Here is a 144179-nt window from a genome sequence, read left to right as displayed (position 1 = left end):
TTTTTTTTTTGAAATTTTATAAAATTAAAATATGTTGCCAAAAGCTGGTCATTGTTTACAAATCATTACTAATAACAAAAAACTCGAAGATCTTGCAGTATTTTTAACAAAAATATGAAAATTTAAGCTTTTTTGTGGATTAGACCGCTTTTGCATCAATGTGCACTTAAAATTTTTAATAGGAATGTGGATTAGACCTAGAGTACAATACAATTAAACACTATCAATGTTGAAAATATGCTTTATTAAAAAACAAAGTAACAAAAATACTTGATCTTCATCGTTTAATGAACTCTCCTTCTTGCTGTATAGTAGATCTTGTTCTGCTGCTTGTGTAAAATCCATGATGTATTGGAGGTATAAATGAAAGTAATCCCAAAAGATCTTTATTTTTGCTTTGGTTATTGGACGTCCATCGGGATAAAGATAATCTACCTGAAGTATTTCCGTGGATGTCCTCTTTTTGACATCTAGTGAGCAAAAGAGAACATCTGCATTATTTCTGTATATGTAGTAAATTGTAAATGGATTTGTTTTCTTGTATTGCCACCACTGATTGTGTAACCATTGCACTTTTAATTTTTGTGTATCAAGTTTGCGATTTGTTATATTTCTTTCTAACTTCTTAGTAGAATAAAAATCGTTTTCTGTCATCTTTATTACCGTAAAATGTGCTTTCTTTCATGCATGTACTATTTACCTTTATCCAGTCGTCAGGTACGTAGATATCTGTAAAAAAAAATTTTTGCTTACTAAAAAACTTATGATTAATATTTTCCACCACGATGTTAGGATGTAAAACAATAAAATCGCAAAGGACAGCCATTTTAATGTTACGGTTCTGCCCTCCGAATTGATTGGAATATAGTAGGTATTACATTTTTTGTTGTAACAACATTTTAGAAATAATGCGGTAAACAGGATTCTATTTTTTAAGGTCCTCGTGATGCTTGTGTCTCGTTCTATACATGTGAGCATTATTAGTAGCCAAATTATGGACTCCTAAGACGTAAGTTCACAACTGGCGTTTATAGTAAGAAATTCCAGTGCTGATAACTGGTGTGGGGAACGTTCGCGTCAAGTCAAATTCAATCACTGTAATTTCTTTAGGATTTTGTTTTGCATACTCTGCATCTTGTTTCATACCACATCTAGCACGGTCTACTTTTCGTTGGTGAACCTCTAGTGTTAATTCAAATTCACATTTTTCTGCTTGAACTGTTGACAACATTATTTTATTGTTATACAAATCACATTTTTTGCACTAATCCGTAATTGGTGCATGGAATCCAATATTAAATTGGGTATTAAATATTTTTCGAAATATGTGAAATGAGACAGGATTACTAGTATGTTCTCCTTTGTAAAAGTTACAAAGGATTTCTAAACTCAAATCTGGTGCAAAATAACGTCTATGTTTACTTTGATGCCTCGTATAATGTGATTCGTATGTGGAAAATTTGCTAATGAATTCTTTTACTTCAGTAGTTTTGTCGTAACCTGTTTTATTTGCTGACGTACATTGTCCTCTTTTATCCCGGGGTGGAACTCCAGTTTGTGATTTTTTTTTGTAAAAGTCTATCTACTTTATCATAAGAAATCTGCAAGGTTTTTAGAAAAAAATGTGTACCATAGCGCATCTCCAAGCGCAAAGAGAGGATACGATTAAAAAGAAGGGGACTGCACTACACAGTCTAATTTCCACCTTAACACAAACATCTATTCACTGGAAGGTTAGATTGTGTGATACGTACCCTTGATTAGTAGTTAAAACCGGTCTATCCTACAAAGAGGATGGTTAGCCCACTCTTGCATTGTTTTACGCATTTATGTATTGAACAATTTTGTGGGTTAGCCGATTCGTTTTTTCAAATTTTTTTTTATTTTTGATAATGCAAAATCACTTTACTGGAGAGATTTATGTTATAATATACAAAAATGTTGGTTGGACCGGTTTTGCTTTAAAACTTTAGGTCGTTAGAAGTGATTGCAATCTATAACTCAATTATCAACAAAATGTTGGTTAGCCCACTCTTGCTCTCATAGCCTCTATAATAAATAGAAAATAAGAAGGATGGTAAATGGTTCAACCTGTGTTCCAGATAAGTACAATTCAGATATTATTCGAGTATATGTTGCAATACTTGAAAGCGAAAACTTGGATAGACTACATCCCATGACAGTAGGCCATATATTATTTAAAATTTTGAAATTAACAAACATTAAAAAAATTAAAATTATAATAAAAATAAAAGGTTTTACTATTATCACGATAAGAAGTTAATAATCTTGTTTAAAATAAATTACTAAAAAATTTAAATTTAAGAGCTTACAGAACAAACCATTTGTTAAAAATTAAAGAATTATATCGTAATCTAGATAATCAATATGACATCAATTATCTCGTTTAAAACATTGAATCCACGTCCAATGTTATACTTATTTATAGGATAAAGCGTATGGTACAAAACAAGGATAAAACTATAGACTATATAGACACAGAATAAATAACAATCAGAATGCCCACTCTCAGATGCCGCCTTTGAAGTTTGTCAGCACGCGATCGCCAGATTTTAAACGGAAACATAGACTCGAATTGAGAAATTTGTGACAAGCTACGACAGAACTGTAATTTAAATTTTTGGAGATTAAAAATTTTGTACATTTGAAATAATTTTTTAATCTATTTTTCAATTAAAAGTACGAATAAAATAGTGTATATTATATCTATGGTTGCCGTAAATTAATAATTAAACCAGGTTAATTTTTCTATGCACAACAGGAAAATATCACTAAACAGCACTGGTTCGGCCTAAAATATGGCTGACTCCGTCTGCGCGAACGAGATGTAAGAACTAGGTGAAAGAAATTTAAATAAAACTAAATCGTGCCCAAGGCGAAAAACTCCATGGTTTTGTACAAAAGTAAAGGAAAAATGTAAAGACAAGAGACAACCAAAACACAAGAGGCATACCATAATTATAAGACAATTAGAAACGAAACACATACTCTTGTAAGAAAAAAAAATAATTACTGGGAACGTTTTTTAAAAGGAATGGAACATGATTTTTACTATTTGCAAAAGGAAATATAGCGCTTCATAAAAGGTCAAAGAACGAAGGTAAAGGAACTAATAAAAATAAACTAAAAACACATAGAAAAGGATACGTGGATTAACTACCTAAAAAAGCTCTACGCAGAGAAAGAACAAACAACGCTAGAACCAGAAACACCTGAAATTACCGCAAATGAAGAACTTATTATAAATGTACAGGATGTTTGGAAAATACTTAAAAACCTAAAGAACAGAAAAGTAGTAGGTAGAGACGGAATACCAAACGAATTAGTGAAATATTGTGAAGCAGCAATGACAAAATAGTTAACAGCATTAATTAATAAAATTATAAAACACATATTTACACATAATTATAAAACAGTACAATATAGAACTACTCCAAGAACAATCAATAAGAGAACTATACCAACAACGTCAGGACCAAAAATTAATAGAATTTAGATACGGCAACATCGAAGAAATATACGAGCATATAAAGGCAAATATAAAGCAAGCAGCATTCGAAGCCCTTGGGGAAAAAGAACATATAACAAATAAACAGCACTATTATGAAATAAATGAACCAACAAAAAGAATAATTGAAGAAAAAAAGCAACTATACAAAAAATAACTGACTACAAACAACGATGAAGTTTATAAAGAATATAAAGAAAAAGATAGAAAAGTGAAAAAAACAAATAACACAGCAAAAGAATGAAGAATGGGAAAGAATCTGCTTAAATATTGAAACATATATAGGAGGTACAAGAACTTCGGAGTCATGGAAAGTACTGAGAGGATTTAAACAAAACTCAAAAGAAAAAATTAAATTGGGAAATATACAGGACAAAAAATGGAAGGACTACTACAAGGAACTATTAACAGAACAAAGACCACAATTCATTGGAAAAGAAAACAGGCGAAGACGAAGCAGATTCCCACAACAAGAAATAGAAATAACAGATAGGGAAATGAGAACGGCCATAAAAGCAATCAAAAATAAGAAAACACCGGAACCTGGAGGCATCTCACCTGAGCTTTTAAAATACGGATCAAAAAAATTACATGGTATGATACAATGGATATTTCAGAAAGCCATAAATGGAAAACAGCTCCCAAAGGAATGGACGGCGGCATATATGACATCTATATTTAAGAAAGGAGATAGAAAACGATGCGAAAACTACAGAGGAATAAGCGTAATATCAATAGGAAGATTATATGGGAAGATACTGCGAGAAAAGATAGAGCAAGCGATAAAAGGCAAAATCGGGGAGGATCAGGCAGGCTTCACGGCAGGAAGATCATGCATAGACCACATATACACACTGGAACAACTGTTGAAAAAGAAAAAAGCAAAAAATAGAGATATACACTTGGCATTTGTGGACCTGAGAAAGGCGTATGACTCTGTACCAAGGTCCGAACTATATGAGGCAATGTACAAATTAGAAATACAGACGGAACTCATAGAAGCTACAAAAGCTCTGTATAAAGAAAATAAAGTATCCATTAAAATGGTAACAAGAGTCATAGGAGACATCACCACAACAAAAAGGCTCCTGCAGGGTTGTTCCACATCTCCAACCCTATTTAAAATATACTTAGAGAAAGCCTTGACTACATGGAAAAGAAAATGCGAAGGCATGAGAGTACCGGTACGGAACGAATACCTATATACGTTAAGTTTTGCAGACGATCAAGTAGTGATTGCACAAGACCAAGACGACCTCAGCTACATGATGAAGAAACTACAAGAAGAATATACCAAGGCTGGCCTAGATATTAACCTCGCGAAAACAGAGTAAATATCTACAAGTGAAGAAGACATATAAGATCTAGAGATTGATGACAACGTAACAATCAAAGGAAAGAGTAAATTCAAATACCTGGGGTTTATAATCACGAAAAAGGCAACAACAGAGAACGAAATGACACAAAGATTAGGACAAACAAGAACAGCAATTCGACAACTTAACTCAGTATGGTGGGATAGACATATAAATATGAAGACAAAAACGCAGATTTATAAAACATTAGTGCGAAGTATTATGACATATGGGGCTAAAAATTGGATCATAAACAAGAAAACAGCAGTAAGATAGTAGCAACAGAGATGGAATGCCTGCGAAGATGCTGCAGAGTAACAAGAATGGATATGGGAAGGAATGACGAAATAAAGCAAAGAACATCAATACAAATAGACATACTAACATATATAGAACAAAAAAGACTAAAGTGGTATGGACATGTAAGAAGAACTAGCGACAACAGATGGATAAAGAGAATAACCGAATGAAGCCCCATAGGAAGGAGGAAAACAACAGAGAGAGATGGAAACGGTTGAGCGAGGGAAGGCAGTGAATACTGTAGAATCCCTAAATATATATAAAACACAATAAAATACCGGAAACATGGAGAACAAGCGAACTAATTCTACTATTAAAAAAAGGAGATAAAAACACCCAGAAAACATAATAATAGACAAAGAAGTGAGATATCAAGTACAAAAAGCAAATAGACTGGCAAGATGCCTTAATAATACTATATTGTCGAACAGACACATTAACACTGAGATGAATTCAAGAATTTATAAAGCCAGTGTAAGACCAATAATGACATATGCCTTAGAAACAAGACCCGACACAGCCACAACGCAAAGGCTACTGGAAACGGCAGAGATGAGAGTACTGAGAAGATTAACAGCAAATACAATGAGAGATGGAAAGGGAAGTGACGACATTAGAAGAAAATGTAGTGTATAAATGAAGGGACACAAAATAGAAAAAAAGAATGGAATAACCACATAAGCAGAATGGAGGAAACCCGTGTCGTCAAAATAGCAAGAGAAAAGTCAGCAATTAGCAGAAGAAGTATCGGACGTCCGCGCACAAGATATAGTGACAACCTTTCATAGAGGTATCAATCCGCCAATGAACAAGCATAATTGCTTATTAAGCAAAAGAAGTAGTAGAAGAAGAAGATAATAAAGATACGGTAGTTCCACGAAGATCAAATGAAAGTTTTAGAGTTAAACAATATCTACATGACCTGAATTTGTCACAGTCCTGAAAATAAGCTTCTTTTCTCGAGCTATGATCAATTTTCTTGTAAGGGCTATCCTAGATAAAAAAAACCATAAGACGCATCTTCCGCTTGATGTCAATTTTACTACTATTATGTGTGTATGTTCTATCAGTGATATCATATCTCCACAAAAAGTTAAAAGCAGAAGAACTATAAAAAGAAAAAGAAAGAAAGAAACTTGTTCTTATTACATTGTATTATGTCTTAAAAGTTATTCTATACGTTCCCTCTAAAATATATTTTATATTCCTATTCCCTAGCCTATAAATAATCAACATTCAAGCAATAAAAATGCACCGAGCATGCTATGGCACAATTTTTTCAAAATTATTGAAAGTCCACCAAGCTTCGCTATTAATGAAACTATAGATAAATCAGGTTTTTTATCAACTTTACTCGTCTAGGTTTAATTGAAACAAAGTGGTGCTCTGAACACCCAAAAAGTTAATTAAAAACAGTGTAAAATTTTTGTTTCACATTTGTTAATATTATATGAATTTGGTTTGGAATTTGTGCGGTTGTGTTTAAAAATTGAATTCAAATAAATAGAAAAGTAAGTTAGATTTTTATTATCTACATTGGTAATTTACATTAGGTACAAAAAACGTACATTTAGTAAAACGTATTGTGCTCGTTATACTGTCTTATTTATTTAATTATTTTAGTTATAGCCCAGTCTGGTTATGCAAAAATCATTGATTTCACGGCAAAATTTTTCACAGATATCTGAAGCCATTCTGAAGCTTTTAAGACATAGGTGAGGGTTACTAGATGACGAATACATGAAAAGGTCCTCTTATTTTTACCTTGCCTTTTTTTAAACGATAATTCATAGTCACAATTTGGTTTTTTGTCTAGAAGTTTTTTCCCTTAATATTTAATATTTTAAATAAACCTAAATAAATTTTTCCCTTAATATTTTAAATAAACAATATTTATATCATTTTTTATATCAAGAATATCTTTATTTTCCCGTTTTTTCAATTAAAATTGATAAATTATTTACGGAGATATTTGCAAAAAAGCAGTTTTTTGCACTAATTTATAAATTTTATTAATTTTTTTATTAACAAAATAAAATGTTATTAATACATTTGAACATCGAGGAATTACCGTCTTTTAAATTTGTGCGAAATTTCCCCCGATCGGTCAAATAATTTAAAAGTTATTTAATTTATTTATCACTGAGGCTAATTATTTAAACTATTGACCTTGCCCTATAAATGATGCTAGACATATTTAGCAAATTTCATAGAATTCTTTAAGACTTAAACTATCTCAGAAGTTAAATGCATAGTGCATTGAAATTATTTACAAAATAAACGTTTGAAAAAGAGGTACTTATGTTTTTTACTTATAAACAATTGTAATAGCTTCTATATTTTTTAAGCTACAGAGTTGTACGTACAACTATTGGATATCTGGTAAAAAAACTCATATTTAAAAAAAACCTTCCATGACCAATAGGAACGAAGTTAGCGACTATTTTTTAAAAAATGATGTCTTCATTGTTTATAAACATTAACAAGTAAAATTTGCATAAATTTTAAATAAAAATCTAAACTTTATATTGAAACTTATATCTATAAAATTCATCAAATTTTCCGAAACTTACAGCCTTTCGAAACGAAGGTACTTTCGAAAAATCGACATAGGAAAGTGCGCGAAATCGACATACCAACACAACAACTAACAATATCACGGTTTCTACAAGAAGCGTTAGCAAACTTTTTTCTTCCTACTGATGTGCCTAATGATAAATTATTGCTTATTTTATCTGATGCCGCACCATATTATGGTGAAGGCAGGACAAAATTTCAAAATATTTTATCCAAACTTAATATATGTCACTTGTTCAGCGCATGGAATAAAGAGAGCAAGTATCAAAAAGGTATTCCTGAAATCACCTATAAGAATACAATTTTACAGAGATATGCTTCCTGCTGTTCCGCTGCCACCGCAACCCATTTTAACACAATGGGGAACACGGTTGGAAGCAGCTAATTTCTATGCTGATCATTAAGTTGATTAAAAAAAATAATTAACCTTTTAACGGATGATAGTTGCCAATCTGTATTGAAAGCTAAGCAAGCCTTCCAAAATAACATCCTCCAACAGCAACTGTCATTCATAAAATCAAATTATAGTTTTGTCCAGAAAACTAAAACTCAATTAGAATCCTCCAAATTATCATTTTTAGAGAGTACAGTTTTAATAAAAGAATTTTAGTCATTGTGTCAAAACGTTAAAGAGGCCTCTAAAATTTAATGGAATTGTTACAGAATACACCCCAATATGTATATAAATATAAATATTTAAATAGTAGCTATGAAAATAGAATGCTTTCGATAATATTTCAAGGAAATCTAAATGTCTTGCTTTATAATATTTTTGTTAATATTATTTTTATGTACTCAAGTTTATTTTCAATACCCTTTAGGAAGAGAATATTTTTGAAAACACTATATATTTACTTTTGTCTTTAGATAAACACAGTATCAACAAGCAACCGAAGGATTGTTTACAAACATGAAAACATAACAAGTATGTTCACAAAACGTACAAGCTTACGTTTATTCCAGTGACGTACATTTGGCACTTGAGAAATAATTTATGGGAAAGGCAGGGATAGTGCAACCAAACAGACATACGTTTACAACTACGCAAAAACGCAACTACACGAAACAACGCCGAAAAACAGTAATTATAAGGTTTATAAATAAAAAATAGTGGCTAACAGATATAAAATAAAAGAACGACTTTGAGAGGAAGTACAGATCTTAAGACTAAGAGGTGTTCGTCACGACTGACTTATTTAATTTAGACGGAATATTTATTATTTATCTAAAAAAGGTATCGGAATCAATGGATAAGTTTTAATTAACAGATATGCTTCTTCTCATAGTCCTCCTTTAGTCGTGACCGTATTTTAATGTTTTAGGCATGTGTTTTAATTACACTCGCGATCATAAAATCCGGGTCACCTTGAAAATCACCGATATTTCATTTTTAACGAGCTTTATCGTAAATAATAATAACAGAAATACAAACCAATGCATGTTTCTGGGAATTGTTGTCGGCTTAGCGGTTTCCTTTGCAACAAAGAATTTCAATAGTGCCGATTTTGCGGGAAAACGCACACTTCCCAAAATGAACGGTACCTGTAACTGCCGCTTGTTTTAAATGTCTCATTTGTGCTTCAAAGCTTTCAGGAGAAGGGTTTGCTATCCAGACGACCTGGCTCTGGACGAAGAACAATGGCCACGGTACGAGATGACCGTTTTCTTGTGTTTCAGGCTTTACGAAACCGGACCTCAACTGCGATTATGCATCGAAATCGTCTACAGGAAGTACGAAATTGCAATATTAGCGTTGCAATAGTCAGGAGAAGATTTCGTTCTTTTGGACTATCTTCTCGGGTAATGGCTACAGGACCGCCACTTGGCCTGGCGTATCGAGTTGCACGACTAGCTTTTGCTCGACAATACGCGCATTGGGAATTAACGATAGAACCAAAGAGTTATTCTCAGATGAATCCCGTTTCTGCCTAACTGGATCCGATGGACGTGTAAGAGTTTGGAGGAGAACCGGTGAATGATTTTCACAAGCTTGTATTGCTCCAAGAATGCCATTTGGTGGAGGCTTAGTGATGGCTTGGGGAGGTGTATCTTCCCACTTCCGCACAGAATTACCCTTCATCGAAAATGGGTCCTTAACTGCACGAAGGGACATTACGTAGATTCTGGAAGAACATGTTATGCATACCATGGCAAGGCTTGGAGAAAACGTCGTTTTTATGAAGAACAACGCGCGAACGCACGTTGCCACGATCAGTATATAATACTTGGACGAGGTTGGAATTACGAGGTTACCCTGGCCAGCTAGGTCTCCAGACCTGAATGCCATCGAGCATATCTGGGACGATTTGAAAAAACCTATTCAACCCCTAACATCTCCTCCTAACAACGGACAGGAGCTTAAGGATCTGTTAGTGAGAGAGTGGAATAACATACCACAACATGTAATCCGGAGAAAAATTGAGAGTATGCCCCGTCGTCTGCAACAGGTCATTAGAGCAAATGGAGGCAATACACGATATTAGTCATTGAAATTTCACTGACATTTTACCACGTTCTGTATTTTCCATTTTTTTCGTATGCCTTTTTTATCAACAATTTGGTTTGTTTTCTGGTTTTTCAATAAAAACAATAAAAAACCGTTTTTTTTTTCTTTCAAAACAAACATCGATGACAAATAAAAAATACGTTAGCCTAAAAAAAGGTTATTACTGCACCAGCGGCAAAAATATTCCAGAAACTTGAAATTTTCAAGGTGATCCGGATTTTATGATCGCGAGTGTATATAGGGAATATCAACAATATTGTTATTTTTGTTTTGTTTTGTTTTTGTTTTTGTTTTGTTCAAAACAAAACAAAAATAAAGAACGCCGCGAAACAAGCAGCTAAATTAAAATGGAAATGGGCTGGACAGAACGAACGTCTCGAAGATGGTAGATGGAACAAAGAGGTCGGAAACTGGCGACGGTATGATGCGAAGAGACCAAGAGGAAGACCTTAAATGAGCTGGAGTGACGATATCAAAAGAGTCGCAGGACCAATGTGGAAACGCCTAGCACACAACAAGGATGAATGGTGAGAAATGGGAGAGGCCTTTATTCGACAATTCGGATAGAAAAAGGGCTATAAAAAAAAACAATATTGTTCCAGGTTGAGATATACTGGGTGTTTTTAAAAAGGTATGTCATAAATTAAATCGCGCATTCCGGGGACAACTTACCTTAGTACAAAAGTGAACACAAAAAAAATTACAGCCCTTTGAAGTTACAAAATAAAAAGTGTTTTTTTGCATTATCTCTTAAACTACTTGCAATTTTGTAATAAAAATGAACACGTTTCTTTCTTGTTCTGAACGCATTTTTCATAAAAAAGAAACAACAAAATCTAAGCGCACAGAAAAATTTTAAGGGGAGTGTGCAGCCCTAAATCCCCCTAAACTTTTGAGTACGTTCAAATCAAGTGAATATTGTGGCATCATTAGCTTAACACATTATTTTTAAATTTTTTTTTTGCCTTTTATCACTTTTTTCAAAGAACAGTTTTTATTGAGTTACGCCCTTTTCATTAACCTTTAAAAAATGACGTGCAACTAAATAAATGGCTTAAATGAATTAACAAGTACAAAAAAGTCAATAACCTCTATAAATATGATATTACAATAAATGTTCAAAATGACCTCCATTTTCTTCAATACACATTCGGTATCGTTTTAATAAGGAAAACCGAATGGGCTGAAAAATCATATTTTTCTGACGAAATTGATTTGCCGCTTCAATTATTCTAACCCTCAATTGTTGTTCGTCCTCTATTGTTACAAAATACACTTTCATAAACCCCGAAAAGCAAAAGTCCATGGGGTTAAGACCTGCACTTCTGTGTGGCCAAGAAATAGGTGCGTCACGACCCCTTTCAATCCAACGACCAGGATACTGTCTGCAAATGTATTTCCGGACTTCATTACTGCAATGCGGTGGACCGCCATCTTGTAGAAATATTTTGCCTTATTGCAATATTCACTTCTTGCAAATACTCTTGTAAATCTTGTAAATCGTTTGCCAAAAACTGCAAATAATTATCACCATTTAAATTGTTGGAAAGCAATACTGAGCCTATTTGATAGTTATCCAAAATTACTGCCCAAACATTAACCTTGAAAGTCCTTTGGTGATGAGTCGTTTTTTTGGCGTGAGGATTTTCGTCGGCCAAATGTGCTCGTTATGATGGTTTGTTATTCCATTTCTACTGAAGGTAGCTCCGTCGGTAAACAAAATATTTCTAATAAAATTAACATTTCGTGTTTTCCATTAACAACCAATCACAAAATCCAATCCTTTTAGGATAATCTTCAACCAATAACTCTTGAACCGTTGTTAAGTGATAGAGTTTAAGCAGCTGATCCTTCAAACGCCTCCAAACCCTTAAGTGAGGAGCATTTAGTTGAGCAGCTATTACCCTTGTACTTGTTCCAGGGACTTCTTCAATGATTTCTAAAATGTCTTCATCAGTTGCATCCATTATTGGACGACCACTATTGCCAGAAACTTGTGGTTGGAATGTACCCGTTTTCCGTAAACGACGATCAATGGTCAGAAATAATCATCTATCGGGTGTATTTCGATTAGGGTATTTTACTGCATAACGCCTTGCGGCTGCTGCACTATTTCCTTGACATTCACCTACGATATTCCCGATAGTTTATTGAAATCTTAATTTAATCTGATCCAACTTACCCAAAGTTTATTTATATTTTTATTTATTTAATACACAGGATAACCCCATTAACAGTTTAAATTACAATATACAATATCACAGTTAGGATTCAAAACTTGAAATTACTTATAATATAAAATCAATATTCATAAATGCATATCTGCCATTTCCTGAAATGTGTAGGTCATTGCAATATCAAAATTTTTAATATTAATCTTATTCACACAATAAATGATAGCTTCAAATTATTGACTATTATTGATGGAACTGTTTGTAATTATTGTATCCGTAGAAACTAATTGTAATTTTATGGCCAACTAGGAAAAAACTAGTTTTTCGAAAAAGTAGTAAGAGGCAAAAAAGTTTTAAAAATAATGTGTTAAACTAATGATGCCAAAAAATTCATTTGATATGAACGTAATCAAAAGTTGGGGGGGATTTAGGGCTGCACACCCCCCTTAAAATTTTTCTGTGCGCTTGTGTACACTTTTGTACTAAGGTTAGTTGGATCCAATCAATTTATTTTTGTCCCCGAATTGCGTGATTTAATTGATGACATACCTTTTTGAAACACCCTGTATAAAAGCCCAACAATAAGCATTTGCTTTTCAGAGTTGACTACAACAAACACTACATTTACAGTACATAACAATTAGCGACGAGGATTTTTACTTTTACTTACCGTAGTGAGAAACGATAAATTATGGAAGCTGCAACCACAGCAACTACCAGTACATTACAAATTCATTCTACATTCACAGTGGAGTCGTTTAGTCAATTAGTTACAAAATGGTCACGATGGGTGAAATGCCTGAAAGGAGCTTTTAAAGTTTGCAAAATAGATGACAATATGAAACTACCTTATCTGTAACATTATATGGGTCCTGAAGCCTATGATATACTATGTGACAAATATGCACCAGAAGTACAAGAGGATAAGACATACAATGAAGTTGTTACACTAATGGACAATTTTTACAATCCTGCCCCTTTGAAAATTGCTGAAATTTACAGGTTTAAAACCAGAAAGCAAGCCCAGAGAAAATCAGGACAAGAATTCTTACTAGAATTACAGAAGAGAGCAATAAATTGCAGTTTTTAAGCATACTTAAAATCTGCCATAAGAATCCAATTTATCTTTGGATTACGTTCCAACAGAACACAAGCAAGACTATTGGAAACCAGGAATCTTGTCTTGGATTGAGCGGTAGAGATTGCCAGTAGTTTGAAAACATTAGAAAAGGAAACTAATCAATTAAATTACATTAATTCAATTAATTATTAACAATCTAATAAATTTAGATCACGTTGTTCAAAATATTCAAACTTCAATAAGAGTAAACAAAACACTAATACAAGTTCATATGTAAATTCAAATACAAATATTAGACATTTGAGTTTAAATACTAAGACAGGTATATGTTATCGTTGTGGGTATGCTTCTCATTTAGCAGTTCAATCTAAAAAGAAAAATTTGGTATGGTATTTTTATAAGAATAGAGGACATTTTATAAAAAGTTAGTTTGAAAACTAAAAATATAAATGCTGTTGGGGAAATTTTAAATGAACATTAAACTAATTCAAAATATTTAATAATAATTTGAAAGTAAATAACTAACCAATACAGTTTGAAATTGTTTCAAGCGCTGCAGTCAGTATTATTAACAAAACTACAACTTAAAACTTTTTTTTTCAAACTATGTTTAGTACCTTTTGCATTACGTTCTAAGGTGGAGGCAGAAATTCATTCTTTGGTAGCACAAGGAATTATGGAAAAAGTGGAGTTCTTAGATTGGATCAGAATTACCGATGGTAAGAGGAAAGAAAAGAAGTAGACAATCGTACGGCAGAAGGTTATGGTTAAGATTCGTAGTTTGAGTTGTATTAGATTGTACTTATATATTAAAATAAAATAGTTTCAAGTAATTCTTCGTCTTTAAGTGCCATCTACACGACGAAGGTTGGCAATTATCATGGCTATTCTGATCTTCGAGGCAGCTGCTTTGAACAATTGCCTTGAGCTGCAACCACACCACTCTCTCAGGATCTTCAACCAGGAAACGCGTCTTCTTCCTACGCTTCTCCTATCCTCTACTTTTCCTTGAATTATAAGTCTTAAGATTTTGTATCTTTCACCTCTCATTACATGTCCGAGATAATGCAATTTCCTTTCTTTTCTTGTATTTTCCATTTCGCTTTCTCTGCCTATTCTCCTTCAATTCTCCTATAACACTTCTGTATTCGTGACTCTATCTACCCATGGAATCATTAACAATCTTCAAAATGTCCACATTTCAAACGAGTTAAGTCGATTTATTGTATTCCGGTTTAATGTCCATGATTCAGTTCCATAGTAGAGTACACTGTGTACATAGCATTTAATTAGCCTTATTCTGAGGGCCAATGTCAGATCTTTGCTGCATAAAATCTTTTTCATTTTCACGAAGTTGGCACGTGCTTTTTCAATTCTGATTCGTATTTCTGCAGTATAATCGTTATTTTCTGTGATTATCGTTCCCAAGTATCTCTTTTTACTCTCTCAATCTGCTGGCCGCCTACCGTTAATATTTCGTTTGTGTTGTTGTTCTTGCTAATTTTTTTTGGTGTTAAGAGAGTCCGTATTCTCCACTATATCTTAATAATTTGTTCATTATTGTTTCTAAGTCTTCCAAGTTGTCGACTATTATGACTGTATCGTCGGCATACCTAATGTTGTTAATTAAACTTCCGTTCACTTTTATGCCGACTGTCTCGTTTACCATAGCTTCTTGTATGATTTTTTCAGAATAAGCATTAAACAATAACGGCGACAGTATGCAACCTTGCCTGACCCCTCTCCTTATCTCCACTTCTTCTGACACTTCTCTTCCAATTTTCACATTTGATCGTTGGCTGTAGTATAAATTTGATATCAATGTTACATCCCTCACATGGTAATTTGAGTCTTAATTTGAGTACTTCTATAAGTCGGTCATGTTTTACCTTATCGAATGCCTTGCTGTAGTCTATAAAACATACATAAAGATCTCGAATAACATCCAAACATCTTTCGATTAGCACGTTAAAAGAAAATAATGCCTCTCTTGTGCCCACTCCATTCCGAAATCCAAACTGGGAATCACTAATATCCATCTCCAGCTTAGCGTGTATTCTATTATGGATGATTTTTAGCAGGGTTTTTAAGGTATAATTACTACATTCTTTGGCATTTACTTTCTTTGGTATACAAATAAATGTTGATGTCAGCATTTCACGTGGAATAGATGATTGTCTTCAGTAGTTAGACTATAAGATGTTTTAAAACTATGTTTTTTTCATTGACTAGTTTTAGCAATTCACTTGGTATTTCATCTGGAGCAACAGCTTTATTATTTTTCATGGACTTTACTGCATGCATAACTTCTGACTTTGTTATTTCGGGTTCCTCGCCTTTACTCTGATTATCTTCATATATATTTTCCTGTCTCTGGTCATGGAATATATCCCCTATATATTTTTCCATCTTCCTAATTTTTGTTTTGTCTCCACTAAAATGTAGTTTTCTGCTATATATTATAATAAATATATAGCAGGTTTGGTTCAAAGATTCAAATAGCAATGATGATAGCCAAACTTCGAAAAGGAGACCGAACCTGAAGAAGATAAATAAGGAAGTAATTTTAAAATTAATTAATATCTAAAAATACAAACTATATGCACTGACGTATTTTATAATCTCACAATACTTCCGATCTATAACCGATGCAAATTCTAGCAAGTAAATATTAATCTTTTGCAAAATGTTTCATATCAGAAACAGTAAGATTGTTACACTATATCAGAAAAAAACTTTCTCAAAAGCGCTGTAATGAAAATATTACAGACATAGCAAAACAGAAAATGTATGCTTTCCAAAACTATCCAATTACCAGAGTGCTTTAGAGTTTTAAATGTATCTAAACTTCACCGTAATAGCTGGTCATGTAACTAACCTTTTACAGCTTTTCCAAGAACAAACTATAAAACATAAAATGTCTGTGTTTACTGCTAGACGCAATGTTTAATTACCTGAGGTTGTTAACAGTTTCTACAATGTATGGATACTCAAACTCAATAATATAGAGCGACAGACAATTGCGGCGTTCATTGCTAATATTTTAGATAAATAAAAAATGAAAAATATAAAATGATACATTTATTATACGCTAAGAGCGGAGTAAAACATTCTGTTGAAAGTAATTTCAGTTCAGATAAAAATAGAATAAAATTCACAAGGAAAATTCCTGTAGTTGGCTGTATACCATGTATCACAATACTTTTATTTAAAAAATTCTTTATAAAAGGTATAGTAATAAAAATCCTATCTTGCTATATCATAGAAAGTTTTCGGAATTAGTATTCCATCATCAGTGCTATCTCGATGTACAGTAGTACTGAAGTATTGTAGCTTCATACATGTAGATCCATGTAGCACTGATGATGGAATATAAATATGAAAACGTTCTGTGATATAGCCCGATAGAGTTTTATTATTATACCTTTTATAAAGGAATTTTTTAAATAAAATTGTTGATTTAAAAATATTTTCACAAAAAAAAATTAATGAATTCCTAGATGTGAGCCTTTTGTAATATTTCTTACTACACATTTCAACTGTGAAATCTGTCTATAGAGTTGTGTTGAGTAAACAATTAACTTAATTGGCCTATTATTCGAGATGAGTCATTATGGTGTGTGAATGATGTATGATGATGTTTCTTTCATCTTTTTTTAAGGTATTCGTTTTGAGCCATTTGGATCTTTTTATAGGTAGCGTGTAGGAACTCCTTTTCGGATAGTCGTGTCAGGGAAAGTGAATCGATCCCTGCCTTTCGTATATTTCAGGTGTTTCCCGACCCTACAAACTAGTACCCGCTAAGGGTTCCTTAACCAGGGTGACGGTTAAAGACCACAACGACTTGGGGATCCAATGGCAAAGGTGGCAACACAACCTTTAGGGGATGAAATAAAAGGAATAAAAGGAAGACAGGTATCGTTGAGCCATAGAGAAGGCAACCGGTCTAGGAGTGGCACTCCGAAATCAAAGCTCCGGTCCTTCAGGATAGGAGTTGAGGCATCGGGTTAACCCCTCGATACTTATTAAAAACTTTCAAGGTTAAAACTTCCAGTAACAGGCCTCGGAAACGATTAAACAAACGAAGACGAATTAAGCTTAGAAAACGGACTATGATAATTGGTACTTGAAACGTTCAAGGGCTCTCCAATAAACTCAACGACGTAATTTCTAAAACCAATAAATCTAAAAAGGCTCAGAGTAAAATACTAAAAAGAAAAAGTAAAGCTCAGAAAAACTTGGAGAATACGACCGCTTTTTCTCAGGAATACAGAGAGATAAAAGAGCCCAGCAAGGAGTGGCTATACCTATTAGAAAACGACTTCGGTGCAATACATCCTGGAAAACAAGTAAAGTCATCATTCTTGGCATCTATGCAGTAAACGAGGACCCTTTATTAAAAGATAAAGGGAGTTCTTTGAGCAATTATCTTAAGAAATATCAAAAATAAGAATATCAAAAGAAATACTCCTATTAGGAGACCTAAATGCGAGAATGGGCAAAAAAGTTACAGATAAAATAGTTGTTCAATCCGGAGAAGATACTAGAAATGACAATGGAGATAGACTTAGCAACATATGTGAACAAAACAATCTGAGAATACTTATCAGCTTTTTCCAGCACCGAGAAATACATAATATTACTTGGGTCCAACAATCAAGAAATTTAAAATCCATTATAGACTATAAGAGCCTTTAGAGAAAGCACATGTAGAAGCGACCACTACCTAGTAAAAGCTATAATATTGCCCACACGACTAAACGAGGAAAAAGAAAACAACGAGGAATAAGAGCAAAAAACAATAAAAACCAAATACAACTTGGATAGCCTCAACCATAAAAGCGCAAAGGCACTGTACAAAAATCGACTCGATGAAAAGCTCTTACAAGAAAACTTTGATAGTGTTGAGCACCATTACAATTACATAAAACAACGTCTCACAAGTGCAGCAGAAGAAGCCCTGGGTAAATATGAAAAAACCGAACGAAGCAAAGCATATTCGTGGGACGAACAAATCGAAGAAAAAATAAAGATTAAACGCGATAAATCCCACAAACACGTAAAAATGAATATCTAACAGCCCAAAGAAACTTACGAGGTGCGATAACTAAGAAGAAAAACGAAAGCTAGAAAATACTTCGATCTCTTCGACAAGATAAGACTAAAAACATCATCTCACCCATCAGCCTAGATAAATGGGACGAATACTTCGCAAATCTACTGGCGGAAGAAAGAGCAGAGTATTTGCAAACACCTCAAACACTATCAGAGGTGCAAGTATATACAATATCTTCCCCAATTAGGATTGGCGACAAAGAAGTAACACGAGTATGCCAAACATTAACCCTGGTACATCACACTTATTTTTTAAGGCATGAACTTCACACTCGGGTCTCAGAAACCCAAAGCTGTTTTTTAGCAAAAAAAAACAGAAAATGTGAATATTTGATGTATTTGGGAGAATATCTAATTTTAGTAGAATGTGTAGAAAAAAATTTAACCATGGTGTGGTATTTCACAAAGAGATATATTTGTTGAAATTCAAAAATAACATAAAACATTGTTATTAAAACAAATAAACATTAAATTAAAATTATCATCTACAAAATACACCTGTATAACTATCCTTGTAACAAAAAAATAAACTCTTTTGGTAATATAAGTCTTAGTTACTCTTAGCCAGGTCTTCAGTTTCTTGGATCTTGATGTTCACATTCACAGCATAGCTGGGCTCTATGTTCCATGCAATATGGTCTGCGACACTCAGAACACGCAAAACTGGTTTTTTTATATTTTCCTTTTGCACAAAAGCAGCATCTATTTTTTGTTTTTTTTTTGTTAAATGAACATCATGTTGTGGTGGGGGGACTTTAATTCCCAGAATTTCAGATATTCTTTACCGCAGTGTTTTTTGTAAATTAGTCACGGTCAATCGTTCTTGTAACCATCGTTCAATTAGACTCATTCCTAACTGCTTTAGAAACGATTTTCGCTTATTGTTTCTACTTTCCTTCCAGTGGGGATTTGAGAGAGAAAACAAAACCATTGCATTTATTCCACGAGCATCAAGTATATTGAAAAAAACTCGTAGCGGCCAACGTCTGGTCTTCCGTGAGGTAGTGTAAGAATGGTAGAGCTGATCAAATGTATCTGTATTGGGCTTACCTGTAATGGCATTAAGAGAGTCATCAGAATGCAATGTTGACAGCAAACGAACAATTTTGTTTTGTTTAGGAGTATATGAAACAAGATTTTTATTTCTATCAAAAGCAAATAGCGATGTACCTACTTCTTTTTTTTGGGGAATGTAGCAGGTATTTCTCTTTTATTTTTTCTCAAAGTACCTAGGAGAGTTAATTGATACTGTTCTAACATTTGTTCAGCTAAGAAAATTGACGTAAACCAATTATCAACAGTGAGGTTTCGGTTAGTTCCATGTATTGGTGGTGAAAGTTTTCGAACATAATAAGCCGGTACTGATTCATTGTTTTCTGTGGTTACTCTTCCAACGTATGGAATTGCATTGAGCATATAATATGTTTTTGAATCATTTAGCATCATTATTTTCATTCCATACTTATCAGGCTTACTAACCATGTAGATTCGAAATGGATATTTTCCTCTATATCCTACAAGCTGTTCATCTACAGTACAATATTCATATGGTGTATAGTACGATTTACAGTTATTCACAAAAATGTCGAATAATTCTCGTATAGGTGTAAATTTATCCACTAATTTTCTTTCTGCTCTACTGTCCCTACTATCAAACCTCAAACATAAGGCTATAAATTGGAATCGCTGCTGTGACATCGCCCGAAATATTCCATTTCCAAATTTTACTGACCAAAGTTCATCTAAGTTACAGTTAGATACTCGTAATGCACCTGCTAAAAATAACAGCCCAATGAAAGCCTTCACTTCTGGTCTAGTTACTGATCTTGTGTAACCATGCTGTCTAATATCATTGCATTTACGAATGACTTCTTCATTTGAGCGCAAAACAATAATATCTATCATTTGTTCGTTGAACAACAAATTCGAAGATTGTTCAGGAGATTCCAAGATTTTCTCTGCTAGTTGATGCCTTTACTCGACTATTTTCTCTACTAGTTGACGCCATTATACTAAAATAAATAAAAATAAGTTGAAACAAAATTATTACCGTAAACATCACCCTTGTATCCGGGGTACCCATGCTTGTACTTCTGGAAATATCTTACCTCGTTGTTTCACTAAAATGTAGCAGATGACCCGTATTCTAATTCGGCTTACGACAGACTGAATTTACATAAAGTGACGACACACATAAACCACTCATGCACATGTCACATTGCAATGAATGACTCTCTGGGTTTCTGAGACCCAACAGTGCAGTTCCAGAAGAATAAAAAATCAACAGGCCCTGGCAATATCCCATCTGAGCTACTCAAGTACGGTATAAGCAAATTATATAAGCAGCTAACCAGCCTTTTTAAGGTAAGCGAGGACCTGGTAGAAGGAGAATATCATGGCTGCGGAATTTAAGAACATGGTTTAAGAAAACCTCAACGGAGCTGTTTCGAGCCGCAGCGAGCAAGGTCATGATTGCCAATATGATTTCCAACATCCGAAACGGATAGGAACCAGAAGAAGAAGAAGAACCAGCCTTTCCAAAAAGTGTATTAACGGAGAAAGTATACCGGAGAAGTGGACTACATCGTTTATCACGACAATACACAAGAAAGAAAGTAAAGATGTATGTGACAATTATCGAGGAATCGAGTTCCTTAGCACCATCTCGAGATTTAAGGGAAACCTATTAAAATTCATCAAAAAGAACACGAAATCAACAAATACATCTTTAAGAAGAAAAAGAAACCATCATTATTCCAACCCAAAAAGTGCAAGGCGTCGTAGTACAAGAAGCCCTTACTAACGCCGAGAACCACCTCGCCTGGATCGAAATTGCCAACTGTACGTCAGACCCCATTTATCTTTCTCTTATGGAATCACTCGAAAGTAACAAAATAGACATTCAAGATTTCATATATATTCCATAGAAACAACCTCCGGACTAGACTACAGATAAGATATCGACGACTTAATTAACGAACACCTTAACGAAGAAGAAGAGGAACAAGTTCGCCACCTATGCCGAAAATTCTCCGATATATTTCACCAACCAGACACTCCTCTCAGCTTTACTAACGAAGTTAAACACCACATCAGAACCAAGGATGAAGAGTTATACCGGTATCCATATGTGTACAAGGAAGAAGTAAAGAAACAAATTTTTTCAATGTTAGAGCAAGGGATCATTCGACCAAGTCAATCGCCATGGTCCTCGCCCATTTGGGTCGTGGCAAAGAAACCAGATTCATCCAGTAAAATAGTGTGGAGGCTAGTGGTAGATTATAGAAAGGTCAACGAGAAGACAATTGACGACCGATACAGAATTCCTCACATTAGCGATATTTTGGACAAATTGGGAAGATGTCAATATTTTACGACCCTCGACTTAGCGGGCGGTTTTCACCAAATCGAGATGGCTGAAGAAGACATTATCAAAACAGCAATTAATGTGGAACATGGACACTATGAATATTTAAGAATGCCATTTGGACTTGAGAACGCTCCGTCCACATTCCAACGTATGATGGACAACGTATTGAAGGGACTTCAAGGAGCAATATGCGTCGTCTATATGGACGACGTAATAGTAAAAATAAAAGTTTTAATTGTGATTTCAGTTGTGAGTTCAGTTTTTAAAAAAGTGTTTTTCCCAAAAACATTCATAATTCACGTCACCCGTTAAGGGTAAATGTAAAACTACATTTAGTTATAGTTAATTATTTATCACTAATCATTATAACACTTGTTTATATAACAGTCATCATGCATATTCATACAGAAGTGAATTTCATTAAAATTTAGATACTATTTTAATGGAAATATTTTTGAATTGTTAAAATAACTTTTATATACTAGATGTTTTAATTACAAATCAAATTAAAATTTATTTCAAAGATAAACAAAACACTTTTCATTCCAAAATTTGTCCCAGATAATAAAATTAGAATAATACATAACCTTCATATTACACTGTTATTGACGAAAAATATATTTCGTGCCTCTTTTATATGGACATAAACGAAGATTGTGAAATACAAAACAGCTTAATTTGGCCACATTCGCCTTCTTATTGAGAGAAATTTACCTAACCTTATTACCTACCGTTTCTTTGATGTTCACTTCAAACTACATAATTGCCCGTGCTCTTCGCAACAGTTTTACTTTAGAGACTATAAAGATGGATAATAAAGTGTTTTGAATGGGTTTCTAGTGAAAAAACATTTAGATAATTTATAAAAGTAAATTTGGCAATATTTTTATAATCATTTAAGGATTTAAAAGAGAATTCGAAATGTTTTAATTTAAATGGTGTTTGTCTACAACTATTATAAAATGCGAATATTTTTTTTATTTAGTACAGTCGCATCTGCGATAATAGTTATTAGAGGCCGCTACAGTATAAAAATTAAATTTTATAAAAATATTCCTATGGATTTCAAAAAGACTACAATATAATTCGCTGAAAAATTGGTTTCCAATCAATTAGTTATTCTGTTAGGTATGTTAAAGGCGACACTAAAATTAGCGAACGAGAGTATACAATTAAAAAATGGCTAACAGTAACTTGTAGATTACATGTTTTACATATAGGTGGATTACTTTTAGACATAGTCTAAGCTGTAAAAAAACGTGCATTAATTAATGAATTTTTGAAACTAGCACAGCGCCCATGAAGGGCAATGCCTGGAGTAACCTCCAAGTATTTGCAACTCCAAACTGTTGGTTATTATTTCTTTTATGGCACTTTTAACAGGATAAGTGCAATGAGAGGCCGACACGGACTCACACATAAAAGTTATTCACGGGCCGCGTGATGCCGACGTGGACTCACGGACTAAGATGTCAGAAAATGCTGTGTAGCTCAACAGCGGCTTCTCGAACTCGTTAAGAATACACGGGGACATTTCGAGATTAGCCAGATGGTCTAGAAAGCATACTTGGCCTATGCTTCTGATATGTCAGCGAGGACGCACAGTGCCTATAATATTTTGGCTATAAATAGCGGTTTTTTAAGAAATAAAAATTCTATTCCCATAAAATATAGCTCTCTTGATTGACCTGATTTTTCCAACAAATTAAGCTAAATCCACTATTGGTCGTAGAAAACTTTTATTTTTGAAATCTTTGTTTTTACTTCAGCTATAATAATTAATAAGTTAAAAATGTGTGTACTGTAGAGGGAGCGTATAGCTTAATTAGTTTATAACACAAAAGTCCCCCCCCCCCTCAAAGCACTGAATAAGCGGTTGAACAACTGTTTAACCAATTTTTTTTATTTCTATATGAAAACATAATTGACCAACCAGATAATCAGTTTAAAATTAGATCTCTATCTTTAAAAAAAAAAGTTCAAGCTCTGCAAAATTTATAAAAATACAAGAATTTGTATTAGCAATTAAACGTATCTCGAAAGGTAATTGACTGATCGGATCTTAGGCAGCCTCATTCAATTTGTTATTAAAAGATCTACATCCTTTGTTAAAAAAAAAGGAATTTTTACAAAACTTATTTAAAAAATTAAAATTAAAAAAAAATTATTATTTTATTTTGATTATGTATTTTTCTAATTAGAGACTTTATTCTTCTTCTTCTTCTCGTGCCACTCCTAGCGGAGATTGGAAATCATCATGGCCACTGCGACTTTGTTAGCAGCGCGCCTAAAAAGTTCAATCGAACTACACCCGAACCATTCACGTAGATTACGAAGCCACGATATTTTTCTTCTTCCCACACTTCTTTTGCCCTTAATTTTGCCCTGCATGATATTTCTTAAAAGTTCGTACTTTTCACCTCTCACAATGTGCCCCAAGTATTCCATCTTTCTAGTTTTTATCTCATTTAGAATTTCGCATCTTTTGTCTAAAGTTTGGAGTACTTGCGTGTTAGTGACGCGGTCCATCCATGATATTCTGAGAATGCGCCTATAGCACCACATCTCGAAAGCTTCGATGTTTTTTGTGGTCAACTCTATTGCTCAACTCTCAAGTCTCTACAGCTCAACTGTAGAGACTCTATTGCAACTGGCTAAATAACTAATGTCTATGTCACTAAAAAAAATTGGCTCAAATTAAACTTTTTTTAAATAATAAATATACACACTCACACACACACACACACACACACACACACACATATATATATATATATATATATATATATATATATATATAACAATATATATATATATATATATATATATATATATATATATATATATATATATATATATATATATATATATATATATATATATATATATATTGTTATGGATCAGTTTATCGATCAGAAATAGAATAAAGAGTTTTTTTATTATTTTAATATACCGCGGGCATATAAGTTCAAATGTACCCTGTACTTATTTGTAATAGACCATAAGAGAAAACATTGTTCCGTGAAAGACTGAGTGAATAGTGAAAGGACAATGGAACCCGTATAATTTTATAGATTTAAGAATAAACTTGTAATTGTATTTTGCGGTGGGCATTTTTCGAAAGTAAATAAGAATTAGATTTAGATATGAGATAACAAGAATTTGGAAACTTATTTCTGTTGAAAAAGGCAAAATTGTTAATGGTTTCTGAAAAGTAATTTGAGTAAAAGTAGTTTATTTGTTTTAAATATTATGTTTTAAATTTTCTAAAATCGAAAATAAGTGGGAAAGATGAATACTTATGATTGGTTAAAAAGGAATGATGGGGAATGAGAGAGTTGAGAAAGTTTGTCTGGGGGGATTGAAAAGATTATTATGTTACCGGCAGACCAGAAGAGAAGACGTGTTTTCGTGTAGCCAATCTGACTACCAGTGTTTTCGTTTGTTAGTGAAAAAGGTGGAAGCTGAGAGCAGATCAAAATCGAGAAGATTAATAACTCTTTTGAGTCTGCATAGTCCACGAGATATAATTGAGAAAGAAAGGAGAATTTGTGAATAAAGAGTACCGGTCAAAAGAGGCTTGGGCTTGTGTTTTCGGAGGAGTAATTTGCTGGTATGCGGTTTGGATCGATGCTGAGAACGGGAAAGATTTGATGGTAGCCGGACATAATCAATCAAGGAAGGAACTGTGGTTTGATCGATAGGAGACATCATTGGTGTAAAAAATAAAGGTCAGTCAAATAATTTGAATGAAAGAAAACTTTAAGATATTCTAAAGATAAAATCAAATATAAGCATACGAACTAAGATTCCAAGTTTCAAAGAGTTATTTTTTGTGAATAAATTATATTTTATATGGTCAATTTTTAGTAGATATTATTATAAAACAGATCAATAGATAGTTTGTAATTAAAATTAAATTTAGAGTATAGGAGTTTGTTGGGAAAGATAATTGCCCACAAAAGTTATTTATTAATATTCATCGTATTGCTTATTGAAAATAAATAATAATTTCTGTGCATATTTATGTTGTTTTAATGTTAGTTCCGTTTCCTGTTCTATCCCGATTATGAGCAACTAGGAGATACTGAACCCACTAGAAGAGATATATAAAGTAAACTGATTAAAATAAAATTAAAAAGGCACCCTTAGAAATTTTTAATAGTAATTGATTTGTATGACTCTGCATAAATTAGTGAATTAATTAAATAATTGGATTAATTAAATTAGTGTTAATTAATAATAAAACATCATAAAGCGGACACAACAATATATATATATATATACACTCTGGGCCAAAATTAACCGGCCACCTTAAAAATGGGTGATTTTTGATTTCTTATATCTCCTAAACCTGTTGTCCGATTTAAGTGATTTTTTTAATATGTTATAGCCTTATTCCTTGACAATATCTTTATAATAATATTGTTGCTAAAAAGATAAATTTTCATTGTATACCGGCTGTACGAATCAAACTGTGTTTTTTTCTTAAAGTTTGCATCACCCTGTGGAATATTCTAGCATTTGTAGAATACTGAAATTAAATCGTAACTATAGCCTCATGCTTTCTCAACATTTTGTTTGTTGATTGATTCGCCTATGTTGGATAATACAAAAATTAGGTGCTTTAACAACTAGATATGTTTTTTATCAATTTTTATCTCCGCGGAAGAGAAAAAATAATCTTTTTGAAAAAAAGTCATTTGTTACAGTAAAAATCCAATGAACAAAACCTTCGAAGAAAATTCAAATTACCAATATTTTGGAAATTAAAGTCTAATTAAAAAAAATTGGGTATCAATAATGAGTGTTGCCGCCTCTAGCCCTTAGAACTTCTTGGAGCTGGTACTCTTGCTCTTCCCCGTCTTTTGAGGTTGTCCCAGATATGCTCAATCGGGTTAAGATCGGAACTGTGTGGTGGCCATGGTAGAACTTGAATCCCGACCTCATTAAAGTACTCATGGGTAGATCTTGCTGTATGGCAACGTGCATTGTCATGCATTAGTCTGAAGTTATCACCAATGAATGGTACAAAAGGCATGACATGGTTTTGGAGGACTTCTTGCAGGTATACTTGGGCATTCACACTGCCTCTACCGAACACAACAAGATCAGTACGCCCTTCGTAAGAAATACCTCCCCAAATCATTATTGACCCTCCTTGGTAAGCCACTGTTTCGGTTATAGCGCATTCAGCAAAGCTTTCATTTTGACGCCTACAGACACGTTAGCTTCCATCTGGACTTTTTAGGACTATTCTGGTCTCTACTTCGAACAGTATATCCTTCCATTCCGCCATAGTCCAGTTAGCATATTATCGCGGAAAATGAAGTTTAGCCCTACGGTGTTGTGGGAGCAGTTGTGGTGCGCGAGCTGGACGAAAAGCCCTCAAGTTTATTTCTGACAGTCTTCTTCTAATCGTCTGTCTACTCACACTAACGTTTCTCAACTCAAGAAGAGACCTACGAGCTTCATGAGCGGTGCAAAAGCGATTTCTCAATACTTTAGTGACAATGAAGCGGTCATCTCGAACTGAAGTACATCGTTTTCGGCCTTGACCTGGCCTGTGGTTATACGATCCTGTCTCCCGAAATCGTCTGATGGCATCTTGTACCGTAGTTCTGGGTACATCGAGTATACCAGCGATATGACGCTGACTGTAACCAGCATCAACTAAAGCCACTGCCCTAGCAGCATCAGTTGGAACGAGTGGCATTTTTAAAATCAAAAACAATAAATAAGCACTAAAATTTCAACTTAAACAATATTCGCTCACAATGATATAAAATTACAATTTTAATTGTTAATTTTAATTACAAATTTAATTTTAATTACAAATTTAATTTTAATTAGAAATTGTTCAAGAATTGTTATTAACACGGAAACAGATTTGCAACAATGTCGTACAACGACTATATGTCAAAAATCCTTCGATGACACAAATTTAGGAAACAAACTGTCACAGGTAATGTAAACAAAAACAATAATAAAGGTGGTGGGGTTAATTTTGCTGGTGAGTTAAATCGTCTGTATTGATGAAAAACATGGCTAGTTATTAAACTATCTAACTTTTGTATTATCCAACATAAGCGAATAAGTCAAAAAACAAAATGTTGAGAAAAGATGAGGCTATAGTTAAGTTTTAATTTCAATATTTTATAAATGCTGGAATATTATACAGGATGATGCAAAGTTTAAGAAAAAAACACAGTTTAATTTGTACATTCGGTATACAATGAAAATTTACCTGTTTAGCAACCATATTATTATAGCGATATGGTCAAGGAATAAGGCTATAACATATTAAAAAAATCACTTAAATCAGACAACAAATTTAGGAAATATAAGACATCAAAAATTACCCATTTTTAAGATGGCCGGTTAATTTTGGCCCAGAGTGTATATATATATATATATATATATATATATATAAATATATATATATATATATATATATATATATATATCTATATATATATATATATATATATATATATATATATATATATATAAATAAAGTTACAGTCCTTTGAAGTTACAAAATGAAAATCGATTTTTTCTATTATATCGAAAGCTGTTAGAGATTTTATATTAAAAATGGACATGTGACTTTCTTATGGTAGGAATGTTCTTAAAAAAATATAACAGTAAAATTTGTACACCCCATAAAAATTTTATAGGCGTTTTGTTCTCTTAAACCCCTTCCACCCCCCCCCCCCAAACGTTTAGGTACACACAATATTTTTAAAACTTTTTTACAATGGTTTTTAAAAATTCTCTAGTCGGCTGTATACCACTTGTTGCTATGGTTACTAGGTATAAAATAGTAGCATCAACAATACACTAAGTAAGGTTAGGTTAGGTTTAATGGAACTATTTTTGGTCCCAGAATACTCGATTTAATTTATGACCTATCTTTCTGTTACACCATGTATATTATAAATAATAATATGTGTATGTACCTATATATTATATATGTCATACAAATTGATCAATATATATCCCTAATCGTAAGAACAAAACAATTATCTGGAAGCACGTGTTTACAACATAACCGATTTATTAAAAATGACAAAATAAAAGTCATTAATAAAACGAACCGATTTGAAAATAATCCACCAAAAACGTGTATAAGCGATCACAATCAGGTTATGCGGACTTTTTAGGGCGAAAACCGCCCGCGGTGCAAAAGAGAAACAGACACTCATTAATCACAAGTTCACTGAATGAAACTTTTGACTAGTTGATGTGTGAGCTTTAGAAAATATGACACCGATCCAGTTGGATGTAACCTACTGTTTAGAAGGAATACACGAGGGTTGTTAGCACATGCAGGATTGTTGTAAGGATTTTTACGACAACACTTATAGGTCATATTTAATAATTCAAGGTATTATACAGAAACTACTTTCTGTCAATTATATAGTCGTGCAATAATGTTTTCAATGATTTGTAAATTTAGAAAACGACAATTTATAAACTGAAAATGCTATAACTTGACTTTTTCGACTCCAGATTTAATGACATTGTCAAAATTTTATTTTCTAAAGCTATATTTTAAAAACGTGTGACGGGTAGCTCTATTAGAAACCAGACTCGGTAAAACACAACTTTAATATAAATAAAAATATATTCAAATAAATAACAAAATAAATTGAACTTCTATTTAATAGGTCTAATAAAATAAAAATATGAATCCTAGTGAATAAAAATAGACGACGCTACGGTCCGCTGTTGTATCTCCAAAAAATAAATATTGACGATCTAGGTTGGTTAAAGGAAAAGTACGATGTATTGGTCAATACCCAAATACCGGAGAAGACTAATCAATACTTAGTCTAGGTTAGATGTGGGACAATCGATTACTACTTGCAGTCACACTATTATCCTAATACGCTGATCAGCTTAAGTCACTAACTTCCTAATGTCCTAATCAGCTTAAGATGGAATACTGGTAGTTCAGTTATGACATTGTGAAGTCACACTCAACTTCTAATACGGTGATTGGCTTGGGTCACTAATTGCCTTATATGGTCACGAGTAGTTCGGTGATGACACATAAACACAGCGGAACGAGAGATAATAATTTAGTGTGATTTAATTATGACCATTGTGAACGAGTTTGATTTAATTTAATAAAATAGCTATATTTACGTAAATACGTGTTTTAACTATTTTAATAGACGATACTATTTTAATAGACGATATCAGAAGTGTGTTAAAGAACCTACGGTAGAATTTAGTGAACTGTTTTTAATGTTAAGTGATTGAAAGTGTCCAAAATGCCGAAAAGGAAAAAGTCCAAGCGAGATAGTAGTTCCAGTAGTGAAACCACAACAATTTCGTCTACCGATTCTTCGCCGAGAAGGTAGTCAAGGTATACAAAAACGAAAAGAACACGTAGAATGAAGTAAGTGTACTTAAAGGTTTTTACTAGTCGATATGGAAGAGAAATTTTAATAAATCATACACGTAAAATGTATTAAAGACACTTATCACCTTTTTACTGAATATGGTTTGCAGTAGTAGAAATATATTGTTGTCCGGCATAATAATATATGTGGGCTTACTTTGTTTTACATGCAACAGAACTTTAATTTTATGGAAGTAAGTAGCGATATATTGTTTTATTTGAAAACGAAAAGTTGATTAGGTGTAACTTATTTGTTTATTACACAAATTATCTGCTGAATGGTAAGTCGTATCATTTATTTGGTTTTACCTTTATGTAGAGCGGAAAAAGCTGAGAATTTTGGTATACTTAACTCAATATTTTAAAATTTGTCATTTACCTGGTTTTCGCAATATACCGACGATATTTCAAGCGATTTCTAAGCTTAGAGGTACCTCTAAAACATGGTACGCTAGTTTTATTGAAAATGAAGTTGCATGGTCTCAATTTTCTTGGGCACAATGGAGATCAGTGTTAGAAAATACTTTTCAAAGTACACGAAATACTTATGATCTTTTTATGGACGTAGCCCATCATAAACCAACAGAGGGTTCTTCATTATATGAATTTTATTTTGAACATTTAGCAAAAATTAATAAACTTAAAGTAAATTTTTCCAAGTCAGATGAGATTTCTTTAATAATTGGTGCTATTAGAGACGAACATATTAAATCTGCTATTGAAGTTGCTCAAATCAAAGATGTCAATTTATTGGCAGTTTATTTAAGAAATAAGCTTTATCACAAAAGTCCAGAAAAATTGCCTGATTTAACAAATCCAATTGTTTTTCCAAATCAAAATTTGTACATAATAACAAATTTGTTAATAACAAATTTAACAAGAATAAACCTTGTATGTGCTGTGGAACCAAATATGCAGGTTTTTTTTTTTTAAATTAAAGGTCATATTGAACAATACTGTTTTAAAAAGAACAAAGAATGTCAAGAGACAAAAGTAAATAAAACGAACAAAAATTTAGAAAAAAATAAATCTGTTAAACAAATACAGTTTGATTCTTCCGAAAATAAATTTAATAAAATTATTTTCTTAAATGAACACCCATACTGCATTCATTGATTTTGGCAGCGATTGTTCGCTAATTTCAAAAGAATTGGCAGATAAGTTTAAATTAGAAACAAAATCGTTAACTAAAGATGTAAAACTTTCTGGATTTTTGGGAAATTCTTTATCAGTTGAATATTATGTATTTGCTAAAATAAAAATCGATTTTGTAGAATTAAATATTATGTTATATGTCATGGATAAAGATTGGGTTAATGACCTTCTAATAGGAAGAAATTTTACAGAAGATGTAAATATTATGTACTATAGGATAGATAATAGTTTAACATTTAAATATAAGAGAGACTTAGATAAAGAAATAAGTACCGGAAATATATCTAAACACGAGAAAATGATGTTGGAAAATATTTTGCTAAATCACGAGGACTGTTTTTATACAAATTTGAAAGCTCTAAAAAAAAATCGCATTCTGTTGTTATGAGAATCGATATTACAAGTTCAGATGTAGTTAAGTTTCGTCCCTACAGAACACCTGCAGCTGACAAAGAAATTTTACAACAAACAGTACAAGAATTATTGGATGCAAATATTATTCGAAAGAGTAATTCATCGTTCGCAAGCCTTTCTTTTCTTATTGATAAAAAAAAGATGTAAATTGGACATGGACATAAGAAGAAACAAAAATTGTTAAAGAAATAAAGAAAGTTATAGTCTCAGAACCAATTTTAACAATATTTAATCCGAAACATGACATAATAGTTTACACGGATGCAAGTAGAGAAGGATTTGGAGGCATAATAACTCAAATTGTTGATGGTCGTGAAAAGTCAATTGCCTATTTTAGCAAGCAAACCACAAAAGAAGAAAAGAAATATCATTCTTTTGAATTAGAGCTTTTGGCTATTGTCAAAACCCTAGAAAGGTATAGATAATATTTAGCAGGAAGATCTTTTACTGTAATAACAGACTGCAATTCCGTTAAAAATGCATTAGTAAAACAAACAATAATCCCAAGAACAGCAAGATGGGTTTTGTGTTTACAAAATTTTTGTTTTGAAATAAAACATAAATCAGGAGTACAACTACAACATGTAGATGCCTTAAGTAGGAACTTTGAAAGAACTGAAGCAGGGGAAAGTCTTGAAATTAAAGTGATGCTCATCAAAGAAGACGACTATCTAAGAGAAGCACAGGATACAGATACGGAAATAAATAAAAAAAGATTATTCTTTTGTCAGGAGATCAGGAAAATCATAAGGATACTTTCAAGAAATATGATTTAAGAGGAAACAAAGTTTATAAAATAGCGGAATATGGTAGAAGATGGTATGTGCCTAAAGATTGTCGTTGGCAAATTGTCAAAATGAATCATGACGATATTGGACATTTTGCGTTGGATAAAACAATTAAAAGAATAAAAGAACGGTATTGGTTCCCACGAATGCGAAGATTTATTAAGAAATACATTTCGGCTTGTCTTGCCTGTTTATACCATAAATAACCGGGAAAAAAAAAGCCTGGCTATCTACATTCCATTCCAAAATATGCTAGACCGTTTCATACACTCCATGCCGATCATTTAGGGCCATTTGTGTTAACGAAATCTCAAAATAAATACATCTTGGTTTTGATTGATGCCTTTTCTAAATTTGTGTTTGTTGAAGCTGTCCCAGATACATCAAGTAAACATGTTATTTGTGCTTTAGAAGAAATTTTTTAAAATATTTGGTAACACCAAACGAATGATATCAGATGCACGATCAGCTTTTGTTTCAAAAGAATTTTTGAATTATATGGCAGAGAGAGGAATTAGAGTGTTTACAACTGCAGTAGGAATGGCAAGAGGCAACGGCCAAGGAGAAAGGGCAAATAAAACATTACTGGATACCATGGCCACAATGGGTGCAAAATTTGAGTCCGATATGTGGGATAAAAATTTAAAAAAACATTCAACAAGGAATAAACGAGACAAAACACCGAATAACTAAATCTTCTCCCAGTGAAGTGTTTTTCGGGTACAAATTAAGAGTTGATGGAGACAAATACATAGATGATAATGATATGGACATTATTGATGTAATGTTATTGAGAAAGGATGTAGCTAAACGATTAGAAGAAAACAGAATCAAACAGAATAACGAATTTAATAAAAAAAGATGCTCTCCAGTGAAATATGCTGTTGGTGACCTGGTATTGACAAAAGTTACAAGTTTTCCAGCAAACAATGAAAGTAAGAAGCTTTTAGAAAAGTATAGAGGGCCATTCAGGATTGTTGAGGTTCTACCAAATGATAGATATCGTGTAACAGAAGATGTACATTCATCAAGAAAAAGGCGTCCTTATGAAGGAGTTGTTGGTGGAGAAAACATCAAGAGATTTAAGATTCAAAGATCTTAAAATTATTCAGGTTAGTTACATGATAGTGTAGTCATTTTGTAGAATGACATAAAGATATTCTATTGTTTAAAAGGAATTTGTTTGAATAGCTGGAACTAAAAAAAAAAATATATTTTAATTGTCATTCTGAAAAATGACAACAAAGTGTTTCAATGATCTGAATGGGTTTATTTGAGTAGTTCTGACTATTTGAAGCAGATTTATTTTATTCGTCATTCTGCAAAATGACAAATAAATGTTCTAATGTTCTGAATGGATTTTCAGTTCGTCATTCTGAAAAATGACAAATAAATGTTATAGTGTTCTGAATGGATTTTCAGTTCGTCATTCTGAAAAATGACAAATAAATGTTCTAATGTTCTGAATGGATTTTCAGTTCGTCATTCTGCAAAATGACAAATAAATGTTTTAATGTTCTGAATGGATTTTCAGTTCGTCATTCTGCAAAATGACAAATAAATGTTATAGTGTTCTGAATGGATTTTCAGTTCGTCATTCTGAAAAATGACAAATAAATGTTCTAATGTTCTGAATGGATTTTCAGTTCGTCATTCTGCAGAATGACAAATAAATGTTTTAATGTTCTGAATGAATTTTCAGTTCGTCATTCTGCAAAATGACAAATAAATGTTATAGTGTTCTGAATGGATGTTCAGTTCGTCATTCTGAATAATGACAAATAAATGTTCTAATGTTCTGAATGGATTTTCAGTTCGTCATTCTGCAAAATGACAAATAAATGTTTTAATGTTCTGAATGGATTTTCAGTTCGTCATTCTGCAGAATGACAAATAAATGTTTTAATGTTCTGAATGGATGTTCAGTTCGTCATTCTGAAAAATGACAAATAAATGTTCTAATGTTCTGAATGGATTTTCAGTTCGTCATTCTGAAAAATGACAAATAAATGTTATAGTGTTCTGAATGGATTTTCAGTTCGTCATTCTGAAAAATGACAAATAAATGTTTTAATGTTCTGAATGGATATTCAGTTCACCATTCTGCAAAATGACACCCAAATATTTTAATGTCTTGAATGAGTTTGTTTGAATAGCCGTAGCTATTCGAAACAAATTTATTCACATTGTCATTCTGAAAAATGACAGCCATATGTTTTAATGTTTAAAAATGAGCTTGTATGGATAGTTGTAGCTATCTGAAACGAATTGATTTAGACTATGTCATTCTGCAGAATGATGGAGCCTTTCTATAAATTGGCATTCTTAATAATAAAGAACATATTATTTTTTTTTAATAGGTGTTGTACGATCGAGGACAATCGTGACGTCAGGATGGTCGAATGCAGTCACACTATTATCCTAATACGCTGATCAGCTTAAGTCACTAACTTCCTAATGTCCTAATCAGCTTAAGATGGAATACTGGTAGTTCAGTTATGACATTGTGAAGTCACACTCAACTTCTAATACGGTGATTGGCTTGGGTCACTAATTGCCTTATATGGTCACGAGTAGTTCGGTGATGACACATAAACACAGCGGAACGAGAGATAATAATTTAGTGTGATTTAATTATGACCATTGTGAACGAGTTTGATTTAATTTAATAAAATAGCTATATTTACGTAAATACGTGTTTTAACTATTTTAATAGACGATACTATTTTAATAGACGATATACTCGATACGGATCGGGAACGGAAAGCGATTAATTGCTTGTTGGAGTTCTTATCAGATAAGTTTTCCGGTTTGAACTCGGTTCTCTTTTGCGGTGGACGTTATTTTATAGCTCTAAATGTAACCAAATAAATACAACTGCTACAACACTATAAGTTGATTAAAGTCAAGACTGAGATAATTAAATTATGAAATCTTTCCCGCAATAATAACAATAATTTATTTACCAATTTATGTATATTGGGTAAGAAAAAGCTATTGCTCTATAAAGCCATTGTACATACAGTGCTAGTCAAAAGTCCGTTCTCCCCCTCGTATCTTTTGAACGGTTATACTTATAATAGTGAAATTTGGAGGAAGGTAATAAACAGACGTAGGCTTCTTAACTAGTCATAACATGTGACGTAATAGTGACAGATGACTTTACAGCGCCACTGTGATAGATAATTTTAAATAAGACCTTATGGCAAGTGATAGCTCGTTTGAAAGGTATTGAAAATACCTATTCAATCATACTAATTTTATTTGGGTTTAAGCTCATTTTGATAAATAAATTAAATGAATATTAAATTGTACTGGTTACAGTACAACAAAAAGTTGACGTTTTTCAATTCTCTAATTGTTTTTACGTCAACGTCAACTTTTTTGACAATTAATCAGAGGCGAACGTTAGAATATTTATTAGTTAAATGCGAAACTACAATTATTTTAATATACCTATTCAATCCTACTAATTTTGTTTGGATTTAAGATGATCTTGACGAATAAATTAAATAAATACTAAAATTCTAGTTTGGTACTTAATAAATAAAAATTCTAACGTCCGCCTTTGGTTATTTGTCAAAAAAGTTAACGTTTGTCAATTCTCTAGATGTTTCTAGTTTGCAAAAGCATTTATAGCTCAATATTTGGTTTCTGTTTCGGCTTAGTTTAGTAAATTCTCTAGTTATTTTTAGTTTGCATACGCGTTTATACCTGAATATTAAGTTTCTGTTTCTCCTTAGTTTAGTCAATTCACGTTTAGTCTAGTTGTTTTTAGTTAGTTGTTCTTAGTTAATATTTAGTTTAATTATTGCTTAACGAGACGTTTAAATTTTTACAAAGGCAAAATGGTACGTACTGTAGCTGACAAAGTAGTAGCTGTGTTAATAATTGGTGAATGTGAAAATAATTTCCATGCAGCCGAACGTTTTTAAATGAGAGGTATCCCGATTATCCTACATCGAGAGCTTATTTAAGGAAGCTTCTTTGGAAGAATAAAAAAACAGGTAGTAATTAAGATATCAAACGATCTGGTTGACCAACTATTAGTGGTGACCCAAAAATTGACATCATTTCAGAAATGGCTACTTAGTGAATCCTACTTCTTCTACAACCCTATCATGGAAAGCCCTTGCGTCTATCTATGGAGTTAGTCAAAAGATAGTACACCGAGTGTTGGCTGAAAACAAATTTCATCCATACAAATTAAAAATTGTGTACCAACTTCAGATGATGACCTCGACCGTAGACTAGAATTCTGTGAAAATATGTTCAATACAATTAACCACCAGCCCGATTACATAAAAACAATTTTTTTTAGTGACGAAAGTACTTTTTCTCTCAATAGAAATGTTATCACACATAATGTGAGGTATTGGAGTGACACAAATCCTCAGGTCTTTCGTGAAACACATACTCAATTTCCAAAAAAAAAATAAATGTTTGGACAGGTATTTTGGGAAACCCCATAGTTCGGCCTGTTTTTCTCAATACTAACTTAACCAGTAAAGTATATCTAGAGATGTTTTCAAATTCAAATAAACCGTTAATACTAGAAATTTTGGAGGATAATCCAGATGAATTCAGCAACTTGGAAATAACGTTTCAACAATATGGTGCTCCTGCACACTATTATAGTGCAGTAAGACGTTAGCTAGATAGGTACGATAGAATGACCAGCTCGCTCACTGGACCTCACACGATTAAATGTTTTCTGTGGGGATACTTGAAATCTAAAGTTTACCCTACAGACTAAGAATTGTTGAAGAATGTAGGGCAATTTCCCCTGACACATTTGAACGAGTACGGCAAGAGTTTAGAAATAGGATGCATTACTGTCAGGAAGTAGATGGAGCACATTTTGAATACTTAATTTAAGAACTGGTTGTTAAATATTTATTAATTAAATGAGAAGCTACAATTTTAGTATTTATTTAATTTATTCATCAAAATGAGCTTAAACACAAACAAAATTACTATGACTGAATAGGTATTTTCAATACCTTTCAAACGAGGTATTACTTGCAATAAGGTCCCTTGTAAAATTATCTGTCACAATGGCGCTGTAACGTCATCTGTCACTATTACGTCACCTGTTATGACAGTTGAGAAGCCTACGTCTGTTTATTACCTCCCTCCAAATTTCACTATTATAACAATAACCGTTCAAAAGATACAAGGGGGGAACAGACTGTTCATGGATAATATTAGTGCGAATTTTCAAGTACACCATAAATAAGTTATCCGTTATTGTACTCATTTTATGATTGATCTGCAAGTGTGGATAACCTGATTAGTTGCTTTATTTTTAACTAGATATGAATTACCAAGTCACAGAATATGTGAATAATTTTGTTATTTTGTTTCAGATGCACATGGGCAGATGCCTGCCTATTAGTTGTGCTGTAGTGTTACTATTAATACTGCACACAGCCACTTTCACTTTACTGCTAAGCTGTCCTCCTGAGTGTATTTGTCTCTCTCAGACGCAGGTAAATATTTAAATAATTTTGTTAATCGGGTTAAACATAAATATATTGGCTATAAATTAACGTGCAAGGTAAAACTAAAGCGATGTATCTAAGTTTTGCAATTAAAAGATATAGGTAATTTTATTAATCACTACCATATTTATGTAGGTCAAACTTCAGATCGGTTTATAAGGCATGAATATCTAAAATTGGTCAAAAGATATTAAACGTTAGATACTTAAATAAATAGTTTTTTATTATTTGGCCATTTTGTTTAAATATCTTGATACAGGATTTTAATTTAGAAGGAAAAATAGCAATAAAATCTTATTTTATATTATTCGGACTTAATCTTGCATAAAGCTTGCTCGTAATGAGCTTTTTTTCGAATAAAATGTACCATGTTCTTTCTTCTAAGAGACCTATACAGAGTTGGAATAAAGCAAAAAACCAAGTAAATATCTTTGAAATGAAAAGGACGATATTCATCAAGCTTGGCACGCAGGTACAATAACCTGAGTGCCAAATGCCTTATGTTTTGTTACTACTGTATATCTAGTTACCGGAAATATATTTAACTAATTTAGTTTAAATGGGACACACTGCATATTTTTTAAGACCAATGAGAATAATAAGTTCAAATGTGGAAAATACTCGCCGTTCACCTCCTGACAATGTGCAAGCATATTAATAAATTCCTGAGTCACTTCTTCCAAGACTTCTTTAAGTATTAGTTCACTTTCATCAATAATTCTCTATCTTAAATCCTGCCGGCATGATGGCCGCACAATGTAAAGACGTGATTTTAGATAACTCTAAACAAAAAACATCTAATCGGTTAAGGTGCGGGGACGAGCAGGCCACTCTATGAATCATAAATAAATAAAACTCAAACCTCTCAATTATAGTGGGGAGGCTCTTCATCTTGTTAAAACCAAAAATTTTGTGGTAACTTTCCATTCTGTTAAAGTGTAGGAATAACTTGGTTATTTAGTAAATCTAAATAATTATCATAAATCAAGTTTCTATCTACAAAAAATAGGCTTTTTTCGACAATGTTCATCCAAATATTCTACTTTTTTTGATGCTGGTTATTTGATTCATGAATAAAGTGGGGATTCTCATTTGACTAATACCTAGAGTTCTTCTTACTACTCTATTTGTTGTCATTCTGCTTATATGATCGTTCCATGCTATTTTTCTATTTCTTACCCAGTTCTTGATGTTCTCTACCTTACATCTACGTCGTAACGTCGTATATCTGTACTTCTTGCTCTGCCCCATACTATCTTGCCATCAATTTTTCTAAGTGTTTTCATCTCTGTTGTTTATAATATCCTTTTTGTCCATTCTGTGTCAGGTTGTGTTTCTGATGACTGTTTTCTAAATTCTGCCTTTCATTTCTTTCCCGATATTTTTATTTCTCCATATTGTTTTATTCATGTAGCCTACGGCTCTGTTAGCTCTATTAGCTTGATCTTCCATTTCAGGTTCGAGGTTTCCGTACCTAGATATTTAAACTCCATCAGTTGTTCTATTATCTGACCTTCCAGCTCCAATTTAGATTTTAGTAAATTTGCTGCTGTAACCATACATTTTGTCTTTTTTGGAGAAATTAACATGTTGAATTTTCTGGCGGTAAATTGGTGCAGTATACTTTGTAAATCACCTTCATTTTAGAGAGCAATATTGCATCGTCTGCATAGCAGATTATTTTAAGTTGTTTTTCTCCCATTCGGTATCCTTTTTTGGTTCTTACTTTTTTATTATTTCATCCCTAATCAGGTTGGACAATAGAGGATTCAGGGAATCTCCCATTCGAGCTTCAATAGGGTCGGTTAGTTCTTCTTCCATTTATACTTTTATTGTATTGTTTTGGTAGATATTTTCGATCCTTTGGATTATTCCTAGAGGTATCTCTCTTGCGTACAATATGTGGATAATGTCCTTTAATTTGTCTCGGTCAAATGCCTTTTTATTGTCCACGAAATATAGATATACCGGTTGGTTGTATTCTAATGATTTTTCTTGCACTTGCCTGATTATAAATATAGCGTCGGTGCACGATCTCCCCGACCTTAAACCTTGTTGTTTTGTTTCTGCTAATGTTATAATCTCATTCAGTTTATTTCTTTTCACTTTGGTTATTAATTTTATTATTGTGTTTAATAAATTAATTCCTCTGTAATTTTCCGGGTCCGATTTGTCTCCCTTTTCGAAGAGAGGTATTAAGATGCTTAATCTCCATTCTTGAGGAATTGTGTTTTGTTCTATTATTTTTTGGATTAGTTTAATAGTTGTTTGGTCAGATCTGGTCCTCCGTACTTTAAAAATTCGTTCGGTATTTTGTCCTATTCTGATGATTTTTAATTTTTTAATTTCCTTAATACTTCCTTTACCTCTTCCTCCTCAATACTAATTTCTTCGTTTGTCGTCATCTCTGGTATTGGTGGTTCATTATCGTCACCTTTAGCAAATGGAGATCGAAAGTAGTCTACCCATGTTTCCTTCTGAATGTGTTTCATTTTTATTAGTTCGTTCATCTCTTTTCATTGACCTCTGATGATTCTCCATATTTCTTTTTGTGTTCCGTGTTCCATCTATCTGTTTTGAGAAGCGCTGCCAGTGTTTCCTTTTTATTTGTCTTACTAAAATATTCGTCTGATTTTTAATTCGTTTATAGTGGTTTTATGCCTGTTGTGTTTGTTGTGTTCTGTATTGTAAAAAGGCTTTCTTCTTTTCTTCACATTTTGCCTTCACTTCCTCTCTAAACCATGGTACCAATACCTAGAGTTATGGAGGTTAATTTTTCCATTTCATGTACATTAGTTGCAAAATGGTTGTCGTCAATACTCATTACAAATATCCATCTTTATAATATTTATATTATTTTACTTTTTTATCTGTATCAAGAAATAATTATTATGTAAAAAAGCAGCTCTGTAACTTTGTCTACTATAAGTATCATCATAAAATATTTCATTATTTCGGAGATAAAATTAACCTCTCTTTAATTTCTGAAATTTATGATTACTTTATTTATTCGAGGCCATAAACCATTTAACGAGCAGATATCCAAAATTTATATTGAAAATTTATATGATGCCTTGATTTGTATTAAAATACCGATTTTGTATTATCATTCTAATAGATAATATATACATGGAAATTATATTTTAATGTGAATATAATTCAGATGACTAATTACACAGTAAATAATGAAGATAATATATTATCGGGTATGAAATATGGATTAGATTAGTATACAGGATACTTTCGGAATATGTTTGCAAAACGTATGGTAGTGTACATATGATGTGTACGGTATGTTTTTTTAATAGTCACATGTGTGTTCTTAGAACCCCAATATGGCAATTATGAAGATTAACAAAGCCATCAAGTTGAAAATATGCTCCATCGCTTTGGATGATTTTGCTCAAAAAATCAGCACCCACTTGTTGATGTTCAATAATCCATTCAATAAACTCTTCGCTGTGCATTAGGCTTCAGTTGTTTTGTCAGACAGGCAGGCTTCAGTTGTTAGGATTCAGTTTTTAAACATGGAGACGAGATATACAGTGAATACGCTGTAGACAGCTTTTTGAAATTTCAATTCTTGTCCACAACACTAAATTAATTTTCATGGACTCTTACCGACAGTCTTACGCGCTGTTTCCATATTGAGATTTGAGCGGCTTGTTTTTTGACGATCAGTACGTTAAGCATCACGAATTGATCTATTTTCCCTAATTTTTTTAATTGTTGAACAATAAAAACGCTTTGTGCTCTTGTAAATCACTTCATTGTTACTATTATCTTATAAACATTACATTACATTATATTTTTTATGATTGCACTTTTTAAAAGGTTAAGATTCAGGATGGTGTTTTAAACATCCGCCATGATGCATTTAAAAACAACTCAATTTATTAAATTGTAATACTTATTGAAAAAATCTTTGATGTCAGCTTTATTATTGATAGATTTTTTTATGTGAATCATCTGCAATATGTATCTTTTGCTGCAGTTTTGTTCTTTTTGAAAAATCTGCAAATTTTCAAAATCAAAAGATGGTATTTACCAGAGAATACTTGGCTAAGGCTGTTGTATTTGATTTGTTATTTTATACACTATGTTTATGTGCAATAACCCGTCTATGCAGATATTGGTGTGTTTGCCCAATATATGTTGAGTTGCCTTTTTTACAATTTATTTGGTAAATAACATACGACTTATGATTTTTATTAATATTGGGTTTAAATTTTGAAAAATATTTTCCAGATGTTTTTAACGATTTATGTCCAACAATAATATCATATTTTGCCAATCGTTTGGACATTTGTTCATAGAATCCATTAATGTATGGTAGGTTTATTTTATATATGTCTGATTTAATAACATTACTAATATTACTGCTAGGTATGGTGTGGGTTTTTTGGATTGGTATTGGAATTAGATTGTTTTCTGATAATGCAACTTCTTTTTTTAATTAGATGGTTGTAAATTTTTTGTGAATAGAATTCGGTTTCGCTAAGTAGAAATCGTTTGATTTCTCTTTTTGTTTTTGTGAATAATTATTTTTTTCTTAAGATATTTAAGATATTTCTTTTTTATAAAAACTTTTTTTAGATTTTCTTAAATTGCTCTCTCAGTTAGACTAAATATAACACTTCTTTTATGGGTTATAGGTGCGTTGGTATTAAAATTTAGATAACTTTCAAATCAAACATCTTTTGTAAACCAATTAGTTGTTATCAGTCGGTTATTGTTGTTATACTCTAAACTTAAATCAAGAAAAGTAAGTTTGTTGTTTTCTTTTAGTTTATAAGTAAATTGAATGTTATTATGGAAATATTTGAGCATTTGAAGTGTATAATCGATGTCATGATCCTGAATGCAGGAATGCTCTTCAAATATTTTATATAATAAGTCTATTACTACAAACCATTTTGCTCTTCCAAGTTGGTCTAATATTAACTATTTTTGGTAAGGGGAATTTATCTGTAACTAGTTTCTTGTTATTGTCTAAATTCTATACATAATCTTCATGCTTTATAGCTTTATCCATCTATAGCCTTTATCGGACTAGTATGTACAACCAGGCTATTGTATTCTGATGTCGATGGCTCGACAATTTCCTGGTTTCTTAATTGTTGACTTGGGCGTGTGGTATCCTATAATGTTTTATGTAAATGGTATGTGTTCCTTTAATCTCAGTTTTTGTCTTCACATAACGATACTAATTTATCTCCTGTGTATTCTGGAATGACTAGCTTTAGTAATTTCCGTAACTCTTTTTTCCTGTCTTTAATGTCGTTGATTAATTTGTATATGTTAAACAATTTGATATCTTATGTTTTGAGTCTACCTCTCTTTACCGTTACAGTTTCATAAGTTGTGTTTAAAATTTTGATCTTTTTCTTCTTTTTCTTCTTCTTCTTCTTTTTTTATCCAAACATGACTTTGTCTGTTTTTCAATAGGCCTTCAGTCAGTTGACGTGTCATCGTTTTCTTGGTCTTCCTACTGATCGTCTTTCTATTGTGGAACCGTCTCTTGCCGTCTTTACTACTCTATTTGTTGCCTTTTGGCTTATATAATCGTTCCATTCTATTCTTCTATTTGATACCCAGTTCTTGTTACTCTCAGTAAATTTGCTGTTGTAACCATGCATTTTGTCTTTGTTGGAAATGTTTAAAATTAACATGTTAAATTTTCTGGCGGTTATATTAAATTGGTGCAGCATACGTTGTGAACCATCTTCTTTTTGAGAGAGTAGTATTGTCGTCTGCATTGAAGATTATATTGGGTTGTTTTTCTCCCATTTGGTATTCGTTTTTAGTTCTTACTTTTTTAATTATTTTATTCATAAACAGGTTAAACAATAGAGGGCTCAGGAAATCTCCCTGTCTTGTCCCATTGCCAGCTTCAATAAAGTCGGTTAGTTCTTCTTCTTGTTTTACTTTTATTGTGGTGTTTTGGTAGATATTTTCGATTGTTTTGCTTATTCCGAGATGTATCTCTCTTGCGTACCATAAGTGGATAACGACCTTTAATTTGACCCGGTCAAATACTTTCTTAAGGTCCAAAAAAACATAGATATGTCGGTTTGTTTTATTCTAATTATTTCTTCTGTACTTACCTCATTATAAATATAGCTTCGGTGTATGATCTTCCCGACCTAAAACCTTATTGTTAGTTTGCTAGTTTTATTCAGTTATATAATGTTATTCAGTTTATTTGTTATCACTTTGGTTGTCCATTTTAGTGTTGGGTTTAATAAATTAATTCCTTTGTAATTTTCCGGGTCCGATTTGTCTCCTTTTTTAAAAAGGGGTATTAGTTTGCTTGATCTCCATCCTTCAAAAATTCTGTTTTGTTGTATTTTTTTTTTAATTTTGATGCAAGGGGTATTTTTTGATATTATCGCCCTCATTATGAATATTCCAGGTAGTATTTCTTGTATTTTTACTACCCTATCGGCCTTCAGCGTTTGAAAATATCGAAGTGCTCTGTAGACTTTACATCAAGGTGTTATTAGTATAGTGTTTTTATCTACATTATCGAAAATATTTGTACTGTCATTTGCATCTGTCATTCTTGATGTGCATTTCTGAATTGGCGTTATATAATATGCATTGATACCTAGTGATAAAGTATCTTCCGACTATTCCATCCCTTGAAATAGGAATAGGAAATAGGAAAGTTGTTTTCCATGATTTCGAAGGTATGGACAAAATGATTGCTGCATACATCTAGTGTTGTCTCGGTTTTTTCCATTGTTTATAGTTCTCCTTGGGTTACTAATCTTATTCTTGCTTCTGTATCAGATCTTTTATGTTCTTGTACAAAATCTTGCTACCATTTAAGCATAGAAATATCCGCTCGTGTGTCTATAAGGAATATATTTACTTGGCCTAAGATTTCTGTTTTTATTTTTTAAAGTTTGTTAAGTTAAGTCGAAGTTGTAGATGTGGTACTCTAATTCCGACTGTATCTTATATGGGAATTGGTTGTTTAAAACCCCAAATGTGGATTTTATAATTTCACCTGACTATTCTTTAATTCTAATAACCTTACGTTTCGATTGAATTCCTTTCTTTAGTTTCCTCTATTTGCTTGATTATTATATTGTCTTTATCCTTTCTGTTCGTATGGATGGTGATCTCTTGTTATTGCATTTTGCTGAGCGAAATTTGGTCTTTTTCAGGTCATATCCATTATGATATCATCTTTTCTACTGGAATTTTCCTCTTTTATTTTTGAAGTTTATTTTATAGTTTAACACTCTTATCAGGTTATTTTCCTCTGTTGTGTCTATCCATAAAAATTTGGAGATTTCCTCTTGATGGGTTGTAAAGCTGCTTGCTTTCAATATTAGCTTGTCTTTGTCTTACTTGACATTACGTTTCGTTGTTGCCACCACTGTATCTGTACAAGAATATATAAATTGGTAAAATATATTACAGTATTAATATTATTGCAAGTGAATTAACTTCTTTAGATCTAAATATATTTTGTAGTATTTTTTAAACATAATCCATGACTAAACTCTCGTTAATGGCAGTTTTATTTAAACACAAACTTTTTGTTCGTTATAATCTCGATTTTTTCGCATTCAATATAAAAGCATGCTGCATGATTTTTACATTGTTTCGAAATACATAAGCCGGGTTAAACTTAAGTACCAACAAAGCCGATTCTGGGCAAAATTCATATGGTCATAAAAGTATAGTTCGAGGAGGATAATAAAACTGTTAAACGGCCTTAAACATGACGTGAAATGAATCTTTTAATAAATTTGAACAGGAACGATATGAGAATATTAAGTGGAATAAACGCAGGAACTTTTGAAGGATTAGTTTTTAAATCTCGAATGTGATTTTTGTACAATTCAGGATTGCCAGTTTTATCGATTATGCAAAAGGATTTTGACGTATCCAACAGAAGAAATTACTAAAAACGGTTAAGCGTAATTAAATAGACTGAAAATATGCCTATTATTCGCTATTTATAAAATATATAAAAGTAAAACAGCACACATTATTCAGTGTAACATGAAAATTGCTGTAAAAAAATAATCTCCGTCTCAGGTGAACATACACACTCCGGCATATTTAACAGGTTGACTGCCACAGCGGTCATAATGGCCTATAGTACTAGTAACTCACATCATGACCGTCATATTATCCGCCATGCATGGCTTAACAAAAGTATCTGTAAAGGGTATATGACCGTCATTTCGTTAAAAATGCATAGGCAACATGATCGGCTGGCGTGTATGGATATGTGAGTAAATATATTTACTAACATATGCGCTATGTATTACGTGTATATCATATTACAAGTAAAAAATCAATTATTTTAGATAGAAATAAGTTCCACCTATGAGTACGTCAGATACACTTACTTTTTTGAATTTAGTAATTGTCATGTTTGAATTAGAAAGTGTCTTAAATACTATATAAGCGTTTACAATAGTTGTACCTAGCAGAAGTTTGATGGCGATTTTACGATACCATTTTAATGATTGACGCAAAGCAGAATTAGAGCTGGACATCTGGTCTGACAAATCAATTGATGATTTTGCAGTATTGTAATCAATTATAGCATCTGGTTTTCTTATGGGTCCTGTATGGCCGTTCATAAGTTGACAACTGTTAGTGTGCCTAGTAGACAAAATAAGAACATTGCGTTTGCCATGCCACTTTATCACACATACACTTCTTGAATTTTCTTTGGAAAACGTTTCGGTCTTCTTCAATTAATTATCCAAAACCTCCTTTGTGTTACATCTATGATTTGATCTCAAAGTTCCAATCAAATGTGTACGGTTGTCTAGTATACAATAACTTAGTTTAAGGCTGGTGTAATAATTATCAGTGATGGCAATACGACCTGCATTCAAGAGGTTTCTTGACAGATTCATCACGACTTTGGTAGGAACTGAAGCTCCTCTATCTCTTTCTTTGCCAGCATATATTTGTAAATTCCAATTTTAGTATTTACCACAGCGTAACTTAAATAATTTAATACCTAATTTATGTGTTTTTTTGAAGCATGTATTGCTTCATCACTAATCGTCCTTGCAAGCGAACAATACTTTTATCGATACAAAATACTTCTCCTGGAGTAGTCTTGATATTTTCTTAAGAGTAGGTCGACAAGTGGTTGAATTCTATGCAGTCTATCTCCCTCTTTACATTCGTCATTATTCGAAAAGTGCCACATTTTGAGCAACAACTCAAAGTGCTTACAACTCATAGCAGATAAACAATATCATTAAAAAAAATAAGGATTTTCTGCTCCAGTAATAGTGAAGGCATTTGAACTAAGTTCATGAACCCAAAAGACCAATGAACTGATACATCTTCTTTTTATTCGTTGGTTGCCAGGCGTGTAGCGTCTAATTATGTGAAACATCATTTCCAGGCACTTGGTGTGTTGACGAAATGATTTTTGAGGATAATGTCACTTCTCATAGACCGGCCGCGAAGCAGTCATTTTCATTGTGGACCGGAGAATGGAATTCATTCAAAGTCCGAATTTGGTCATCGGAATGTTGACAGCCGTAAGAGAGTAATGGCAGCAACTGAGAAAGAATGTTCCTTTTTGGAAGAGTTTTGGAAACCGTCAAAAGTTTCACTTAATTCCATGTGTATGTGAGAAGAAGGTGATTTAAGCTTAAAACGATAGGTGGCAATCTTTATAAATTTAGATAATCGCCGTTTTTCTGTAAGCTGTATCCTGTGATCAGGGATTTAATAACAGAGTTCTGAGGGCTAAGTAAGCCGATATGGTTTTAAGTGGAAAATAATCAGCCGAGTTTGAAGAATCACATATTGTTATCATCCAGGATAACCTGAAGTCGAGTTTTGGTATTTGATTTTATTTATCTCAGGATTTATCTAGCGGCAGCCTCCATTTTGTGTCTTTCCAAGGTCAGGGTTTGTTTTGATTGAAGTTTGTGGGACAATGTTTTTTATTCAAATCTACGGTAACAAACTGTTTTTAATAAATTAAAGAGAAATAATTATGGAGTGAAGCGAGTAGTTTTGTTAATTTTTTTTAAATAAACATTTATCGTTAATATAATAAGATTTGCTCTTATGTGAATTTAAAAAGTTTATGAGTAAATATAAGTTTTATGTGTCAGTTAATTGACATATTTTAGTTTTTTTTAAATAAAATTAACATTTGATAATTAATTAATAATTCAGAAAAGAGCGGTAGTTTCATTTCGATATATAACAGTTTGTGCATCTTTTTCTGCCATTTGGTACATAACCATAATTTTAAAGTCTGTTTTGTTAGAAGGTTCAATGTAATGTTTGTTGATAAATTTAGATATTTTTTGTAATAACCGCTTATGTACAATATAATAAATATTTCTTTTAAAAAAATATTTACCCTAAAATTTTTTGGGAAAGAAAAACCCTAAACTTTTCTTTCTAAACAGCAAGGAGATTTTTTTAAACGTCGTCCTAATTTTAAATATTTTAAAAACCTTCTTGTATAATATTTGCCAAGGATATCTCTGTATTCAAAATATAAGGCAAGGAAAAATAGAAGGAGAACGGAATCCAGGCCGTAGAAGAATATCATGGTTGCATAATTTGAGAGAGTGGTTTGACTGTACCACTAATGAAGTCTTAAGGTTAGCTATAAACAAGGTCAGGATAGCCTTGATGATGTCCAATCCCCGATAGGAGTGGCACAAGAAGAAGAAGAAAAACACACACATGCACTATCGTATATACTACTACTACTTGTCGGTTTATAACGTTCTCCGCCGTTTTCCGACTTGCAATCGCCACTTGGACCGGTTGTTCCATAGATCTTCTTCTATGGTTCTCTCTCTCAGTTTTTATTTATTCCTTCGCTCCAACTTTTTCTCGGTCTACCCCGTTTTCTCTTTCCTTCTGGTTGCCACTTTAGTATTTCTTTTGGCAATCGTTGTTCGTCCATTCTTTGTATGTGTCCAAACCAGATAAGTTGTTTTGTTGTTAGGTCATCTGTGATTGTTCGTTTGATTCCCATTATTTCTCTAATGCGTTCTTTGGTAATCCTTTCTCTTCTAGATCTTCCTGCGGCTCTTCTCCAAAAATCCATTTCCGTCGCTTTCAGCGTTGACAGTGTTCTTTCTTTCAGTGGCCATACCTTACAGCTGTATAAAGTGATACCTTTTAGTATAGTCTCATATATCCCCTTTTTATTTTCTTTGCTGATGGATTGGTCCCATAAAATGCTGTTTAACATTGTGATGGCTTTTCTCCCTGACGTATTTATCTCTCGTATGGCTTTGTCTAATGTGTATACTATCGTATATACACTTATTATTTACCCACACACAAATTCATTATCCATGTATACACTTATCATTTACCCATTTACACACACTTTACCTCTACCAAGCTCACAATCATAAACATATAAACACCAAAAGTTATAAGCCAACAACACACAATCAATATCTACACAAATTCGCACATCCACAGCACCAAACACCAAACAGTGAGCACCCCGTACACTCCTTAAGAGTCGAATTCAAAATCACAAGGACAGGGTTGGTTTTCATTGGTTTCCCTTCGCAATCTCATTGCACAACGATACCTGATCCTAGGTAAGGACGCAGCCACAACTATTCTCCACCGGCATCCAAAAAGTAGGAAATCTTCTGACACTTCTGCTTTACAGCCTCAACTTTGTCTCGAAGAGCGGCAGCATGTAGATTCACGTATATCCAACAAACATACCACCCCTGAAGAGGCACAATAGCCTAAACAAAGTTAAAACGTTGGATTCATTCGTTCATATAGAGATGTGGGTTGGTGTTTTTGTGTCTTTTAATATATATATATATATATATATATATATATATATATATATATATATATATATATATATATATATATAGGAAAAAGTAGTCCAAAATGTTTTCACTAGTTTGGAAAAAATATGTAAATACTTTTTTCTTTTTGGGTGTGGTAGTCAATAAAAAATAGAGCTTTGCTAAGGCGTACTATTTATTCTGAAGCCAAGCTTTTGGTGTTTTTTTTGCCACATTTATCAAGGTCTACAAAGAAAATTACTATGTTGTAACAATTTAAATGATGCAATGAAAAAGCTATACAAAAAACAACTTTCAAATTAATGTCTAACAAAATACTGTTTATAAATGTTGAGTACTACCAACTGTATTACCAACTTGAAATTGAGCGGGAAATTACAAATATTATTTACAACATAAACAATAAAAAGAAAATAATATTAGCACTGATTGTGATGTTTTGTTAATAGAAATAACATCAAAACCATACGTCAGCTGTATAGTAAAATAAAACAACCTCTAACTACTTTAGAGACTACAGATGTTGTTTATTGTATTCAATGTACTGAATGTCCATCCACGTACCTTGGTGAAACTGGAAGAAATCTGTCTAGTCGTATCATTTCTCATAAGAGTGACTGTAGATTAAACAAACCTACTTGTGCTTTGGCAGAGCATACTATCGATCTAGATCATAAGATAGATTTCAACAATGTAAAAATATTAGCCAGAGAGAAAAATAAATTTAAGAGAACTTTCTTAGAGATGGTACATATCAGCAAGAGTGATAATAACAATCTGAATAAAAGATCTGAGATCCAGAATTTTAGCAAAATTTACAATTTTATATTGACTTTTGACTGAGCTATTTTGCATCTCAGAGTTTTCTTTTCTCTTTTTTAAAATTTCTTTATTAATTGAATTTTTTTGATCAAACTTCAGTTATTAATTCAGTTTTGTTTTTGTTTGGTTGTTTTTTCTAAACCTATTTACTAAATACTATTTTCTTTTTATTGTTTATGTTGTAAATAATATTTGTAATTTCCCGCTCAATTTCAAGTTGGTAATACAGTTGGTAGTACTCAAAATTCATAAACAGTATTTTGTTAGACATTAATTTGAAAGTTGTTTTTTGTATTTTCTTCAAACTATTTAAACAATAATTGTCCTCCCACTTTCTCTCTTTCTGCTATGTGAAATGTGACTGAAATCAAGTGTGCAACGACGATTGTTTTAACATGTCGTCTTTCATTTTGTTTTTTAAAATTTTTAACGTATGTATTAATTGTCTAAGTGTCTTTTAAACAGTAACATTTTTAAGGTAGTTGTAATTGCAGTACATATCATGTTATTTAACGTTGTTGTTTATGCCACGAATCATACATTCGGGTAAGTTTTTTTATAGCTTTTTTATTGCATCATTCAAATTGTTACAACATAGTAATTTTCTTTGTAGACCTTGATAAAGGTGGCAAAAAACCACCGAAAGCTTGGATTCAGAATAAATAGTACACCTTAGCAAAGCTCCATTTTTTATTGGGTGTATATTTCATACACCCAAAAAGAAAAAAGTATTTAGGGATTCTACAGTATTGACTGCCTCCCTCGCTCAAGCGTTTCCATCTCTCCCTGCTGTACCATTCTCCATCGTTTAGGACTCTCTTACTCATGGCGTCGTCTACTTCGTTCCTCCAGGATTTTCGGGCTCATCCTCTTTTCCTCCTTCCTATGGGGCTCCATTCGGTTATTCTCTTTATCCATCTGCTGTCGCTAGTTCTTCTTACATGTCCATACCACTTTAGTCTTTTTTGTTCTATATATGTTAGTATGTCTGTTTCTATTAATGTTCTTTGCTTTATTTCGTCATTACTTCTCCTATCCATTCTTGTTACTCTGCAGCATCTTCGCAGGCATTCCATCTCTGTTGCTACTATCTGACTGCTGTTTTTCTTCTTTATGATCCAATTTTCAGCCCCATATGTCATAATACTTCTCAATAATGTTTTATAAATCTGTGTTTTTGTCTTTATATTTAGGTGTCTATCCCACCATACTAAGTTAAGTTGTCGGATTGCTGTTCCTGTTTGTTCTAATCTTTGTGTAATTTCTTCCTCTGTTGTTGCCTTTTTCGTGATTATAAACCTCAAGTATTTGAATTTATCCTTTAATGTGATTGTTACATTGTCATCAATTTGTAGATCTTCAATGTCTTCTTCACTTGTAGATAGGTACCCTGTTTTCGCGAGGTTAATATCTAGGCCTGCCTTAGTGTATTCTTCTTGTAGTTTCTTCAACATGTAGCTGAGGTCGTCTTGGTCTTGTGCAATCACTACTTGATCGTCTGCAAAGCTTTACGTATATAGGTATTCGTTCTGTACCGGTACTACCATGCCTTCGCATTTTCTTTTCTATGTAGTCAAGGCTTTCTCTAAGTATATTAAGTCTTTTAATACCATAAACAAATAAATAAATAAATAAAAAACTAAAAATAGACACGTTACAACTATTAACCAAATCAGTTTATCAACCATTACGAAAACATTAGTATTCATTAAAAATGAACAACCGTGTAAATGCAACAGTAAAATATTATTAAATGTTAGTTTTTAACTTTAACGCTTCGTTTGGTAATTTCACTGTAAGTACTTTAAGCGATATAACTTTTTTAAAAAAATACAAAATATTGCGTTTTTCTATTAGGGTTAAAGAATGTTCAAAATTATCTGTTTATATGTATTTGAATGTTCTGCAAATATATGTAATTACATCTTATTACATGTGTTACCCAAAATCTAGTGACCCTATTAACTAAACTACTCTATTTTTCAGGTATTATGCAATTCAGGCGGCCTGCAAGAAATCCCAAAGAAACTACTTCCCCCATCGGTGGAGCATCTCTCCCTAACCCGCAATCACTTTCCCATCATCAAAAGCGACTCGTTCTCGGGACTCCGCTACTTAAGGAAGCTCTCCTTGGACGGCAACAACATATCCATTATAAAACCGTTCGCCTTCCGAGGATTGCCCCGCTTGAGGGAGTTATCCATTCAAGAGACCCCTTTGGCTACGGTGGCGCAATTTGCCTTCGCGGGGTTACAGAACATCAGCGCCATCTATCTCAGCCACAACAAGATAAAGAAGGTCGAATCGTATGCCTTCGCGGGCACTTCCAATTTGCGGCTGTTAGTTCTGACGAATAATCCGTTGTACAAGCTGGAGCGGCATGCGTTCAGCGGCTTGAACAATGTCGAAAGGATTAATTTACCTTCCGGTAGGTTAAATTTACCTTCACAAGCTAACATTTTTGAAAGATCGATTTCACCTATTCTGTCGAGTGCAATAAAGTCCTGTTTTTATTTTTACAAAATGTTTACAATGTTTCCAACGCGAACTAATTTAAGTTAAATATTATTTATATGGGATCTAACCACAATTTGATTGTAATGAAAATTATGTTTTACGCTGGTTTTGACGTATCGATTTCCACTCCGGAAATTGTTATAGCAATTTGACTTACTTTACCTCAATCTTGTGGGCAAATAGCCATGTTTTGAGTTGAAAATTCTGAGGGAATTAATTTCATCCTAAGGTTGATATCAAATTCTGATTTCTGTTTTTGTGTAATGTGAATCTATATAATATATATATATATATATATATATATATATATATATATATATATATATATATCTATATATATATATATATACGTTATATATATATATATATATATATATAGAAAAGAAATTTAATCTTTGCAGATTAGTTAAATAGTAAACTCTTAAATATTGGGGAAATCTGCAAGAAAGACTCTAATGTGTATCAATTGTTTCGCCGAACGTTTTCGCCAAAGAGAATTAATTTGGCTTCTTCAGGGCTGAAAGAGAATAAATTATAATTAGCTACCATATATTATCTATTAAAACATTATTGATCTTACCGTAACTTAGAATTGTAGAGTTAGAATATTAAAAAACTTTGCTAGTAACATAGTGGTGTTTTTTGTTACTATGTACAAAAAAAGTTTTTTTATAAGGTTCGAAATGTATGGTAGCTTTGAACTTGACACGTAAAGGCTTACCCAAGGTTAATCGAAAAACCCAATGTAACTACATTTAAAAGGAGGTAATTCTTTGAATTGTCGGCAATAACTAAATTTTTGATTTTCAGACAGTTAAAAGTGAGGTTCTGTTTGAGCCAGAACGCAAGCGCTGACAACTTCATTATTAGTTCGTATGAATCTTTATGTCGTTAAGGTTCATTGGTAAGAAACGAATGAATTTAAATCCCAGTAAAGGGAAATATTATTTTGATTTTCTTTATTTAATTATATTATATTGTTCATGTACTATTGAATCTTATTGAGATGTATCTAAGAAAAGCAAGGGAATGTTATATATTTTTTGTTAATGAAAATTAACATATAACATATAATATTTTTCATTACCATATTTCAGAGATATCACTTCGGGGTTAACAAGGATTCTGAAATGTGTTGAAAATAGCTTTGGCAATAATAATAACAACATTAAACTTAATGTGGCTTGTAGATCAGCCCTAACAATTAATAATCTTTATTCTAAGATAAAAGATAAGACTCCCATAGATAGGCTTAGTAATATTGTCTACAACATTCCATGTCTCTCTTGCAACAATTCCTACATCGGTCAAACATCTCAATTATTGAAATCACGTATTACACTACACAAAAGTGATTCTCGACTTCACCCTGACCGTTGTGCATTAGCCAAACATGTCCATTCCACTGGTCATTTCATGGACTATACCAACACCACAATTCTCCACCGTGAGAACAATAAATCTAAAAGAGAGTTCATTGAAATGTCTTATATTTTCCTTAACGATTTCTCCATTAATGTTAAGAGTGACATCAAGAATCTAAGCGATATATACCACCTGTTACTTAAATCAGATACCAAGAACAATACTATATCACAGATAACTAACTTGACTGATATATCCATTAACAATTAACATACCTTTATAATTAATTTTCATTAACAAAAAATATATAACATTCCCTTGCTTTTCTTAGATACATCTCAATAAGATTCAATAGTACATGAACAATATAATATAATTAAATAAAGAAAATCAAAATAATATTTCCCTTTACTGGGATTTAAATTCATTCGTTTCTTAGCAATGAACCTTAACGACATAAAGATTCATACGAACTAATAATGAAGTTGTCAGCGCTTGCGTTCTGGCTCAAACAGAACCTCACTTTTAACTGTCTGAAAATCAAAAATTTAGTTATTGCCGACAATTCAAAGAATTGCCTCCTTTTAAATGTAGTTACATTGGGTTTTTCGATTAACCTTGGGTAAGCCTTTACGTGTCAAGTTCAAAGCTACCATACATTTCGAACCTTATAAAAAAACTTTTTTTGCACATAGTAACAAAAAACACCACTATGTTACTAGCAAAGTTTTTTAATATTCTAACTCTACAATTCTAAGTTACGGTAAGATCAATAATGTTTTAATAGATAATATATGGTAGCTAATTATAATTTATTCTCTTTCAGCCCTGAAGAAGCCACATTAATTCTCTTTGGCGAAAACGTTTGGCGAAACAATTGATACACATTAGAGTCTTTCTTGCAAATTTCCCCAATATTTAAGAGTTTACTATATATATATATATATATATATATATATATATATATATATATATATACAGGGTGTTTGGTAGGTCGATGGAAATTTTTTAAGGGATAAAAGGGTCGCCATTTGCAAAATTTTTTGCTAATAATGTATCGCTCAAACTGTTAAGGTTTCCGAAATAAAGTTAAATTTGTCACTATTTTCAGCAAAAATTTAGTGTCAACGTTTGGGTATGAGTTATCGGACGAGAGTTAATAGGACCTTACTTTTTGCCAGGCAGGTTAAATAGTCAAGTGTACTTAGACTTTATAGAGAATGAATTACCACCACTCTTAAAATATTTACCCCTCGCTATCAGACGAAGAATGGTGTACCAAAATGATGGATGCCCTGCACATTGTGCACTTGCTGTTATGGCTTGGTTCAACAATCACCATCCCAATAGTTGGATCGGACGAACTGGACCGATTTTGTGGCCTGCTAGATCGCCCGATTTAACACCGTGTGACTACCACCTCTGGGGCAGATTGAAAGAACTTGTTTATCAAGTTCCAATCCGAACTAGAGCTCATTTAATGAAAAGGATTATCGAAGCAGCTGACATTATAAGGGCAGAACTGAAGTTAAAAGTAACCACATCAGAAATACGACGCAGGGCAAGAGCGTGCATTAGGAATGGTGGTTCTCATTTTAAATAACAATGACTGTTTTCTGAAGTTTATGCACATACTTAATAAGGCATAATAAATGTTGCAAAAAGCATGATGTATCGTTGTTGTGTTTTACCTTTCTTACCCGTTTCATTAATGAAGGTTATCTTAACATTGCATTAAGATTCAACGAAGGATTTTTGCAATCTGAGCAAGTAATACGTAAGGCATGTTGTATGTCAGGGAAGTATCTAGCTTAGATAATTATTTTTAAAAATAAAATAGACGAACAGCCTTATTTTCGAATATTGATAAATTTAACTTTATTTCGGAAACCTTAACAGTTTGAGCGATACATTATTAGCAAAAAATTTTGCAAATGGCGTCCCCTATTATCCCTTAAAAAATTTCCATCGACCTACCAAACACCCTGTAAATTTAATGCGAGTTGGTAGTAAAATAAAGGTAAAAGATATCGGCATAGCTCGCAACAAAGAAAAAAATATAATAAAAGATGTATATAAGATGGAAGGCAACCGTATATACGTATTTCGGACTATTGGTCGTCTTCAGTACGGTGCAGCCAAGTTAGAAGAGGAGCATATTAACTTGGGAAAAGATCACTACAGGAGCAATGAGACCAATTTGAGGCAATAATGTTGGTTTTTCAGAGGTTTTCAGAGCAACAACCAACACATCCACGGAGGAAGCTAAGCTACCTGAGGAAAGCAATGCCAAACGTTTAGAACGTTTCAAGAAAAAGGTTAATGCGAGTTGATCGTAAGATAAAGGTAAAAGATATCGACATAGCTCGCAACAAAGGAAAAAAATATAATAAAATATGTGTATAAGATAAGACTTATCATTTTAATACATCAAAAAAATTGCTTTCTCTAAGAAATGCATGCTAATGCCTAAAAAATTCAATTAAACATTTCATTGGACTAGCTGGACTTGTCAAAAACGAAAACCATTTTTATGATTAATTTGATCAAAATAAAATTGCATTCTACTTTAATCTATTCTATTGTGTATATTGAATTAGTATTAAAATAGAACATAAATATGCTTTATTGTTACTGAAAAAAAAAAAAGTAATAATACCAATAGCAATAACAATTAATATTTACTAAAATTACATAAATAGTCAATATCACAGAATAGAACATAAAATATAAGTACAATCCATTGCAAAATTTTAATATATTGCAAATTGCATAATAAAACCTTACGAACTAGTTTACGAATAAGTTTAAGCTGCTGCATGTGGTACCCAAATATATATAAAAATACTTTGTTACTTGTATCTAAACGAACTGTACTTTCTTAATTATTCGTTGAGAAACTCTTCCACTGAATAATAAGGTCTTTCACATAGATAGGCTTTTGTCAATTTACGGAACTTAAGGAAAGAAGTTGTAGATTTAAGTTGCAAAGGGAGATGGTTGTATAATTTTTTTGCCGAATATAATATAGATTTCTTAACTAACTCAGTGGATGGGCTCGGAAAATATATATCAAAGCTTGAATTTCTAGTGGTGTAGTCATGACTAGCTCTTGCTGGAAAAACATGTAGGTGTTTACAAATTAAGCAAACAGTTTCTAGAATATATAGAGAGGGAAGAGTTAAAATCCTGTGATTTTTGAAGTAACTTTTGCAATGTGTTATTCTACTGAGGCCAAAAAGATACCGTATTGCTCTTTTTTATAATTTAAAACATTAGATTGGGCAGCTGTACTAGAACCGCAAAAAGGAAGGCCATATCGAAGATGACACTCGAACAAAGAAAAATGTGTTATTTTCGAAGATGCTAAATTGATTTCCTTCGAAACAGATCTTATTGCATAGCAGGCTGAGGTCAGTTTTTATTTTAAGTAGATCAGTAGTTATAATTGCACGAAGCGTTGCAATATTAGAGTTCTTCCAGATAATACTGGTATCATCAGCAAACAGAAAAAATTTTCCATCGATTTTTAAGTTAGTGATGTCATTTATAAAGATAAGGAAAAGTAGAGGACCCAGTACTGAACCTTGTGGTACTCTACGTATATAGCTTAAGTGAATAGAAATAGTCCCATTTGCTCGAACTAGTTGTTTCCTTTTCCTTAAGTAAGATTGGAACCAATTCAAAGAAATACCTCGAATTCCGTAGAAATGTAGTTTTTTTATCAAAATGCCAGGGTTTACAAAATCAAAAGCTTTGGCATAGTCGCAAAAAACAGTGGCAGTATAAAGTTTATTGTTTAGTGCTAGATAGACCTAATGTAGTACAGAAAACATAGCATCGCTGGTATATTTATTAGATAAAAAGCCGAACTGAATTTGCGATAAAATGTTGTTTTCAACGAGAAATGACATAAGTCGGGCTTTTATAAGTCCCTCAATAATTTTGGATAGGACAGGTAGTAAGGCAATAGGTCTATAGTTGCAGATATTACTGGCTGTCTTTAGGCACTCTGGAAATATACCTTTCCATTTAACAAAATTTTTATGGATAGTCCATCAATACTACGGGAAGATTTGCTTTTGATACTACTGATTATTTGGATCAGTTCAGATTTATTAACTGGTCTTATAAAGAATGAATTCGAGACCTTTTTTGAATTGGGAAGATAGGAAATAGGATCTTGTTGTGGCAAAATAGCTGATGTTATCAAGTATTCATTTAGATTTTCAGGGTTTGGAAGAGAAAGTGTTTTAGCTGTGTTAGTTTTATTTCGAAGATCGTTTATTATGGACCAAATTTCCCTTGCAACATTTTTAGAGCTTCCCAGACGATTCTCATAGTACATTTTTTTAGCTGTTTTGATAAGTTTTAGATAGATTCCTCTGTACTTGGAGATATATTCAGTGACAAATACATTGATAGCGAATTTCTTGATGTACAGTAGTGAACGCATATTCTTGGCTGATATGCGGATACCCTTGGTAGTCCAGAGTTTGTGATGTGTTGACTTAATTGTAATTAAAGTAAATGTCTTATTCAAAATACAGACAAGCTTATCTAAAAAATTACTGAAATTATAGTCCACGTCCATAGAGGGAAAGTGCCATTAACAAGTCAAGCACAAATTTTGGAATTTACGAAAGTTTTGGGCTGAAGAAATCCTACCTAAACGTTGGGTTTTCAAGGATTGTTTAAGAATGTTAAACTTGGTATATATTGCTTTATGGTCAGAGAGTCATACGTTAATAATTGTAGAACGTATATCAAAGAGTGAGAAATCTGAGACAATATAATCTATTATGGTAGATGTTGTTTTACTAATTCTTGAAGGAGTGCCTTGTAAAACCATACGATTCGAATAGATTGACCAAGGATACTTGGGTAGCACAAGCAACAGCGTAATTATTGTTCAAGTCACCGCAAAAAATCTTTCTGCTTTTATTGGTCAAATCGTCTAACAAATTTAACAGGTTCTAAAAAAATAGTTCCGTGGAAGAGTCAGGTGATCTATAAGTGTAGAGAATGTATAGATTAAGATTCTTCTTATAAACCAATGAAAACTCAACAAAGGATTCATTCAACAGAAAGTCATATTTTGTTATAGGAGAGAAATCATTATTTGTAGAAAGAATTATTGTGTCACCATGAGCTGAACTTGGACGATCACACAATTGCGGTATATTTTTCTACAAAAACAGGCTTGTTAACTTCAAGCCAGTGTTCGGTAACCGCAAATATCGGGGGAAATCCTAATTCTTCTAGAAACAAAAATAATTCAACTGTTTTATATCTTATAAAACGAATATTAATCAGAACCATGCTAAAGTTTTCATCACTATAAAAATGTGAGGTTTCTAGTCCCACAGAACACGTCATATTGTTTAAATATTATTATTTTTATATTTTTATTATATGTATGTATGTATTATTATTATAATAATATTATTGATCTAGTATTTTCTTTGTTGCAGGTATAAGGGTGATAGAACCAGATGCGTTCGATGGCTTGGATACTGTGGGATACATCAAACTTGCATTTATGGACTTGCCAGCTCTAACTACAGGAATATTCCGAGGCCTAACGAACATAGGAGTATTCTCAATACAGGAGTCTGACTTAGGAACGATAGACGGTTCTGCATTTAACGGTATGTCCTTTATAAGGACCTTTAATATTCTAAATAATAAAATAGACGGTATTGAGTATTTTAATATCACCGAAGAACAAAAAATCGGTCATTTAAAGTTCCAGGGAAACCATATTTTAGAAATACCAAAAGCTGATACTCTCATTATTGAGGTCGAAAAACTTACTGTGATATCTAACCATTTCCCATGCAACTGCCACATCCATTCTTTATTGGAAGGTCCACTTACAAATGGGAGCATTTCAGAGTTCATATCAAAAAACTTTTGCATATCACCTTTAGAAGTTAACGGTCTGCCTATGAGTAGCTTAGACGCCGAAGCTATTGGTAGATGTGAGGAAGAAGTCACTAGGGGAAACCTGGAAGGATCCAAAGATTCCACCAATAGATCATACCACTTTAACTATAGACTTTCGAACAGTGCGTGTATATTTTTGCTTATGTCGTTGATCGTCAGGTGAAAGCTACTCAAGTGTTAGCGAAATTAGCTAGAAACAATTTTAATAATTTTATATACATTATGTACAGAAACAGTGTCCGATTTATTTTAAAACTATTATTTTTGAAAATGTATCAAAATAAGTTTATTAAATTTTAACCAAAAATATCGTATCTGAGACAGTGATTCTTCTTTCTTGAACTCTTTAGATCGTTTATTACCTTCTTCGTCTTCTTCTTCGTGTTCTTTTCCGCCTTCTTCTTATATTAGGCCATAGGCCTGCTCTTGTCCAATATTAAGGCTGTGACGTTTGACTGCAATATATCCCGCCTTTTAAAGGGTTTTCCTAGTGGTCTGGTATCTCTTGATCTTTAATATTTTGCTATTTAAACTAGTCTCTCACTATCCACTTGTGTATCATGCTGATTCTATTTCCATCTTCTCTGTCTCCCTCGTGATATAATATCCCTTATTTTACACAAATCTCTTATTTCGGCATTTGGTATTCTTTTCCGTAACGTTTTTCCGGCAATTGATCTTAAGTCTCTTATCGTTGAAGTTATAAGTATTCTTTTTGTTTCTGTTTTTGTATCTGCTCTCGTTTTTCTTCCATTTGTAAGTATTAAATGTATAGTTGGTACAGTATGAATCCCAATGCACATCATTATCTATGTCAGAGATTTAAGGTGACATTGTTGCCAAATGGCAAAAAAAATTATAAATTGGTAGAGCTTAATTAAATGATCTTAAAATAGTTTTGAATGAACAGCTTCTACCATCAGAGCCTTACATTTCTATCAACATAAACTTTTAAGTAAATTAAATGCCACAGTTCAACTGAACTTACTTTACTAGATTCTTGATCCAATTTCTGAAGTAATCAGGTGAGTTTTCCTTTGAATTTCTTACTATTATATATTGTGACTTAATGTATACTTCTATAGTATTGCTCGAGCAGTGTTGTTACCGAACTCATTATAAGTAATTATGTCGTATGATGTGCAGGAGTCGCAGTAGTTTGAAAGAAGGTTAAATCCTATAACATATCCATCTTGGCATCCACTTTACTCACCCCATTTAACCTTCTGAAGAAAGACTTTCAATAATTACTTCTGGTCCCCAGTTTTACCAGCCTCATGTTAAATTCAAAAGTAAGGTTGGATCTCTATTTATGTCTTTAACTGAATTCTCTTTTAAAAACCACCAAGCTCCATCTCTGGTTTTAACAGCGTTTGTAGTTATCTCATATATCGTTAACATCCATTAGATTTTACATAAATTTCCATACCCCTTTAAAGAGTAATTATGTCGCCGAATAGTTTCGATGTCGATTAACTGTACGACAATACTGACACATGTCACAAATTCTGGTCCCATCCTATCTCTTTAAAATGGTACCCAGAAGAGAGTAATTGGCCTTTTGGAGTTCTTTTTAACAATTATCTCCTATAGCGCTGATAACCTTGCCTATTTTTTTTTATTATACTCCGTAAGTGACAAATTTTTATGTTAAATAATCTTTTGTCTACTGAATGCTTTCTTGAAGTTGTGCATTCTTGTGCATTTTATTATCTACCATCTCCTAAATTTATAGCTGAAGATGACAGAGATGTCGAAGCGCGTCCAATGTTTTAAACAATAAAGAATTTTTGTGATTTTCTTCAAGTTAATTAAAAAACTCTCTATTAATAATAATAATAATAATAACAATAAATTAAAAAATGTGACTAATAACATCTAAATGGTTTATAACTTCATTGAGTCACTCTTGTAACTCGTTGGAGAATATCCTTACTATTCGTCATCATCATCCAGCCTTCATTTATCACGTCCCCTGCTGGACATAGGCCTCCCTTAAACTGCTCTTTTCTTTACAATCCTTACTCTTACAGGTTTATTAACATTTTCCATTATCCCATCCCGCTTTCACTTTTTCTCTTATATTTTCAATACATGGCCAACAGCGTTCTTTCAATTTGTAGGCTGTATGCAATATATACTAGTTTGTTATAGAGCACGTTTTTCGGGCAACATATCTCTTCATTTAAGTTAATTCAATTGGATTCAACTCACAATGGTAAGGTATCAAATCAGTAATTCTATAAAGTCTAGCCATTAAATCAACAGCTTATTGACGACATCTACCACGATGCTCCTTGAGCATCTTAGGGCTCCTTTGCGCGTCTTTAGTTCTGCTTGACCGTATCTTCTGTAAATGAAATACATTTTTCTGGTAGCCAGCTCTGCATGATGGATTTTCAACAAGGCGGCTGTGATACGATGCATTATCCAATAGTATGACAGAGGTACTATCTGTACGCTGGAGAGTGTTCTCGAACCACTACTCGAATCATATGGAGCTTATGTCTTCATGATAGTACCCCAATTTCTTCCATATAAAAACAAGATCACTATTTTGCAGAAAACCAGTATCGCTGCCATATAAGCGACAGTTAGACGCTGGCTCTTTCCTAACGGCACCTGCAATCTGGTCAATAAACCTTCAACAAAGGCTTCTTATGCATTTGTTACTGTTATTTTGTCAAACTTTGATGACTGTATGCACGGCGTTAACTGAAGTCTCGTCAAAGTAATACATTTTTCGTTTTGCCAGACAATATTTCCAAATTGAGCGTAGATGATTACGTCGCCATAATATAATTTTCTTCTTATCTATTTAACATGAAATTCCAGCATCGTTTTGTATATCGAAAGTTAAGATCTTGTAATGCTTTTCATAATAATTCACGTAGATTTGAAAGTTGGAGTCCTATTTTCAAAGAAAAATTAATGTACAGTTCTGCAGAGGATTTCTTTATCGCTTCATTCAACTTAACAGGTTTTTTTCAGCGCTGAATTTCAGCTGGAGTTTTAAAACTATTTGTTAGTTTCTTCTCACGCACAATACAGCACAAACAGCGAATAGTAGCTTCTGTTGAAGGTAGTATTTTTTAGTCGATCATATACCTTCCAGATAATTTCTTTTTGTATTGTGAGACGAATCTATTACGTGAATGTCGTGAAGTTATACCACTGAGTATATCTATTTTTATTCTACTAAAAATTGACGGAATATACGGAAAATCGTGTTATTTTAACCTAATATTTTGTCTTACTTCTAAATAAAAATAGAAAACTAATTAACAAAATAAATACGCAAAATATTAGGATAAAGCAATCGAACACAAATTTAACAGCCGATACTAGAACAACAACGATAAACAGTAAGTGTAAAAACTGTTCACATGTTTTAAATATCGTTTTTGCCGATTAATTGATCATTTACCGGTATACAATTCCCACTACGATATTCTCAAAAGCATTTCAATAACCAACAAAAATGTATTTCAATGACAAGTATGAATTTCATAGTAATAGTATATTCGCCATCGCAGCACATATATTTACTTGTCGATAACATTTTTAGATAACATGAATCAGTTTTTAATAATATACTACTACTACTAAGGATTTCCACAGTTTTCACTGTCTTCCTTCACTCAACCGTTTTCTCCAATGTTCCCTGTCATTCCAGTCTCCATCTCGCAGGGTTCTTTTCTCCATAGCCTCGTCGATTTCATCTCTGAATGACCTTCGGGGTCTTCCTCTCTTTCTTCTTCCAATCGGGCTCCATTCTGTGATTTTGTTTATCCAGCGTCCTCTGTCCGCTCTTCTGACGTGGCCGTACCAGGATAGTCTCTTCTCCTCTATATAGTCGATTATGTCTGATTGCACTCCCATTCTCCGCTTAATCTCTGCGTTTTCAATTCTGTCTCTTTTTGTAAGTCTACAGCTTCTCCTCAGGAACTCCATTTCTACTGCTCTTATTCTACCTCTATTTCTCTTGTTTATTGTCCAGTTTTCGGACCCATATGTCAGGATACTTCTTGTCAGGGTGTTATATATTCTCTTTTTTGTCTTTATCGTAATGTTCTTATCCCACAACACTGAGTTTAGTTGTCTTATACAGTTTCTTGTTTGTCTCAGTCTGTTTCAGTCTGTTTTTAATAATATGTGTGTATTAAAGAAATTCATTCGGTAAAAGCTTTACTCGTAGGAAGTCACGTACCTATATTCCTATAATAGTAAGGTAAGATCGGGTAATTACGAAATTTACAGAACGACAAAGGTACTAATAGAAACATAATGATAGAATTAATTTATAATAAAATAATTTAATTATAAAAAAAAAATAATGAAATAACCACGCCGCTGAAATTGTATGATTTTTTAACAGGTTTCATTGACGACAGCAATGAGCTTAAGAAAGCCCAGTTGCCACAATGACCTCAATGTATATTACCTATGTCCAGCTAAAAGATTTACGTACTGCATATACAGTATACATACTATTATATGTATATATATATATATATATATATATATATATATATATATATATATATATATATATATATATATATATATCCAAACAGTTTTCCTGAGAAAATCTAAATTGTTGGAGTTATTTGTGAAAAACCGTTTAAAAATATGCTTTTTTGGCATGTTATTTGTGGACATTCAGTCACGAATAACTCCAAAAATACTAACGTTTCGAAAAAATTCTAAAGAATATTTTTGTCTTAAAATTCACTATTCTGGTGACTGCCAGATTTTTTTAATAAAAAATTTTCCACTCCCGAGTTGGAGTGATAACCGCTTCCAGAGGAAATGCACATATTGACATGGGGTAGATTTTAATCTTTGAGCTTTTTTTACTTACTATCAAAATTTCAAGAAAGTCCATAAATTTAACCCTGATTTTTCACAATTTTACTCACATTAGCAACTGCGTTCATGTAATCCTTCCTACTACTATTGTGTATAGAATGTTTTACGCAGAATTGTGATCGAGCAACCGTCAGTCTATTCCAAGTATTGATTAAACGCAGATGTCGAAAATTGAGCGATTAGCTCACCCGCAACTAACGACGTGACAATTTTGGAAAGGTACAGAGCAATTTTTGTTGGGTTTTTTTATTGACTTTTTTTGAGAAATTTGAGAAATTTATAGAAAGATGCCAAGCCTGCTACACGCCTGGTGAAAACTGTACTATTGACGAAATGCTGGAAGGTTTCCGTGGAAGGTGCAGCAATATATTCCGAGTAAACCAAACAAATACGGGATAAAAATATTTGCCTTGGCTGAGAGTCGTGTATTTTATACTGTGAAAATGGAGATTTACGCAGGAAAGCAGCCTGGTGGTCCATTTTATATTGACAACAGTCCAGCCAGTGTGGTGAAACGATTGTGTGAATCCATTATGAATTCAGGACGAAATTTAACCTGTGATAACTGGTTCACGTCAGTTCCTTTGGCCGAAGAATTAAAAAAGAAAAAAATAACTTTAGTTGGGACAATTAGAAAAACAAACGTAAAATTTCTGAAATATTTGTTACAACTAAAGAAAGGCCAATTCGTTATTTGCTTTTGGTCGTGAATGTTTATTAGTTTCGTACGTCCCAAAAAAATAAGAATGTCCTGCTTTTGTCAACCCTCCATGACTACGACGAAGTTGACGAGGAAAGTGGTGAAGCTTGCAAACCAGCAATAGTTACTTTTTCTTTTTACAATGAAACAAAATCGGGAGTAGATTCAGTGGACCAACTGAAATGTCTTTATTCAGTGACAAGAATGACATGTAGGTGGCCATTGACTGTTTTTTTACTATGCTAAACATCGCTGGAATAAAAATTTTAGCCAGACAACTCATTACTCCACATATACAAAAAAGAGCGGCCCAAAACTTGCCATTTCTGCTAACTTTGCAAATTAAAAATACCTGAATCTTCCTTTGACACAGAAACGAGATGTTCCTGACGAAAATCAAGCAGGTGCAAGGCCAAAATGCTCCTATTGCCCCAAGAAAAAAAATCGAAAACAGCGTCAATATACGCCAAGTGTTTCAGAGTAATTTGTAAAGAACATACAATCACCATTTGCACAGAGTGTGAATGTGACGAAGTTCCTGAATTTGAGTATTTTTTTATTATTCTAGTTGCTGTTTCAGAATTATGCTTATTTATGTAGATGTACCAAACTTTATATTTTATGTTTTCTTCCTCTTTGTATTTTGTTAAAAATATTGCCTTTTTTTAGCTTTGATAAATAAATCATTATATTTATGCCTTTGGTTTTTTGACACATAAAAAGTCAAAATAAGTCATATACATGACAAGTAAGCTTCACGCTCACCTGCGATTAATGGTGGTTCATTTAACCATGCGACCAACGCAGGGTTAAAAAGAATTCTGAACAGAATACCGTTATATCCTAGACTATACTGATAAAAGATGTCCATATTATCATTGCTATTATATTTTATAGATTGTGTGAGGATTATTTTTATTATAATTTATTTAGTACATCCAATAGGTATGTTCGTCCACCATTTTGTGTAAATGGATATTAAAAATTTATGTTCTTAAAGAACAACAAAACTTTTTAATAGGATATATAAAAATTAAAGTAATAATAACAGTCAGCTGTTATAAGAATAGTCTTTCAATGATGAAAACAATGTATAAATCGGACACTTATTTCTGGATTGAGATTGTTTTATTTTTTATCTAAAAAAACATGTAATATTGTTAATATTTGTTGAATTTTTATATTTGTTATATTTATGTTAAATATATTTATAAAATGTTCTTACTTTTTAACGAAATTGTCTATTTCTATGGTTCTGAAACTATTTTCTTATAGAATGTTTTACATTGAATATTTTATACTTGAAATAAACTAGAAAACTATAAAACTTTGACATTAAATATTAAATACAAAAGTTAAAAAGCTAAAAGTCAATAAGTCTTAAAATAATGATTATATAATAATCATGTCAGCTAAAAGCTCAATTACAAAATAATGTTAAAGAACTAGTTGTAAATGTACCATACACGAAACTACAGAATTATAGAATAAAATTTATAAAAAATACACCTTATCTTTCGGCTCATTTGTAATTAATTCATCAATATCCAACTGACGTCTAGGCATGATGGTCACTTGAAACTACACGTTTGAATTACAATATACTGAGTTTAGATCAATAGGACAAAAACTTTCTAACTGTTGTGCTTGAGAGGTAAAATATATTATAGCTGCTTACAAAGATCCTAAACACATTAAGCAAATTAGCCTAATAATTATTAGGAATGCCGATTGTAATTTAATTATGTTTAATAAAAAGTTTAGAAATGATTGGAAACCGTACATACACAAATTAAAATGTTTCCCACAATTATTTTATTTTTAGTACAAGTATTTTCATTTGAAAATAAAAAGTTAAATATTTTTACCAAAACCCTAACTCTAACCCGTAATCGCAGACGTCTTAAAAACGGTACAAGAGTGATATTTTAGTACTTTGTATATGTTCTTTGACTATAAATTATCCTTCGCACAGTAGTATATGTTTTAGAAAAAAATTATCAAGCAAGTAGGTGAAAGAAATTTATATTAAACATCATTACGCAAGAATACCATTTATTAAAAAAAATGTAACAAAATATGCAAAACTATAAACAACGGGTTATTGACACATATATATTTTATACCTAAAATTTAGCAGTGTTAAACATTAAGGAGAACACCAGTGTAGTTTACCCTGCCTTTTACTACAACGAAAGGTTTCCTGCGAATTCCACAAGATATATACAGAAAATAGACACACACCAACAAATATTTCGATTATCATTAAGGAATTTTAAAAATAGAAGAAATAGAACAACATTAAAAAAGATCCTGAAATACAAGCAACGAATCGAAGAGAACAGCATACCATACATACAAGTTTTATAAGAAAACTTACAAGAATGAGAAAATGTAACATTTCAACTACATTCACAACAATCAATACACAGTATGGTATGGATGCCAGGTTATTAGGGAATGTACGATAACGAAAGAGCTGATGAACTTGATAAAGGAGTCACAGCCACAAAATACTTTGATACATAGCCGGCTGTAGAAATGTCAAAAAGTAATGCACACGACCAGACCAGAGCCTGATTCCGTACATAAAGTACACCGGAGTATGTGGAACCCCTAAATTTAAAAATTTAAGTTCAAACGTGCATGGAAAATAAATTTATGTTTCTAAGTTCAAGTGATCACAATATACAATAGTGCTAAGTATATTGTTTATTACACAATATGTACCTATAGTATTTTTCATATAATAATGCGTGCACGCCATTCAAGATTTACGACGTCAGAACCCCACAGCGTTGCCAAAACATCAGAATAGTTAGTAAGTGAGGAATTTTTAAAATGTCAACTATTTGTCAAACTATTATATAACAGTAAATACACTTAGTTTTAAGACTATTGCAACACACTAAAATACATAAGAAAACATTTTAATACAAAATTATATATTCTAAATTTTAAACTTACCTCTATTTAGAGCATTAATAATAAAAACGTCCCGCCATTATTTCTTGTTCAAAACAATCTATCTTATATGAAAGCTTATCAGCTTTCTACAGACTATTGAGTTGTTTTGGCATAGCAAAATCACAATACACAACAATAATTCGTTTTTAAAGCTATTAATCTAAATTTAATATGTGTTTATAAATACAATTTAATAATATATAATATATTATAATGAAATTGTGTGAGAAATCAAAACATAAACAAAATTCTTACTCTAAAAAAGCGGCAACACTTTTGCCACACGCTGAACTGTCAAAAATTTGAAGTATTTCCATATCAGTTGCATATAATTGTCTAATATATTTAATTAAAATTATTATTTTGTGGAATATTAGACTTAAAGAGTTATTTCATAAAATTTTTATTATTAATAATATCAAATGTTTTTGGTTATTTAATCAATATAATTCTAAAATTTCCAATATAATAATGATTACATTTTTCTGATTATTATACCATGTTGACGCCTATGAAAGATCGAGGAGTTCCGTATGGGTTTCGTATTATTAGCTGTGTTAGGAAAATTTGAACTCTAAGGTTGACTTTCTGGAAATTTTAAATATAAGTGACGTCACTATATATAAATTGTGACGTGCACGCATTTTTATATGAAAAATACTATAAGTGTATTTACTGTTAATACATCTAATAGTTTGACAAATAGTTGACATTTTAAAAATTCCTCACTTACTAACTATTCTGATGTTTTGGCAACGCTGTGGGGTTCTGACGTCGTAAATCTTGAATGACGTGCAAGCAATTTTGTATGAAAAATGCTATATATTGTGCACATTGCACAATATGCAATAGTGCTAATTTATAATGATACAACAATGCTCGTCTTAAAAGAAAGAAAGAAAAAATTAATGGATAATAGAAGCTGGTTGCACTAGGTTCCACTTTCCCCTAGTATGAGTTAGGTGGACCAAAGCGTTATTTTATTGATTTAACTATTTGTAAATAACAAGGGGCTGTTGCAAATAAATGTTGCTTTTAAAAGATAATATATAGGTATTTAATCATCAAATAAAATTTTACTGAACATTCTATTCGTGCAGTGCGAAATATACTGCTGTCTTTTTGTCTGTGATAAAGTGGTTTTGACAAAACAAATACAATCTGATCATTAAGTTGTTATACTATTATAACTAATATTTTAGGAAAATAAAATTTTCTATCATATTTTAAAGATCTCCGAAGACAGCTGGCTTGCTTAAAGTTGCCATACACGATACGATAAATTGATAACGAGTTAACTGTACTGTTAAAACTCGTTCGTTAAAAGTATCTTTACCTTAGGTACCTTTCAAACTGTACAGTTCTCTTCTAATCAATTGTCAACAATTTTCATGTTTAATTTTCATTTAATTTTCATTGTTCGCGACGAATTTGGCTGACGACGACATATTAGCGGTCGTGGGATTAATATTGAAAAAGTTAAAACTGCGGAAAAATCGTAGCATCTGGTGTAAAGACTAGCTGATGAAAGGAGAAGTTTATTCTTATGTGAATTTGTTAAAAAAATCAGAAATATTTCCAAAAGATTGACATAATTTTCCAAGAATGGATACTTATTTACATCTGCTGTCTATAGCAGCGCCAATTATCGAAAAGAAAAATACTGTTATGGGAAATGCTATTATACGAACATACACGTATCGATAAAACTGCGCAGATCCACCGATTCCGATAAATCTAGTGAAATTATTGTACTGTTCCGTTTGACGGTACCGTTTTTAAAAATTGTAGACAACTGTGCAGTTTTACCCCATGCATGTAGCGATTATCGGTGCAATTTGAACGGTACAGTTTAATCGTAACGATTTATCGTGACGTGTATGGCATCTTTTAGCAAAACATTGCAGAAATTTTGCAACGTAATGACGAACCTTATTAGGATTACCGACAATTGGAATTTTTATAAGGAGAAAATCATCTGCAACTGCATTCCGGTTAATTTTTTCACTAATTGTGTTTTCGTTTCCAATTTCTTTTTTTATCTATTGAATATAGCCTTAAATGATGTTACCCTTAAAGAAGCCGTTTGGTCTCTGGTAGTGCCAGAGTCTATGTCTCTCAAAGAATCGGAATTCACGTTTAAATTTGTGTCCGATGTTGAGGAATGGATATATTTGTATTGAAATCTTTCAAATGCGCAGGTTGAAATTTATTCTTTGGGATATCCACTTACAATATTTGCTTTATTTAACTTTTGCCAAACTTTTGACTTTTTCAGAAATTGTGGTAGTAAATAAAGATTTGAGCATTTTTACTCCATACACATTTATGCTTTAATGGATTAAATACACAAGGTACATGGCTTGCAAGAAGATGACTAGTACGAGGCCGTAGTTTTAGTATAATTATTTCCTTCTGCATATCTATTTCTATCAGGCAAATTGGTAAATGTAGCGAATATTGATTTTAGATCAGAACTATTGATCTATCTTTTGGAATAGCATTTAAAAAGGTTCGTTGAAAATAATTTTTAAATGTACCACCCTCCATGCATCTGAGTATTGTATTGTATTGTGTTGTATCTGTATTCATTCTTAGTTTCTGGTAGCCAGCTACGTTAGAGATTTTTACCTTTAAAAATAATTAGTGGAGTCGTTTTTTGACCTGTTGTATTAGCACCAAGTAAAACAGTCATATTTTCTTTACCTGGTCCTGCAGTAACTCTGTATACTGCTTTTCCTTTTTCTCCAACTACTTTTACTCTACTCGGATCAAGACAGAAGCTTGTCTCGTTGATGTTATAAATTCGTTGTGTAATATCTAAAGTACATTTTTTAACATACAAAAGTAATCATCAATCACAAAGAAATCCACACTTCATTTTTTTAGAAAGAATTTTTTAAATTATTTTTTTAACGTACTGCCCATAGCTAAAAGAAGTTTCTTTTTTGAACAAGCAAATCCCCATTTTTCCATAGTCTTTACGTTAGCTGTCATTTTGGCCTTAATTTCTCGAGGTATAGCTGTAGGCCTTCCGCTAGTATAACTTTTAACGACCCTTTTTCATGAACTCTTTTATGTATAGTAGGTTTAGGTACGCAATGTTTTTATGCTCGATATAGCGTCATCACCTTGCTTCTTACTGCTACTACGGCCGCATCCAGCTGATCATAGGTATAATCCATGGAGATACTTTTTGGAATGAAGTTTCGAACCATTGCAGCCTTTAACAAAAAACTTTCGAAAAACTTTTTTATATTGAAATTTTTTTCAGCTTACAGTTAATATAGGACTTTAGAAAGGAACAAATAAATAGAATAAATTAAAACATTAATATTTACTTGCCCCTTTGTTATGATTTTCACTTGCCCCAAATGTGTAAAAACCCTGTGGCAAGGGGAACCTATTAAGTTATATTAATATTGTTATAAAATGTTACAAATCTTATTAAACACAATATAAGGCTAAACAAATAATTACCACCCAAAACACAACGCTAAATTCACTATTTTTAAAATCAACAATGATTCTTATAATTTGCGGTTAAACCGCGAATGCTTTCTAGATCCTATTTCTTGGTGGGATCAGTCCCTTTTGTTTATATTATCTTCTTGACAATATCTCTCCATTTTTTCCTCTTTCTAGTTGTTCATTTCCATTCTCTGACTCCTGCCCTTTGGAGGTCATCTTCAACTTCTTGCAGCCACCTTGATCTTGGTTTTCCACTTCTCTTTCTTTCTCCTGGATTCCATTCTATCATTGCGTATGTCACTGCCTCATCTCCTGCTTGCCAAATGTGACCTAATCATCTAACTCGGTATTGCTTTATTTCAGTCAGGATGTCTTCCTTAAGTTCTTCCTTAATCTCTGCATTTGTTCTGCTTCTATATTCTTTTTGCTCTGTTCAGATTGGTCCTAGTATGGTTCTCATAATCTTTCTCTCTAATAAGTCTTCTTCATCTTTTTTAACCATCGTCATTGTTTCTCCTGCATATAATAATATTGGCCTATTGGTGTTATAAATGTTCATTTTAGTTTTCTTAGTCAGTGTTTTGCTTTTAAGTAATCTTTTGTTTGCAAAATAAGCTTTATTCGCTGCTTAAATTTTTTCTTTTATTTCGGACTTCCTTTCTCCGGATTTGCTTATTGTAACTCCTAGGTATTTGAAGTATTCTACTTCTTCAAACTCAGAACTTCCTGTTTTGATTTTTTCTTTCATTGGCTTTTTTCCTAATCTTAATATTTTTGTCTTTTCTTGATTTAATCTTAGTCCCATTACCTCCCCTTTCTCTCTTATTTCTTCTAGCATTTCTTTCATTATTTTCCTGTTCTTTGCAATAATAGCAATATCGTCTGCATAAGCAATTATTTGACCACCTCTTGTTCTGAGATTTCCTTTATTTATATTTCGTAGTACATATTCTAATGCTAGATTAAATAGCGTTGTTGATAAGGCGTCTCCTTGTTTCATCCCTTTATTTATAGTGAATTTCTTTGTCTCTCATGTTTGTGTCTATATGCTTATTTTTGTAGTTCTCATTGTCATTTCTATTAATTTTCTGAGTTTATGTGGAATTTTTAATTTTTTAAGTGCTATCATTACTCCGTTCCTTTTAATTGAATCAAATGCCTGACAATGATTCTTAATACAGGTATAAAATTGTATGCGTAATGGCGTAGTTTAATAACGACGAAACTGCAATGACATTCACTAAGTTCACTATTTGTAGCAGCGGAGAAATTCTGTAATATAAATGTATTCTCAAAGAATATAGACGCTTATAATATAAGCGTCTATATTCTTTGGTATTCTATAATATGTACGCGGTTCTTTAAGCTATTTCTCAATAGATGGCGGATAAAGTACGCATTTAAATATATATTTTTAAAACTCACGGTTTCCACTTACCCCAAATTTCCACTTACCCTGGTAAACCTTAGCACAATTATCACTGAGAAAATATATGAGGTCAAGCATATGCAAAATTTATATTGAATGTATAGGTGCTAATAAGGCTAAAGTACTGCGAAAACAGGAAAGTATTGGTAATCATAACCGGCTTGGACCTTTCTTTATAACCGAGAGGCACTAAATCGAGTTCGGCAAGCACATTTGGACCATAAAGTGACTATAAAAATATATGGTACTCATTGGATATTCTGAGTGCATAGAAGATGTGCTTTAAGCTATTTGGCTACCAGAAAAGAAAAAAATGCACAAAAATAAACAAAAAATAACGAAGAACTGCATTTATAAAATATCTTGTAAATATGGCAATTCTCAGCAACGGATAGTAGAAAGAGGATAACTAAACAAACAGCTCTTGTGTTGGTAAATAAAGCAAATTACATTTCAAACTTATTAATTGAAATTCAATTTTAATTGCAATTATTTTGGTTTATTTCCAAAAAATATAAAATATTCAGTGCGAACTTTGTATTTATTTATTTATTTATTTTCCATGGATCGGTCCCATAAATTCCTAAATGTTGGAATATTATTGATTAGTTATATAATGTGTACACCCTACTGGATAAAAAAAACTTTTTTATCCAGTATTTTTTTCCAGGATTTTTTTTTCATTTGCTATTGACAAATAATAAAATCAATATATCACAGTCTAGAAAAAGGAACATGTTAAAAATATATTGCAGGTATCTGATTATTTTAAGCCATAGGGAGAGCATACTTAATGAAAAATACGTACTGAGGTATTGTCAGATCGGTCCAATTTTTTAAAAATAAAGGTGAAAGTCTGAAAATGTAGTTTTTACATGTAGCACTTTTTGATTATATTGTAAGCAATTTACAGAAATCAAAAAAAAGCTTGGTGTGCAGATAGTAATAACTTCTATGTTGATGAGTTCACTGACAGTAAATGATGTTATGTTTAACCCAGGTTGAGCAAAGATTGCTCTTCCATATTTATCATGTGGTCTTTCAGCGATCACCTTTATACCGAATCTCCCGAGTTTGTGTGAATGTATTTCCTGCATTAGAAACATTTCATGTATGTGTTTAGCACACATAGTAAAATTTCTCCATCTTTAGACATGCCGTTAATATTTATTGACATTGTTGAAGAAAAGTTGGTTCCGAAAACGACGAATTTCACAAAACCATGTTGAACTGGCGATTAAAAAATTAACATAATAATTAATTATAATTATTCATTGCCTAACGTACGCCCATTGCGGTGGTATACCAGAGGAGCTTTTCTATTTTTTTTTTCTTTTTTCATTTTTTCATAGTTTGTGCTTGATTTTTCTTTTGTAATTTCAATATTGTTATCATCCTTACATTATTCTTCTGTGTCTGCAGATATAATACTGTCTCCATTGTTAACTTGTTTTATATATTTATTGTTCTATTTCTATCTGTTTTAGATTTTTATATTCAATAATTGATATTTTTTACCATTAATAAACTTTTCTTTGCGGTCCATAAAACGTCCGACAAAACAAATTGATTTATTGTTTATTTAATTAAAAAATCTTATCCTGCCTACCTAATTCTGCATCTGATTTGTTATTTTCTAAATATCTTAAGATGTTAATTATAACTTCGTTGATAAGCACACTTAGTCTAATTTCTCTATTATGTCAGTAAAAACAAATTCAGGGTATAAATTATCTATAACCAAAAAAAATTAAATATCTTATCTTCTTGTTCTTTCCCACCTTTTTCCTTCTCAGGGGTCACTGTTTCTTACCCTTCGTTGTCACTCATTTCTGACCATCGTGTCTTCTTCACCTAAACCTTTCTCTCTCAAGTCCTCTACCGCACAGAACTTTCATCTTCTCCTCGGTTTTCCTTTACCTCTCTTTTTATCCACTTCTAACAGTTGTGTTGTTTGTCCCACATAATTTTTATTTCTACCTGTGACGTAACCAAACCATTGCAGTCTTTTTTCTTAAATATTTTTGAGACTGTAGCCACTTCAGCTCTTTCCCTAATCATGTTACTCCTAATCCTGTCCCTTTTAGTCTTACCCAAAATCCATCGTAACATTTTCATTTTAGCTACCTTCATCTTCTTTTCCTAAATATTCCTTACAGGCCACACTTGACCACCGTACACCAACGCAGACCTCATCACACTCTTTTATATCTTTTCTTTTAATCTTTCCCAGATTTTTTGATCACAGAATATCCGGTTATTTGCTTCCAACTAAACCAACCAGCCTGTATCCTGCAAGCAATTATTTGATCTAGTGTCTTATTTTCCATTATGTAGGAGCCAAATTATTTAAATTCACCTACTCGTCCTAGTATTTTAAGCAATTTGATGTCCCCAACCATTTCTGTTTATAACAACCACATATACACCGTTTTCGACCTGCTAAGTTCTCCCCCTTTAACTTCTACTCCAACGTTTCTTTGCTCTCATCTACCAACACGCCATCTTACCTTCTCTGTCAGTATATCTAGAACAAGATTAAACAGGTAATGACTCAGTAAAAAGCCTTGATTCAAAAGAAACGTCGCTGGAAATCTTTCGGTCAATCCAACACAAGTCCTTACTTTGGTGTACGCTTCCTCATACATATCCTTCACGAGCCTTACGTACCTCTCAGTAACCCATTTCTCTCTTATGCATCTTCATAGCTCTTGTCTAGAAACTGTATGGTACGCCTTCTCAAGATCTATAAATACCAAATGGGGCTATCCTTTCTTCTCTTAACTGTTCTTCTCCTATTGATGTCTCTCCCCTTAAACTTCACTCTATAGTTCTCTCCCAAATTTTCATTCTGTTCAACATTACTTTTATCCCTCTACAGTTCTGATAGTCCTATATATCTACTTTATCTTTATACAATAATACCATCACAACTTTCTCCATGCATTTCTTCTTTTTATTGCGCCGTCTTCTTTCAAATGTTAACGATATAAATGACAATTGGCTTTGGAAGCTACTGCACGAAAGATGATCGGTCAAATTATCTCCTCAGGTCTTTCAGCCAAGAATTTTGGCGTCTTTCAACTGATCTTTTGGCCTTTACTTTACCTTCCAATATGATTTGAAATAATTTATATCTTTTTTAATTCAACACATGACCCAAGTATCGTATTTTCATCTTTTTGATTATGCTTAGTAGTTTTTCTGTTTACTCATGCGTCAAAGTACCTAATCGTTGTTAACTTTTTGTACACATTGAATTGTCAGCATCCGTCTGTATACCTACATCTCAAAGGCATTCAATGGCACTCTTTCTGTGTCTACCTGTCCTTTCTTTCACTTTCTTATGGACATTAAAGGTATCGTATCTTTCCTTAAGTTATTCAATTTTTAGTCATTTTCTTGGTATCCAGTTTTCTGTAGCTTCTCTGCATTTTTTTAATGATTCTATTAATTCGTTTGTATTCTATTGGGTTTGTTTTATGTTTTTGTCTTACGTCCATAAGGTCTGTGATTTCTTGCATTATCCATTCTTGTTTTCTGTTGTTTTTCGTGAACACGATGTCTTCTTCTTATATTTTTGTTATTTTATTTTTTACAGCAGTCCATGTTACTTCAGCGTCAGTCTGTATTAAGTGTTTTAGCGTGTATTTCTTTCTCAACCTTGATACTTATTTTATTTTTTCTTTTAGGGTTCCTCTGTTGTGAAATGTCTATTTTTTTGTCACTTTTCCCTTTTAACTTTCAGAAATCTTTTTAGCCTAAAATACATTATAACTGGATTGTGATCACAATGAAGATTACTCTAGGTTATGTTTTAGTAGGTTTTATCTACTTCTCCAAGTTGTTATTGAGCAAAATGAAGTGAATTTGATTCCTAATAATTTTATATTTTTCGTCTGCAGTTGATGATCAATTTTATCTTCTCTGTCTGCAGATGATGATCTTTTCTGTCTCCATGTATTGTGCATCCTTTCTTCCTCATATATCTTACTCATCATTTGCCACAAAACAGCCTTCCTTCCTCTCCTAGAGCTTTTCAAAGGTATTTTATTAGGTCCTTTTGCCTTAATATTCTTTATCAAGTAAATATCTTATCCGATAACTATAAAATAGTTAGTTTTTCTGTTGTTTGTTTGTTTTGGTTTTCTAGCATCTTACGTACGTCTTGCATGGAACAATGATCCAGCGTCATTCGGACATAAGACCTCATCTCTCATTGTATTATACGTTTATTGTCCGACTTAATTCTTTCGCTAATTCCCATGCAAGGCCTCACCTCTTCTTCTTCTTCTTACTCTTAAACTTGATGCAGGTATCGTGGTATTATGAAACTACTAGCTGATTTTTTAACGTTTCTCCATTTCTCTCCATCGTCTGTTATTCTACCACATTCTAACAGTCAAACACCAAAAGCGGCAACAATTTGGTTCATATATGGTTTGGGTAATCTACGTTGATTTCTTCTGCCTTCTACATTGCCCTGGATAGTAAGTGTTTCAAGACCATTTTTCGAAATACGCGTCCGAAATAGCCTATTATTTGTTCTAATATTTGCAATCTTAGTCTTTTCTTTATGTCTGATTTAGCAAAGATTCATTTGTTCTTCAGCTACCCGTGATATTATTAGTATTCGCCTCCAGATCTTTCTCCATAAGGATACAGCATTCCGATGCATAAGTGAAAACTACAAAAACTAGACTTGTTACCTGTCTCATTTTTGAGTCGATAGTGATTTCATGCCTTTTTAAATTTTTTAGTAATTTTGTCACAGACCTTTTTTTAACTGCTAACCAGCCCTTTATTTTTTTGGTACAACCCTCTTTGTAAGTTCCCAAAAACCCAGATACACAAATACATCTACAACAGCGATATTGTTTATTAACGTTAGATATTTTTTGATTGTTGTTAGCTCTGTTTTGTCTTTATTTACTTTAAGACCCATCGTTCAGCTTATTTCTTCAATCCGTTGTAGCAGGTGAATCAGTTCAACTTCGGATATAGTGAATATAGTTGTATTATTTGCATATCAGAAGGTGTAAAACTTGTTCCCGCCGATAGTGACGCCACCATATTAACTTTCAGTATCTTTTTGCATTATCAGTTTACCATGTATGTTGAATAAAATTGGGCTTAGTATGCAGACTTGTCTCACCCAGTTATTGACTCTGAAACTAGAGTTTCATATACCATCTATGTTTCTAGTTGATTACCATTCTGTCTAACTGTTTCCTACGATTTGATTAATTATATTAATTATTAAATGTTGCTACTGCTGTTAGTTTCAATCGTTCATCCATTTTATGCCGAATATTTAACATACATAAGTTTCAAAAGATACATTTTAAAGTGGCTTCGCCTGTTTTCTATTAAAACTCTTCCTAATTAATTGTTTTGTTTAATAACATCAATCTTGATATTTGATTTTTGAGATGTTACATGTTTTTTAGTTTGTCAAAATCATTTAATGGATACTAATTAGTACAGTCGTTAGAGAGTTGACCCCTAAAAATCGAAAATACGAACAAGCTGAATTTTGCCAAGGATATTAATTTTGGGGCCCCAAAAAAGATGCAAAAAAGTTTACCACTTCGACAATCGATTTATCAATAGTCTGTTCCCCGTAGAAAAAAATGTTTCAAATGATAAATGTAGCTGAGATAATCAGATCTATTCTGTAACTTTTAACAAATCGAATAGAAATGACGAAAAGTCGAATCGTAATTACCCGAAATGGGAATGTTGAATATCTATCGCGTCATTTTTGTGTTTGGATTGGCATTCCGTAACTCACATCGTAATCGGTGTAAATCGAAAAAACCAACTTCTACTTGACGCGCTCAGAAGTTGGTGGCAACCCTGCACTAAAAAGAAAAATAAGTGTTGTGTGACGTTAAGTTACTGGAAAGGCTAGTGCGTGCGAAAAATTCATCAAAAAAGAAGATTATATTTCAAGCTTGTCGTCAAGTAGTTTTGATTTGTCTTGGTTAAGTTAAAAAAGTAAGTTCGTTACAAGAATACAAAATAGCAACCAGAACCCCAAAGAAAAAGACATCTGCTGAGCAGTTAAATTATTTTGTAAACTTTATCTAAATAAATCTACATAAATGAAACACCACAGACTAAAAAATGAAGCAGCTACCAAAATGAATCAACCGCTAATTTATATCAACAAGTCAACAAATAAATGTCAAAGTCAAAACAATAATGATACCAATGCGCAAGCGTCAAGACCAATTTTTGTTGAACCAATGTTCAATAAAATTTGTATCAGCTCAACGGTAAAAATTTAATATCTTTTGATCTAAGTGTCCTATCGACCAAAAACAATGCGTTTTAAAGGTAAAGAGTGCAGCTTACGTATGCAGTTTTTGTATTTTGCTGCGAAAAAACTCAGTTTTTATAAAGACGTTAAATAAATAAACTGATCACTTTCATTGACCAGTGGTAGTAAAATTTCCATTTTTAGAGATCAATCGTTAAAACCTATGATATCAAATTTTAATTTTGAGTTGTGGCAATAAATATGAAGCATTTAAAATATGAAAATAAACGCAGAATTTAGTGTTTTATATTTCAAACGATCGCACGGCACGGGAATTGCCTCCAAGAAGACGGTTTTGGAAGTAGTTTATAGCAGAAGTTTGGTTCTTTTGAAAATCGTACTAGCTTTTTTGACAAAAAAATTTTTAACGTTTTAGATTGTTTGTTATGTAAAAGTTTAAATCCAGCCTTTTTTAAGCATATTTCAAATGCGTCAAATATGTTGCCAAAACTCAAAACTAAAATTTCATGCTATAGGTTTTAAAGTTTAGGCTCTAGTTATCGATACTTTATAGTGGCCAGTCACTAAAAGGTATAGATTGCATTGATCTCATGCGAATCATAAAAAATGGCAAAAATAGTTTATTTATTTACCACTTTTATAAAATCTAAATTTACTTGCAGCAAAATACAAAAACTAAATACGAAAGCTGAACTCTCTACCTTTAAAACCATAGCTAACATTCAAAATCGACGGTCGCTTCACGTTGTTTCTAAGAGAACGGTTTATTCTACACAAAAAGTAATAATAAACATATTTGTTTAAAATTATCTCAGCTACATTTTTTTCTTTGGCGTACAGATTTTTGGTAAATCGATTTTTTGTGTTTTTGCCCCCTACGAAGAAGGTAAAAGTGGTACACTTTTTGCACCTTTTATGGGGTCACAAAATTAATATTCTCGGCAAAATTCAGATCGTTTGTATGATTTTTAGAGGTTGAGTGGCATCTTGAGAGTCTCCGACGACTGGATTATGCAGGATGGTCCTTAAGTAATTGTACAAAAAGAAACAGTAGATTCTACACTTTAAAATATTACGATTTAAGCCAAATTGCTTTAATAAAATGTTGATAATAAGAAAGATACAGGGTGTTAAAGTGCAAATTTAAAGTTATATTTTTCGCTATAATTTTCATGTTTGTAAATATTTATGTATAAAAATTTACTACTTGGTACTTTTAAATATGAGAAACTATAATTTGATGCACGCTTTGATGTAGCTAAAGGGCGTCATATATGCCACATAGGTGGAATAAATTTGCACTTAACTTTTTTGCTCTTTAACTTACCTGTATTTGTGACAAAAAATATTAAAGATACATTATTTTAACAAAAAAAAAAGGTATACTTATTAATAACTTCAAAACTCAACAGTTTTCGAGATAATCGCATTTTACAAATCAGCTGCATAATTCTGATTTAAGGCAATTACTCCAGGCAACGAAGAAAAAATAGACAAAAACATTAATACTTTGGTATATTGGTAATACTGAATTTTGGTATAAAATACCTTTAACTAAAGTTAATAGCTAACAAAATATTAAATAAAATAAATATATTAGCAGGATATTTAATAATAGGATTTGAAAAAATAACATAATAATAGGATTTTACATCAAACATTTTACATTTTATGTTAAATTAGAGTCATAATCAAAACATTTTGTTAACAAACAAAATTAAGAAATACTTAAACTAAATAACATAATTTTTTGTCAAAGTAAGTGTTTGGTATGTCCAACATTTTCTTTAATTCATTTGTCAATATATCCATAAAAGATCGTCTCATATTAAACAGCATCATTGGTTCTACAGAAACTTCTGCAGTATTTAATTCTTCCCATAGTTGTTTGCGAATTTTTATGGGATTCTTATAAACACGTTGATTTAATGTGCCCCGTACACCAAAATCAAGCGGATTAAATTCTGGGCTACGTGGTAGCTATAAGGTATAATGCATGAATATATTCTTTTGGTTATATATCCAAATCTTATGGTATATTATGGAACTACATCTTATTTGTCGCAGAGGTTAAATAATGTATTAAACTGTGATGTATTTCGTTCATTTGTTATTTATATACACACGGAATAACCTATCGATGACAATAATTATTTATCTATTAATTATCTGGGACAAATGGACTAATATGGTTTACTAACAAACTAATATTATGCTAAACTGAATTGCCTGTGTATTTACTGTGTAATGAATAATAAGTATTCTTTGGGGATTTTTTATGAATTAAATAATTATATCAATATCTCACCACATTGCCAAGGATTATGACTACCACGACCAATTCAAAAAAGTTGTATTTAAGTATGTTCTCACTGCTCTCTCTCTAGAATGTGGAGATATGCCATCTTGCATAAACCACATATTTTGGATTTTCAGCATTTTACAATAGAGAAAAAGTAATGCAACGCCAGTATAGAAACTTAAGAAGCGATAGGAAAGGGAAATTGTAAACATAATGACGGCCAACGTCTGAATACGGACACGGTACCTAAAGAAGAAGATAAAGAATATTTTCTCCAATAAGACATTTAGCAGCCATAACAAAGCATTTTGTGATGTAACCTTATCATCTTTGAGTTCTTTTAATAGGAATAAACTATGAAGTATGCTTATCTACAGATATTCAGTGCTTTACCGCAAAAATATTATTATGCAGCTGACTTATAAAATGCGATTATCTCGAAAACGGTTGAATTTTGAAATTATTCACAAGTATACCTTTTCTTTGTAAAAATAATGTATCTTTAATATTTTTTAACACAAATAGAGCTATTTTGAAGAGCAAAAAAGTTAAGCGCAAATTTATGTCACACCTGTGACATATGTGGCGCCCTCTATCAGTTACATTAAAGTATGTATAAAATTATAATTTATCCTACTCAAAAGCATTTAATTGTAAATTTTTGTCTAAAAATATTCACAAACGTAAAAGTTATAGCGAAAAATAAAATTTTAAATTTCCACTTTAACACCCTATATCTTTCTTTATATCAACATTTTATTAAAGAAAGTTGGTTTAAATTGTAATATTTTAAAGTGCAGAATCTACGGTATCTGTTTGTACAATTACTTAAGGACCACCCTGTATATGCTTCCAATAGATTATTTTTTGTATGAAATATAATTTTTCTTTAATTTGAATATACATTTTAGCAATAAATATGTTTCAAATGCTAAATGTATGTCTAATGAATACTTTAAGCTCTTGGCATTTCATATTATATTTCTTCTCTTTTTGTGTTTTATAATTACCTTATTTTTTCTGATCTTCTACTTTCTGACATACTGTCTACAAAACCTACTGATTCAAGTTTAATCAAAGCAAGTTGTAACAAAAATTATCGTAAGTTTTTTTTGTACAGTAGTGAAAATTAATTTTAAAATTTAAATATTTTATTGTAAATAATGTAAATATCTTTTTGTAGAATATTTGTAAATAACATTTAGATAATATTAATTGTTGGTTGTATAAAATATCAAATACAATTAATTAAACAATTTAAACCTACTTGTATTTTTTATTACTATTACTCAATATAATATAGTATTATACAGTTGGAGAACATTTAAATGTATTATAAAAGGTAAGTAAATACGTTGATAATAAATATCTACAAATACTATAAAGTTATCAAAAAAAAATCGTAAATGACATATAGTCCAGTCCGGATCTGTTTTGAATTAGACATTTTCCTCCATGAGAGTCTATTTTTTGCTGAAATCACTTCAGAATGTACCTTGTATCAATAATTACAATATGCCATAATCGCAAACCTTGTGCTTAATTTTTTATTTAACAAACTCTGAAAATAATTGAAAATTGTTGCTTCTGGGCCAATATTTAGTACTATTAGTACTATTTATATACTTTCACTATTTATTTTCAATATTGCTTTAAAAAAAAACTTAAAGAGGGTAAACGTTTCGTTTTTCAATTTTACATAATATTTGATTATCTAGAAATTATTGTTAACTGAAGAATATAATGTTGGCTGTTTAAAAATAGCTTTGATTGGAATAAAAAGTGCAAAAAGAAGTGGAACTCTAGGTGGACTAGCGCAAACCTCATTTACTATGTTTCCTGTATTTTTAAAATTTAAATAATAATATATAAATTATTAATTTTGTTGGGAATAAGCAATAATATAAGTTTAAAATAAGTGTGTTTTTGTTTTTTCTGTTTTAATAATTTTTACCCAAGTGAACAAGAAATACCCCAGGAATAGTTCCACGAATACGAGAACCAATAAAGGACCCTTAAGCTATCGGAGACACATGAATTTTTTTCCCATTTTTTACTAATTTATTACCACCCCAATAATTTTTCACCACCAAACCACTCTTAACGGCCCGTTAACACATGGGAGTCCGTTTTACTGGTTCCTTTTTAACGGATAGGTACGTCATAAATTTATGCTCTGTACACATAGGCACCTTATAACGTTCAACGGATCCGTCATAACTGGATGCGATATAAACATAAAACTCGAAGTGTATACGCCGCTATTCTACAAGGATGGACGATGTCGTGTTGTATTGGTACTATCGTCGGAGAAGGAAGATTCGACGTTATTGGCAGCATCCACTTATGGCCCAAACATCTAGAGAGGGGGCTTAACGTTTTCTCAAATTAGGGTTAAACTTGTAGTGAGCTATCGACAAATTGTGAACCGATTATAAATAAGTAAAGTAAATAAGCAAAATTATTGACTTCCTCTAAGAGTTAGTAGTTGGGTAAAAAATTACTAGAGTGGTAATAAATTCGTAAGGACCTAGCAAAACAATGTGGTATTTTAATATTTTTCTTTTTAAATCCACTGGCTCGAATATTAAGCTAACGGAAACGTTTCCAAATAAGATTGGTTTAAGGCTAAAAAATTATCAGGGTTAAACAGAACACTTTTTCATTTCAGTTATAAGTGGAGGACGGTGAAGAATTTTTTTCTTTAAATTGTAACTTAACAGAATCATTGATCTCTCATAAGGGGTAGTTGAGGGGTGAATAATTACTAAGGTGGTAATAAATTTGTAGAAACCTAACAGAACACTGTGGTATATTATAAATATTCTTTTTTGGAATTTTGTTAGCTTGAATATTAGGCTTGCGGAATCGCTCCCATTAGGGGTAGGTTTGGGAGTAAAAAATTATCGGGTTAGTAATAAATTAGTAAAAAAAGCTATGACATGGACAAAAAGATTTTTTTTAATTCTGCTAGCTTGAACCTTAAGCCAGCAGAATCACTCCCCTTAAGGGTGGTTAGGTGGTGAAAAATTATTAGGGTAGTAATATATTAGAGAAAAATTGGTGAAAAAATATGGTGTAGGTTCAATTGGATTCCGCTTATGTGTGCTCGCTAGCTTAAGGGGGTCCTAACTAATAAGGCTGAGTTGAATAATGTGTTACGTTTCAGGGAGGTCATTTTGAACATTTTTTTGTAGTTTTACGCCTATTTAAAATTGCATTAGTGATACTTTCTGCTACGGTTATTGCTTTGGTATAATGTTATTGTATTAGTATTAGTTCTTGAGAATGTATTAAAGAAATAAAACACACATCTTAAGATGTATTATTTTTTTTGCATAAAAACGGTGCCACATATGAACAGAAGTAAGAAAGTTTTGTTGTCACGAATTAAACAAAAAATTCAAAAATGATTTTTAATTAGGAATATCTTAGTGGAGTACCATTTAAAAAAATTGAGACCATTACCCGTGTGCGAATGATAAATATAAAATTCTTAATTTTATGGTAAAAAATACGCAATAACTACTTCCTAAAATTCACCAAATTCCATTTGCTTATTTCAACAGGTTTTAGAGCAAGAAATAAATCATTTTCTAAGAAAAATGTCAACACTTCGTATTTCAGAAAACGAAGCGTTTGAGGACATGCGTTTTTACAGCAAACTGTCTTTATTTTTTCATGCAGAATCATCCCCTTATATTTATTTACTAACATTCTGTATACCATAAAATATGTATTATTCAAAGGTACTAAAAATTGACAGTTTAAAAATCTGTAACTCCAAAACAATTGATTTCTTAGACTTGGGACAATAAAAATTTTTGATCAGAATGACCAAATATACCTGCCATGATCTGCCAAATTTCAGTCAATTTAACTGAAACCTCTTTTACCTAAGAAGTGTCGGGTGCTTTTTAAAATAAATAAAAACAAGTATATGTTTCTACAAGAATAATAATTTATTAATATGCTTAGCATACATATACATGTGGTTTGACATTTTTCTTATATAATTCTTTGTAGTCTCCGACTACTATTTGTAGTCTTCGAATCTTCTTCCATGGTTCTAAAACAGAAAAGAGATTTAATAGGCAAAAAATACGTTAATTTATTTAAATATTGTTTGTCAAAAAAAATACATTCATCCATCTATCCAACAAATGTAAAAATAAAACCATTTAATAAAAAGTTGGAAGATATGAAGTTATTAAAGCGAAACTTTTTTTTCTTTAGAAAAATGCTGAGGAGAGCGTCACGAGACAAGCGCCACGTAAAAACGTCACGTCACGAAATAGCAGTTCTTCACATAGATTTACTACTCTCGATCAATTCGTTTCTAGTTATCATATATTTATTCTAAGCAAGTTTAAATTCAAAATAAATGGAGGTATTAATCTGGATGCATAACTGGATACATCATCGTCTCCTGGCGATGTTACATATTGAACTACATCTTGACTTGGAAGAGGTTGATCAATATATTAAACTGTAATGTATCTCGTTTATTGGTTAATTATATATACACGGAATAGCGTATCGATGACATTATTTAATTAATATATTAATTACGGCTTACGCGTAACTATAATTACACGTCGAATAAATAAACTATTATGATTGACTAACGAACTAATATTATTTTTCCCTTATTTCTCGTCTACTCTTTTTATATCATAACACCTATCTATCAGTAGGTAGCTTTGTTGTGGAAATAGTAAACAAGGCAAGGCTTAGATTATTTGCAAACATATAGTTTGCAATTGCGCTCAAGTAGTTTGTTAAACTTGACACACTACGTGTGTCCATAATTCTGATTGAAAAACAATAACACAATGTAAAATATTACTAATATTATTTATAAATTCTAATATGTTAGAAATCATCACCATCAATAGCTATTTCATCCATCGTCGGACGTAAGCCCCTCTTAGGTATGTCAATTCATTTCTGTTTGTTGTTTTTTGCATCCATTCGTGAACAGCTATTCGCTTGATGTCATCAGTCCATCTGATTTGAGGTTTGCCTCTACTTTTTTTGTTGGCAATCTTTTGGATTAAATCTGTAGCTTTTGTTCTTCTTCTTATTTCTTTATTGGACTTGCGATCGGTGAGTTTAATATTGAGCAGTCTCTGTTCCATAGCTCTCTGGGTCACTTGGAGTCTGTGGACTATGCTGTTGTTAAAATCCCATGTTTCAGCTGCATAGCTCAGTACAAGCAGCACATACTGATCAAAAGTTTTTGCCTTTAAAATATTTGGTAAGTTTGACTTTTGTGCCTCTGCTTAATGTAATTTTCTTCTTCTTCTTCTTCTTGTGCCACTCCTATCGGAGATTGGAAATCATCAAGGCTATCCTGACCTTGTTTACAGCTAACCTAAAGAGTTCATTAGTGGTACAGCCAAACCACTCTCAAATTACGCAACCATGACATTCTTCTACGGCCTGGATTGCGTTTTGCTTCTATTTTTCCTTGCATTATATGGCATATAAGTAATGCGTATTTATGTCCTCTCATCAGGTGACCCAAATATTTGAGTTTTCTTCGTTTGATCGTTGACAAAATTTCTGGGTCTTTTCCTATCCTTCACATTACTTCAAAGTTTGTAACTCTTTCAACCCAACTTATCTTCAGCATTCGACGATAGCACCACATCTCGAAACTGTCAATATTTTTTATATTGTTCTGCTGGAGAGTCCAGGTCTCTACACCGTATAATAGCGTGTTAAATACGTAGCTCCTTAGCATTCTTAATCGGAGAGGGATGCTTATATCTCTGTTGCAGAAGAATTTCCTCATCTTTATGAAAGTGGCCCTGGCAATTTCGATACGTCTTTTTATTTCATTGTTTTGGTCTCCAGTTTCGTTTATTGAAGTACCCAAGTATTTGTAACTTGATACTTTTTTAATTTGAATGCTGTTTATACTAATGTGTGCTGGTTGTGTCATGTTCTTACTGAAAACCATATACTTGGTTTCTTAGTTTCTTAATGAAATATCGAATATTAATGGGCTGAAAGGATTACCCATGATTTTTTATATTGGTGAAGATACGTGAACGATATATTCGTATGCTTTACAGGAATCCTTACGGATAACGTGACAGAGTCTTATTCACTTCATAGTCATATTAAATTTACAATAGAAAAAGAGCAGAAACAATCCATAAATTTCCTAGATGTAAACATTATCAGACTTGAAAACACAGACATCTACATGATAAAAACTCAGTTCTTAACAGATGGGCACAACATTTCAGCGAACATCTAAATATGAACGATATTGAAGGAGGTTACAACATAGAAAATCAACAAAATCTACAACGTCAATTACACAGCAAAGACCCAACAAGAGAAGAAGTGTCAAATACCATCCTAAAACTCAAATAAAATAAAGTCCCAGGAATTGATAAAATCTGTTCGGAAATGTATAAAAAAAGGTGGTGATCAACTGTTTGCAGCAATCCATAAACTACTAGTACTTATGTGGCAGAATAAATTGGTACCAGAAGAGTGGCTAAAGGGAATAATATGTCCGTTTTATAAAAAGTGTGATCAACTGGAGTGTAAGAACTATAGAGGCATTACTCTGTTAGCATCTGCGTACAAAATCTTCGGCAATTTTTTGTTTGAAAGATTTAAACATTTTACAAAGGATATTGTTGGTCAATATTAATGCTAAATTACTGCTGGAAAGTCAACTACACATGAAATTAAAGAACATGGGCAGATTCTAGAAATTTCACTAGAACCACCATATACACCATCTCTTCGTCGACTTCGAAACAATTTATGACAATGTGAAAAGAACTGCATTATATAATGCAATGATAGACTTTGGGATCCCACCTAAGTTAGTTAAGTTGACCCAACTAATAATGCAAAACGTAAGCTCATGCGTTAGAATTGAAGGAGAAAACGTTCTTTGACATTAACAATGGTCTAAGACAGGGTGGCGCGCTGACGTGTCTCCTTTTTAATATTGCCCTGGAAAAGCAATCAGACAATTAAATATTAGAATTAATGGAACTATGTTTAACAGATCGACGCAAATTCTCGCATTCTCTGACGATATAGTTATAGTAGGCAGAAGTATGAGAGACATGTTGCAGTATTTTACAAGGCTTGCGGACGCGGCAAGTAAATAAGGACTTGTGGTTAACGAGGAAAAAACCAAATATATGTTGATTTCTAAAAACCCCCGAAATACCCAACAGAGAATTCAAATTAACAACCATACATTAACCTTGAGCAAGTCAGCGAATTTACATATCTTGGATCGCTAGTAAATGCAACAAACACGACAAGCGACGAAATAAAAAGACGCATAGCAATAGCAAACAGAACTGTTCACGGTCTCTAGAAACGTTAAAAAAATAAAAATATAAAACGTGCAGTAAAGCTTAATATATACAAGACCTCAATAAGACCGGTTTTGATATATGGGGCTGAAACGTGAACGTGGAGAAAAATTCTTAGAAAGATTTTTGAGACGGTAAATGAAAATTGACTATGACGTCGAAGATTCTTTAAACTATATCAGTTAAACACCGATCCAGATATTGTGAAATTCGTTAAAGTGCAGAGACTTAGATAGTCTGGACACTTTGCTAGAATGTCAGAGGGCACAAAAAGTAGAGGACGACCACGAAGGAGATGAATTGATGATAAGGAAGAAGACCTACAGATTCTAAGGGTCAGAAGATGAAGGGAAAGTTACTAGGAATCGACAGGAGTGGCGACTTCTTTGTGAGCATGCCAAGATCTACAACGGATTGTCGAGCCACTCATGATGATGATGAGACTCAAAAACAGTTATCTATAAATTGGCAGCTTATCATAGCATGTTACATAGATTAATAGAAATTCCCATATTAAAAAACAACTTCGAGATAGAATTGAATATCATTAGACAAATATCAGTAAACTAAGACTACAACGAACAGACAATAAACCAAAAACTGCAGAAGAATGCCCTTAAATTAGTCTTCCAATCCACAGAGAAAAAACACAGTACTTTCTGCTCGATTACAGATACAGGCAATATATCATCAAAAATAGCCAAACACATAAAAAAGAAAGCAATAGCACAAGCTTTCAGAACAAACTACAACTGAAGCAAATATATTAAGAACAACAAGAGCCAACAGAAAATATAGTTAAAAAGTGGGATATACAAACTTACATGTGGCGACTGCCCAAAAACTTACATTGGTCAAACGGATAGGATCTTAATCAAATGGATAGCAGAACATAAAATGGCTTTCAATGTTAGAAAAATAGATTCTACTTACGTACTTCGCGTAAGATTAGATCCTTATTTTAATAACCCATTACAAATTTTTCACATTTAAAATAAACGCTTTAAGCTATCATTATTATAATCTATGGAAATTACACAGGACGGGGGAGAAACAATTCTCCCATCTCAACTTATTAAGTTAAAGACTATACAGTGTTAGACGCATAACAAAAATATTTCACTTGAGAAAGGCACTCTAATGAAATAGCTGTAGTGATAATTAATTATAATAAAATTTGTGAAAGTATTGAAAACAAAAGTTTTCAGTGTTTTATTGCTTAAATATATAAATTATTTATCCTTGTGAAAATATTCTTACTTGTTCCTGAAGATTAAAGATTATAAAGCTTTTTGTAGAATTGCAATTTATTCAGTAGTTTTTAAGAAAAAATATCCAAGAAAATCACTAATTAAGGCATTTTTCCATCAAAACATTAGAAATAATTCCAAAAGAAAGCATATTTTGAAAACTTACCAAAGAAAAATGTGTTTAATAATTTCGATGAGATACGCCTAAAATTTAATTCCAAGGTGATTCTGTAAAACTGTATTTATAAGATATTGGTTAATAACAATGCCAGCCCACTTAAAAAAATTTTAAAAAAAATAATTTGATCCTAGGAAAATATATAAAATCGAGTAAAAAAGATTTGGCGCATTAGAAATTTAAAGAAAAAATTAGTCGGTATATTCCGTTTCTAAGCGTCTTTTTAGCGGTAAGCCGCTCGCCTAGTAGAAAGATGTCTGTTTATATTTATATATAAACATGTTATCTATTAATCATTTTAATTTAACACGGTGTAATCTTGCTTTCTTCCCTAGAGTATACAGTTAAAGTAATTACCTGTAATCATATAATGTTGTCCCAGAAATATGCCTCAAAATTCTAACAAGACTGTTTAACCTTTGTCTTGTCTCTGGGCATGCCTGGACCCAGTAGTAAAATTCAAATGTTTATATATTTATTATATCGTAAATTTGAGACATGATGTTTCATGATATCCTTAAGATAAAGTTTATATACAATTTAAGGTATTTGCTTTTTGAAATATCAGTTTGGTTTTCTTTGAAATAAAAGAAACACATCTGTTGTTTATGGGTCCACCTGTACCCAGAAGTGTTTCCAAATGTACGTGATGTTTGTTTTGTTTATTTTTCTGAGAAGGGTGATTAGATTTTATGTGTTCTATTTTCGGAAGCGTTTGTAGAGTATCTTTAGTGTTGCACCAGACTTTATCGCTTGAAGTGTAGAGTTGAGAGTGTGGTGTACAATCATTTGTGAAAAACAGAATAATAAGCGCTTGCTGAAAAATAAGCTCCAGGAGAGGACTCACGGAAGAGGAATTACGAAAAATCCTTGACGAAGATTCAGAAAATGAAGATGAATCTACCAATTTAGAAACCGTCACTAGCGATGAAGAGTTAGTAGATGAAGAATTTTCTGAAAAAGATCATGTATCTACGGTTCTCTAAAAAAGTAGATTTACAGATTTACAAACACAGTGCTTGCGATGGGACAATTTGGAACAAATATCCACGACCTCAGTCACGTGTGAGGTAAGTGGGGGCTCAAGTGCTACACTACAATATTTTCTTACTAAATTTGTGGGTTTTACTAATTGCGTTATATATTGTTTATATCCATCAATATACTAAATCCTGTACCAAGTGGAATACTATAGTGGAAACTAACAGAGAACGTTAAAAGAGAAGAGTTAAAAGCTTTTATAGGTAAATACTTTCATTACAGTTACAAAATAAATTAACTTAAAATTTTGCATTTTTAATCAAGGTTTATTTCTTCTGACTGGTATTCATAAGGGTTCCGGAGAATCTCTGCAGGAACTTTGAAGCAATTCTGATGGTAAGTCCATTTTTAGAGATGGATTTGCGATTTGATATTAAAGAGGATAAACCTGTTCGACGGAGGCACGACAAGTTAGCTCCAATTAGAAATTTTTTTGATTTATTTGTAGCACAACTTCCCAAAATGTTTGTTCCATATGAAAGCCCCACTGTCGACGAACAACTTATACCATTTAGAGTTAAGTGTACCTTCAAACAGTATATTCCAACAAAACCACGTGGGAAATATGGAATTAAATTATGGCTTTTATCTGATGTCAAAACCGTGACGTACGTCACGGCAGAAATGTGGTTTTACGACTTATAAAAGATGTAAAAGATAAAAATATTAATTGAAAAGGCCGAATATCAAATCCCAATGTATATGGCATTTGTAGACTTTGAAAAAGTATTCGATAAGGTGGAACATTGGGCAGTTAAGATGTCTTTACAAAATGGGAGAATAGACTATAGATATACGGACTTAATTTCCAATATATATGATCAAGCAACAGCATCCATCAAAATAGTTGAACAAACGGAGCCCATTAAGATACGGCGACGAGTCAGACAGGGTGAAAATATATCACCTAAACTATTCAATCAAGCTTTGGAAAACGTTATGAGGAAACTATAATTGGGAAAAACGGGGTATTAACATAAATGGCCAATACTTGAATCACTTACGATATGCAGACGACATGATATTAATAACAGATAAAAGGGAAGAATTGCAAAATATGATGGATGAATTAAATAGCGAATCAACAACAATAGGTCCACAAATGAATATAATGAACCGAAAATTATGACCTACCAACCAGAAGAATTAATAATTACAATTGCACAAACAACTGTAGAACAAGTAAAAGAATATGTATATTTGGGACAACTAATTAAATTAAATAAAGAAAATCAGACCGGAGAAATAAAGAGAAGGATAAGGTTGGCTTGGGTATCCTTCGGAAAACTTTCCTATATACTAAAAAATAGAAAATACCCCCAATATTTAAAAACAAGAGTCTTCAACCAATGTATAGTTCCTGTTCTCACCTACGGTTCTCAAACTTGGACGTTTACAAAGGAAAACATCGAGAAAATAGCAAAGACCCAAAGATCCATGGAAAGACAAATACTGAACATCAGGCTATCAGACAAGAAAACAAATACTTGGATCCGCAACAAAACAAAAGTGACCGATGTATTAACGCAGATAGCAAAACTTAAGTGGAAGTTCGCTGGACATACCATAAGACAAAAAGACGACAGAGGGAATAAGATGATTATACACTGGAAACCATATAGTTATAAACGAAAAAGATGAAAGCCACAAATGCGATGGTCAGATGACTTGAAGAAACACGCAGGCCCTAAGTGGATACAAACTGCCTACAATATAGAGACGTGGAAGAAGGAAGAGGAGGCCTATGTCCAAACTTGGACAGCAAGGGCTGTATAGATAGATAAAAAAGATGTTCAGAATTCTGGGCGAAACATAACCACGGATAATTATTTTTACTGACTCCCATTTAGCGACTAAATTATTAAAAAGTAAACTAACAATAATTGGAACATTACGAAAGAACAAAACTTTTATTCCAGTTGAATTTCTATCAAATAAAAGTAAAGAAGCCCTATCATCAATTTTTGGGTTTCAGAAGAATATGACTTTAGATTCATATAGTCCTAACAAGGGTAAATCTGTTTCTTTTGTTCTCGATGCATTTAGAAGACCAGGTGTCATTGCAAGAACATAAGAAAGCAGACATTATTTTAGAATACAATAGAACCAAAGGAGGTGTAGATACAACATATAAATTAGCGTCAGCTTGTACCTGCAAAAGGTGGCCACTTTGCTTATTTTATAATATTTTAGATTTGACGGTAATTAACGCATATGTGTTATATATGCATGTAAATCCTCAATATAATAGGAACAAACTACATAAAAGAAGGCTTTTTATAAAAGAATTGATATATAATTTAACAGAAAAATGTCGAACTACCCGAATGACAACAAACGTTCCACAAAAATCCAAATAAATTTACATGCAGCAGCTGGAACAAGACAAAATGCAAATGAAAGTCCAAAACGTGGAAGGTGTAAAGACTGCAGATGGGAAAAAGACAGAAAATCTCGTACAAGATGTCAAGCATGTAAGAGGATTATTTGTCCTGATCATTCAAATATCTTTTGTAAAGCTTTTGCGAATTAATAAAAAAAAATTTGAATTTAATTCACAACAGGTATGAGTTTTATCCACTGGGTCCACCCGTACCCATAGACAAAAAATATAACATTTACTTCGGGAGAGTAGGAAGGTTAAAAAAGTTTGACATTTTACAAATTATTAATTACCTATTCTAGATCCTACCGTACATAGTTCATTATAATAAACTTAATAAATAGTTAAGTTATAATAATAATTAAAACATTATCCATACCATACAACTAGAAGTAAACATACGCCTGCACATATTTCGTATCTTGATGTAACATCTGGGACAATGCATAATTGGAAGTAACAAAGACGAAACTGTCGACATTAAAGTGAAAACAAGAACGAAGACCAACAGAGTTTTACTGATATTCATCGTTATGCTGGAAAGAAAGTACTGAAGTATTTTATAAATAATACTGTTTGTGTATTTTAGAATAAGAAATGTTTGGTTTGATTTCCGTAAAAGTGAATAGATAAGGTGATGAGATGGAAATATTGTATTTGTTTGACCAAAGTGTCGCGGTTACATTTCCTTTGCAGGATATTGATAATAAGATCTGTTGATATTATATAAGTCATATTAAACATTTTAAAATGTGATTAGTAATAACCTAAGAGAAACAATCTCAATATGTACAGCTAAATTCATCCACTGTGTTTATTTAAAAAGGCCCCTTTATCAAGATTCCAGAAATGCAAAGTATTAGATAGAAATGCCGAAACACGTCAACTTTAATAGGTTGACTGCCAGAGCTAATACATAAAACTTTAATTTTTACTGATTAGTTTTTTTTTTGAAAATACTACCTCATGTGTTTATAAAGTTAACTTGAATTTGGATATTTGATTATTTCTTATTTTAATTGACATTTCTTATTTTGAGTAAATTTTATTAGTGTAATCTTAATTTGAGTAATTTTTATTACTCCAATTTAAAAATATTCTATATTGTTAAGAGAGTCATTTTCAAAATGGGCTAATAAAATGTTTCTATTGTTTTAGATTTGAAGTGATTTACTATAAAACTTTTAAAAAACAGTTATACCTATAATAGTAAACAGATGGGCTTGGAATCAGATACTTATGGGCGACAATCAGATATAGGTTTAATCGGTTATAATACTGCGGTGTATAAGGCAAGGAGAAACCAACACACTAAATATTCTCAAGATATTATAACTATGGCAAGTTACGGAAAACAAAAGGCCCCTAGTCCGTGGCAGACCTTAGATGGTCAAGGGGTGCTAAGAATCCCCATGACAAATGCTAGGAACTACCCGAAAGTGAAAAACAAAAATTACAAGTTAAAAATTGGAACCTGGAATACAAAATCTCTCTTTATGCCAGGAAAATCTCATAACATCGTAAGAGAAATGAAAAGAATGGGAGTCAACATTCTCGGAGTTAGTGAAGTTAGATGGATCTGGAAACATCGATAACCATATAATATACTATGCTGGTAATGACGATCCTTATCAATATAATGGAGTGGCATTTATAGTTGACCAGAAAAGCTGTAAATGTATAAAGAACTTTATACCTATATGTGATAGAGTAGCTATGCTGCAAATTAATACCACACTCCTCGTAATATTAACTTTATTCAAGTATATGCTCCTACAGCAGAAAAACCAGAAAGAGAATTATGAGAATTCTACCAAGAGATCAAACAGCTAATGAAGATCACAAAGAAAAATGCTGTAAACATTATTATGGGAGATTTTAATGCCAAAGTAGGTGAAGGGCGGACCAAAGACGTAGTAGGAAACTTTGGTTTAGGCCAAAGAAATGATAGAGGAGAATTACTGGTCCAATTTTGATAAGAAGGAAATCTAATGATCGCAAACACCTGGTTTAAACAACCAAAAAGAAGATTATATACATAAAAAGCAACTGGCGACAATCAAAACCGCATAATAAGAAACCAGATTGATTATATATTAATTGACAAACGTTATAGAAATGAAATCAGGGGAGTTAAAACATATTTCGGGGCGGACATCGGTTCCGATCACAACCCTGTTGTTGGTAAAATTTCAATTAAACTAAAGAAAATCAAATATAGAGAGAAGATAAAACCTAGCCTCGAAAAACTTAAAGATTTAATAGTACAGGCAGAAATAGAGAAAACACTCAATGATACACTCAAAGAAAAGTTCAATGAAGCACCCGCGGAAACAGAAGAAACAATAGAAAGTATTTGGCACACCTTCAAAACAACAATCACAACTATACAAAGAGAACAACTACAAGACAACATCAGAAAAAGAAAGATTACATGGATGACAAAAGAAGTCCTAGAATTGATGGACATAAGGACATCTTACAAAAATCGCAATGAAAGAAAATATAAAGGAACCCAGAAAATTATCTGAAACAAAATCAGGAAAGCCAAAGAAGTATTGATGAGCAGCAACTGTGAGGAACTCGGAGATTTACTAAAAAAGCATGACTACTTTAATGCATACAAAAAGATTAAGAAAGTCACAAATATGAAGAAAAAAATCACTACAAAAACTTTAGTAGATGACAACAACCAAATAGTATCTAGTCCAGAAAATGTAGAAGATATCTGGGAAAAATACATCAAAGATCTGTTTGATGACGAGAGAATAGAACCACAAATGAATATAGTACAAGAAATAATACTTGATATATTAACATCAGAAGTTACAAAAACAATCAATACGACAAAGCCACGACAAGCCTCATGTCCAGATGAAATATACGTAGAGATGATAAATCTTATCAATGAAGAAAATCTTTAGACGTGAACACTATTATTTAACAAAATATATATTACTGGAATCTTCCGAGACGACTGGCTTAGATCGACATTTATACCTGTACTTAAGAAAAATAAAGCAAATAGATGCTCAAAGTTCAGATTAATTAGCCTGATGAGCCATTTTCTGAAAATTTTACTTAAAATTGTACATCAACGAATATAGAGAATGCGAAAGAAACCTGAGTGAAAATCAATTTGGATTTCGTATGGGGCTCGGTACAAGGGAGGCATTATTTGGCCTCCAAAAATTACTACAAAATGCCGAGATCAGCAAAAAGACGTGTTTCTCTGTTTTATCGACTACGAAAAAGCGTTTGATCGAGTAAATCACACAGAACTCATAGAAACGCTAACACAACATGCTATTGTCACCTCGGGGGAATAATTAAGGGTCTAACCACCTTCTGTTATCCCCAGGTGCTCTGTAGAGGGCTTCGAATATACTGTCGAGAGCTCCTCTACTTAAGTCCATTTTCGGGTTATGGACTTGGAAAATATTTATCTTCGGTGTCTTGCCTTGAAAAAGGCAAGATATTTCTTACATGACAATTTCTTCGTCGAAATAAAAACACCAAGTTAAGTTGAAACAATTCTCAGCGACAGAGTACGGAAAATAAATGCAGGAAGCAGAGCCCCGAGAGCACTAAGCTCTCGGAGAGCCCGTGAGGGACTGACCTGGTTGACCTGAAAATCGCCAATATTTATATGCGCTGTTCGAGCGATAAATAGGGATTTCTAGGTCAAGAGCCAATGGAAAAATTCGAGGCGGGGCGATGCGCATCGAAATGCGTACTAATCCACAGACTATGGCATTCGATGACATCCCCTCTCCTCTGGAGACTCTGCGGCTGGGAAAAAAATTTATTGATTAAAAAATACAAATGTGAAAATACACAAGAAAATATGCATAAAAATACAAGTAAAATGTTCATAAAGAAATTCACACAACACTGCACTACTTACAGGGGGAGCTCGGTGGTGATGACGACATCTCAAGCTCCTACAGGTCCATCCTCGGTCGGTGTGCCAACTCCTCCAACGGGCTCGTCTTCTTCTCGGTCGTCCGGATCTCATCTGCCATATCCAACGGGGTTTCGTAGAGTACCAGTGTGCCGAAGCCTACGTGGTCGTCCAACCACTTTCGGTAGGGGGGCGATGACTGGGTCTACTCCGGGACTTCCATCGGCATCTGGGGCTTCTAACTTTGAATAAGCCTGGCTCGTTAAAGGTGTCTGCACGTCGAAGGCGTCAGGTCTGCAGAAGGCCTCGATGTCGGAGTGTTAATTGCTTTCTAACACTACGTGGTTCTCCCCATTCTTTTCTTGACTTCAACCTATGTTGAAGTCAATGGTGTGTTGCCTTCTGTGAATTCGAGCTGGGTCGTGGGTTCGGATTTTAACCACGTTGTCGGGCGCCATGTCACCTCGGGGGAATAATTAAGGCTCTAACGATCTTCTGTTATCCCCGGGTGCTCTGTAGAGGGCTTCGAATATACTGTCGAGAGCTCCTCTACTTAAGTCCATTTTCGGGTTATGGACTTGGAAAATATTTATCTTCGGTGTCTTGCCTTGAAAAAGGCAAGATATTTCTTACATGACAATTTCTTCGTCGAAATAAAAACACCAAGTTAAGTTGAAACAATTCTCAGCCACAGAGTATGGAAAATAAATGCAGGAAGCAGAGCCCCGAGAGCACTAAGCTCTCGGAGAGCCCGTGAGGGACTGACCTGGTTGACCTAAAAATCGCCAATATTTATATGCGCTGTTCGAGCGATAAATAGGGATTTCCAGGTCAAGAGCCAATGGAAAAATTCGAGGCGGGGCGATGCGCATCGAAATGCGTACTAATCCACAGACTATGGCATTCGATGACACTATAGACCATAACACTGTAGCACTTATTAAAAAACTATATTGGGATCAAATGGCGTCGATCAAAATAGACAATCGTCTGACAGCAGAATTACCAATAAAAAGAGGAGTTCGTCAGGGCTGTGTACTTTCTCCACTGTTATTCAATATATATTCCGAAAAGATCTTTCAAAATGCCCTCAAAAATATTATAGAAGGAATAAAAATCAACGGAGAATACGTAAACAACTTAAGATACGCAGACGACACCGTCATTATTGCGGACAGTGCCAAGGGTTTACAACATCTTTTGAATGTCATAACCAAAGAGGGAGATAGATTGGGACTAAATATAAACACAAATAAAACAAAAGTAATGGCTGTTACACGTGCACCAAATGTCGACATTATTATTTGTATCTATAACAAACATATAGAACCAGTACAAAGATTCCAGTATCTTGGTTGCTGGATAACAAACGACCTTGACCACGAGGTCGAAATACGTGCTCGTATAGAATATGCTAGGTCCGCGTTTCAACGAATGAAAAAATGTCTAATAAACTCTACGTTATCGTTGGATATCCGATACCCATTTGTAAAAACGTTTATTTATTCCATATTGCTATACGGAGTGGTAACATAGACACTCGGAAGTACAAGTATTAGGCGTATAGAAGCCTTTGAGATGTGGGTTTTTTGAAGGATGCTGAAGATCTCTTGGACAGAGCACGTGACCAACAACGAGGTGCTAAGAAGAATGGGTACTGAGAGAGAACCTGCTAAATATTGTAAAAAACAGAAAAACGAGTTATCTTGGACATATTTACAGAGGAGAAAAATACAACTTCCTACTACTTATAATGGAAGGGAAAGTGGAAGGAAGAAGGGGTTTAGGAAGAAGAAAATGCTCCTGGTTGAAGAATGTAAGAGACTGGACAGGCATGGACACACATTCGATAGTAAGAACAGCTCAAGATAGAGAGCAATTTGCTGTAGTTCTAGCCAACCTTCAGTAATGGAGAAGACACCTTAAGAAGAAGTAAACAGATAATAATAATGGACTTTTCAAGTGACGATACGTATGACGATCCTGATTTTATGCCAAGTGAGACAGACGAATCAGATTCAGATTCGATTGGATATTCCGACGAAGATTCTGTTCATGAATTGACTTCATGACCAGTAAATTCATCAGCTTCTACTCCAACCTTTAGGGATGACAACAACCAACTATGTACATTAACATATTTATACGAAAGAGAGTTAGTTGAAAATCAGCTAAAGAATGTAGTCTGGAAGATGTGTCCAGAAGATTATCCAAATCAGTTTGAATTTATTGCAGAATACAAAAGTTTTCTAAAAGAAATATTTAAAGTAATGTTTGCAAATGCAAACTAGTCTTAACTGACGACATAATTAGTGTAATAGTTGATGAAACAAATCCTTATGCCACTCAAATACTTACGACTGGTCAAGATATCCAGCGATCCAGACTTCATGAATGGAGACCAGTTAATAAAGCGGAAATTTATCAATTCCTTGTTCTTAATGGATGAGTTGTATTGGTGAAAGTACCAGTTCTTTGCGACTATTGGCGAACAGGTAATTTATATAATTTCCCACTATCTAGGTCTGTTATGTCCAGAAACAGATTCGAAATAATTTTAAAAATGCTTCAGTTATCGGGCAACACGAAAGCCCCAGAATTTGACCGCTTACATAAAATACAAAACGTGAACAATATGTTTATTAGTAATTTCCAAAAATATACGCCTGGAAGAAAGTCTAATTCCATGGAAAGGACGATTGCTCTTCCAACAGTATATACCCAATAAACGCCACAAATATGGCATAAAAATTTTTAAGTTGTGTTATGTCAAGGGATACGCCTAGAATATGTCAATATACTGTGGAAGATCAAAAAATGGAGAGGTTGGCGTTGCTGAGAGTGTAGTAATGGAGCTCATTGACAATCTTTTGGATGAAGGTAAGGTTTATACATGGACAATCACTACACTAGTCTTTCGTTGGCATATCGTCTGCTGAACCAAAATACCGTTAGTTGGTACACTCAGATTCGATCGGAAATATTTGCTACAACATGTTACTGCCAAACTCAAAATGGTAGAATGTGCTGCCATCACGAGTAAAGATGATATTAGTATTTTAAAATGGAGGGATAGGAGAATTGTTTCTGCCCTTACTATAAAAGATTTTGTATTGTCAACAGACCGTTGAAAAGTCTGTTGACTATAACACGTTCATCGATTTAAGCGACCAAATGGCGTTATATACTACAGTATTAAGACGCTGTACTAGGTGGTACAGAAAATTATTATTTGAAATTATATGGAGAACTAGCATCGTTAATGCTTATTTTCTATACAACAATATTCATTTGAGAATACAGAAGTCCCTTAAAATTACTGAATTTAGGAACAGGTAATCCGTTCTATGTTGCAAAAATACGCAACTGATGTACCACCACCGCCAAATCCGCCTGGACATAAATTAATTAATAAAGTAAGGTGTTCGGAATGCTACAAAAAGTATAGCAAAAAGGAACTGTGGTTGACAGAAAAATCAAATTTACAATTTAAGTAGAAACAATGGGCACCGATGCAATAAAATGTTTTGTTTAACGTGCTTTAATAAACACGATTAGTTGTTTTTTAAAAATAATATGTTTTTTCGTTTATTATTTAATTTTTTTAATATTTACCAAACAATAGTATCCACAACCCATTTGCGTGAGATATCCGTTGGGGCCACTACGACACGTCTCCAATGTAAATTGCATTAAACTGTGTAAGTATTATATAGGAAATACCGCCTCACAATATATGATTGACTGGTATGTCCTATAAGAAACACTGGGCTCTCGCCGAAGTCTAGAGTGTGTCTTATAGGAAACACTAGCAGTCAACCTGTTAAACTTGAGGGAACACTTTTTAGCTTAGGTCACATTTTCTGTAATGAAAAATAGTGTTGGTCCTTTCAGGTAATTTTTAATAATTCCATTTTTAATAGTTGTTAGTACCTACGCCATCTATTAAAGATCGATAATTTACTAATATAAAGCACAAAGATGAATTCTGTTATTGTAATTATTAACATAACTTTTTTAATTGTTATTATTATTTTTATTTTTGTCACTATTTTTATGACTTTTTGAATTGTCATCAGCAATGATGTCATCAACAATAAAGCAAAATCAGTCAAATTCACAAAGTAAAAATAAAACAACCGACATCGACGGATATTTAAATTACCACTCCAACAACAACAACGTATACATCAAAAAAACAATTATTATTGTCATTTATAAACGACGAGAAATTCCATAAGATTAAAGAAAGAAAATAACAAATCACCACAAGCAATCCGGAAAAATTTACAAGAAGGGACTTAAACATGACAACAATACCATATGTAAATGACTTATCAGAAAAACTAAAGAGTGAACAACAATATTCAAAACAACCAATACGCTGAGATCTATCCTGTCCAAAACCAAACACAACAGCACAATAAAGATAAAAAACGGCAGTCATAAAATACCTTATAAGTGCAAAAATGTCTACGTGGGAGAAACCGTAAGACCAGTAAGTGTCAGAATAAACGAGCATGAAACATACGGCCAAAGAGACAACAAAGAAGTGCATTCTTGAAGCTAAGGAAGGTTCAGTTCAAAAATTTGCTTGTCCAGCCTAACGGGGGCAATAAGAAAAAATTTAAAATTTATTCGATTATTTTTATTTTATTAAACATTACAAAGAACAACTAAACAAACTATTAAAATACCTAGATGATGAAGATTTCTTCTTAATACAAGAAACTTTTATTCCAAAAAATTTTCAAAAAATGGATCGTCCGAAAAGCGTTTATCTGCGTCTTCCCTAAAACAGAACAATCAGTCAATTACAACACAATAAAAAGTGTATGAATATATATATATATATATATATATATATATATATATATATATATATATATATATTTATATATATATATATACATATATATATAGTATGATGCAAATGTGTGGAATAAATTCATTATTTTCGAAACAGACGACTTTTAAAAAAATCTTAAAACACGTCAATTTAAATTTTTGAATGCCATCAACTACTATATATCGATACCTTTTTGCCATAACATCGTAAGTGACAAAATTAGAGAAAACAGTTTTATTGAAGAATCGTATCTATCAAGCCGCCAGGCACCTCCCAGCAAAATTATCGTAAGGTATAATAGCATAGTCTTGGAGAAAAAACCGAATTTGCTGTAACTTAAGTCACATAAAAATGTGAACAAATCTATTTTGTAGTTGTGAAAACATCGCATGGTCACCAAAACATCGTAAGGTGCAAGTCACGTGGTACAAAAATTGCTACTTACGATGCAGCGAAGTGTGTTACGATCTATTAGTGCACTGTGTATAGCCGCAGAATCAGAACCACAAAATAATTTTTTCGGTAATTATTTATGGTTTTTACTTTTGCTTTAGGCATAAAAGATAATAAAACGTCGAAAACAAGAGGCTGGAAGAAGCAGAAGACAATGTTCGTACAAGTATATAATTAGGTGGAATGATGTGGAACACGAGGTGTGCCAACAATTTTTATTGAAAACCTCGGATATTTCACAAATGACTTTGAGATATACGAAAGAAAACTCTACGTCAGCCTCATTTTCCAAAATAGATCCGAGAGGTAAGCATGTTCCACATAACAAGACTGGGAAAGAGCAGAAGCAGAATGTTTTAGATTTTATCACGTTGCTACCCGCTGTTCCACCTCATTATTGCAGAAATAAAACATCGAGAAGACACTTACCCACTGAATTTCGTAATGTATCATTCTTATACGAACTTTTTAAGAAGAAACAGTTAGAAAATGGCATAACTAAGAACGATATCGTTTCCCTGTAAGTGTTCTAAAAGATTTTTAAGGCAGAATTTAATATCGGATTTCACTTGCCGAAAAAAGATAAGTGCAAAGTATGTGAAGTGAGAAAAGACAAAGATTTTAAGGAAACAGAAGAAACAAAGCAATTGTATGAAAAACATTTGGAAAACAAAGAAAAATGCAAAGACTCATTTCTAGCTGATCAAAAAAAAAACTATCTTAGATTCAAAATTTTTATGTGCTAATTTCGACGTACAGAAGGTGTTAAACACACCACATGGAGACAATTTGCTCTTGTACTACACCAGAAAGTATGCTTATTACAATCTTATAGTTTACGAAAGTGGAACCCAAAATGGGTTTTGTTATTTGTGGGGAGAATGTGACGGAGGACGTGGCAGTAACGAAATAGCTACCATAATCTACAAATATTTGCAAGAAGTTGCATCTAATGATCCCGACTTTTCTTAGGGATTCTGTTAATATAACATAAATCAGTGTGCGATACTTACTACCAGGCCATACTTATGTGTCTGTCGACTCAGTTCCGCAACAATTGAGCGGTTTATCAAAAAACGCGTAGTATGGGCTCCATCAGAATGGTGTACATTGATATCCAACTCTCGTACCAAACCTAAACCATTGGAAACAATAAAAATTGATTTCAGCGACTTCTTAGAATGGAAAAAAATATCTGATGATGTACTAAAACCGAGTAAATTCAAATGTAAGAACGGAAAACCTATAAAAATCAGTGAAATTAAAAATGTAAAATTTGAGAAAGGTAACCCAGATATTATTATAGAGGTTGAATATTTAAATAATGGCCAGAACTGCATCAATTTCACGATGGAATTAAAAGGAAAAAAAAACCAAAACGGCTTTAGTCTCAAAAATTGTCTATTTCCGTTGCAAAGAAAAAAGACTTAATTGATCTCTGCGACTACAATATAATTCCTCTCAGGTTTCAAAAGAATAAAGAATATAGGCTAATGAAAACGTCAGCTACGCCAGATAAGCTAGCAGAATCCGATGAGGAAGACGAAAGCGATGAAGGGCCCTAAGATTAGATTTCTGCTGACTAGCTATGATTCACATTTATTATATCACATGCAATAACATTAAGGTGGGTACACATATGCGAGCCGAACGGTATACGTACAGTACGCGTACAGATCCTTGAAAAATATTCTACATCGTACTAATCGCATACTTATCTCGATCCATGGAAAGCGACAAACCAACAATGAACACACATGTGCGAAATGATTCATTTTATTTATAATTTGGGTACTGATTTATGTTCCTGTTTTTGCTTGTTTAACAAAAATAAAATTATGTACAGTAATCATCGACGTATAAATAAAGATTTTATCTTTATTTATACGTCCATGACAATAATCAGTTTACTGTTTTCTCACGTCTCTCTAGGAAGGGACACGTCATTCACACAATGTCGATTTGATGACACAATAAAAATGTTCGCTGCGTCTAGTAAGCGCCGTCCAAACTGAAAGCCGAGCTTCCTTTGAAGTCGTAAATAAACCGCAACAATTTGGTTCGCGACTAGTCACGATGAAACAGTACGCAAGCGGTTTTTTATGCCGTACACATTAACGAATATAGCGTTCACAAACGGTTCGCGAACAGTTCTGCTCGCAAATGTGTACCCGCCTTTAGATATTATGACTATTTGTAAGTTTGTGAGTAAAGCGATTTGTTGTTCAGATAAATGCCTATTGTACTTTTTACTTTTCACAAATAAATTACCTTAAATAAATGATTTTTGGTATTTTTTTATATATATATATTTATGTTACTTTATGAGGCTGTGTCTAAACATACTTTTTATCGTAAGTGCTGAGCTTACGATAACAATCATAATGTGAAATTGTTTCTGAATTTACCAAAATTATCGTAAGTGTTGGACTTGTATAAAACTACAGTAGCAAAATTATTTTTAATGCTTCCAAAGTAACGTAAGTCCAACTACAAAAAAACTGAAACTATTTTGAAGAAAAATCATTACTTTACTTCAAACACTCATCATAATACGTCCGGATGCCAATTTTCACTTCAATTGGACATTTCTAAACACGTTTATTGAAAAAACTGCCGTACTGTAAAATTTACTAAACGAGACTTACGATGTTATGGCAAAAAGGTATCGATATGTGTTGGACATTACGTCATCAGTGTCGGCGTAATGACGTAATCGACGATTTTTTTAAATTCAAACCGAGGTCAAGCGATAGCTCATTTGAAAGGTCTCCTTATCGTATTTATTTCTACAGGGTTCACCAAAACTATAAATTGTTAAGTAACATGGAAGTACAATAAATATTCATTCACTGAACTAAACTACACTATAGAAAGCCACTGGGAATACAACAAAATAGTGTTTTTTGCTGGTTCCGAAAAAAATACATTGATAACAAACAATGCTACCTTATAATCTGAAAAATTAATTATTGTAGCAAGTATTCCAAGTTATTTTTCAAAAATATTTAAACCAATATTATCATTGACTCAATCAATCAATATTATCAGGAATCCTGTATTCTGGCTAAAGAAAAAAAAAACATTCAAAACGTGTTTTCTTGGAAATGTGTTTCATAAAATCTAATACGTCTTGTATAAATAAAAAGTCAGACATAGATAAATTGAGCAACATTTATTGTTACTTACTGACAAAACATCAAAAATAAAATAACGACTTACTTTTACATATACACACCGTAATACACCAGCATACAAAACATGTTGCATACTATCAAAACAGGTTTAAGATACTACTTCCATTAATATAATAGCAGGAACTCCTAATTACTTTTTAATCACACTATTTTTGTTTTTTTTTTCTGTTCTCTATGGATCAGTCAAAACACACCATGAAAAGATGTCACTAACAAAATTTTAACTTTCCAACTAAATTTTAAAATGTATATTGTCCATTATTTTAAATGTTATATTTTATATGTGTGTTTTTAATGTTGAGTGTCGTAGCTTTAGAAAAATAATCTCAACGACTAGTAAGTTGTAATGACAATTTGAGATATGTTGTAAATATTTACACTTTCTTCTAATTACAGTGTCTTGAAGAAGGACACGGAATAAAAGAATTCCGAAAGCTCGACCAAAAGTCAAAAGAGTGTTTCTATAACATCCCGGCCAAACCTACTGACTGCAGCCCTAATAAACTGTGTTGTTTGTTTATATCGACAGTCAATAATATCCAGTATTTCTTGTATATATATATATATATATATATATATATATATATATATATATATATATATATATATATATATATTATATATATATATATATATATATATATATATATATATATATATTATATATATATATATATATTATATATATATATATATATATATATATATATATATTATATATATATATATATATATATATATTATATATATATATATATATATATATATATATATATATATATATAATAGATATAACAATGGAATTAAATTCTTTAATAATTACCTCTCATCTATTCTCACTTTAAATCGCTGAATACGTTTCAAGGCATCTTCAATATCTTTGTTTATTTGATATTCCTAAAATATATAGAGGAGTCAAAATTAAAATGTTATTTTAAACCACTGTTATTACAATTTATTTAGTGCTACGTAGAGTAACAAAATATAGCAATATTACATTTTTTACATAATTAACGATGTAAACAAACTAAAAGATTGGCTAGTTAGTAGTAATAGTAATATATAATCATTGGTCATACTTTATGATTAAGGAACATAGAACAGATATAACTCAAATTACAATGTTAAGTTAATTGGTTCTTCCTAGTCTAAACCCTCCCTGATATTCTCCGCTTATTACGTTATCATTTTCCATAAACTTTTCCTTTTATTTCTTTAACGTTATTCAAAGTTTTCTTATGATCCTCCTAGAAGTATATCTTCTTTGTTTCTGTAATACTTCGTATTAATGTTTTTAGTTTCTATGGATTTCATAACTTCTTGGTAGACATTTTTTACCTCTTTGTTTATGTAAGTTTCTTCTATGTTTTTTCGATTGCTTTTTTAGTGTTCTCTTTTCTCCTTTCTTTAAATTCTATTAACTTTATTTCTAGCCATATAGTTTTCGATAGTATTTTTGTATTTTCTCTTTCTCTTTGTATTTTTGCCCTGGTTCTACTTACCAGAGCCATTTTTTTATGTATATATTCATATTTCTGCCCCAACATTGCTGTATAGACATTCATATGACTGTCCGTATCAAATGATTTCGGGTGTTATCAACTGAAAACAGCGTCAATGAAAATTTTTAAAAAAATTCATTAATTTTAATTACTTTAATCTAAAATAATCTTTCAATGTATTACGATATTATTACATACGATGATGTAAAGGAGTACATCTCCATATGGCGCCTAACAGTTCCATAGCGATAACAGTCTGAAACTCATTAGCGATACAACTACAGATTATTATCAAAATATATAAGAACACAAATAAACGTCTCATGTTCTCTAAACGGAATGCTCCAGAGAATAGTTAGCTGACCTAATTCCAAGAACTGACTGCGCTGAATAGTAACTTCATTAGGATATTTGCGTTTGTACGACATTAAGTATTTGTTATGACGGTAAGTTTTTGTATCATTATTTCAAACCACATGCAAATGTATGTTTTAAAAGATTATAATTATGTAAATATATGAGTTTGCAGGTATTTTTACAATTAATATTGCTGAATGGTTTTGCGCAGTATTAAACATATATTTTTTTTCTTTATATAATTTTATCCAATACACTTCACTTAATTTATATTTTTGTCACTAAATAAGTTGTATTTTTTTTATTGTTTTTGTATAATACAAAGTAAAGTTAGAAAATGGTGCTCCGTTTCCTGTTGGACGTGAATTATTTCAACTTTCCATTTTATTATTAGTGCTTTCCGCTATTTATTCAATGGTATCTTTAATTAACATCCTTCTTTTGGAGCTGTATGTTCTTTCTCTTTTAGCGTTACAACCCGTTGTGGATTTTGAGCAGCTTAATAATATTCTTCTGATCTGCCGTGATAACTACTTCTCTTTTTTATTTTTTGATGTTGATATTTTAGATTCTGATCTACATCATCCATCCATCTTTTATTGGGTCTTTTCCTGGTTTATGTTCCTTGGGATTTCCATTTTGGTATTATTCTTACAGTACAAATACCTGGAATTTTTTAAATCGTCAAGCCTGTTGCAGTCTTTTGTGACTTCATAAATCTAAACGATCAGCGGTTGGCATTTATTTTTTTACGTGCCGATATTGCAATGATTTTTCTATATCTTTTTAATATTTTTCACTTAAATACTCTTAATTGATTTTATTACTGCCTAACTGTGCTGCAGCTGATCTACTGAGCTAATTGTATATTAATGTATATATAGTAGTCCAAAATCTTTTGACTAGTTTGGAAAAAATATGAAAATACTTTTTTCTTTTTGGGTTTTTATGAAGTACTCAAAATTCATAAACAGTATTTTGTGAAAATATAGTTTTAAAGTTGTTTTTTGATTTTCTTCAAACTATTTAAGCAATAATTGTCCTCCCACTTTCTCGTTCTGCTCGTGAAATGTGACTGAAATCAAGCTTGCAACGACGACTGTTTTAACATGTCGTCTTTCATTTTGTTTTTTAACTTTTTAACGTATGTATTAATTTTTAAACTGTCTTTTTAAACAGTAACATTTTTAAGTATAGTTGCAACTTCAGTATTATCATGTTATTTAACATTGTTGTTTATGCCACGAATCTTACATTCGGGTAAGTTTTTTATAGCTTTTTTATTGCACCATTTAAATTGTTACAACATAGTAATTTTCTTTGTAGACCTTGATAAAGGTGGCAAAAAACCACCGAAAGCTTGGATTCAGAATAAATAGTACGCCTTAGCAAAGCTCTATTTTTTATTGACTACCACACCCAAAAGAAAAAAGTATTTTCATATATATATATATATATATATATATATATATATATATATATATATATATATATATATATATATATATATACGGTCTTCGTCATAATGAAATAATAAATAAATCTTAAACTATAATTTCTTACCAATACTTTATAAATATAAGAAAAATGACTTTATTGCTGCCTGCGATATTTTCGATACTATTTTCAGTCCCTAACAACGCTGGGTTTCATTTTATGAGATGATGTGAAAATCTTCCAAAAGACCATTACGAATTATATCCCCAATGTGTTCGAGGAATGACTTGGTGTGTTAGATGCAGATCAAAATGCTGTATCAATGTGGTATAAATGGATCAAGTAATGTAAGCGCAGGCAATTACTCCAAGTAAGCTCTGGTAAAAAAACATAAAATTCAAAAAACGGCTCCGGCTACCAAAAAACCTAACAGAATACTAAGAGAAGGCGAAAGCCACAAAAGATACTAACAAAACGTATGCAGGGCCTCACATCCTCGAGCGCCGAGTCACCAAAATGGGCTTAGTCCAAAGCGGAGATTTGAGGCACGAGCAAGCAATACAGAATACATAAGTCACTAAAGATAGCGGAAAGAAAGCGCCTCACGCTGGTCTACATCATTCAGGGTAGAATTTTGTGTGTGAGTCCTTGAATCCAGGACTCCCACATGACAAGTATTTTGCTGATAGGAAACCTCTATAGCGCATCAATCAGAGTGCTATCCGGGGTCAAGAGGATAGTCTAGATCATTGGGGAGGATAGACGTTTAAGGCGAGCAAATATATATTTTCTGATTTTAACTACCTACTAACTATTAACAACGCACGCGAAAGCAATCGCTGGGGCCCGATAAAATATTTTCCAAATCCAATATTGTTCTATTACTTATAAGTATACGTTTCAATTTCCACTTTGGAAATCGTTTTCAAAATACAAACATTAATAAATTAAACAAATTTTGTTTTTTTTTACTTGGTAAAAAAATCTTCTAATAATTTAATTTTATCTGACTCATTGAATGGTCTTGATGTTTTATATACAGTGTCTCCGTAAAGTATGGAATAAATTCGATATTTTTCGGTTTTTAAATTTAATGACATTTTACAATAAAATTTCATTATACAAGATGATACACATTACAGTGATGACGTCATCAGCTCTTTTTTTAAATGTAACACCCTGTATTTAGGACATTATTAGATCGAGAAAAATGAGCTTATTTCAAAACAGTATAATGCTCTGGTCTAATGGATATAATTTGAAAGATATGCCCTTAGAAAATAAATTATTTATTATCAATTGCAAAAAAGTAATCTACTTCTAGTTTTTTTAAGTAGAAATGAATTTGAGTGTAAAGCAAAGAATTGAAATACTCATGATGATTGGCTATGGAGACAAATGGCGAACTCAGATGGAAGTGTGTAATTTATTTAATGATAAATATCCAGAAATACCCATCACGCAGTCAACAGTAAGATATATTGAAAAGAAATTTCGAGAAACTGGTACGGTTGAAAATGCACGCAAATCAGGTCGTCCCTCTGTAAATTATGTTACATTAGATGTTCTACTTGCTTTTGAAGAACATGCGCACACTTCTATTCGTAAGGTTAGTAGTGATCTCGATGTTTGCAAAACAACGGTACACGAAGTACGTAAAAGTAAGTAAAGTAAGTAAAATGCACAGTTGTACAGGAATTAAACGAGGATGATCCAGATAAAAGAATACAATTTTGCGAAATATTGATGGATAACAGCAACCGAAACCCTCTCTTGGTTCAAAATATTATTCTTTCTGATGAGGTTATATTTAAATTAAATGGGGAGGTCATTTAATACACAATACCCGCAAAAGGTAACCGTACGGGCTGGCATTGTAAAAAATAAAATCATTGGACCCTACTATTTCGAAGGTAATTTAAACGGGCCAGCATACCTTTAGTTTTTAAGTGGGTATCTCGTACCTACTTTAGTTAATTTATTCCCCAGTACAATGAGGTTTTGATAAAAGTCTATGGTTTCAACAGGATGGTGCCCCTCAGCATTATGCTTTAGGTGTTCGAAGGTACCTAAACGAAATTTTTTCGAACAGGTGGATTGGAAGACGTGGACATATTGAATGGCCAGCGAGGTCGCCAGACCTCAATCCTTTGGATTATTTTATGTAAAGTCATTTAAAGAATGTTGTTTATAAAACGAAACCTGCAAATATTGGAGACTTAAAAACAAGAATTGGTAAAGAAATAAACAATATTTCTCAAGAAAGCATAAACAAGGTTCTACAAGAATTTGTACGACGTTTGGGTTACTATCAAATACAACCAGGGCTACAATTCGAACATTTAAGATTAAGTCATGTATTAATTACTGGATTACTTTCAAGTTATTTATTATAATTTATTTATAATTTATTAATATTATAAATAAATAAAAATTTATTTGGGAATTTAATAGGGATGGGAATACCAATCCGGGACAACTTCTTGTACACATTAAGCTTTGCAGATGACCAAGTGGTATCGGCTCAAGATGAAGTTCTGTGCTATATGCTCCGAAAATTAGAAAAGGAATAACAAAAAATGGACTGGAAATAAATCTAGAAAAGACCGAATATTTAACAGCAGAGCTTTGAACCAGTTAGAAATTTGGAAATGGACGATAATAGGGAAATTAACGGCACTGATAAATTCAAATATTTAGGATTCATACTCTCAAAACATGGAACCACCGAGCAATTGCTAACCACCAGATTAGCACAGACAAGAACATGTATTAAACAAATGAACGGGGTACTGTGGGATAGACAGATTACCAGAAATATAAAGAAGAGAATTTATAACACCTTGGTACGCAGTATAATGACCTATGGAGCAGAGAATTGGGTAATAAATAAACGAAACAGGTCCAAAATCACAGCAACTGAAATGGAGTTCATGAGAAGAAGCTCAGAGTGACAAAAATGGATCGCATCAGAAATGAGGAGATGAAACGAATAATGTCAGTAGAACAAGACATACTCAGCTACATCGACGAAAAACGTTTAATTTGGTATGGACATGTGAGAAGAACAGATCATACAAGGTGGATAGCAAAGATTTCGTATTGGTGCCCAATAGGAAGGAGGAAAAGAGGTAGACCCCGAAAATCATGGAGGGATGAAGTGGACGAGGCCATGGAAAGAAGAGACCTTGGAAATGGAGAATGGCAGAACAGAAAAGAATTGGAGATGTTGGCTGAAAGAAGGAAGGTGGCGACAGCTGTAAAAATCTTTATATAGATAGATAGAAAAATTTATTTTCTAAGCGCATATCCTTTAAAATATATTCGTTAGACCCTAGTATTATACTTTATTGAAATCAGCTCATTTTTATCGATCTAAAAATGTCCTAAAGTACAGGGTGTTACATTTAAAAAAAGAGCCGATGACGTGATCATTGTAATGCGTATCACCTTGTATAATGAAATTTTATTGTAAAATGTAAAACAATAAATTTTTTTAAAAGGCTTTTCAATTAGGAAATATCGAATTTATTCAACACTTTACGGATACACTGTATAGAACTTTAATATACTCTGTAACATTAGAAGTGTTCACCCAGAAGAAATAATTTCTTGAACCTAATTTATTGGCAACAGAATGACTATATTAGAAAAATGCTATGATAACAATATCAATGTTTTATCTTTTCTACTTTTTGTAAAAATAAAGATTTATCTTTAATTTTTTTTTTGTAAAGAGATCGATTTATTAAAACCGTTTCGTATAAAAATGTTTTATTCCTCAGTATAATTGTATTCAGTGTGGGAAAATGCCTCGAGTTCGAAGACACCAAAATTATCACCATGTTAGCGATTTTCACAGTGATAGAATTATTGCATATAGAGATGGGTTTGTCGTTTCCCGAAATTAGCCGTCGTGGACAAACGAAGGTAGAGGAACACGAAGAAAACCAACTGGTCAATCAAGGCGTACAACAGAACCTCAGGATAGGTGCTTTAGATTACTGGCTCTGCGATACCGTTTTGCTACTACGCGTCAAATTGCTGACCAATGGTTTGTAGTAGTAGGAGACCTGTTAGTATGCCTACACTATACCGTCGCATTCGAGCCTTTGGACTGGTTTCATTCCGCCCACGACTAGTGCTTCCTTTGACTGCGGACCACTATCATCAACGTCTGAATTGGTACAGAGAACGGCAGCATTGGCGTTACGTAAGATGGCGTAATGTAGAATTCAGCGATGAATCACGATTCTGTTTAGGAATGCATGATGGTTGGAGGATAGTAAGATGCCGCCGTGGAGAGCGACGAGATATCTGGTTTGCTTTACACAGGACGAGATGCATGTACACAGGACAGTTGGAGTAATAGCTTGGGGGCTGTTGCCTATGCGAGTCGATCACCACTTGTGTTTATTCGAGTCAATATGACAGCTGCGCGTTATGTTGATGATACCTTACAAACCACTTTACTGCCTTATCTTGACGGCCGTCGAGACGCCCTTTCTCGGCAAGACACCACGCGTCTCCATATTGCTCGTCAAACTATGGACTTTCTCCAAGAAACTGGCGTTAATGTTTTGCCATGGCCACTCCGTGCTCCGGATTTAAATCTATTCGGACATGTATGGGATATGATGGGAAGGAGACTATCCACTTTGCACCATCCTCCACAGACTCTGTCACAATTGATACATAAAGTTCAAGTTGCTTGGAACGAGGTGCCACAAGCAGATATTGATCATCTTAAATGTCGCCAAACACATTATTTTTTTTTTTTTTTTTAATACTTGGTAATAAAAATTCTTGACAACGTTATCGTTTCAGTCTTGATGTAAATTTACCAATTTAGAAATTATTCCTTCTGGGTGTAACACTTCTAATGTCACTGGGTATATATAGAATTTATTCAAGTTTAAAGATTATTTAAGAAATTATCATAGAAGATTAATTACGCCTCATTACATTAAGATACCTCATTTTTATTGACATTATATACTGATAATACCTATATTTAACTAAATAATGAATTCTATAAACAAAATTTTGGCCTAGCAATAGGCTCTAGTTTATCTCCATTAAGATATATTTATGAAAGATTTTGAAACATATATTATTTCTAAACAAAATTTAAAACCCACGGTATGGTGGAGATATGTAGATGATGTATTATCAATACGGCTTCATGGATCAGAGTTGTTGGACACATTCTTGAATGATATAAACGATAAAGAAGAGACAATAACATTTATCATGGAAAAGGAATATGATAACACACTTCCTTTCCTGGATGTTTTAATATCTAAGAACGATTCTGGAAATGAGACTTAGGTGTATAAAAAACCAACACACACCAACAGATATCTAAATTGCAAATTAAATCACCATGCCAATATTAAAAAGGGAATCATTAAATCCTTATACGATAGAGCCAAAATTACTTGTTCCAACGAAAATTTGTTCTTAGAGGAGAAACATTTGTTAACATCTGTTTTATTAAAAAATACCATACATAAAAAGATTATCAGAAAAACTTAAAAATATAGGAAATAAACTTTTCAACAACATTCAAGACAACAAACACATTGAGACCTATTTTATCTAAAACTAAACGTAACAATGGACAAAAAAGAACAAAGAATTGTATTTATAAAATACCTTCTGAATGCAATCAGTTTTATTTAGGTGAAACATCAAGAACATTAAATATTAGAATAAGTGAACATCAATCTTATATTAAAAATAGAGAATTTGATAGATCTCAAATATGTAAACACGGATGGAAAAAGAAACATAGGGTTCAATGGAACGATTCAAGTATAGTGCTAAAAGAAACAGATAGTAAGAGAAAAAGCAAAGAAGCGGCTCTAATTATACTAAATAAGACAATTGTGTCCCAAATTCCTCTGCAGAATGCAGTAGGATCTGGTGACCCATATTCAAACAGGAAGTTAATATAAGGAAAATACCACTAGTAGTAAGTCAGTAATACTGACTATCATCGAATGAACTATGCAATGAAGGAAAGCAACTCGGTTATATTGGCACTACCATAACAAAAAAAACTACATAAAAAAACACATTAAGATCTATTTTGTCTAAAACCAAACCTAACAATGAACAAGAAAGGACAAAAAATTTTATTTATAAAATACCTTGTGAATGCGATCAGTTTTATTTAGGTGAAACATCAAGGCCATTAAATGTTAGAATAAGTGAATATCAATCTTGTATTAAAAATAGAGAATTTGATGGATCTCAAATATGTAAACATGCATGGAATAATGAACATAGGGTTCAATGGAATGATTCAAATAGAGTCCTAAAAGAAGGGGATGGTAAAAAGAGGAAAATCAAAGAGTCGGCTCTAATTATGCTGAATGTAGTAGGATTTGGTTATCCATATTAAAAGAGGAAATTATTAAAAGGAAAATACCAGTTTTAATTAGTCTGTAACATATAGAGGATACTTCATTTAGTTTTTTTTTTTATAACAAACATATTAAATCAGAATTTGGTGTTTATTGAAAGTAAACTAAATGTACGACCAAATACTTACCATGTCGAGATAGTATTATGAGGTTTTTTTCCTGGTTTTTCAGTCAATATAAATGAGTCAGATAAAATAAAATTATTAGAAAAATTTTTCACCGAGTAACAAATGAACAAAATTTGTTTAATTTACTAATGTTTGTATTTTAAAACCGATTTCCGAAGTGGAAATTGAAACGTCAATAAACGTACTTTAACCTTTAGTTGTGGCTTATTCCCATTTAAATAGTAATTACCATTTTAAAGTCGTTTACTTTAAAATGTATAATATATGTCTGAATTGTCAATATAAATAAGTCATATAAAATTAAATTATTAGCAGAATTATATGCCGAGTAACAAAAAAAATTTGTTTAATTTCTTAATGTTTGTATTTTGAAAACGATTTTCGAAGTGGAAATTGAAACGTCAATAAACTTATTTTAAACTTTAATTGTGGCTTATTCCCATTTAAATAGTAATTGCTTTAAAATGCCACAAGAAAATAACTTCAGAATAATAATAAAAATATAATGATATTCCAAATCAAGTAATTAACCATAACTACAAAGTAATATTGAAAATTCCGTATTATATTTAACAAATTTTGAAAATTACTAAAATTATTGAACAATATTTTTAAAGAAAAATTTTTTGTTTAATTTTAAATAACTTAAATGTGTGGCGTTATAAAACAAATATTAATAATTCTGCGTAACACGCAGACATTAAATTTCATAATATAGTAATAATGCGCTCTAAAAAGTTTTCACTTATATATTTTAGTGTGGTTTTATATTTTAGCTATATATTAAAAAGCACTACGATTGCTACGCCTCAATATATAAAGATTGATATCATAAAAGGAACCAAAACAAGATATTTTATAAATATCAATGATTTACGTATCTTGTTTGAATAAACTACGATGACCTTAGGCGTATTTTTAAATTATTTTATTTCGCTATAACATCCTGGCATTCAAAAATGCACCATTTAATTAAAAATATTAGACCATAACAGATTTATTAATTTTTTTTTTAATTCTGAAAATTTTATTTGAATATCTTAATATCGAACGAGGAATAGGAATATCATTTTTATGGGATCTTATCAAGATTTAAGATACTTCTACAAGATTAAGGAGAACAAAAGTAGGAAACTATGGAATTGAAAACAGAAATGACAGAGGAGATCGATTGATTCAATTTTGCCACAGCGAAGACTTCGTAATAACAAACACCTTTTTCAAATTACCTCTTCGACGGTTATATACGTAGACATCTTTACAACATACCAAAGAAAAAATAGTGAGAAATCAAATAGACTACATTATGATAGCAAGCCGGTATCGTAATGCTGTTAAATGTATTAGGAGCTGATATAGGCTCAGATCATAATCCGCTACTTACTGTGAAAGAAGCGAGACCAAAAAAGATTAGAAGACCACACAGAAAGGCACTAGATTTAAGTAAACTTAGAAACAAAAATATACGACAAGAAACAAGAGAAGAAATAAATGAAAACCTCCGTTCAGTGCAGCAACAAATTAACGATACAACTAACGTTAACCAAAAATTAAAGTACATAAATACAGCTATACAAACAGCAGAAAAGAAACATCTTACAAAAACAACAACAAAGAATAAGGAGTAGATGACACAAGATATACTAGACTTGATGGAACAAAGAAGAAAGATGAAGAATTACCTAGACAAATACAAAGAAATAAACACATAAAAAAGAGAATAAAAGAAGCCAAAGAGGCGTGGATTAAAAAACAGTGTGAAGAAATGGAAACCTCTGAGAAAAATTACGATGCATTCAATATGCACAAAAAAGTAAAAGATAACAGGAAGTATAAGGAAATGCCAAATAGGTAAACTTAAAGACAAAGATGGAAATGTTATTGTAGATCTAGAGAATAAAATAAAAAGATTGACAGAATACCTGAATAAATTATTGGAAGACGATAGAAACAACTTAACTCAGATAATCAATGCAACTGGGCCAGACATATTGAAAGAAGAAGTAGAATACGCAATAACAAACGATAAACATGGAAAAGCAAATGGACCTGATGAAATTCCTACAGAACTGTTGAAGCTTTTGAATGATAAATCCGTAATCATAATATTACATCTATTCAATACAATATACAGTACTGGTATAATACATCAAGAATGGTTGCTGTCTACGTTTGTCACCATACCAAAGAAAACTAAGGCAATCCAATGTTCAGTCATCCACAACCGAATCTATCAAAAGTTAGATATCGATATTAACGATACACAAATGGGATTAAAAAAAGGATTAGGTACAAGAGAAACTCTCTTTGCCCTAAACGTCCTAACACAGAGATGTCTAGATGTTAACCAAGAGGTACACGCCTGCTTTATAGACTTTGAAAAGGCTTTTGACAAAGTACGTCACAATAAACTCAAAGAAATCCTGGAGGGTAAGAACATCGACACCAGAAACATACAAATAATATTAAATCTGTACTAAAATTAGCGAGCTAATATAAAAATAGAAGACCAAACATCGGACAAAATAGAAATGCGTAGAGGAGTACGACAGGGTTGTATATCGTCACCGCTCTTGTTTAATATCTACAGCGAACAAATATGCCAAAAAGCTCTCTTAAGAGCATTATTATGCATGTCGTGGAAGTCTGAGCTATAAAGGAAAACGAGGGCCGTTCTGCCACCGATTATTATTTTACCCAATACCATTATTGTACCACCTCTGTATGTGTAAACTTTCACTTCCAATGTCTTAAACGTTCTGCATTTCCATATCGTCTCCACACTCTTACTCGACGAGAATCTGGATAAATACCAAATCTAGATTCATCGGAGAATAAAACTGTAGCCCAATCATTTGCATCGCTTCCCAGTTTTGATATTCTTAACACCACTTTAATCTTACAGCATGATTGCCTCATGAGTAAGGTAAACATCTCAATGGCCTTCAACTGTAAAGATTGGCTTTATGGAGACGATTTCTTACAGTATCACGGCCTATGGTTACCTGGTTTGCCCACTGCAAGTAGCTAACCAATTCAGTTGCTGTTATTGTTGGTTATCGTCTAGCGGTTAACACTAAAAATCGGTCTTGAGCTGTAGTTGTACGGCCCTTACGTGCTGGATGACGTTTCTGACGTCTGACGTTTCACAACTTCCAGTGTCATAAAAATGCCGCCACAATTGACTTATAACTTTGGAAGACTCTCATGTGCTCAGCTACATTAGTTTGCCGCATTTGACCTTGAAGAAAGCCTACAGCCCTATTCATCCCATCCAAAGTTAAATGACATTATTCCATGATAAAAAACAATATTTTCAGTGCATTAACTAAACAAGAACTTTATAGCACGAACAAAATCCAAACTACCAGAATATTTACTGCAATATAAAAGTTATAAATTTTTCCTCTCTTGTTTTCAATAATTTTGCATCTAGAAAAACCAAAATGATTGACTTAGTGTACAAAAGTCCCTTTTTAATTTTAACATCAACCTTCCCATTTATTGACCCACGATCCGCCTCTGCTGTTGATAGTTCTTATCTTTAGTAGATCATTAATCAAGACAAAATAACTCTTAAAAATGTACCCTTCAATTCTGTCGAGCAATAATATAAACATAAAAATTAATGTTTGGTTTATTATATATTTAAAAATATTTCTAACAAAAGTTACCTGGCATTCAGAATTAAAGATCGGTCTGCAAACTTTGCGGATGTATCTTGTGCAGTAAGGACAATTCGGTCGAACTCTAATTACATAACTTGCTTTATCCCTAATACCAATCACTTTAAAAACTACACTTAATAACAACAAAGACGTTAAGATTATTTTGTATAAATGCATAGTATGTACGTGATTTGATTATTGTTTTAAAGACGGTCTGTTTAATTATCAATGTTACGTTTTTAATATGTTAGGTTTTAGTAAACTATAGAGGTGGGGTGGAATGTCACAGACTGTTAGTTTATCTGCCAATGTTACCCATTTGTTACTGTTACAGTTCAAATCATTATTACATTTTGTCATTGCTGTATTTTGCAGTGCGAAATAAATAAAAAGAAAAAGAAAAAATAGTGATTAACCAGTAAAAACAGTATGTGTCTTTTGGATTTTGTATTATTAGGTATCGAATTGCAAAGGCGAAAAGTAAACTAATAAAAAATATTAACTCAAAAAATATAGGAAGAAAATAAAAAAAAATTAATTAAAACGGGAATCCATAAATTAGTAACAAAAACTGGGAGACAAGTACAAAAATATTGGAGTCTAACTTCCATTGTCAATAAAAACTGATTTAAAAAATATATGCACAGGATTAAAATGAAGAAACGAGGGGAAAATACCCTCTTTAATCAAGCGCAGCTTTACCTAAAACATCAAATATAACAACAGACGAAACAACAGAGATTTTAGAAGAAGACGTTAAAGAGACATTGGAAAAACTAATAATCGAAAACCAAATAGCAAATGAGTTACTTTAATAAGGGGAAATATTCATAATAAAGAATTTTATATTTAATACAAACAAATTTAATAAACAATTACATGAACATATGATGTAATATACTAGTTTTTAAATGAAATCGTAGGCTTCCACGGCCAGAGTCAGAATTATAGTTTATTCGTCTTCCGGGTTTGGACCGTGTCATTTGTGAGTGACCCAAAAGTGGGTTCATCTCGACGTTTCGCTACAATTGTATGTAGCTTCTTCAGGAGAACAAAAAAGAAAAAGAAAAACAAGAGACAGGAAGATGGGTAGTTAGCAACGGTAACTCAGTTACTCAACGCAACCAGAAGCGAATACTAACTACCAAGATGGGCATTTGGTCACAGTAACTCAACTACTCAACGCAGCCAGAGGTGAAAACCAAATGCCAGGACAGGGATTCACGTCCAACAGCTCAGAACACTAACGCGTCGAGAGGCAGGGAGTGAATCCGACGATTACTCCGCTACCGCTCTATTTATAGTCGCGGTGACCTGTCGTGTCGGGACGTATCGGCACACTCCGTGGCGCGAACGTCAAGAAGCGCGCGCTGGCCAATCATGTGGCTGCATCGTGGTAGCGGGACCGGACGGCGGCTCTAGACTGAGATTCCAGATGGGAGACAAGTAGTATCCTTCCTCTCGATTGATATTATGTGGATTTTTTCGGATCTCTAGAGATTCGCGGATTTTCCTGGAATAAAAGAAGGGGCTCTTAGAAATAATATGGGTTTTTTCGAACAATATGGAATGACCGGTTTCTTGGCAGTGTTCTGCAACTGCAGAATGGGAGAAAAGACCTGATCGAATGCATCTTTGATGCTCTTGAATCCGAGTTTTGACGGAACGACCAGTTTCGCCAATATACACTTGTCCACAGGAACAAGGAATAGAATAGACACCACAGGAAGATAGGGGCGGTAGCGGAGTAATCGTCGGATTCACTCCCTGCCTCTCGACGCGTTAGTGTTCTGAGCTGTTGGACGTGAATCCCTGTCCTGGAATTTGGTTTTCACCTCTGGCTGCGTTGAGTAGTTGAGTTACTGTGACCAAATGCCCATCTTGGTAGTTAGTATTCGCCTCTGGTTGCGTTGAGTAACTGAGTTACCGTTGCTAACTACCCATCTTCCTGTCTCTTGTTTTTCTTTTTTGTTCTCCTGAAGAAGCTACATACAATTGTAGCGAAACGTCGAGATGAACCCACTTTTGGGTCACTCACAAATGACACGGTCCAAACCCGGAAGACGAATAAACTACTAGTTTTTAGGTATGGAGGGTAGCTCTTTTATATGGTCAAAGGCCTTCCATCTCCTCTAGAGCACATCGATGGAAGATGAACTTGTGGTGGGGATGTGTATGTACGAAGCGCTGACGGTACCGAGGCGATGCATATTGTTACACCCCCTTCTCTTTGAAAATAAAGTATCATATCTTTTTTTTGTGGCGTGGAGCATACAACGGCATGATCCCATTCACTCTTTGTGGCAACTTATTTTTTATTAATCTGCCGTTGTTTCAGATCACCCAGAATTTCTTGGTTCCCTTTTCCACCAGTACTTTCGGGACGATTTCCGTCAAGTCGGAATTTTTTGCTAGTTGTGGCTCTTCCGGAGTCGTCATTGCTACGGCTTCAGGTCCCCTCGCTGTGTCGTCAGTTCGACGCTTCTTTGGTGGTAATGGTGGCGTACCAAATAACTGGCGAAACTGTGAAACTTGGTTGAGGATGCGTTCTAATTCCTTCCAGGCGTGACAAGTCCGGTCTCTCTGGTGTTTCAAGTGGGCTTATCTCTTCGGGAATATCTATAGCTGATTGCTGGTTGAACTGAGTTCTGTTTCCAGAATTCGGTGCTTAAGTATTGTGTGTCTCAGGTGGAGAAAGAATTTCTTTGGAGGTGCCTCCTCCCTCCCACGGTTTTAAATCTTTGACATGCGCTGTCACCTTCTTGCGGTTGCTACTATTTGAAAATTTTAGTTTTACCATTACCGGTGATATAACTGATGCTATTGTGTATGGACCTGAATATTTTGGCGCTAGCTTGCTGGTGAAAGCTTCACCTGCCGAGAAATTTATAGTTTTCCGCAAACTGGCATGACTATGTATCTTGGCAAATTTGTCCAGTTAGATGGATCTTAATAAAACTTGTTGCATTCGATTATTATGAGTGTCAAAAACTCTTTTGAATAAAAATGAAGATACGAAAATAAAAATTGCGTTATTCAACAAGAAAAATGCATTTTACAAAGTGCAATTCGAAGTAATGAAAAAAAATAAGTTTTTAATTAGGAAATCATTGACGGAAATAAATTCAACATTACTGTGCACCTAAGCTTCGTGTCCTATAATTTTGTCGAATACAAAATGTTTTTTTTTTTCATTTAATTAGCAATCTTTAAAATTTAAAAATGGGCAAATGTTAATGACGGTAACAAAACAGTTAGGAAAACTGTCCAGTCACAGTTTCCTTTAACTTATATAAGGTTGGGTTTGATAAATTTAATTGCTACATGAACACTACACTATCGAAGAGTACTTAGATGCAAAAAACGTCACGTCAGCGATGGTGAGCGAGGCACCTGCTGACCAGAACGGTCCTCGTCTGCTAAACGCTAGACCTGTGCCTCGTCTTCTAGAGTTTTGTGAAAATTCGATACAAATCAGTGCAAACTCGTTATTCCGGGGGTTTAGGGGTTAATAAACACTAATATTATGACGGCGATGTTGTGTGAGGCAACTGGTACTTAGAACGGTACCTCCTAGAGATTCTTGGAATTTCGATACACAATCAGTCTCTCATGTACTCTGATGCACTATGATACACAAACTTTAGGAGACGAGACCCATCCTAGGCATCAGGTGCCTCGGAGACCCCAAAATTATATTAGTGTTCAGTGAGTAAACCTCCATGTAACGAGTTTGCACTGATTTTGTATCAAACTTTCACAAAACTTCAGGAGCCGAGGCCGACTTGGTCCCTAGGTGCATCGCACACTATCACCGACATGATATTAGTGTTCAGTGATTCCAAACTACACGAGTTACGATACTGCACTGATTGTGTATTTGAATTTCCACAAAACTCCAAAAGGCTCAGAAAACTCCAGAAGAAGAGATCAGGTGCATCGCACACTATCGCAGGCGTGATATTAGTGTTCGGCGTGCACTGATCAGGATCGAATTTACACAAAACTCTACGAAATGAGGCCCGTTCTCAGCACCAGGTGCCTCATACAAGGTACTGTTGCTATGATATTAGTGTTCCGTCACCTCAGAAAACCTCTGAGTAACGAGTTTGCACTGATTTGTTTCACATTTTCACAAAACTCTAGAAGACGAAGCCTAGGAGCCTCGGAGACTATCACTATAATGTTACTCGTATTCTGTGATCCCAAAAACCCCCAAGTAGTAATATTGAACACATTTCCGTCAATTATTTTCAGAAGACCATCTGAGCTGGAGATATTGCATAATGTGGAATATAAAAGAATAAGATCTGAAAGAAAATCTTTAGACGGACCGAATTATGGACGGATTCATGTAACGATTTTTTCACCAGAGTCTTCATTTGATCTGTCCCTCGTGTTGGAGATCTTCCTCTTGGTCTTCGGCCTTCTACCTTTTTTTATTACCAATAATTTCATGGTCACTGTTTTTATAGCTATGTCACCAAAGTAAATTGGGTAAGCTCGGTTCACTTTTTTTAATAGTCAGTTTTTGTCAGTTTTTGTAATTGTCAGTTGAGGAATCACCTTTTTTGTAGATTGGTAGTACTTTTGATTGAGTATTTTATTACTTCTGGAAATACTCCAGTTGATACTCCAGAGTAGACATATAGGAAAATTTTTCAAAGATACCTGTGTATAAAAATAGCAGTAGGGATCTCGAACAGGTAGAAAAACGTGGAGGGGAGAGCGGAGCGACAGCTGCTATGTACAATGGAATTTCTCGGCCAGTTTAATTATAAATGAAACGTACTCTATTGTGTACCTTTAAAAAATTAGGTAATTAATTACGACTAATGAAAAGAACAAAAAATATTAGTACAAAATCTGTTTATTTAAATATATTACATTGTTGTCTACATCAAATATTTTCTTCTACTTCATCTATCCGTATAATAGGTGAAGTATTGGAACAACTATTTCCGTTTGGAATACTTCCATCGCCAATTTTCAATAACTACGTCATTTTCTAGCCATATCTGAATTTGTAGGTACACTCTTTTAAGGGCCGGTTTCAACAACAACAAATAAATCACTGAATAGTTAATCGTCGAATAAAATTTATTAGTAGAATAAATTTTATTCCGTTTCAATAACTATTTGTAATCCACCGTTAGTTATTCGTCGAATAAGTTCAAAGTGTAATGATTTTCCACAGAATGTACTCGTTGACACCTCTCTTGGCCTCCACCTCTTAGGTGCTTGGCCAAGCGCATCGCACTATTTTTCACTATAATCATATACATAACCTATAGTATTTGATATTGGTTGATCAATTTGTCAAAATAATAATAGTTGTCAATATCAATACATGATTTATATAAAAAAAATCTGTTTGTTGTGGTTGTAAATTATTGTGAATCTGAAACTTGTGAAAATGAAAAAAAAAAACGCGAGAGGAGCAAAAATTATTCAGAGAAAGAAATGGAGAACTTTGATAATCTAAACCTAGTTTTAAAGTCCACATCAACATCATCAAATTCAGTAAAAGGGTTTCTTGTTTCTTCTTTGCAGCTGCAAGCGTGGTCTTCTCCTTCGCTGCTCATTTCCGTCATCAGAGGATGATGATGATGAAGCTAATAATCTAAAATAAATATATATGTATACAAAATTCAAATTGTGTGATATAATTACGTTTACCTGCAATACATTGTTGATAATTTCAAGTTAAACTAATGAATTTTCTTTATTATTGATATTTAAAGTGAGGTTAGCTGTCAACTTATTCGAAGAATAAATATTTATTTGGCCGATATTGGACTAATAACTTATTTGGAGTTTATTCATAGAATAAGTCTTATTTGACGTTGGTGAAACGCAGATATGTCAGTTTTATTGGTCGAATAACTTTATTCATTGAATAGACTGCTATTTGTCGTTGGTGAAACCGGCCCTTAGGTGCTTAAACGCTGCATCAGTTGTTAGAGACAGTGATGACAAAAGAACACTCGTATTTTTGGCTATTGCTTTTATGAAAGAATTGAGTTTTAGACGGAGCGCCATATAAACTCAAAATACATGCTACACCTGCTTGCAATATATTGTTGGGTCTTCATTGATCTTTTTAAATACTTTTACTGAGTCGTGTAAATCAATCCGTTTCTCAAAATTTTTGGCAAACTTAATTTTTCCTTTATTGAAAAATGCAGAAATAGTGTCACAACCCGTAAAGGCATGTAAAAAAAGAATAAATATGTTCTTTACAATTTGGTAAAGATTTTTCTAAACATTTCGATGAAAATATCTTCCGTTGAACTTTGTCTCGGGATGGTTTTATAAAATATATTTTACGATGTTTATCTATCAATGCCGTTAATATCACTAAGACATCAATATCTTCTGAAACTGTAACATCTTTTGATTCCAAATTCATTGCCGTCTCAACAATTAATTTGTCGGCATCGCTTTCCGCTTGGCATGTAAAAATATTATTGTCAGCTAATTTAATTCTCAACATTTCTATCAAGCAAATTTTATTTTTACTATTTGTCAAAAATTTATCTTGGGCAATTTTTAAAGGCATATTAAGTTCATCAAATTCAATATCTGTACATTTATTTTTTAATGCGCGACGATTCCGTTCGGCTGATTTAATACTATCAAATAACACGTACGTGTTACTATTATAACTATTTTTTAAATATCTTTCATAATGGTCACATATCATTGCAAAAGTTTCATTTAATTGCCATTTACAACGATGTAGCAACATGCCTCCGTCAATAACGTAATAGAGATTTTCTACACTTTTTAAATTAATAGAAATTTCCGGAAATAATTCGTAAAATGTTGATTTTTTTGTTTTTTCCGGTTCACATTCTTCAAATACAGCAAGTGGATATGGTGCCAATTCGTAATTCATATAATTTTTAAGTTCTTCGTCGGTTTTTTTTAAACACAAATACGTTAAAACAACAGTAATGGGTCAACAGGAATAACCTCGTCATGAATTTTAATTTTGCCATTTTTCGCCAATAGAGAAATTATTTTATTTTTCCTTGACAATTTTATTTTCAAACCTGCTTCAAAAGCATGGTAACAATTTATCTTTTTATCTCCAGTAATTCCAGTAGCAATATACATAATAACATCTGTATTAGGAAAAGGGCTGCGTTGCTTGAAGAAATCCACTAATAATTTGACATCTGTATTATCCCTTTCTATTCTAGCATATGTTGAGTTAATATATTGATGACTTTTATTAAAAGACATGTCACAAAATTTTTCTATAGCTTCAATAATATCTTTACTGTAAATAACTCCTCTGACCCATTTATACACAACACTTTCAGTGGCACCACGTTTAAAAGGACCTCCTTCGACACTCATCCCTTTCATCAAAGTTTGCTCAATAGTCTGATCACTTGCAATGCCAGAACAATAATTATCCGAATGCCTAGATGTGAAATATCCTGCCGAAAATTGAAATCAGCATTATCATGCACAAATTGAACGAAAATGCCAGGTTTTATTTCTGGTGGAGCTGTAAAAGTTGCTGAATCTTCGTATAACGTAGCCTCTTTGTATTAAGTATAGAAGCCTAAAGAATGACATATATTTATTACTTTTTTAGAGCCAAATTTCCTAAGAAACTTCTCAGTCAAAGTAATATGAAGTGGCGATAAAAAAGATCTTGGTCGTACAGCAGATATGATTGCATGCGCTATCGATTTACATTTCTTCTCATATCTCGAAATTGTTTGTGCATTATTTTTCTTATCTTTTAATATTATTTCAGATAGTAACAAATTTAAAGATGTTGGAATTGATTCATCAACATCTTGAAGCATTTTGTCACTTGGCGTATAATTTTCATTATCGTACACTTGGGCTCTTATATCTCTCCGAATAATTTCGCTCGCCGCTTTCAGAATATGAAATTCTTCTTCTTCTTTACTATTATATTTTTGATTGTACCAATTTTCTGTTAATATATCATGGTTAATTTTTTTAAAACATATAATGGTATTGGACCCAAATTTAGTTGAAATGATAATATCGTCGTGAAAGCGTTCTGTTGGTCGTTTTTTAATAGTTTTTTCATCCGGGATATGCTCTGTAGTGATGACGTTTTTCAACTCTTGCATGGTAAATTGGCAATCATCATTCTCTTCTATGTACTTGTATATTTGCTCGATTGCTGCATCTACCATCGAAATTCTCGGATTAATTTTCTTTTCAACATTACTGAGGTGAATTGAATTTTTCAGCAAATTATAACAATCCGAATGATATTTCGCTGCAAGTGTCTGTAAGTCGGTGATACCAGAAATCCTTTTATGGATATCTCGATAATAATCAGTTTTCTGGACGGCTATAACATTCGTGATGGATTCATTGTTAGTTAATGCAGCTCCAAGCGATTATAACACAATTTACACAACTATGAAAAATTCCGTAGATAATGCTAAAGAATTGAATATGAGAACATGCATCTTAACATTCGATCGACCTCTATGTTGATGTATGAAATCTGCCTATGCCGAGCTTTATTTAATTTTGCTTCTTTTGTTTTATCAGCTTCTTGTTTTGTTTTATCAGTCATCTTCATGACTCTAAACTAATAAGATTATCCATTACGATTTTTCCGTAATCCGCTTTGTTCCGGAGCAAGTAATTTATTATCTTCTAAAAACCACATTAATCTATTGGATATGATTTTCTCGAGAACTTTACATTTATACAATTTTTTACACATTATACAATTTAAAGAAATAAGTCTATATAAATGTGACAGAGATTTTGGTTGATTTTGTTTATAAATAGGTATGACGATAGATGAACTCCAGATTTTTGGAAACTTGCTATGTCTCCATATATTATAGATATTCAACAAGTGTTTCTTTGCATATGAAGAAAGTTTTTGAAGAAATATTGCAGGGATGTTATCAGGACCGGGAGAAGAGGTTTTGGTATTATTGAGTGAGTATTCTAATCCATCCATGGTTATGGGAATTTAAATGAGAAAGGTCATCAAGCGGTATATCAATACCTTTGGATTCCTCTCTTACTTTTTTGGTCAAAAAATCTGGACGAAGAACATCATCGCTTGAGAATATTTCAAAACTATTAGCTAGAATATTGGCTCTGCCCAGAATGGAAGTGTATATTTTTTGTTTTTCTTCTAAGAAGTTATTGGGGTTTTGAGTATTTTTCCCGGATATCTTTCGTACCATTTGCCACACTTTATTAATTGGTGTAGATGAATTTAATTCTGAAACAAATTTTTTCCATGATTCACGTTTACTTCTTTTAATGATGAATCTAGCTTGTGCTTTTAGTCGTTTGAATTCTAAAGTATTTTCAAGTGTATTATATTTCCTAAATCGATTTAATGCTGTTTTTTTTTTAAGTTTAATAGCTTCTTGACATTCAGAATTCCACTAAGGGACGGACGAATTTAATTGTTTGAAATTCATTTTACCAACGGCTTTTTTGACAGCAGTTAATAATAAATTTAAAAACTCTTGAATTTTATAAGATTATAAGATTATAATACTCTTGCCAATTTGCATTTTTGATATTTAATTTTTTAACATTACAAGAGTATTGTATACTGTCAGGATTTGTTATTACAATCGGAAAGTGGTCACTATCATTTAAATCAGAAAGTACATCCCAAGATAAGGTAACTGATAATGATGGATCACATATTGAAAGGTCTATGGCAGAGGATTTACCAGTAGAAATGTCAAAATGAGTATTTCTTCCATCGTTTAGTAGGCTTAACTGAAAATTTTCCAACATTATTTCGATTCTACGACCTAATGGAATTATTTTTTTGATCCCCATATGTAATTATGTACATTAAAATCTCCAACTATTAGGTGAGGTGAAGGTATTTGTAGAATCAAATCTGAGATTTTATTATTGCCTCATGTAATCTTATTTTGTCCCTTTTTGAGAAATCTCGCATACTATACTCCATCTCTAGCTAAAATATCTATTATGGTAAATTGTTTTTGAATGATCAGTCAATTAGTAGATAAGAAAGTTGTAGGGGTAAGCTGCGATTGAAAAAGTGTGAATATTATTGTTTTAGACACGAATGTTTACATTCTAGGAATTAATTGTAAACCTTTTTTAAACTAACAAAAGGAATACAGAGAGTATATATTACATTACAAAAACAATGTTTTAGTACGTAATAAATAAAGGTACCAGTAATGTTTTGTATTATATGAGGATTATTCTAAGTAATAAGATTTCCTTAACATTTTTTTTTAATTTATTTCTTTGCTCTAATTGTTTTAATATTAAAAATACGAAATACAAAAATAACTATCATAACTAAGTAGCTTGACACAAACTCAAATTAATTCTTTATTGGTCCTTAATTTTTCCAATCTCTTAAAACACATCTTGTCCTTATCTGAAACAAAAAACATGCCTTATTATATCCACGTTTTATAAGAAAATATTGACTGACATAAAGATGACAATGACTTAAAATAATACAATAATGAAAAGAATATACAGAAAATTTAAAAACGACTTTTATCTGTTTTTAATTCAGATTTACTAGTAAATTGCACAAGCTTATCATCTTTTATTATTTTTTTATGTACCCCTAATTTATAAGTTCATAACTCAGGTGAATTACATCTTTAATAAATACATAGGTTTTTTTGATATTCTACTTTATGTCGCTAGATACAAGCCGCACCAATTCGTTGTCTATTGAATTACGACAGTAATATTGGTATCTTGATTATTATTGAAAGGTGCGAGGGCGGTGATTAATATTATGTGGCATGCAGAAAACCGGATTTTTCTTCTCGCTTCGTGATTTTTTTATTGAAAGATTGCAACGTATTTACATCTTTATACAAAAGAGGCAACAAAGCAATATACGAGGCTTGTTCAATTGAAACCAATCTTTGGGGTAGTAAAAAATTATTGGCAAATATATCTACAAATAATTACCATTACAAATAAGGCACATACAGTCTGTACCAAACCCTTCTTTTACTCATTTTTGACGTCATATAGGATTTTAAGAATGTCGAGAATTATTGCATGACATTTTAGTTAAATCTGACAGTTCCAGGATCGTATATTAACGTCTAAACGGCTCGACGTACAACAACGTGCAAGGTATCGTTGAAAAGGGGAGAAGACGTTAACACAAAAACAACAAAGACAAAGAAATTACCAAAAGGACACTAAGCTTGTAACTTCTAAACGGCTCAACGTACAACCACGTGCAAGGTATCGATAGAAAGGGGAGGTGGTAGCGACTATGCTATCACAAAAAACAAACGCAAAGACTTTGCCAAAACGGCACTATATCATATCTCCGTTTTTATTGATTAGATTACTACGTATAACACGTTAAATGAAAGAGGAGGGGATATGGAATACTTTAACACAAAAAATACAAAGATAAAGACATTGTCAAAACGGCACTATATTGGATCTTCGTTGCTACTGATCGGATTTTAGCATAATAGACGTTGAAGGAAAGGAGAGTAGTCATTAAAGCTAACAGAGAAACAAACATGACAACATTGCCCAAACGGCGCTATATTATATATTGAACCTATTTTGAAGGGGATTCCATACTATTACAGTTTATCATCTCGCCACGCCATCTGCCGGCTACATCTGCCCTGCCCAAGCCATCTAGCACCTGTTATCGTAAAAAGACACTCCTTCAGCCTATCGCTTCTCTCTCTCTCTCTCTCTCTCTCTCTCTCTCTCTCTCTCTCTCTCTCTCTCTCTCTCTCTCACGAAACAATGTATGAAAGGTAAGGTGACACTGAAAACGATATAACGTACCGTTCGCGTCATAAAAAACTGGTACAACTCTTATAACCAAAAACCGTGTTTTTTAAGTTGTTTACATTGGTCTTGTCACATGTGTCATTCTAATTTCTAGGGCACTGTTGCCAGTTCAACAAAAAAATTTTACATAAAACCAGCTAAAAGCAGGGCTGTGCGACAGCCCGCCAGTTTTGAGTATACTAAAAACTAAAACATTATCGAACATTCTCTATCAGTCAGTCACATTTATTTAAACATGCATCCTAAAAAATTCTCCTATTACTATTGTAATTTTCCATAATCTCAATTAAGTACCCACACATTGATTCGTGTTTTATTATAATTTATGAAAATATTTCAATTCAAAAATAATGATAGATAATCAATCTAGACATAACTTTAAATTATTATCATAAAACATTACACTGAGATATTGGATTGTAACTGTCACGTTTTGAAAAGCGTTTTTTCGTCCCGGATATTTTATAGTTTATAATCTACGTAGGATAAAGTATAATGTTAGTTTTTCACATTTATTGTTCTTGTAATAAATAATAATTTTATTTTGGTAGTTTGCCTGTTACTAAACTTATTGACACAAAATACAATTCGTGTTCGGTAAGTAATTGAAGTATAAAATTACAGTATATGCATTCCAATGTTCCCTGTGCCAATACCCTAGGTTTAACGATCCTTCAATCATTTTGGATATTAGCTCAACCCTATCTCTGGTTACTAAATTTATTAGATACGTTTTTTTGTTGTTAATGATAAAAATATTACCTATCTAAAAACTTTATACATTTTTGAAAGTTATTTTTTATATATTTAGATTTTGTGCAATTCCGTTATCTGTGATGGCAACAACGAATTGATTCATGGACCATTGTATCCAGTCTGAACACAGGTTTACATTGGGAAAAAAAGGTGTACCACTTTTAAATGACGGGAAGTGTACAACGTGTGAGGTATTCTAACTCATACATATTTTTTTGGATTATCGACCGAAATATTCTTTGCTTTTGGTTTGCTCAAATTTTGTTTGTTACGATTATTCCTAGATAGTTATACCGATCAACGTGAGTTGAGCTTCTTTTCTTGGCTATAGACTTTAAAAGTCTGGCCAACATTTTGTTCATTACCTACTATTTCCACATATTTTGTCTTTTCTTCATTTGTTTCTAGACCATATTAATTGGTTTTTTTGTATATTCTTTTGAAAATGTTTCTTGGGTATTCGTACAATAGAACGAAGTCATCCACATATGTAACACATTGGTTTTTTTGGTAAACACAAATTTTAGTGTAGATTTCACTTTCACTTAAAATTTTAGTAGAGAAAAGAAACGATATTGAAAAAAAGAGTGCTATCTATGTAGATAGCGGACCTCTTTGATATCTCTTAGTATATATCCCGTAGTTACATTTCACATTATTAAATTATTTTCGCATCTACAGGGTGGACCAAATTTTTGCGACAATATGTATATCTTTTAAAGTGAAAGCGCACTTTAATTTTTAGCAAAAAATATACAGGGTGTGCAATCCAAAAGAAATGAGAAAATATGTGTGTTTATTTTGACTCTTCCCATACTAAATTGATATAATGACAGAAAATGGCACCTTCTCGTAAAACTGAAGCAATATCAGAAGGCTGTGCCAACAAAAAATTAATGTATTCTAAAAGTAGCTCTATATAGAGTATACAGGATGTTAAAATGAAAATGATTTTTATATTGATTATATTTTAATATTGATTATAATAATAATTTGTACATTGTAATATAAACTTATGTTAAAAATATGGCAAAATAAGCTTAATCTGAATTTGATAAGTAACGGTTTCTATTTAACACAGTGTGAGGCTTACCTTGAATTATGTTATATCCTGCCTGTAGATAGGAAAATAATTTTATGATTTATTAAATTGCCTATAATTTCATCAAATAATTTTTTTTGTATATTCTATAAAAACGGATATATCGCACGGTGACAAAATACTACATTTAATTTTTTTATCGCCGTAGCCCCTTATCATTAAAATAGTAATTTGCTCTTTGTTATTGCAAACCATCTTTATTGTAGAGCTTTTAAAAACACATAAGAAAACTGTCAGCTTTAGTTAATAATACAATTAACTTTACAAAACTTGTCAATAAACGTCATGCTATTGTTAGTTTTATGAATTAATGACAAAATCACAGTACTCTACATTTACTGAATTACTTTAAAACTATTTGGCACTCGGAAGTTTTATTTATTTAAGACTTCCGTGACTAGATAAAATACCAAGTGTTATATATGGTTGAACTTGTATTGATGTGAAGATTCCAATAATGCAGTATACAGAGTGTTGTATTTAAAAAACGTGAATAATGATATAAAAATAATGATATAAAAATTGTAAATCTGGCAACATTGCAAGCATCAAATTCAAATTCTCCATATTGCAAAATAGGCGTATACTGGTTTTTGTACAATTCAAAATCATCTTTACAAAAAGTTCTGCATTTTCTAAAACCTAAAACACAATCATTAAATATTAAATTGTTTTAGTCACATACGCGGTTTGCAAAAAAAATTAAATTGTGGATATTTTTAACTTTTAAACTTTGACTTAATTGGACACGTTATATATATATATATATATATATATATATATATATATATATATATATATATATATGTATATATAACGTACATAAACAACACTGCACTTGAGACAGTAGACGAGTATGCATGCATACCTGGGACAATTAATACATGATGCCAATTTACCTGAAGAAAAAAACATTCGTTCAGTATATACTACCAATCATGACATACGGCTGCAAAACTTGGACACTAATGAAAGAGATAATATCGAAACTCAAAGTCACTCAAAGATCAATGGAGCGATGCATGCTAGGTATAACAAAGCGGGATCGAAAAGTAATAGAGGGGATCAGAGAGAAAACCAAGGTTTCTGATGTAATCCATATAATTAAATTTTTAAAATGGCAGTGGCGGGACATTTTGCAAGAAGAACAGACAATAGGTGGTCCACTAGAATTACGCTGTGGTATACAAGATGTGTCAAGACACCAAGAAGACGTCCAAATTTAAGATGGGACTATGACATAAAGAAACAAGGATATATGCTTCTTAATGATGACCACCATTTATCTTATCTGATTAAAGTAAGATTAAAAAAAATTATAGCTCAAAAATTTAGACATGCTTAGTGTATTACATTCCTGAAGCAAATGATGTGTACGTCGTAAATGAGAGAGAGAAAGGCAATGTACTGTAGCTGTAAGGCTAAAAAAGAGAATTGAAATATTATTATAAAAATAATACCTCAATCAACCATGGGAGCTTATCGTCTATGCTTCGCCTAGCTCAATATTTCAAGTATAAATTTGTCTTTTCTTAAACTAGGAATTGAACCACGAACCCTTAGCTGATAGCAAATAAAACAATTATTTAATTAGACATATTTATTAAGAATAAAAAAATACAATCAACCCTGCCAATGCTTTACAATAAATAAATTTGGCGATACTTATGGCATCAATGGGTGATTGTGTGGCCTCCCATTTAGGTGTGGTATCCCACACCTAAGAAAGAGAGAGAAAAGAAAGACAGAGGGCGCCAACTACCTTTTGAAGAAAAAATAGTAAAAAAGAAACTAAAGGTAAAGGAATTCATAAATTAATAAAGAAATTAAAATAAAATAATTATTTAAATATAAATTATTAAAGATGTGACATTTATAACGTTACAGTACCTATTGTACCCTATAATTCACGCAACCTTAAAAATATACAACGGTATTGTCACCCTTTATCTCGACTTTTGAGTGGATGTGCTATGCCAATCACAGTACAACCTCTCAACATTTCGGTAATTGCCAGATGAGAATCTCGTCTAAGACGTACATTATCATTTGCTTCAGAAATGTGACACACTAAGCAGGTTTACATTTTAATTTTTTTAAATCTTACTTCCGATACTTAAATCAGATCAGATAGATAGTGATCATCTTTAAGAAGAATATTTGTTATATTGTTAAAGTTAACATAACCAGTAAATGATAAACATAGACGATTCTAGACGTAGTATTAATGGTAGTAAGATAGAACAAGTCAAGGAATAGATCTACTTAGGCAATATTCTGAAACTTAAGAGAACCAAAGTGCAAAGTCACTAGAAGGACAATACTGGCATGGGGAGGATTTGGACAACTCAAACACATCTTCTTCTTCTCCTAATGGCTCTACAACCCTTTATGGGTCTTGTCCTGCTTAATAACGTTCTTCCTTTCTGCCCTGTCGGATAGGTTCCTCCGCCACTTCCTGATGTCCATGGATTTAAGACCTTCCTCTACATGCTATCCACCTTTTACGGGGCCGTTCTCTTGTCTTATTTACTTGGGGTTTTCATCTCTGGAATACTTTTACAGTTCGATTATCTGACATTTTAAAGTGGCCAAGCCAGTTTAGTCTTTGTGACTTTAAAAATGTAACTATATCTGCGCTCTGCATTAATTTATCCAGCTAATAGTCCATTTTTATTCTCCACTTGCGATCTTTACAATGTGTGTGTCCAAATATCTTTTTAATCTTTTGCTCTAAATTATTCTCAATTAATTTTCATCGGTGGCTGAAAGTGCTTGTTTTTCTTGTTGTCGACTGAGGTTGTTGTCAGTCTAAGCCTAGGTAGGCAAAGATTGAGGCATATTCGTAGATACGTAGGTATGGTAGTTGTATACTTAAGAACTGCAAAATACTTTAATAGTTAAGGAGTAAAGTGTTTAACCAGTACATTCGTCCTATCGTGACTTGAATGTCAAATCTGGACTCTAACCAAGGCAAATATGAGTAAACTAGCTACAATAGAAAGGGCAATGGAAGGAGTAATGTTAGGTAGGTATACGACTGTCAGATAAAAAGTCGAGGATATCACAACAAAAATTGCAAAACTCAAATGAAGCTTAGAAAGTCACAATGTTAGATAAAAAAACAAAGGTTGGAACGCCAGAATGCAACATTGAGGACCTTACAAAGGTATCTACCAATAGGATGATCACAGCTGAGGTGTGTAGATGACATAAATAGAATAGCCGGAACACATTGGAAGTATGTTGCTTAGGATAGACACCGATGAAAGGAGTTCAGAGAGGCTTATAACCAAAAATGAACGATAGAAGGCTAAGAAGAAGAACATAACTAGTACCTAGGTGTATTTTCCTAATATTTTATATATTTTACCTCCGGCTACGACACCCCACAAGATGTAAATATTAAGGTATTTTAAAATATTTGAGAAAGACTGATTATTGTTTTGCCAATTTATATATAGTTTTTCCCTGATGATTAGTTTATACATACTCGAAAACGTGTAATAAATTATCTTAACAAGTACACTTAATCATTGTTGGTTTGTTGGTTACTAAAAACCCTTAAAATGTTCAATAGAGAATCCAAATTAACAACTATATCTTTGAGTAAGTCAAAGAATTCACATATCTTGGATCGCTAGATCCATAAAACCCAAAACGTGCTGTAAAGTTTATCAATTACAAGGCCTTAATAAGACAGGTTTTAATATATGGGACTAAAACATCGACTTTATACCAAGACTAAAACGACGAGAGACTACTTGGTATCTTTGAGAGGAAAACACTTCTCAAACAAATCAAACAAATTCGCCAATACATATTTCGATCAGGACCTGAGTAATTTTGAATTATTTTGCGATCGACTGTTTAAGTACCGCTGATCTACACAAAGTAAGTCTAAACCGAAGAAATCATTTAACGCCAATTAAAAAAACATAATATTTAACATTTTATACAAATTTACATTTAATATTAGTATTAGAAAATGATTTCTTAACTAGAATTCGAAATGACAAAAACAAAAAAACATGTAATTTTATTTATGTTGTTTTATACATTGTGGTTTATTCCCAGAAAATATAAAATATTCACTGCAAAACATGTGACTATATTATCTGAGTGATGGTTTTACTCGTGATATCTATTGCCCTTGAATTTTTATATTTAAGTTTGCTTTAAGATTCTCAGTAATTTTTAGTAGATTATAATTACCTATAATATGAGAAGTATAAAAAGCATTAAAAAACATGAGGAAAGATAATACTAACGACATATTAGCAATAATGGAAACAGAAAGTAATTAAAACCCAGTGAAAACATGAGTGATCAGATTATTACTTAAGGCTAAATCTTAAGAAGTAACGGACGTTTGTAAACCACTAAACGCCAAAACACTATCGCCAAAACGCCAAGTCCAGGAAATCTAGCAGAAGAACTAATAAAAACTAATAAAATAAGATAAGCTATAGTTTCTATTGAAAGATCTGTTTCAGAATTGAATCAATAAATAAGAAGACAAAAACAGGAATAAAAGAACAAAAAAGTATTAAAAATGAATACAACTAAATGGAGACAAAAGATCAAGCCGGATTTATTGCAGGACAATCAGCAATTGGCCAGTTGTTTACACTGTCACAAATAATTAGCATTTAATCCTTTGCAAAAATTAGCATAAAATCAAAAATCCATATATTATAAATATGTAAACTTCAAAAGTGCCCCTTTACGTAAACTCTGGAAAACTCTACAACTGTCGAACATCAATGTATAATTAATAAAAACAGTTAAATCACTTTACAAAAACAGCAAATCAAAATTAAACTAGGACAAAACGTTAACACCAGAATTTGACATATTATAAGGACTAAAACAAGGAACATGGTTGATTGTTACTCTAACCAACATTGTTTAAAATATACTTGGAAAAAGCACTATCTACTTGGAAAATAAATGCCAAAACATGGGCATACCTTGGACAACGATACAATGTTATATACACTTCTGAGTGCCATTTACAGGTGGTAAAATTATTGTAGTGCAGTGGAGGAACAAACAAGGTTAACAATTAGAAAGTAGTACGAAAATTAAACACGGATCTGGGTACAAATACAGGGGGATGAAAATAACAAAAGATGGAACACTCGAGGAAGCAATATTGGACAGAAATATGAAAGGAATGTAAGCAATATAATTGTTAAAGAGTCGAATAAAAGAGAAGAATAAACAGTGAGAACAAAAAGAAAATTTACAATATTGTGGTAAAGAGCATAATTATATATAGCTGCGAAGTAAGGCCTTAAAAAAATGGACATAATAGAGACTAGTAGAGACGAACAGTGGGAAAATCATAACGAGAATGGATCACAAATAAAAAATTAGACAAATTATGGAGGCAAAATATCATAGACGAAATAACAACCAAACTATTAATATGTTACGTACATCTATAAAACAGAGGATCCAATCACAGAATCTCAAATAAAATATTAGAATGGAATAGAAAAAAACGAGGAAGACCACCAAAAACTTAGAGAGAAGGCGTTAAAAAAGATATAAGAGAGAGTGGACAGGATCATATGAAAGTGCATAAAGACCTTGACGTATGCCTAAGAAGGGGGACCGACATCGGTGAGTTGAGTTTGAAGGGAATAGTTCTACGTAGTTAACATCATAGATGCCAAAGCAACATGATCTCAAGAGATGAGTATAAGGAAGATCAGCGACTATTTATTTCTGAATTTTTAGGTAACGATTTAATTTAAGAGACATCGTTTGATAACTTAACTTACAGATTCTTTTGCACTCCGGATCGAGTATTAGTGTACAAGAATAACTTTATTCTCAATGAATATGTAAGGTGGGTTATTTTGCTTGATAGGCTTTCCACCCTAAAATACAAATATTTCGGATCAGCACTGAAGACATTGGACGAGCTTGAGTAAATTAATCACAGCAGTGATTTTCAAAGCTCAGTTTGTTGAAACATTGATTATAAAGAGATTCTTTTTCGTCTTTTTTTTACCGAGTGGCACTTCGGTACAACTCGCAACCATGTGGCAACTCCAAATTAATCAAACGGAAGTTGGAGATGCGATACTCCCTAAAGTCGTAATCGAACGGATTATTCTTATTCATAGTTGAGCCCTCCACACTATAATAAAATATAGTTTATTGTTCTACTCTACTCCGAACACAACTAACTATATTAATATGATTGAATTATCTGCTTAACGTAGGAACGACCAAAAAACGATGTAAAGTACGTTTGAGTGTTATATGTGTATATATATTTATATTCTATATATATATATATATATATATATATATATATATATATATATATATATATATATATATTTATATATATATATATATAAATATATATTTATATATATATATATATATATATATTTATATATATATATATATATATATATATATATATATATGTATATATATATATATATATATATATTTATATATATACATATATATATACATGTATATACAAATATATACATATATATATATATACATATATATATATATATATATATATATATATATATATATATATATATATATATATATATATATATATATATGTATATTAAGAATTATATAAGAACTGTAGATTAAAAACCCGCTAAGTAAATTTTTTATAAATTTTTTTCCGTTTAATACGGAAATTTGTTCTTTATGTGTATCTACATAAGTTCAAACATATTTTACGTGCAAATTCCACCTTAAATCGGAGTAATTTAAAGGAGAAAATACGCTTAAGCTGCAAAACCCGCTTTGTCCAAAAAAGTGCATAGGCCGCCAAGTCCGGTCTGACTAATGGCGAAACGTTTGGGCTAATGTAGCAGCTTCTAACCATGTAATGTGTTTAGTGTTGTTTGGATATTATTCAAAGTAGGTTTCTTAGTTTTGTTGTAATGGATGGCAATAATATTGGTATCTCTACAGAAAAAGGACTCCTTCAGAATGTAGGCGGAAAAGAATCGTACAGCATGCTAAACACAAAAGAGTAGTCGCTATGTAAAGTAGGTAAACATACAGTGCTAGATAATGTTTCAATGATTCTAACTTATCATGTTTTATTTTTAGATATTGGCTAAAGGTTTGCCTGAAAAACCAATATGTGTGTTCATAAAAATGTGGAATGCAACTTATTAACTATGAGGGATCTGAAATTTGTTCATGAAATGTTTTATAAAGTTTCACCAAAACTTAACAAGATTTTTCTTCTTTTCATTGCGCCGTCTCCTTTCGAAGGTTGGCGATCCAAATGGCAATTGTAGTTTTGGAAACTGCTGCGCGAAAGATCTCTGCGGATGAGCGGTCGAACCATCTCGTCAGGTCTTTCAGCCACGAGTTCTGGCGTCTTCCTACTGATCTTTTGCCCTGTACTTTTCCTTCCAGTATAACTTGAAGTAATTCATATCTTTCGCCTCTCAACACATGACCCAAGTATTGCATTTTCCTCTCTTTGATTATTCTTAGTAATTCTTTTTGTTTACACATGCGACGAAGTACCTCAACATTAGTAACTCTTTGTACCCATGGAATCCTCAACATTCGTCTGTATATATACATCTCAAAGGCATCTATTCTTTTTTCTATTTCAGAGTCCATTGTCCAACTTCCACAGCCATACAGTAAGACAGAAAAAACGTAACATCTGAACAAGATGCTTTCATATTAAAATGTTGTGAGGCTGACACCGTAGAGAAAAAGAAGATGATTAGAGAGAGAAGTGGTTAGTACAATTTCTCAAAAACAGGTATCAATAAATTAAAGATTACCAAAGCAAGGTGACGAATGGATTAGTGTATACAGAAGAGCTTTTAAGCAAATTTTGGACGAAAAAAAAATTCAGGGTGTGGTAAAGCAGTTTTTTTTTTATTTTTGAGAGAGTAATTCTATCAGAAAAACGAGGAAGTGACCGCGTTCTAGAAAACAATGATCAAAAAAAAATAGCTATAAGTAATTTTATAAAGAATCTGAGAGAAAGTGATCTTAATATAAGAAAGCTCTTTATAGTTTACATCACCTCAGTAGATAGCTTTCTTATGGTTAAGAAACAATATTTTCGTTCATATTTTGCAACGCACCATAATAAAGGTTTTGGAATGACTATCACAGACGCATGCTGTCTTTATTTAAGATATAAAGAAGAGATAAGAAAGGAAAAAAAGAGGAGTAAAAAAAAGAACTTACTGTTCTACATGAATTACATAAACTCAAAGCAAAAGCATTTTACAACATTCTTAAAACTAATAACAGCGAGAGAGAAGTTTTTTCAATGGATTGTCAAAAAAATCAAGTGTTATAGCTTTAGCGTTGTTCCATAGTAATCAAAACATAAATTTTCCAAAGATGTTAAAGAAATTTTGATTGAACTAATTGAACTAATGTTCAAAATTGTAGGACACAGTTTTATGCCACTAGATAGAGTTTTTCGTATTTCTGAAGGAAATATTTAAAAAAAAAAGAATTATAACGAATCCAAAGCACTACATAGCTATAATAGAACAAAATGCCATAACGTATAAATTGGTAGGGACGCCAATCAAATTTCCAATTTGATTGGAAAACCTTACTATCAGAAGTTATAATTCCATCATGAGCTTGGCACTTTCAATTTCATTGATTTAGTATTTTGAAGCGAAATTATATTAGAACTGAAGTTCAACGCGAAGTCAACTATAATACTTCCATTGGTATTCCAAAAAGCATTTGTAAGAAGAGAAAACGTATTTGTTCGTTTAATTTGAAGCTAGTAGATTAAGTGACAAAAAGAAGGCCCAGAGTGTTGCCAAACTATTAGAAACGCATTATGGAACTGATTGGTAAGAAAATTCCGATTTGAAGTTTTATGAAGATCTCTCTCCTGTTGCCGACAAGAATGTAGCGTAGAATCTTTTTAAATAATATTAAACTGTTTGTGTCCTTGTTCTAGTGTAGTTTTATGTACAATTTATGTTTCAATTTCATGTTTATTACATTCTGCGCTTGCTGAATAGCCCAAATTTGACGAAATGGCCCTGATGATGCTGTAGAAAGCGAAAGTACTTAGGCAAGATTTGATTATTAAAATTGTGCTCGATATTTGCCTTTAATTTTTCAAAGTTTTATAAAGATGTCATGTTCTTCAGAAGAAACAAATGACATGTTTTAAGTAATAAGAGTCTAATGTGTAAAATAATTTATTAAGCAAAGTTTAATAAAACACGTTGTTCCGAATTTTTCGGGAACTTCTAATTTAAAGTTGCAAATTCTGCCATGTCCATAACTAAAATCAAGTTTGATACTGAAACTGCCGCTCAAAAATTTTTTATTTTACATTCTTGTAATAAAACATTATACTTAAATACAAGAGATTCCGTAATGGATGCTTATCAGTTAAAAGTTACACCGGTGCTGACGTATCGTCAGATCATATTTCTGTTATTGGTAAATTAAGGTTTAAATTTAAAATGGTTACAAAAAAGAATATTAACAAAAAAGTTTCATATGAGAAGACTAAAAGATAAGGAAACAAAGGAGACAGTAGCACGGATTCTTTCAGAA

The 144179-nt window shown here is 32.4% G+C and overlaps 2 protein-coding genes across 3 annotated transcripts; one reads left to right on the top strand and one right to left on the bottom strand.

The window, feature by feature from the left end:
* Positions 1 to 38081: 38081 nt before the first annotated feature.
* On the top strand, positions 38082 to 62225 carry LOC140441009 (uncharacterized). The gene is made up of 3 exons (XM_072531399.1): positions 38082 to 38269; positions 52906 to 53347; positions 60276 to 62225. The coding sequence occupies exons 1-3, from the start codon at positions 38096 to 38098 to the stop codon at positions 60911 to 60913; spliced, it is 1254 nt and encodes a 417-aa protein (XP_072387500.1). The 5' UTR covers positions 38082 to 38095; the 3' UTR covers positions 60914 to 62225.
* A 24491-nt stretch (positions 62226 to 86716) lies between these two features.
* On the bottom strand, positions 86717 to 121156 carry LOC140441002 (uncharacterized). Of its 2 annotated transcripts, XM_072531382.1 has the most exons (4): positions 120923 to 121156; positions 108217 to 108290; positions 103592 to 103686; positions 86717 to 86846 (listed from the first exon to the last, which is right to left on the bottom strand). In XM_072531382.1, the coding sequence occupies exons 1-3, from the start codon at positions 121091 to 121093 to the stop codon at positions 103629 to 103631; spliced, it is 303 nt and encodes a 100-aa protein (XP_072387483.1). In that variant the 5' UTR covers positions 121094 to 121156; the 3' UTR covers positions 86717 to 86846; positions 103592 to 103628. The 2 variants fall into 2 exon arrangements, 1 of the variants encoding a protein (XP_072387483.1); XR_011950962.1 differs by lacking the exons at positions 103592 to 103686; positions 108217 to 108290; positions 120923 to 121156 and adding an exon at positions 95370 to 95565.
* Between the last annotated feature and the right edge of the window lie 23023 nt (positions 121157 to 144179).

Source organism: Diabrotica undecimpunctata, chromosome 1, assembly GCF_040954645.1.
Source record: "Diabrotica undecimpunctata isolate CICGRU chromosome 1, icDiaUnde3, whole genome shotgun sequence".
Classification (NCBI taxonomy): Eukaryota; Metazoa; Arthropoda; class Insecta; order Coleoptera; family Chrysomelidae; genus Diabrotica; species Diabrotica undecimpunctata.
This window is presented reverse-complemented; position numbering and strand designations above follow the sequence as displayed.

Coding starts and splice junctions, on each gene's coding strand:
- LOC140441009 (XM_072531399.1), top strand. CDS start 38,096: ATGAATTACCAAGTCACAGAATATGTGAATAATTTTGTTATTTTGTTT. Junction 38,270..52,905: donor TTTGTCTCTCTCAGACGCAG/GTAAATATTTAA, acceptor TCTATTTTTCAG/GTATTATGCAATTCAGGCGG. Junction 53,348..60,275: donor AAGGATTAATTTACCTTCCG/GTAGGTTAAATT, acceptor TCTTTGTTGCAG/GTATAAGGGTGATAGAACCA.
- LOC140441002 (XM_072531382.1), bottom strand. CDS start 121,093: ATGCATTTATACAAAATAATCTTAACGTCTTTGTTGTTATTAAGTGTA. Junction 108,291..120,922: donor TCTTTAATTCTGAATGCCAG/GTAACTTTTGTT, acceptor TATATATTTTAG/GAATATCAAATAAACAAAGA. Junction 103,687..108,216: donor AAAGTGAGAATAGATGAGAG/GTAATTATTAAA, acceptor GTTCTGTTTTAG/GGAAGACGCAGATAAACGCT.